Below are 144,179 nucleotides of genomic sequence, written 5' to 3'. Positions count from 1 at the left end.
AATGATATGTTTGACTGCATAAACAAGTAGATGATAGGTGAGACAGTAGTAGTAGACAATTTTTCTCAGCTTTGGTCCTTTAGCCAGTTTATTGTCAGTTGTTCAGTAGCCTGTGTTAGTGGTGACTGACCAAAATGTTGATACTAGGCCAGGCAGACAGACCTAATATTACATTGTGCAAGTGTGTACTTTCTTTATGAATCTGAGATTTTTCTTTCTGTGATGTTGGTATTTTCCCCCAAAGCACTTTTATTCTCATGCATTTTATTCTGAAGCAAATAGATGCTTTGAAGCATCTTTAAAATATTTTTTTCTTGGCTTTTGACTGGATTAGACTACAGGTAAGTGAGTAATGGTGCTTGCAACTGTTTCACTTGATTGTACAGGCATGGTCAGAACAAGCACAGACTGAGTTGAAGGGAAGAAAGAGTATGTGATGAGGCTTGAGATTGGGAAGACCATGAGTTAGCTTGATTGGCTTGAGAAGAGGAGAGAGAAGGGTCAGTTTGTGGATGTTGTTGGAGGGGAACTTGTCAGGGTGTGGAAAGATGCAACTGGGCAATATTAGCCCAGTGGGTAAGAGCTATGGGCCTCCTCCCTTCCAGGCTTAGTTCCAGATTTGTAAAGACTGTTTCGTTTAATTCCCACCATTTATTATACCCATATTTCTGAAAGACTTTCCTGTATCATTTGAAGTGGTGGTGTGCCACACAGTTTGACTTGCAAAGGAACCAGACTCTTCTTTATGCCTGCCTTGCAGGGCTCCTCAAAGAACAAGCTCAGCCATATCTGCTGATGCTCTATCTGAGGAAAACCTTTCCCAGTCCCACCCTTCTGAGTACTGATGGGGCAGTAGATTAAAAACTCACAGCCTCTGGCATAGGGGTGGCTGTTTCAGATACAGCAGAAACTGAACATACCTCCTCCTATCTTACTTTGATGTTAATCAGATATCAAGACATTGGCAGGTTCTTCAGCACTCTAAAGCAGTGATGCAATTTCCACAGGTAGGCTTGGAGCCTTTGTCAAACTGACCCTATCTGTTTCCCCAGCCCATATGAGCTCTGTTATTACTATTTCTGACTGAAATTCAGGGTCTTCAAAAATCAAGTTGATGCTAGAGCCAAAATCAGAACTCTGGAGCTCTCTATTCCTGGGCAACTTCTTGGGCTCAGGAATATGCATATGTCTTGTGCTTGAGCTAGCAAGCCTGAGCACCACAGGCAGCAGCTGGGTGATCAGACTCATTTGCTAAAAGGTCAGTTTATCCTATAGCAGTAACAATCTCTTGCTGTAAGTGTTGGTGAAATGCAAAGAATGGACATATGATTAGTAGTTCGAGAATCTCTCATTCATTCTCCCTCTTCTTCTCTCACGAAACGGATTACAAAGTACTCCTGAAGACCCTTCAATCCACTCCTCATGCCAACACATGCACATGCAAAGCTTCTCAGTTCATGTGCTGTCCAATGCCACGTAACATTTGTTAGACATATGATTTTATAAATCAACATTTAACAATCAATTAGTTGTCTCTACTACAAAGTGCCTTACCATGACCAGTGGTAGTAAGATGAAGAAAATCATGCCTAGTTCATATCTGCTCAGAGACTCAGCCTGCTTTTCAGTGACTTCTATGCAGCTTTTTTCCTGTGTGCAGTAACTAGATTTTATATTACATTCCCTCAGAGTTTAAATGCAAATGCATTTTCCATTTTCTTTACAGTCATTTTTTAGGCTAAATGATAATTTACATAAAGACAATTTTACTGTATCAAGTTAGATAAATCTACTCACTGATGATAAAGAGTTTGCAATTATCATATGCTGTAAATCATGCGTAATCTAGAAGACAGTGATAGTGGCTCCATAGGGATGTGACAAGCAATTCATACTTTTTGGATGAAAGAAACCCAAACAGGATAATATTATATTACCTGTACATCATTTAAATTCAATAGTAAACAAATCCATGGCTTGCCTCACTTACCCACATCCAGGCATATAGTGCTGTTTAAGAAGTCTCAGGGTATGTGCAGCACCCACATGCAGCTGATAGATATGACATATGGGAAATCTGTCATGAGATCTATAGCTACGGATCAGGTGGGTGCCTTGTGCTTTTCTCACATAGTACTGGACAACTGTACAGAAGCAGCTGAATTGAGACCTCTGTGTCTGTAGCAACATGTCACCGAGGTTTTTTTCCAGCTGAAATGTGTCAGCTCATGGATTGCATCCCAGTGGTCATTATTATATAAAGCAATTTGCATAAAGTTTTGCTAAATGTCATCTTGGGATCAGAATTTCAAAATAAACATTGCTGAAGAATTGGTTTTGGGTGTTTTTGTTGTTGTTTGTTTTTGTTTCTTTAACCTGTCTTTTCTCCTCTTCTTTATTCCTGATGTTATCATTAACTCTTTTTCTGTGCCCATGCAAAACCTGGAGGGTAGTGGGAGAGGTGCTAGCTTTCCTTTCTCAGCGCCCAGTCACATGAATTCCCGCTGTGCTCATTGCTCAGAAATGGCAGGCATGGCAGATGCTTACATACAAGACTAAGATGGAAATAAATGGAAAACTTAACATAGCTATAAATAGGCAGAGCTATTATTTAAGCTTCCACATATAGGAATTAACTGTCTTAAGGAGGATCTTTGGTATGAAAATTCTCTGAAGAGAATAATTGGAGAGGACACAAATAAACTTATTTATGTTTGTCAAGCAACAAAAGCCAGTAGATTTCTGTCTACAGGGTATTAGAAAGAACCCTAAAACAGAAACCTAACGTCACTTTGAATTCTGATAAATATGACTTAGAGAAAAGTGAGGGGTTAAGGAGTTAAGTCAGCTGTGATTATCAAAGATAATATGGGCAACCCTATCTCTACAGTGAGAGAACATTTTTCACAGTAGTAGATACTGAATCTAACAGTCAGAGGCAGAGTAAGATCCAGAGATGCAAGATGCAAGACGAAACTAGGAAAATTGCTATTGGAAATGAGCTACAACTTTTTAATTGTGAAGTTGGTTAACAACTTGAGGACCTCAACAAAGGCTATGATGGATTGTCCACCATCTGAATTCTTGATATCAAGACAATGTTTCTCTGAAGCCATTTCGTTGTTTCCTATCAAGACTGCTGGACTTCACACAGAAAGCACTGGTTCTAACTCTGCGGTCTGTACAACATAAAAGGTGTCAGCATAGTCCTTTTTGATCTTAAAACCCATGGAAAGAAAAAGAAAAAATCAGTCATTTCCCTGCTCTGCAATAAAAAGCCATTCCATGACAGGTCAGACAGTATGAATGATGAAATGTGATTAACTTAACCTAAAAAGAAACATATCACTTTACATACAAAAGCAAGTACCAGACAGTCTTACCATTGTTGTCAGTCTGTCACTGGGTGGCTTGATTGGTGTTTATACAGTGTCTAACACAAAAGGAGGCTCATCTCTAAAAATGTAGGCACTCTGGTAGTAGTCAAACAGTCTCAATAAAGGAAAACAAGCCCCTTGGGATTACTGCTGAAGTACAGCAATGGAGAAGGTTTCTGAGGCCTTCAGCCTTCGGGGTCAGCACAAAAGTGCAGGCTGAAATGAGTTTCTCAAAACTCAGGGGAAAGTTCACAAGATTGCTGAGTAACTACTGTCTTTTAACATGCAACTCTATATATTTTAATTTGTTTTCACTCTTTGTCATTTTGGAGACCATGGGCAAGATTAGCCCCTGGTTTCTGAGGAAATTGGATTTAACTCTTTAAATATATATATAGAAATAGAAACCTGTGCTTGATCATCAATTTTCTTTTCCAGTCATTTAACAGCAAGATGTTGACTTTAAGTTCAGCAAAGCGGTTTTCTGAAAAAAAAATAGTAAGAATCTGGTCCCATGCTTGAAGTTCAATTTTGAAATAATAACAGGGTGTTTTGTAACGGCAACAAAGCTGCACCAGGGGAGGTTCAGACTGAATATTAGGAAAAATTTCTTACTGTGAGGGTGGTTGATGCTCCATGTCTCTTGGTGTTCAAGAGGCATTTGGATAATGTCCTAAATAATATGCTTTGACTTTTGGTTAGCCCTGAAGCAGTCAGGCAGTTGAACTAAATCTTAGTAGGCCCCCTGTAACAGAACTATTCTGTTCTGTTCTGTTCTGTTCTATTCTATAAACGTTGTACTATTTTCTGGGAGATGGATTAAGAAAACACTCTCCCCCCCCCAATAAAAAATGTAATTAAAATGGCAGAAAAAGTCATTTGAATAAAGTAAATGGGATCCAACAAATGAAAAGATGATGGTGCTGTAATACCACTTTCCTTCACCAAGCTCACCCTGTCCGATGTTCAAACAAATCACGCGGGGGTGTGTTTGAAAGGGATTAGTACACTGAAGGTGTCTTAGTACACTGAAGGTGTCTGACCCCAGGTCAGAAACCGAATGGCAAACTGCATGGCTTCAGGCACTCACTTTGGGATTAAGCAGCAACCTGCATGGATATGCCCTGCTGAAACGCTTCCAGATGATCTGGTTCACCAGGTCAAGGCGATGCCAGCTCCACACCCCACCCCGTGTCCCACCTGGCTCGCCCACAAGCAGTGTGCCTGTCCCCATGCTGCTGGCAGCGGACGCCTCAGACCAAGCCCTCTGACAGGCCCGAGCGTCATTTCATGCGAAGAAGCAAAGTAAACACCAACGTGGCGTTTTCAGAAAATCTGCTCTCCCTCGTGTCAGCACAAAAATCCCCGCTGACGTCAGCACACACAGGATTAGGCCAGGGCTTAGTGCTTTCAACACCCGTCCATGCAGGTAGGGGACCAGGACACCCCTGTAGGCCCAGATGCGTAGTGTATGGATGCCAGCATAGAGACAGCAATGCAGGGATCAGTGTCGGCTGTAAAACACATCTGAATATTTATCTGCCCCTCACCCCAGGTATGTTTGGCAGCCTGTACTGAGTTAGATACTGCCCTGGCCACACTGCCAGATCGGCCTGTTTGAAGCCAGCTTGGGTAAACCCACGCAGACAGCGGTAGCATGGGCATGCCCTTACTGTGGCAGAAGAGGTACGGAAACCTGAGGGGAAGGACTGGGGCAGAGCAGGAGATGCTCTGATAACATGCAGAGTTACAGCATTAATGCGTGATCCTGTCCTGGCTGATCTATTTATTGCGGCATCCTTTTTTTTTTTTTTTAATGTTAACTCAGTTAATCCCCCTCCCAGCCGTCCCTTGCTGTCTCTGCTTCTACAGCTGTCTCACCACAGCTGTCGCCCACCGGGTTCAGCAGAGCTCGGTATGCCTCCAAGCCAAACATGAAGCTGAGGAACAAACACAAACGGAGCTGCTGAGCTCGGTACTGTGGAAGGTGACATCCTACAAGATCCTTAAGGCCCTGCCATGCTTTCTCTGATGGGAGGAGCCTTTTCCTGGGAGATTCTTGAAGGAGAAACTCTTCAGAAGTTCAGGCCCTGAGCATTAAAAAATATACCATGAAAACTCAGTTGTCTCACTTCATATCAGGGAAGTCCATTTTTGCCAATAATTGAAATCCATTTTGATAGACGTCCTAACTAAACATAAACAGTGAGCAAAGCTTTATTTCTGCAGCTTCCCACATAGTGGGGATGCCCTTACATTTTCTCCACTGTGGGTCAATCCACATCTCCTTCAAGGGAAAAGACTAAGAGGATGGTTGGATCCAGCAGTGAGTCTCCGTGTGTTTTCTTACAGTGCACAGACAAAAGGCAAGTGTTATCTCTTCACTAGAGCTACCACAGGCTGTTCAGGGTGGAAATAGTTGTTGGGGTAATGATATATGCCCGCTCCACCCTGCATTTGTCTCAGGGCAGGCCAGGATCTCCTGTCCCTCCTCCTCTCACCTTTCTCATGCCCTGGAGAGCCCTCTCTAGCTGCCTTCTCTGCTCCCACATCTGACCTGAATCCTCACCCTCCTTCCTTGATGTTTCTCCAGATCCCACACCCAGCACAAATGTCCTCTCTTCCCTTACACAACGTGTGGGAGGAGCTGTGGTCTGGCTGCAGACATCCCAGTCTTTCTCAGGCTGGAAGCATCTCCACGAAGCAAGCTTAGCATTAGCTGAACCCTGTAGTGATGTCTCATGAGAAATCTGATCACCACATGCGATGCTCCGGTGCAGTCACCCCTACGGAGGTAGTCCGGTGTTTCTGAGAAATGCCTGCCCAGGTGTTTGTCCAAAGAGGAGCTGACTGCTCTCACCCAGTCTGAGACATCGTTCAGGGAGACAAATGTGGTGGCTCCCACCACGAGATGTTCTCACGCTGGTTCAGACCATGACCAGGCATGAAACCAGGTACCGAGAGGAGCACTCAATGGAAGAAACATATATATACGCCTTTCAGGCTTCACACAAGTAAGAGAAGTTGCATAAGCTACTGGCATAGCTTAACTCTGCTGACAGTCCCTGGAAATGACTACATGTGCAGTTTATCAGCGGAAAGTACTAAAAGCATTTTTTGATGAAATTGTCCCAAGAGTAAAGAGCAAAAATAAGGACACTGAGAAGGTGTATTAGTGAATGGATGGGATGTAAGAAAGTTAGAATAATTGTATGACACTGGAACATGAGAAGGCATCCTTTTACACAATATCACAAAGAAATTTCAACAAGGTACACAGTCCACACCAACCAGCTTCGGCCCAGAAGCTGTCATTACAACAGCTGGTACTGCCTGTCTGGCAAGGAGCTCTGTGAGACATTCAGTTTCTCTAATAATTAGGAACTTGCTGCTGCCAGCTGCTGAGCATTCCCATCTTCTGTCCCCTTCAGCTGAAGACAAGGAAAGCCACATACACCTGACAAGAAGTTTTGGAAGAATGACAGTCTTTGAGGGCCAAAATTTTCATCATAGATCAGGTTAAACATTTACATGTAAAAAAAAAAAAAAAAAATAGAGAGAGAGAGAGAACTACAAGACATTGAAAAATCTATAGCTCTGTGTACCAATATGTAAATCTTCTTGCCTCTCTCCTGATGTGGGTTTTAAAAACATGCTGGATTGTGGAAAGCCATTTGAGCCTTGCAAAATGAAAATGTAATCTGTGGAATGGATCAATCCTGGATGAATTGTTAAATACAGGAAGCCCAACCTCTACTGCTGCCTTAAATGAACCTTTTGGCATAAATCAGATAAGAAAAAAAATGTCCCCTGTGAGTGGAAGAAGGTATCTCGATTAAATACCTGAAAGAGAAAGCTTATTTCTATATCATGAATGCTCTTGTCAAGAGTATTCCTGGGAAATCTGAGACAATCAATGGATATTTAATTTTGAAATGGCCATATCAAACTCAGTATGCAGAAATAGTAAAAAGAACATAATATAGTGTTAGGGCCATCTACCATACAGAACGTCCTTGGGCACTCAAATCAATACAAACATTTAATAAACATTGAGAACACATTAGATCTGTGGAGAGTTGGGCCACATAAAAGTTTGTTAAAAGCCCGGAATGCTTCTATGCTGTAATTGAGAAAGCAGATTTTTCTCAATTTACTCAAAGCACAGACTACTGTGAGATAAACAGGTTTTTGAGTGGTTTTGCTACTTCTTCCACTTATTGACTGCAGAATACCATTGACAGAGATACGCTGAGCACCAAAGTCCTGGAAGACCCAGATTTCACAGATGATATCTGGGTCATTGACCAGACACGACAGCACGTGACTGCGAAGACTGAGGACAACAGGAAGCTGATAAAGGCAGTGGAGACAAAATGTATACTGATTCATGTAACAAAACACACAGACTGCAAAGTACAGTCATTTAGACTGGAAACTTTGTGAGTTTCCTGTGGCATTAAGGGAGATAATCGTACTGGGATGGGGAGAGAACAGTGGCTTTTACTGTTTCAAAGAAGAGTGGAAATTAAGTTTAACTGAGAAATAAACTTCGGTTCTGAACACAAATTTAAAGGGAATTTTACTGAACAGGTCAGAGGCACTGGAGACTACAAGGGAACTGACTAGAAGACTTTTAAAGATTGAGATCCCTCCACATTTTAGATATTAATGGATAGTTGAATAGATAACAAATGAGAGCACAGTATACTATAAGAGAGAGACATCAAAGCTGCTGTTAAAGAGTGTGGAAATAGGCTAGCCACTGTCTGAGTAAATCAGACATCATTGCTAGCAGGCAAGCTCCAGAGTGGAGCCTACAGGGAAAAAGGAAGACCAGAAAGGCTTGAAGATATGTCTAGCTTGGAAAGACATCAAACGGCTCTCAGAGACAGAGATGAGTAAAGAAAGGATCATCTAGAGGATCATCTCAGAGTCCATAAGTGTCTTCTGGATAAGTAATGCTAGTAGACTTGCTCGAATATGTTTTTACATAGATAAGTCTCCATGAATTACACTGGAAATTGGAGCTCTATTAAATAGAGGGTTTACACGCATTCTTGTAAGAATAATGCTTAACTGTACATTAATGTTATACTGGCTGATTAACTGTTATCTGGGTGCGATATTTAGCAACTATAATATATGCTATTATAAGAAGCACTTTTATTGTTTGTTCTGTGCTACTGCACTGCTGTTGGCTGCTGATGTCCAAAGGAATTTTTGGAAGATGCATTTCTGATTTTAATTCCCTGCCATGGCAGTGGCCTCACTCTCTTCTCCTCCCTTCTCTCTTGTCATTGACTGCAGATCAGTCATATTTCTTGCTTTGTTCCACATCCACACCATCCAAAACATTTTTTTTTCTCAGCCGCTCATTCTCCCTTCAGCTTAGCCACCTGTTTCCCCCCTGCCTTTACATAAATTTTACAGAGACAAAGAAGCAGGGTCCACAAGGTTGACTTGATGTTATAGGGAGGAGAGGAACAAGCATGAGAGGAGAACAGATGCAAAGAGCTGTATCTTCACACATTTACGAAAAGGATGTGGAAAATTGAAGTCACTGACTGTACTTTATGGAGGAACCAAGCTTCCCTCCTAGCAACCTACAGCAGAAATTGCTCTCAGAGGAGAACGCAGAGAAAAACTTTTACTGGCATTAGCTAGGAATGCCAAGTTAGCTAGTAATGCTTGGGTGAGCTAACTAAACCATAAAATAAACTATAGGGAGCACAGGCATAGTTTTTATGTCAAGAATCTTGCGGAGTAATTGCACCATGCTGACTGCTTATCAGTCCAGGAATAAGTTATCCATCTAAACAAAACACAGTCTTGGAGCGTGCAGTTTATTGGAACTAGACAGATTTTGAATTATTGACATTTATAAGCTCAGAGGCAGGCTCACCAACCAAATGGGGAACACTTTAGCCAAAGAGATCGGTGTAATGTACAAAATAAATAATGCACACACTGAATTATTAATTAATTAGTGGTGTCATAAACAAACTTTTACTGCTTTCTGTTTCAAAAATTGTAAAGTGTTCTGAATAAAAGTAACGTGCTAAACTTGTGAAGTGAAAGCAATTATGGATATTGAAAGCGAAGAAGTCAAAAATCTTACATTTTTGCTGAGTTCCCACCCCAGGTTCACCTGAGACTGCATTACCAAAACAACGGAAAAGTTGGTCTCCCTAGAGCAATGATGTATCAATATACTCCACAGAGTTCTTAACATGCACAAATAAGAACACAAATTTCTCAGTGTTGTCTCCAAACAGCTCCCAGACCTCCTAAGATTCGCTCATCTTTAATTGCCAGTGACTTCACTCATGACTTACTGACAGTTCCTGCCTCGGAAAGCTCAGCCTGTAAATCAGTTGCAGCGGAGTGGCAATGACACAAATATTGTTCATGCCAACTTTTTTGCCTTTAAACACACCATCATTAAAACATGCTTCTGTAAGATATCCAGTTATTTTACCTCACATATAAATAGGTAGGCTGTCCATCTCCTTCCATTTCAAGCTCAAAGTCCTAATGATGCCCAAAGAGAAATATCTTTCAGCTCAATTTTTGGAATCACAGTTTTTGACCGAAAACGCTTCAGGGGAATCTCACTCTATAAGTTCACACAGTAAGACAGGCACAGCATTAAAAGCCCCAATGTGAAGTAAACCCAACCATTCCTTGACCCCACTAAAACTAAGCTTGACGCATGAAAACTTAGCTGTTCTCCCAGTTTCCTTGGCTGTTTCCTAACATATTTTCTGAGGACTAGTGTCTGGTGGAAAATAGTTTCCTCATCCCACAAAACTGCAAAATTTCAAAGTCTTTCCTATCCTGAGTTGGATAGAGCCCAAGACCTTTTGAAGGACTTTGCTAAAACCTAGAGATGCCCAACCAGCCAAGAGCTTAGTCTGAGCCATTCAGTACTGGTTGCCCTTTTCACTGGGCTATGAACTCAGCCTCTTGTTCAACTTGCCCCAAGGTGAGGGGAACAATTAGTGAAAAAGAAACCATTCTTTTTAATGATTTCTTTCTTTCTTTCTTTCTTTCTTTCTTTCTTTCTTTCTTTCTTTCTTTCTTTCTTTCTTTCTTTCTTTCTTTCTTTCTTTCTTTCTTTCTTTCTTTCTTTCTTTCTTTCTTTCTTTTCTTTCTTTCTTTCTTTTTCTTTCTTTTTCTTTCTCTTTCTTTTTTTTTCTTTTCTTTCTCTCTCTTTCTCTTCTTTTCTTTTCTTTTCTTTTCTTTTCTTTTCTTTTCTTTTCTTTTCTTTTCTCTTTTCTTTTCTTTTCTTTTCTTTTCTTTTCTTTTCTTTTCTTTTCTTTTCTTTTCTTTTCTTTTCTTTTCTTTCTTTCTTTTTCTTTTTCTTTTTCTTTCTTTCTTTCTTTCTTTCTTTCTTTCTTTCTTTCTTTCTTTCTTTCTTTCTTTCTTTCTTTCTTCTTCCTTCCTTCCTTCCTTCCTTCCTTCCTTCCTTCCTTCCTTCCTTCCTTCCTTCCTTCCTTCCTTTCCTTCCTTTCTTCCTTTCTTCCTTTCTCTTCTTTCCTTTATATTTCCTTTATAACAAGCATAGGCACTTTCACAGAAACCATTGAAAACCACATTCCTTATCACTTCCCAGCAGAGAAAACACTCAGGGGGAAAGCAGAGCGTCTTGTTCCTTTGGCCTGGAGCTGGCAGGGGGTATAGCCAGACTTGGGCTCTTTCCTCATCCCAGAGGAGGGCTCTAATCACCCCACTACGGGCTGTTTGCAGGAGAGGGACTAGTGGGATGTTATGGCCAAATGGCCTATTTTCTCATTGCGAGCACTCCTCTTTCTCTTTCTTTCTTCAAAGAAAATGGAAAGAAAAAGAAAAAGGCAGAAAAAGAAAAAGGAAGAAAAAGAAAAAGTGAAAGACAAGGAAACCAAAAAAAGAAAGGGAAAAGGATTTGCTCAATATGCACACATCATAGCAAAAAATTCTCAAGTCTGATCAGAGCAGGCAATACCTGATGAAAATCATTTGGTTGTAAAATTCCTGACCAACCCTAGTTAAAAACCTGCTATTCAGAGGTAGCTCTAACCACCGCAGCTCTTGCTGGGCTCCCCTGTGTTTACTTTTCCATATCCCCTGGTAAATTTGCACAAGGGTTCAAGGTCTGGAGCTGTGCGCATGCCCTGTGCCAGCCCCGTTCCCGTGACAGACTCAGGAAGCCACGGGGTGACCTTTACAGCCCCATTTCAGTACCTGCCCCAGCTTCCCTCCCCCTGACCACAGGAAAAGACGGGCGCACGCTGCCAAGTGCCTGCCTGTCGGGTGAAGCAATGCTGAGCTGCTGGGGCTGCCTGACCCTCTGGGACAATTTCTGACGCCTGGACCATGACACATGGCTTTAAAAGCTCTGAGGCGGATGTGATTTCTTGGCTTTGACCCCAGCACACCCCTCCTGCCAATTTTTTCACATTTGCATGCTGCTGATGCTCCCGGTAGAAAATGTGCTGCTCCCATCAGCGCCAGCCACACCTGCTGGTGGGTCACAGTGGCCCAATTCAGAGCACAATCCTTCCAAAACTTCAGCCTGCCCTACTGCACGTCCTACAGCAGACTTGGGGGGGTCTTGCATTGGGCTTCACCTCCCAGAAGGATAGAAAAGCAGTTCCAAAGGCTGCATTGCTGTCTGCTCCAAAGGCAAAGGGGACAGCGGAGTGAAAAAAGACCTTGTTCTACATAATTCACAAATTCCTGGTAACAAAAACTTTCCAGAGCTTAAAATTAAAATATTAGAGAAAGATTGACATCAAATAAAATTTACCTGGATGAACAGGAAGCTCTGCAGAGAAAGAAAAAATTTTAAAAAAATAGGAATGCAATGAAATCAGACAACTAGTGTGAGGTGAAATCCACAGTGAATCGGTGGTCGGAAATCGCTAAATTAGGAGGGTGCAGCTGAAGAAATGTGTTATTTTGGTGTTGCTTTTCACTGGTAGGTACAAACAGGTGTGCATGGAAACTAATCCAAAGTCATTGTGCGCCAGGTGCTGTGGGGGAGCTGAGGCACAGGGACAAGCTGTACGCAGCCCTGAGACACGGTCTGTCCACAGCCCCTGCTGGCTGCGCTTATCTGCATGCAAAAAGAAGTGCAATTGCATGTGTTCTGGCTTTTCTTTCTCTTTTTTTTTTTTCTTTTTTTTTTCTTCTCCTTTTTGTTCTATTTGTTTGTCTTTATTTAACTTCTCAGTCTGTAACTTAAAAAAGAACTACTTCACTTGGTACAATGTAATTAGACTAAAAGAGGGAAACTGAATTTACTAGGAGGAAATCCTGCTTTTGCTCTAATGCTTCCTGCCTGTTCTGGATATTAGGTTCAAAAAGATCAGAGACTACCTGCTGCATCAGCAGCAGAGTTTTTCTTAAAGTCTCTGGACATCAAACTTACACATTTGTTTACTAACCATCACTTGTATTTCCTCATAGCCCTACTGACTGGTATCTAATGACAGAAAGTCAACTTGCAGTACATCATCTAAACCGTTTAGCTGTTTTCAGATCTTCCGCTGGAGGATTCTTTCAGATCTTCCGCCTATACCAGTTCCAGCAGTGCTGTCCTGCTTTGTTACCCACCTTTTTCCTGTACACTCTTTCTCCCCTGGGCCCTGCACACAGATGCTGCGGGTGAGGTGTCCATCTCATTGACCTAATGCAGAGGGCTCAGCTTGCTGGAGAGGCCTGAGTCAGGGGAAGCAAGGATGCACTGGCGATAGGGACTGAAGGCACGGTTCTGCAGCATCTTTTGTGGGCTGCAGCTGGTAGCTGGCCAGCTGTGCTGCTGTGGTGAGGCAGGGAGGTTTGGGGTGCACCTCACACTCCAGGGAGCTCAGTCCTTGCACCAATCCACACCACTCCACAACACCACAGGTGGTGCTTTCTAAAGGTGCATGCTTAATTAAACTCCATTTAGTTCAGATGTCTAATATATAGTCAAAAGCAAAAAAGTACCTTTTAAAGATTTCAGGTGCATGCAGATTGCAGCTTATGCCTTACCACCAACATCCCCTGCCAAAATCATTAATAACTTTCAATACTTTCTGCTGCTATACTCCAGCTTCTCTCTCCTGGCTCAGTGTCACTGTGTCCTGCACTTGGGCTAGGAGGTCACCCCCAGCAAAGACAGCATCGATCAGGGATTAGAGGGTGGAGTGGAGGTAAGGGCCCTTCACCTTCATCTCTTCTGTCTCTCCTCTGCAGAGTGGGCCCAAACAGGGCCATCTGAACTCATTACATTTCCATTACTGTGCATATAAAAAGGGAGAAAATGTAATATCCTCTCTAAAGCTCTTGAAATCTACCGATGGAAATCTTTATTGAAGAGCAGATAAATTGAACAATGTTTTCTAGGTAGCTTTTTTTTTTTAACATAAAAGAGTAAAATTGCCAGGATTTTAATTTGGGATGATAAATGGAAATTATGATATATTTTTTTCTGGATAAGTTTTTTTTTTTTTTCTCAGTTGTTAAATTACAGTACCCAGTATTGAATTAGATTTCATAATGTTGGCAAGAATATGAGAATAATAAGAGTTCAATACAACACAAACATCTGATACATTTTGACTTTAACAAAAACACCTACATTGTTCAGATCTTTTTCTCAATAAAAGGGAAAATATCACCAAAAGACTTTTTCTGTGCACTACATTAAGCCAGGCGTTAATTTTCCAGTGACAATCAGCTCTAGATGAGCTCTGTTCATGTGCACCCACCTTTCCCTTAGCTAGGCATGGGGTCCGGGTAATGGCGAGTTACCCGTGGAGCTACCTATGGCACTGAGCATATCCATGAGCTCAGTGGTGTCCCAACTGCAATGCTGCATGTAAGCAAAGTGGAAACTCCTCAGAGCCTCCACAGAACAGAATTGGGGCCAAATATTGTCCTGGCTTCTGGGAGTCTGACACCTGGCATGTTCCAACATCTCAGAATCAGTTATGGAAGTAGATGCCAATTAGGAGAAAGCAAGAAAAAAAGAGAGGTTTCCCAGGTCTTTTTCATGGTTTTTGTTTATGTTTGTTTCTGTGAGAAGCTCTGCTGACAGGCGGGCAGCCACCTGCCGTGTGTAACACTGAGTAGGCCTCATGGGTTACGGGGCTGCCCGAGGGTCATGGTGTTTGGGCAGAAATGTGCCTTGAGAGTAGAAGATGGGATTGCCCAGACGTCTTTCTACACAGAGCGTCAGAAAGGCTGCTTTCTTTCTGCGTTCAGATGGTCTGCTACGTGAGCAAGTTACTTCTCCTCACAGCTAAAGGCTCACAATGCTCTGAGACATCACAATAATATAATGCTGGCCTTAAATTTCCTCATTAGTTATCAGAGCAGCTGGTAGAGAAAACGTGTATCAAAATATATGCTGTGGTCTTGAAGTCTTTGAGTGGTAACAGAAGGCTGAAAAAACTGTTACCTCATCCTCCTGAGGTAAAGTTATTCCTAACCTTCAGTCCTGCAATTACTCTCCTCCGAAACCATGCGCCAGTGGAAACCAGTGGCAATCTTAACATCATTAGTATTAACAGCCCGCTTGTCTTTTTTAATGAAGGTCCTTCTGTCTGGCATGCATGCTGGTTAGTCGGGGACTGAAATAGATATGGCCACGAGGAGGGGACTTAGGAGTTTCGGTCAGCAAAAGCCTGTGGGGTAACCAAGGCGGCATGCGCGTGATAAGGTCAATTGTGCCTTAACATCAGCCGGTTCAGATGCTGCCGCGTCCTATCTGGGCAGATGACTACACTCTGAGCCCGAAGGGTCATCAAATACATTAGCTGTGATTAAAATCATTACCTCTCGTTGTAAACTTTGCCTCTCCAGATAAGGCAGAGGTGCAGCAATCGACAGTGGGCACCGTGCCCTTGGGAGGGCCTGCGCAGGCTCCTGAAGTGTGAGCAGGCTCACGTCTCTTGAGGGTGGGACAAGCGCCTCTCGCGCTGGTTTAAAGGCGAAACGAGAAGTTTCCATGTTTCTGTCAGGTCGATACGTGTGAGGAGTACAGAGCAGGGAAGCCAGTCCAACCTTCAGGCTGAAGCATCACGCTGAGGAACCATCAAAGTCGGGAGTCGTCACTTTAAATCGCACTTCTATCGAGCTTTTCTCGGTGGGGCCTTTCTTAACTCTGTTGTTCCGAATGAAAGGTGGAAAGTCTGATAAACTTCAGTGCTAAAAATAAAACTAGCGCAGATGAACTTTAAAGTATATGTGACTGAGTCTCATGTGATCAGGGGACCCAGCGCTGACAGGGACTCGAACTTAATGTAAGCTAAGTGACAGTGTTCTTTCAGCCCGTGCTGGTGGAGAGCACATTACTGTTTGCAAATAGTACAATTCTGCTTTTACCTCATGACATCAGTGGACCACCTCTAAGAAACAAATGGAGCTGATTTTAGCTGAGTGTTTGTAATGTTGTAGTTTAGCTCTGTCAGCATACTAAGGTAAAACTGAATGTAAAAAAGAGTTCAATGAATTTCATGCTAAATCCTAGTACAGGAGCCGGAAACCTCAGGTCGAGGTCCAAAGTGGAAACCGTATTTAGCTTTAATGCTATGTGCTATTTAAAGACTTATTAAAACATTTTCCAGAGCTGCACTAGCCTGAGATATTGCTTAGGAGTAATCCTGCAGCTGTTTGTTTGTAGCACATACAGGAACTGTGCTTCGTCTTGTGGGGCAGGTTGGCTTTTTGCTGTTCTTTTTTTTTTTTTTTTTTTTTCCCCACGGTGTTTCTGTTTTGCTGACTTCAAATAAAGGTAAATTACTTTTTTTTTGTGATAAAGGCCCCCTTTGGTGGGCTCTACAGCCCACATTCGCTGTGGATAGTAAGGTGTTCATGCCCAGCTGATTTTTTCTGCTGTAGGGTAGCATTGTGATGATCTCCAGCCTCTCTGCCCAGCACCTCCAGCTCTCACCCAGAGCCCTCAGCTATGATGATGAGTGCTGGGTAAGAGCATAAGGCAGACAGAGATCATTCTGCTTGTCTTCTGCATTCTCCATCAATTAATTCATTGCTTTTACAAGTTCCAGAAGTTGTTTCATGGACTAAGACTCACACGATCCTATAATTACAGCTCATAAGAAGTTTTCATCAAAGCTTTTTCAAACCAAAATTATATTATTTATTGTCTAATCGATCAAAACTTTTCTTCTCCAAATCATTCAAAATTCCGAAGATCATTTCCTGGACAAATCTCGTGGCTCCCACTTCCTTGAGGAGTTGTTGGCAGAGAAGTCCCTTTGAGCACAAGTCATCTGAAACAACATTACCATCTAGTGGAGATTTTGTTCCACCGCTGAAGTGAATTCCCTAGCACAGAAATAACAACACGCTTTGTGGCTGTTGCACAAATGCCGAATTAGGAAGTGTATTAAATATTTGTTTTGAAACTCAATGCCTGAGGTTGACTGACTGCTTTAGTTTAAGAGTGATAGAGTCTTTGAGTCGTAGTGTGGATCAGTAATGTTAAAGCAGGAAATCAATACAATACTCACCAAATAAGTTTGAATTCCCTGAGATTTGCAGAAGGAAGCATTGTTTGATATCCACTCTGGCAAAGCAGCTAAACCTAAACCTGCAGAAGAGAGAACAGAAAAATGCAATTATCCTATATACAAACTATGTACAAGTTAAAGCCCAGCATTAATCAATACAAATCAAAGCAAAATACACAGGTTTGGTGTAAACGGAAATCTTGAGGCAGGATCAGCGACGTCTGCTTCTGGAAACGTCACTGGGACCCACCAGCCATCCTTCAAATGCTCCCCCCTTGCAGGCAGGAGGTCTGACATCAGGGCACTGAGCATCCCTTGTGTTACGTGCAGGAGAGGTGTGCGAGACAGATGCTGGCGGTGGCAGGCCTGTCCTGCTGCTTGCAGGGCTCTCCTGCCCCACATCTCCACCTGGCCCTTTCTACAGTTTCTCCCCAGTGCCCAGTTTGTTTATCGGGTTTCTCAAAGATGCCCCACAAGTTGCTTGACTTGCACAGCCTTTGGCACAACAAGCTGCACTTCAGCGCAGACCTTCACCTGTTGAAGGTGTCTGCCTAGAGCCACATGTGCAGAGCTGTACCGAGGATTTGGTTCAATTCCTTTACTCTCCTGTTTTTCCCATGCCATTTAGAAAAAATACATCTTGTAGAAGCTGATGTCTGCAGGAGATGGAAGCGCTCTGCACAGCACAGCACTCAGCAGCTTGCATAATGCTGAACAAAAGCATTACAGCACCTCCTTTGCTTAGGGTCACAGTTGCTGCTTTGCTTTGGAGATTATAGGCTTAGGTCTTAAACTCTAAGGGTAATAAACACATTCAAAAATAACCCAGCAACAAAAAAAACTGCCCCAGGGGCAGAATGTTATCTGAGGCGGGAATAACAAGGGGACCATCTTGTTCCTGCTGGAATAGGGGATTACATTCTCCACCCCTTCCAGGAACAAATATGGGTCCTTTAATATCAGGCACTAAAGGAAAAGTAAAATGAAACAGCAAAAAATAAAGAAGTTTAAATCTCTGCCAAAGTTTTGTGGGCTTTCTTTTTAAAATCAGTTTTCTTCCCTTCCTGATAAGATGCAGGAGGGTAATACTTTACTATGCTGGCATTTCTTCCCTTATATAGATAGAACATGCTAGCTCTGGGAGACAGAAAGTCCCCAAAACTTGTAATTAAGAAGACAGTTACCATCTGCCTAGCGTAAGCCCACATTATAATCAGCCTGATTTTTGTGATGGGTTTGGGTATGACAGCTGTTTAATTTCTAAACCTCCCCCAGAAACAGCAATGGCTACACAGCCAGGCTAATTGCCTGAAGCTTTGCAATCCTTGTGCAAAAGATGACTGGAGAGAGTGGGAAAAAGCACTCATACTACTGTCACAGAATGGTTAAGACAAATGGCCAAACGCATTATGGCAAGGGAATGAGCTTGGCCTTTTCTTTTTTTTTTTTTTTTTTTTTTGAATATTCAGCACAAATTTCACAATTCCTTCTGACCTCCCACATGGCTCAATAACTGCTTTTTTGACTCCAAAATTATGCTGGTTTGGTAGCTGGAGAGAACCTTAGTACATGCTGAACAACCAGGCAGCTTGGGAAGTTAGCACAGTTGGCAACTACTGAGATGCTTGCATTTTAAATTTGTTCCTTCATTCAAAAGTTCAGTAGGCAGTCAGGTCTCAGCTCAGTGCTTGCTCACCCATGTAGCAGAGGGGGCTGGAAACAACAGCATCTTGTTGATCATGCTCTATAAACTTCCAGGCTGGGATCTTAGGTGGCTCTTGTAAATCCCACAGTGGGATGAGAAATGTACTTATAGAAGTTCTGTTCCCCCCAGTGATATTTTAGAAAACCTTTAGGAAGTATCCTTTAGAAAGCCTTTAGGAAGGCTTCTGAGTGATCTTGATTACATTAGCAAGATGCAGGCTTAAGGAAATCAAAGTTTGTAAAGCAATGAAATGAACAATTATGCAGTTGGGAACAAATAATCTGTGCCACAGCTACAGAGTAAACATTGGGATCGTGGGAAATGCCCGTAACTGAAAAGGCCTGAGGAGCCACTGCCACTGTCAGCAAATGCAAGGTGAGTTCCCAGGGTGTGCTGGGACAAGAAGTCTAACATCACCTGCAAACATGGAGACCAAGGGCTAACCCGGGATGTGGAGAACACTGGCAGTGGAACATTGTGTGCCATTTCTGTGCCTATCCTTCAACAACTAAGAAAAATTGCAGGAGGTACCAAAGCCCACAGCCTAACCGGTCAAGGGCTGGAAAAATGCTTCACAACGCTTGCACATTCAGAGGACCTTAGTCAAGAGGAAGCCTTGAAGCTGACACCCAAAGTGTGTCTAATGGAGTGGTGTAGGCCAACGTGAGCGACTCCTGTATTCCCAGACCAATTCCAAACTGGGGGTTTTATCTGCATGGAGCCCAAACTAATAAACTTGGCTATGAAGCAAATAAATAAAATGTGACTTCTGTGTCAAATGAACATAGAATTTTACTTTTGTTTTGTTTTGTTTTGATTCTACCTGTAGAGGACTGTGGAAATATGCCTTAAGAAAGTAGCTCTACAGTAGGTCAGGAACTGAAGGAAGGAACTGAATTTGAAACCACAATGGCCCAAAAGACTTCCTTCACAGATTGAAAAGCAAGATCCTGAGATGCATAAACTTTCAGACTTCCCATGCCCTTGGTTTCCTTGGTTTGGATGATAGGGCTCGTTGCACTAGCTACTGCTGGGCATAGACCAAATGTGGTAACGAAGGCAATGGGGGAGAAAATATCCAATCTTTTAAGAGCTCTTTGTTCCAGTGGTTGATCTGCCTGGCCATGAAAGATGACGGTTGGCTCCTGTTTTCAGTCCTTCATCCATGTTTGACCTTCTGCTTTAGAAGAGTCATCATCTCTTGACCTGTGCTGGATCATAACCTGCTGGTTTTCCAGAAGATTCGCTTCACCAAAATGCACAGGATCGGTCACTACAAAGCAGGTGACTCTTGCTGACCCCACAAGCTGAAGCACGTACCTTAGTTGCCAGTGATGAAAGTTCTCCATCTAGTCTAGTTAGCTTTGGCATTTCATCGTGACGTGTTGGTTAAGTGAGAGACGGGAGCTTGCAGACACTGCCTTGGGTCCGTGGTACGTGCACATCCATCTTCACATTGCAAGACAGGGCAGCTGGTGGCAGGGGAATGCAGAAGGGGCTTTCAAGGGAAAGTATACTATAACCTTTTCTCTGAGATCACAGTGCTGTGACTAAATATTCCTGGAATTTGTAGGCCACAGAGCAGTGAGATGCTGCTTGTTGTTTGCTGGGATCACAAACCAGAGGTCACAGAAAGGGTTTGGGTAAATCCCTGTTGTCAGCTCTTTGCTTCTGAAACTCTCAATTCCTCCTTCTCCCACATACACTTGTGTTCCTTTAATCATAGGACTTCCTACTTCTTTTTTAAGCAAAAGCTGACAATTGAAGTTTTTTTCCTTTGTTGAGCCAAGAATTTTTTAAAAAGGGGAAATGAGAATTTACTGTACTTGGGACACACATTCAGCAAACAGTTAGCATGGATCCACTCAAATGTCCAAACAGACATTCCCTAATTTATCCACAACTTTAAGCAATGGTTGCCCTATTCTAAACCCATTTAGTAACACCTCGTAAGCATCTGCCACGACTAAAATAATATTCCTTTCTGGAAATTAGATACTTAGAAAAAAAATTGAGAGAATTGGAAATGTTGCCTTTTAATTTTTTTCCATAAATGCTGGTAATTTTTGGATGCCTAAGGATGCTCTGATGACAGAACTTGCTGTTTATGCATGCTTGATTTATGCTAACACAGACTTATTTTTCTTTCTCCATACGGAGCTTGACAGCTACCAGAGTACGGATAACGGCTTGCTATGGCACCTTTCACACTACCCAGCCCATATAAACTCGCATAATTTAACATAAAAGTCAGTAGCTGTATATGGCTCCATCATGCAATCTTATTAATACTGCAGGAGCTGAGTGAGCCATCTGCAGGTCCTGCAAACATATTCTTTGTACACGTAGGATAAAATGCTGCCTTACAGTCTGGACCACCCTCCGTTTTTTTGTCCTCCTGCAAACTCAGGTCAGTGCATTAAATCAAGCTTTCTACTGTGTCAATGTAGTTTAGCAGCTTAATGCCAAAAAAAAAAAATGGTCACAGGACTTGACAATTAAAACAAATCCAAATTTTATGAATAAAAAGTAATGTTTTATTGTTTTTAAAGGTAAGGTAGGTAGCAGGGACCAACAAGAGAAGTTCCAAGCAGAGACCTTCTGATAACAGACCAGCATCACGGTCTGCCTGCACTTCAGATCGACTGAGGTTAGGCATTGTAGAAGTGACTGTGGCTGGAAGTTGTTATATTGTTATTTACCTGTTATTTCTAAGAACTATTGAAACTGAAGCTTGTTTTCAGCACCATGAAGATACCAGTGTATCCCAGAGACATGCCAGAGGCTGCTGTATTAAAAATTCCTTTATTTTGTACTCCAGCAGGAAGCATTCTTTCCTAACCAGATGACTAGGTTAGGCGATCAAGTCTTAGCTGACTTTCGCCACTGTTTGAAAAGAACAACACATTTTCTTCATCTGAGAAGAAACCTTGTTTGTACTGAGGCCTGCCTCTATGCCCTCCATCATGAACTGAAAAAAACCCCACACCTAAAACAACAACAAAAAACAATACCTGAAGGCTTTCTGAAGTGTATGGAGATTATTTCACTATGCTCAGATTCCTGTTGCCCCTGCTCAATGGATATTTGCACTCATCTCTCTTTATGGTATGTTAAACATCCTACTGCAGAGATTCAGGCCTTGAAAATATCATGACTTTTATCATGGTCATCCCTACATATTATTTTTGACAGTCCAACTCTTTCCATTCTTAGTAGGCATCTTAGTATTTTCTACTCTCAAAGTGACTGTAATGCCAATCCAAATGCTTTAAAATTATTCTTTACTTACATACTGTTATTACTCTGCTACTTCACCAATTGCAAGGTTCACTGCTTCTCTATATCTCCTTGTTACCTCTGTCTCTAACCACTGAAACCACCATTTGAAACTCCTTACTAAAAAAACTAGACACAATTGTTGCAGCAGGCCATTAAATACCGAACAGCAATCACATTTCAATTTTTAATTTTTATTTAGGGTTCTTATTTTTGCCCTAAGAGAAAAGTAGAAATGATGAGCTGGGGAGACATACACATACTGCTAATCCCATCAAGAACTGGTGGCTTTGTGAGCTCCAAGTCCCAATCAGTGGCCAGCTCTTCAAACTACGCAGTTAACTAACACATGGAAGACACATCCTCTCAGTCAACTGTTGCCTTAGCAATTTCAAGTCTTTGACACTGCAAGGCACTTCGTTTTCTAAGGAGACAATATCCTGAGCATCAGGATGCTTTTCCTAACATGGAAAAATACTCCAAATAGGAGTATTCTAAGCATTTATTCATCTTATAACAGCTTATTTAAAAGTAATCTGAGAAAACAGAACCTGGATGCAAAGAAAAACTTCTTACATGCTAGTTAAACAGTTAACAAAAACCCAACACTTTCAAGAGAAGTCAAATTGTAGCAAGACAACTCTATTTCCCCCCCCCCCCCCCCCCCCCCCCCCCCCGAGGACTATCTTGATTAGACTGACTTGCTAATAACTAGTGAGAAATGGAAACTCACCACCTCATTACTAACAGAAGAACATATACAAAAGTTAATTATCATATTCTGCTTTTAGCTAGAAAGTGAAAAATGGATTTATATCACCTTTGTAGACAGGCAGTCTACTGCAAAATGTTAACGGACAGAAAGGGATTACAGGACGGTGATGGGCAGTGACAGACAGGCACGGGCATCCAGTTGAGTGTGGGCCCAACGACCACTGTCAGAACATCCTTGTTGGTCATTTTACTCCAAATCAAAAGCAGAATCCTGCTTCCATCTCATTCTGTAACAGCAGCATCTACTTGTGAAATACAATCCCTTAGAAATGTCAGGAAAATTTCCTAAAATCTCTTCGGCATTCTGAAAGGCTGTATGAGAAAAGCTGGGGGCAGGGAGCTAGTACAAGCTTCTCCAGAACTTTGGTTTTAATGAACTCTGTTCATTAAAGCTCCTCTGTTAGAAGAGTTTCATCATCTTTTAGCATCTATAGCCCAACAGCTTTTCAAAAACCCTGGAAATTTATGATGCAATTAGATAGAAGGAAAAAAAATCCATTTATATAAAGGAGTATCTCCTACATAATGAAGTACTTGCTGATTTGCTTTGGGTTATGCTGAAAAGGCCTACTCTGAGGCACTGAATTCTTGAGGCCTCAGGTTTGTTTAGATGAAAGGAACATTTCCTGGCAGCTGCAAGAGCAAATGAGTACCCAGTCATCCACCCTAATTTAGGTTATGTAAAACTTAGTGGGTGTAAGCCACACATGTGCCTTCTGAAGGCAATGCCTGGGTTGCGCTCCTGTCGGCTAGCTTGGCTGCCAGCATTCTTCTCCCTCCCACGTACCTGTGCGAGTAAAGCTCTGTTAAAGAAAAAATATTTCACATCACAGGGCGTGACACTATGTGAATACTGTACAACGATCTAAGGTGCCTCTTGCTTCAAGCGATCATGGCACTCATCCAGCTGTAGTCAAAATGCATTCTCTTTTCGATTTAGGCACTTTTTTTGGTGTCCTTAACATAGCAAGTAAACATGGTACCCTCTTTGAAGCAGAAAAGATCGTGATCACAATATTTTGCAATAGGTAGGAGACTAATAAGGGTCCTTCTACACAGGGTGACTTTTGTGTTGGAGGTCCCTGCGCAAGCTCTAAGGGAATCGGTGTGTTTGCTCAATGCACAGTGGCACGCAGACACACCGAAACAAGCTCTGACCAGACCAGCACTGGATTCAGCAGCAGACAGGTAACTGGAGCTGTGTTCTGTGCTGGGTGTTGGGAGCAGTAAGGGCAGGTGCAGCCCTGAAGGGAAAAGTGAGCCAAGAGCTGAGAGTGACAAGCAGGCAAGCAAGGGGAGCATCTTACTGACAAGAGGAAAGAGGGGAATGGGCTCAGGGCATGACACTATCCCAGCTCACTTGGCTAAGCAGCAGTGGCGTGCTGTGCCATGTTGAGGTATCAGGCTGTTTGCTTACAGTAAAATTGCAGCAGCTACTGCGGTGGCCTTGAGCTTCAAAAAATGAATCCAGTTCCTTGTTCCACTATGCGCTGTAAGACCACCTCCCAGAGGAGAAAACGATGAGTGGTGGTGTCCTCCATGCAGATTACTGTCCTTCATTCAGTGTCTTTCTAGCTGCAGTTTAATGATTTGGTCCTGAGTAACAGCAACTGTTACCAAAGACTACTACATTTGAAAAAAATAATCCTAAGAATATTGGTTGACTGGTGACGACACATTCCAATCCTTGCTACTCAGAATTGCTAGCAGTGCACCTGCTCCAGCACACCGACCAACAGCGGGAGGTGTTAGATACCTGCAGAGGACCCAGTAAGGAGGGTGTTTTAGTAGGACTGAGTTATTGTTGGGAGAGAGGTAAAGCTGCCAGGAAAGGATGATGCTCCAGTGACTGCGCTTCCCATTCTGCGCTTTGGGCAGAGCACTGGCTGAGCGCTGAGTACATTGCAGACCTTCTGGAACAATCTTTTGGACAACTAGCTAGACAGCTTGACCATGACTTAGATCCTCATTTCAGTGCCAGTGATAAATAAGAAACTGTAACATTGAACAACTTGGTGACTCAATTCTCGCTCTGAACAAGGGAAGGCCTGTAAATGTGTGCCTTTCATGAAGTGCTTTTGACCTTCTCACTCAATAGGCACTGCACCATCATTCTCAGATTCCATATTAAGCAGTGATTCTGGAAACAGACAACAAGACAAAATTACACAAGTACATCAGGCACCCAAAAGCACAAGGAGTCTCAAGAACCTACCACACACTACGTGCACTAGCTGGAAAAAACCAAACCTGAACAGGGTGACACACCACACCATACCACAGCAGGTCCTTCACCTACGGAGTGCTGTTCAGTGCTGTAGATTTACAGTAGCTACCTTTTTCTCGTTGCACATACCAATACTAGCTCCTTCTACATTTCAGACTAACCTCTTTCTGGACTACTGCATCGGTGTCACGCACCAGCACCCTGGCACAGCACCCTGCTGCTGTATGTTTTTCTTTTCTTCAGTAGCTAAGCAAAAGTCCTGAGGATTTTTACCTGTAGAAGAAGGGCGATGGAGAATATGTTGATTATTTCAACTTGGATTTTCCAGGAATGGTTCAGCTGGGATGCCTTCTGAGGATCGGTGTACGGATTTATAGCATATTGGTTTGTTTGTTTTAAGAACATTCAGTTTAGAATTAGAGATTACTGTTCACATGGAAGACATTATGTGATGACAATTACTATTTCTCAGACAACAGGGAATCTGATTTTACATATCCATAAGGCTGTTCACATACAGAATGAAGTAAGAGGAGGATGCAAGTGCCTGGGACTGCCTCAGGGCTCTAATTACTTACTTCTCACACTTCTGCAGGGAAAAGCTCCAAGCTTTTTGAAAATTGGGAACTGTATGTATGATATCTTCCTCCATATTCTTCCACTTTTGGCCCCTTTACCTGGAGAGGCCTGGTGAGGAAAATAGGCATAAGATGGGGAAAGACGTACTGAAGCAATATACTATGTATCTGTTTCAGTGCAAGCTGCACAAAGTCTTAATTCAGCTACTTTGTTCACGTTCAAATCCTGGACTAATGGCTAGTGTGACCCCATGCTTGCCAGCCATTTGTATGATTAACAAATTTGTATTAATTTGCATATGTACAAATAGAAAATTCCTATGTGCCTACAGAAAATTCGGCTCCCTGCTGAATTTGAAACAGTTATATGGTTACAAAAGTAAACATTTCCTTATTATCTGCTTACCGTGTTTGTGCATTCAGAGAACAGTTATTTAGCTCTGACCTACACCGTGCACTTCTGCAATTATGCAGATTCTTGATGAAGTACTAGAAGTAATCCTCCCCTTCAACGCTGAGAGAAGCAAAACTCCAAAAAAAAGGAATGCATCCCTGGAGTCATGCAGAATGTGCTTCACTTTAGTCAACGTGTGCAGGTGCAGGTCCCAAGATCACAGCTGGATCCTGAGCATGTTTATGAAGTCTCAAGAGTTTTCATTAATTGTCATTGTACTGCAGCTTCAGGGACAGTCTCACCTCACACAGTTCTGAACTGCCATCCCGCAAACTATATTTTTATTTTTAAATGTAAAAATAAATTACAAGCATTGATGTAGGCATAGATTATTATTTTTATTGCTCTTGTTAAAGTCAGTGTATGAATTATGGCACGATGGTGTAAAAACGCAACGTTATGGAGTGCTCTAACAGTACGAGGTCCATTCTAACAAGGTTTTAAACATGAAGCATGAGCTTCAGTATGGATTTCCAAATAAAAAGCAAGCTTTTGAGGTAAATGGATTAATAATAATTAATCTGGAATTTTAATACTAAGTGAAAACAGAGTGGATTTGCAAGAACCAACCATATTTAAGACATGACAGTCAAACAAAGATTTAGAAATTGAACAGTAAATTCTCTTTTTCTTTTTGAACTACTTGGAGGTATTTGTTTTGCACGGTAGATGAATGTTAAACTACAATCACAATGCATCAGAAGGACTTCCATGAAGAAAGGAAAAAAGCAAAACAAAACCTTTTCTACACTGCCAGTCAGAAAATAAAACAAAACTCTGTGCTTTGAAGTTTTAAAAATAAAAATAACAATTTAAGAAGGAAAAAAAATCACATCTCCTGGGTAAATCTCCACCAAGACAACACATTGATGCCTATTAACTCTGTGCTCGGGGATAAATCAAAACTACAGCACTATTTAATTCTGAAGCAAACCCAAACAACTGGATATCCACGGACATTATTGCACTTGTAGCAGTGGTGCTTCAACTGGCCTGAAAACTACTTTCACTGTATTAAGGAAACTGATGTTTTTTTACCGGTGTAATCATACTCAAAAGAGGCAAAAGAATGGTGTCCTAATTCAAACTGCCATACCCTTCGTAAAGCAGTTTAAGAATCTCTGGCACAGCATGAAGCTCTCGAAATGCCTCCAATGCTTAGAAAAAAGTCTTAAAGGGTGGATGAGTGGGCATAGAGTACCAAATAAAGAGGAAAAAGAGATTGTGGGCATTAGCTTCCCCGCAAAATGATGTTTTACATCACACAGCAGATCAGAAATAAATAAAATGAAACTTGAAGAGTCTGAATATAAAACCTTGGATGATGTTGCAGGAGTCACAGGCTTCACCAAACCAATGTCAGTGTATTTTGTTAAGCATAATGCAATTACTATATACATTATGTACGTTTATCAGATAATGCCAAGTAACAATACACTAAACTAATGGATGTTAAACAAAAATATATTAAAACAACACACTTTTGAAAACAGATGGCAACCCCTAATTACGCATAGTTACATATGATGAAGTCCAGCTCTCTGGAGTCCAATAGACTGACACCTTCAAGCATCAGGAAACAGTTATCTGAGGCATAAACAACACAATCAACAGAACCAAGTCAAGCTACAGGGGAAGTACACTGACAAAATTACCTCAAGTCCAATCACAAAACTCTCCAAATTTTACCACTGCATAGCTGCAGCGAGGCAGCCATCCATTCAAAGGTTTTACACTGCCATATTTCTTCAGAGGAGCTTCTAAAGGACGTGCTATTTAGCATGGTGTTGATCTACACACAAAATACGTAACAAACAAAGCACTTAGGTTTAGAAGCACTTATGGAAGAATCCATGACATCTTTACAGCATATTGTGTATGAATGCACACACTATTAAGTTTCTCTTGCTTATTATGATGTGGCATCTTACTGTTCATAGCATTTCTACATACTAAGAAGAAAGAGCCATCTCCTGGAGGAACCAGTTTCTCTGATCTGGGCAGCCACTGCACCTGTATCTGGCTTTTTGCTAGAGTACGGCATGTACAATGAAGGTGACAGTGTCAAATCCCCATGAATCATGACAAAAAGAACCAGTTCTTCCCTTCTTTTTTGCTCAGCTTCTCTGCTCTGTTACAACAACAGATCTCAGTCAGCATCCAGGTGCTCTTGCCCAGTGAGTAGAGGTTTCTCGTCTGTATCACCAATCTTTTTCCGCATCTCTTCCACTGCCTTCTGCAAAGCTGTTCGCTCCTGCTCAAGAGTGAGAATTGACTCCTTCAGTTTGCTTTCATTAGTCAACAACAGCTCTACCGTGGCTTCAAGGTTTTGGATCTTTCCATTAGCCACCTTTCAAAGAAGGAAGAGAGGGAAAAAAAAAAAGAAATTAGTAACTGATAAAATACTTTCCAAAATGACGGAAAATTGCAAAAGTAAAATGGAAGTCTGAATGCTATTAGATCTGTACACTTTAGACAATTACTACTATAGCGTTCCCTGTAACAAGAAACCTCCCTCTCTCAACTTGATTGCTTTGACTCATTCACAGTTAACCGTACAATATAATGCAAAGTAGATCAAATGAGAAAGTTATTAAGTCTGCAAATTACATACCAAAGAATGGCAGGTTAAGATAAGTCTCTGCATGGGTCAGTTAGGAGACATTTTTGCCCAACCACATTTGTTGAATTCTACACTGTTTGCAAAGCAAAGACAGCTTAGCCTGTTAGTTACACCTCATTTCTTCTCCACATTGAGTCCAACAAATGCTAGACTTGGAGGCAAGCAAGGTGACGATTTAGTGTAACATACGAACAGACAACAAATCTGGAAAAATTCCAGTTGTGTATTCCTGATTCTCCTTCAAGAGGCTGCACATATTGCCATTCTAATTCACGGTGAAACAAAGCATGATATCATTCAAATTCATCATGTGAGACCTGAAGCTGAGGTGCTTTGTCAAAAGCAGAGATCTGTTTGGAAGTTTCATCACTGGATAACATTTGAAAAGAAAAGACCATTTGGGAGGTCTCAATTTTCAGGGCAGTATTTCTTGTTTCTGATGAGCTCACTGTTCTCCATGTAATTATGGTGGTTTATCAAGTTCAGACTTTAGGGACAAAATATGGACAAACATGACCCACATGTTTTGGTCGTGTATTTTCCTCATGTCAGCAACAGCTCACCTTTCACGATAGGAAAGGAAGGCTAGTGAGACCCACCTAAAAGAAAAAGGGACTGCTGCAACACTACAGATAGTTCCCCACCATGATGCTAGGTGCTGTGTTGCACTCAAGTGAAGATGAGCTTTGTAAAAATAAATAAATAAATAAATAAATGCTTAGGGCTGCAGTGTCTTTAAGGACAGGGGGGTGGAAGATGTCCTGATGCAGGTATCTATATAGGACATCTCATCTTGAACCTCATCCCAGAAACCCCTCTGCCACGTGCTGCATTCAACCATTTCCTTGCCCATGTGCCTGAAGCTTTATGAAAATGTCTTGCAGAGGAGTTTCTCTTGTTCTGAGATCTCTAAGATTCATCTTAGCACCTGGAACAGGTTCAGGTTCAGATCTCACACAGTCAGAATTTACATATTAAGCAGACTTTTGTTAGGAAAGGCAATTTTGGTATGCATTGTTGGCTGGCTTTAGCCATGATACAGGACCAGTGGCTGAGAAACCTGAACTCCTTCACTCACCTATTACCTTCCAAAGTCTATGTCTTTCACAATAATCAAGAAGCTTGAAGCTGCAAATAGAGCACATTGTCTGCTTCTTACCCTTGAACTCCCTTTATTCATCAAATTAATTGTGTGGTTGGAAGTTTTACAACAAATGTCCTGTTGTAAAGCAGCCAGAAGGCTGACTTCTTGAACAGTTAAGCAAAGAATAACCCCTACAGAGACCAGGGTGTACTGCCTCTAAAAAAAGCTGCAGACTGAACAGGCACAGAACATAAATTAAACATTATTATTTCATATATTATCTAAGCCATCTGGATAACAGTTTTTGAAAAAACAAACAAAACAAAAAAATCTTGCAAGATAGACCATGTCTTTACAGACAGTAAATCCCATAGATGATGCATCTCTAATTTGTGACACTGGCATTAGCTTTCCCCTTCATAATAGACTAGTATCCCTGCTGTAGTAAAGCAGTGACTGAAATATGTAAAAACAGAGTTGTGAAAGCACCTTATGTATTCTCAGTCTTCTATAGCTATGATTTTAATTACAAGAGAGGAGAGTGTAAAAGGAATCAGCTTTTCACTAATTGCAAGCACGTGCTATATCCACAACCTATTCTGAGATTTCTTTAAATGCTAAACTAGATAAAACTTTAAGTGGCTAAGCTTCTAAGTCACTAGACCAAACACCAGCCTCTTCTGTGCCTTAGTATGGGATGGTCTCTTCTGAAAAGGTGGATAAATTAGAATGTTAATTAAATATGAAACATAAACTGTACCTGCAGTTCTTCCAGGAGATCAAAGTTCTGTTTGCGCAAGCTACTGTTTGCCTTTTCTAATTTATCCAGTCTCTGATTGTCATTTAAAGACGAATCTATAAGCTCATCCTGAAGCACATGGTATTCGACTTCATAAGCTTGCAACTGCTTGGCAATATCCATTTCAAACACCTGTTGTATATAGAAATGTTATTAGGTGCTGTGAAGATTAAAACTATAGCTCATTCAATGCCTTAAATCCCATGGATCTAAACTTGGATACCTAACTGCTGCATACAAAAAAGACAATTTTTGTCAGTCACATTTCCTACTCTGGAGAAGGGAAGGTTGAGGAAGTAGAGTTCAATACAATGGCATTTAAAACTTTGCTACTAATTTATTGCCTGCCTTCAGCAAAATCACTCATGCTAAAGTTTTCAAGAAATTTAGAATTTTTAGGGAATTCCTTTTTCTAGATTTCAAATTTAATGCATCTCAGTTGGGCATAAACTCTCCTAGACATATTCAGAACTAGATGTCACTTTAGAAGAGTGCAGTCCAAGCCGCTGTGCCATAAAAGTGTAAGACTTTTCCACAGCAAAATGAAAGGTTCAAATGAAAAACATTAAACACTGTTAGGTTTATTTATGATTCTACTATGCTCCGTGAGCCTGAAAGAAAATGAAATAATCTATCCTCACACAAATACACCTTAAACATTACGTAATGTCAAAGCAGATTTCTTTAATTGTTAACTACAAATCACTGAAATAAGTGCTCAATCTTATATAAGAGTATTAAGAAAAATCTTAGATTTTAAAAGCACATAAATAAATTGAGGTGCACAGAGAGACCCAAGGGAAAAAAGCCCTGCTGTTGAATTTTTCCTTTCTCCAGGTTTTGGCAAACACCTGCTTTCAAATCATTCTGGAAACATGATTCTAAGGTCCCCAAGACGGTTATCTCCCTTGAAAGCAGGGAAAAAGCATTTAAATGAAAAGGACAAGTGGCCAATAACAGAATATATTAGAAACCAAACTCAAGTTGATTTTAAAATGCACCTGGAAAACAGCCCATAATTAGAAGTTCATGGGTTAGCATTAGTAAGGTGGGGATTGGGCTCTTCTCCCAAGCACCAGGTGATAAGACGAGGGAGGGGAAATGGCCTCAAGCTGCACCAGGGGAGGTTGAGGTTGGATGTTAGGAGAAATTTCTTTACTGAAAGGGTTGTGCGTCACTGGAATAGGCTGCCAAGGGAAGTGGTTGAGTCACCATCCCTGGAGGTCTTCAAGAAATGTGTGGATTTACAACTTAGTAGCGTGGTTTAGTGGTAGACTTTAGTACTAGGCTAAAAGTTCGATTAGATGATCTTAGAGGTCTTTTCCAACCTGAACGATTCTATGATTATATTATTCTTTTTATTTTTAAACCTCTTGTAGTTTATACCTCTTGGAAATGAGTCAAAAAAATCAAATGCTATCTTAAATATCTGATGAAATATCAATAATTATTTCCTATTTTGTTCATCTGCACGGTAGGCAAGCTGTTAAATATAGTTGAAGAAAACATTAGGTTTATGAGGTGTTTATGACACCTGTTACATATGCTATAAAAGTTATCTCAAGTAGTTGTACAGAAGAAATACAAATCTAAACACTGAAGGCTGAAACACATTTCATCTGGGTTTGGCTATACATATGGAACTCTACCTTTCTGCATGCTCTGAGCATCTCTGGAAAAAACGGTACAATTCAGCAGGGCAGACTGTTAGCTCCTCTCATGACCTCTGCCACTTTTAGCCTTTCTGCTCTTGAGAAGGGAGGGAAATCCCTGCTGTCATACCCAGAGTATCATATTTGAAAGGGATGAAACATGAGGCAAATCAAAAGTTTGACTTGAAAGCTAACCAACTGAAGGCAAGCTATGGCATGTAAACCCAACGCCACACTGCAGAAGGGGTGAGGAGGATGGGGATTAGCCTAGGAGCCGTGTACAGACTGCAAGGCATGTCAACCTGCTGCTCTTTTCAGCCATTATAGACAAAGTCAACAAAGGGAGGTCTCTACTTTTGCTAATGCAAAGTCAGCATTTGTAAGGCTCCCGTAATTCAGCTTTTGCTCCAGAAATTACTTGGAGAACACGATTATTTGGAGATGTGAAAACTCAGCAGGCTTTTAGCACACCTTGCTGCTTTTTTGTGGAGTGCACTGCATATGGGTTGTAACAGTGCTGCCAATAACAGCCATTATGCACACCTCTGAAAAAAAGTAAACATTTTAATTAAGGGTTCATAAAGTGATCATAACCAACATGTACATGTAAGAATACAGAGGTACTACACTAGTCATATGCTTCCAAAAGATTTCAACACCTTCAGAACTACAATAACAGAATTCTTCTCAGCTGGAAGTAACACAATACATTGTTGGGGTTTTTCTGCCAAGACCTTGTTAAAAAAAAAAAGCGTTATTTCTTTTGCATTCTACTCATACGTTCAGATTATTTCATACCTGACTAATGGTCTTTTCCATTTGTACCAAACCCAAGTTGGGGAGAGTGTTTTTAATAAAATCAACAATAGTTTCTAGGTTCTCATGCTGCAGAATCAAGGGCTTATGGCTTCCCAAAAGGCTTAAGGCCACTTTAAATATAGCCTCTGATCCTTGAAGGAAGAGCATATCTGTGAAAACAAACAAAAAACAGAGTACATCAAGCAAGCACATTTTTTGACAAGAATATTAAAACAATAAAATGTCCAAAGATAATAACTTCTCCTAAGGGCAATCTGGAGGCTAGATATACTCTGCCAGACACATCCTTTTGTTACTGAGGCTACAGCTTCAGATATCTTGCAGGATCAGCATTATTACCATGAACAGCACACTTGACTAACAATCAATTATTTCATTTGTTCAGTGAGTTTTCATCCAATAAATCCAATTCAAATTTAAGCTAAACACATATAATAAGCCAGGTAGTCAAATTTCGCAGCATTGTTACTTTTTGTGCACGTAGTAGTTTTGTGGGCTTTTTTCTTTTGAAATGTTCATGGGAATGAGGAAATAAACCAGCAATTGTGGAATTTACTGCTAAGTCTTCAGTTCTGAACTTGAACAGAATTCTACTCCTGATGACATTTAAAATCTTCATAACAAAGGGCAAAAACTACACCCGAAGAAGTAACTGAAGATCCAAAGTTCCGTACTTTTCTGCTCTGGAGGACAATGCTGCAAGTTCTCTGTCAGACAACGCTGAGCACACAAGACTAAATGTGCATTTTCCAGCAGTATCAACTTTCATGGGCATGTGCTTATTTTTAGTAGGTGTCTCAACCACTTACATTAATATTCTAATAGCTACATGAATAAGTACCTTCAAATCTTAGTAATACAGCTTAAGTGCTAATATTACAGGTGGCCCTGCAGTGACAGCACCCTGGCATACATTCAAGCACACCGAAGCCACAGTATTTAACAACCTTTTACTTCAACTGCCTTTCTTTTCTTTTCCTTTACAAATTTCCTATGTCTTTATAGAGGCAAGATACGGAAGACTGCAATCAAAGCATCAGACAAGAAGCAAACGCATTTGTCCTCACCAACCCATCAGTATAAACAGCATTGCCTTGCACTTGACTTTCCTGCTACTAGAACTCAATCCTCTACTGGCTTTATTGAAAGATTTGCTACAGGCAAAAGCATCTAACATATGAAATGGTACTGCTGGACAAGCCTTTCTTACCCTGGGCTTTCATTAGATTCTACTCAGGAGAAGTGCTGAAAGTTGGACAGATAATTAAAAAGTAAAATGCAGTTTTTCTATTTGACTCATAAAACAGTCTGTAGGTTAACCTCTTTCTAGCCCACTGCTTTTATGTATCACTTGTAAAGATGAGAAAATAATGTAATTTTATTCTGTATTTTCTAAGTATACTTTTATTTTAAATAGGGCTTTACTTTCCCCTTCCTTGCATTTGAAGCTGTGAATGAAGCCACAATCACTTACGAAGCAGCACAATGACACCAAATAAATAGTATGTCTTCATGATCAAAAAAAGGAAGAAAAAAAACACACAATAAGGGAAATGATTACTAGCAAAACCACAGATATCTCTGATGTAGTAAAGAGCATATGAAAATGCTGGCGAACTGCCTTTCTTAGTAAAAAAAAAAAAAAAAAGTTTTTTTTTTCTTTCCGAATTTGTATCAGAATGAAATCCCCCTCTTGTGCTCTTTTACATTTTAGGCTGAAGCTGCAACTCATTCCACTATTCTTTCTCACTGTTTGAGAAAGAAAAGCACAAGTAATAACTAACCATAAACCTTGCACTTGGCTGCCATTCATCCTAAAAGTGGTATAAAGTTTTTCAACTCTGGTTCAACGTGAAGTCCAAAGGCAGCAATGATTGGAAAGGGATAACAGAGTAGGCATCTGCCCCAATTGCATACTGAAACAGTATGTGATGGGAAAATGTTTTATAGGGAAAGCTATATATTATGACATGGAATGCTAAAGAACAGCTAGGAAACTCAAAGTGATAAAAACAGAGCTGAGAATAACACGTACCTATGACTCAGCACCTGCCCCACAAAGACAGGTAGTTTAACTCAAGGTGACCTGTAAGTTGTTAACCAACGCCTGTATGAGCTGAGCTGGTAATACACAGCTGAAATCCTTCTCTCATTTAAAATAGCAAGTACTTAACAAAGACCCATTTGTTATCCACTCCCCACACTTCCTGTTAAGTGGGCTGCTAGCCAGCGACAGCAACCCGAAGGTACCCAAATTAATGGCAGCATGACTGGCAGCCCAGAGGATTTCAAATTCAAGTTTTATCTATAATCTTGGAACAAAATAAACGTTTTTCTATCAAGTCTCCTCCACTGATAAGTAAATAGGGGTATTAAGGAATACATCTTTGTTATGCTGTATTTTCATTAGATTCTACTCAGAAGTGCTGAAAGTTGGACAGATAATTAAAAAGTAAAATACAGTTTTTCTATTTGACTCAGAAAACAGTCTTTACGGTAGCCTCTCTCTAGCCTACTGTTTTCAGATATTATTTGTAAAATACTTTAAAAAAAATATGCTCTATGTAAATCTACGGGAAGTGTTCTGTAACAAGTGCATTAAATAGCAGCAGGGCTTCACATATCAAGGGTTCATAGACAGCATGTTAGAAAATGGCAGTGCACTCAGTCTTAATAGCCTATAGATGAGTTACTTAGACTTTAAAGGCAACATTCATCTCAAGAATTCCAAGAAATGAGCAATGAAAACATACACACATTCTGCAAAAGTGTGTGAACACAGGGGTCAGAGGTGGTTCGATCCTAATTTGTAATAACACTAACAGCAGCCACCAATAAAGTGACAGGCTCAGTCCCTTTCAGATTTGCAGTTGCTTCAGTCTTCAGCATGGGTAAAGACAAGATTTTATTTTCTAATGTACAAGAATCCCCAGGGCTCTCTATTTACATAGTTCCAGTAAACATTGTGTTAAGAAACTGCTAAATACTTTGAGACATTAAAAACTTGCAAGTGTTGGTTATGCTGCACTCTCTCTCTAAGAAACAAAGATTTCAGGTGACAGTTTCAGTCACACAGGCGTTTCTTTCTTGACCTAAAATCTGCTATATGCAGAGCATGTATCTTTGCCTTCTATTTTAATGTAAAAATCTTTGCTTTTTAAAGCTCTGCAATCCTCCAATGATAGATAAAACACTAATCTGCATATTAAGGCAGAAATCCAAATATACTGGATACAGAAGGCACTTTTATACTCTCAGTGCAGTCAATAGCTCAATTCAAAGACTGTTATTATCGTGTGCAATACTGTGATAGAATAAGAATAACCAGAAGATGAACTGATGATAATCCCAGTATATAACACTTGCATACAACACTTTGTTTAGTTTCTAAATATTATCATTGCCAGCTAGATATTTGTCAGTGGAAGTTAACCTAACTGTTCCACAAAATAAATAAAATAAATCAAAATACTGTTTTCCCTGGAGTTAAGATGCTAATTACAGGACAAGTAGTTCTACTTAGCGTATACCATCATTATCAATGTGATTTCTTCTAACACAACTTGTGGCATGATGTTAACCAGAAACAGGACTGAATCTTTGTTGGCTTATCTTGGAATCTACATTTATTATTTGTTACTGTGGTAGGTGAGACTATAACTTTAAAAGACAGGAAATTGTCAATATTAATCATTGAGTAATTACATCTCTTAAGTGAGACTGACTAAGGAAAATGCAAATATATTCCTATTAGGAGACAGAAAGCAGGAGTAGAGCTCCATTCTATCCTGCTCAACATGGAAGATCCAGTACAACATAATAAAATCAAAAAACAAGTAACTGAAAAGGAAAGAAAGCATCCTTTCAAATACCAAACAATTAATCTATGGAATGCATCCATAAAATAGCATAAAGGTAAATTCTTAATGTGAATTTAATTTAAAAAATAGAACACTAATTCTGTAGATTCCAAAAATAGGTAACAGAAGTGACTTCAGAGCCTAAACGCCATATGCTTCAAAACATTTTCCAGTTTTTGGAAAGTAAGAAGATTATCTTTCAGGCTAGAAGTGTAAGGATAACCAACAGTAGTTTAAAAGCTCTGTGCTTCTGGAGAGTAAATCCGTGATTAAACTTTAAGGGCCACCCACCTCCGTGCATATTCTAAGAACATAACCTTCCAAATCATTTTCCACTGACAGTGTTGGAGATGATGATAATGGAGTAAATGGATATATTTCCTGAGATGATGCCTTGATTATGTCTCTCTTCAGCCTGAAACTAAGTAATTCTAGGTGTTTAACTGCCATTGTCATACCACTATGTTTTCATGGCAGCAAATCTTACATACTCTCTACAAGTGATTACAGGGTGGGAAATGGTAACAGTTGAAAAGATGGGGCAGTTTGGAACAGTCATACATTCTTCTCTCTCTTTCCATTTTACTGCAAACTCTATATGCTCTGTAGGATGAAGTCAGCTTTGCCGTTCTGTTCACCAATAGAGAGTAAACACTACTTCTGGATGTCTGAAACAGATTGGGTGATACTCTGTTCCTAGTAACAAGATTCCAAATACAAGGTTTCAAAAAGAACATACAGAACTTTTATAAAGAATTACCAAACACCCTGGCTACAAATCCAAGGGGAAACTGGGAGGCAAACATGGTGAGAAACCAGGGAGCTGCATAGAGGCTGGGGCCAATCTCATGTTCCTCGAGGTGGTTATAGAGATCTCGATGGTAGTCATGAAGAAGTCGGGACAGTTGATACATCTGGATCTACATGGATGAAGAATAAAGATTTAAAAAAAAATAAAATAAAATAAAGCTAAATATGTTCTAACAGCCACAGTAGCAAAGGCCATGCTTCACAGACCTACTAGAAACAGTGAAAAATACTTGTCAGCTGGTGTTTAGACTGACTTTTGTGAAGAACAGAAAGACTCAGAAACCACTTAGAAGACCCGGGATGGGTCACCCATGAGTCTACAACAGGCTTATTTGCAGGGTCATTTGAACCTCATACAACATATAGCAGAATTCTTGCTGTTATGGTTTTCATAATTTCCCTAGTAACCTTTTTTTTTTTTTATTTGAAACTTGTGCATTTAAGATGTTATATTCTTTTTCCAGATCATCATCTCCACTCTTGAAAAGTGAATTTAAGTTCAACTCCAGATGTTGGCAATACCTATATTGCTACCTATATTGTTGACAATACCTATATTGCTATATTGCTTTATTATAATTTACACATTAACATTCTTGTATTAGAAAAACAGAAATCATACCTGTAAAATTGTCATATCAGGACGATATTGTTTTCTCAGCCCCACATCAAACATGAGAAACTTTAGCATTTTAAAAGCATCTTCTTCACTCATATGAAGTAGTAAAACTCCTGCTACAAAACTAAGGCCCTGGCAGTATCCTACTTCCTGGTCCAGAAGAGAATAGGCCTTCAAAATATTGTAGAGGGACAGCTGCCCAGCTCCCAGCTGTGCTGAGAAGTACGGATGTGTTGGAAATGTGCGTCCTGTGAAAATAGCAGAGGTTAGTGATTTACACTAAAGAATAGCCAAAAAGAAAAACACCAGAAAACCCACGAACAAACAAAACAACGACACAAAACTTGTCATGTTATCAAATTGAACAGTCTTTCAAAAGGTAGATTCTTTTGAAAGACAGATTCTGAGTCAACCTTCAGGAAGCCTGTAAGAAAGTTAATATAAAACTATTGATTCATACTCTACAATTAAGGGTTTCTCTAAGTAGTTTTGCTACAGTAGCTGCAAAATGAATTTGGAAATTGCCAGAGTAGACAGGCTCTGGGATGGGGACAGACTGCTGCGTGGAACAGCTAAGTAACTGGTTCTTATGACTGGAACTTGATCAGTCAGTTCAAGGGCTTATAGCAAGGAGGTGGTTGCCTAAAATAGTGAGACTCAATTCAGAGGCTCAGTGACTCACCCAGTCCTCTCCTGTCCAATTAAACAGTGTTAGATTTTAGATAACTATTAGGATCCAAACATAGATTTATAACACCCAAGTTCTCTGGGTCAGGGCTCATTCTCTTCTTCTTTTATTCTTGTTTTTCCTTCCAGTAAGTGCGTCTGATCACCTCGCTCCCCACCTTGGTCCCTCGCAGTCTTAAGAGTCCTTACTTCTTTTCTGCACCGCGAAGCTCGGACTCTTACATGAGCTGATCCAGTTCACTAACCTGGCAGAAGAATCCCTTTTTGTTGGGGCTTAGGTCTTCTGCCCTGTCAGTCCGCTCTACTGAGGTGTCCCATGAGCACCACCACAAGTGACAGGTGCTTGGAGAGCGGGAGTGAGTTGTGGGATCATAACCTTTTCTCAGTAGTGATGGACTTTGGATTTATTCCCCACACCTCTTTAGATTCCATCCTGCGGTAAACTATATTAATTCCAGAGCTGTAGCAGTAAAACTGAACCATTCCCAGCCCCTCAGTTCAGGAACAAGATGGTAACTTCCACCCCAGACTGATTTATGTGTGTAAGCTTTCATACAGAGCTGGAACCCATACGTCCTTATAACAAACCAATCCAAATTAGTAACTTAAACAATTAGTCTGAGCCATGATATTTACTCAGAAAAACAGCAGTTTGTGCAGCAGCTTCTGGGCTCTGTTCCTCTGAGTTCTTCTTGAGCTTCTGGGCACTTTTTGCCCAGGACTGTCAGTGGATTTCTAAGAAGCAGAGGGTGCCTGCTGCTGGCAGGTAAGGCTAAGGCTACAGTAAGGGCAGCTCTAAGCAGCTTCTTATGAACTCTGCCAGCTGCCCTTGATCCTTGTCAGGATGCTTGTCACTTTTATTCTAGCTGATCCCTGATTAAGGAGACCTAGATGACGGGACAGAGTGCACCCTTAACAAGTCTGCAGTTGTCACAAAATTGGGAATAGCAGCTGATACACCAGAGTGTTGTGGTACCACTCACAGGGGCCTGAAAGGCAGAGAAATGGGCTGACAGGAACCCTGCTAAAGCAGGGGGCTGGAGCAGGTGCTCTCCAGAGGTCCCTTCCAACCTCAGCCATTTGGTGATATCACGGTTCTGTGAGCAGACACATCGACAGCCTCACTTCTATAGATATTTCAGAACATGTTTACAAAGACAGTATTTTCATCTCCAGAAAAAAGAAGAAAAAAAAAAGCCTCGCCCCATCACATTTCCCCTGCTACATACCTGAACTGAGAGGAAATTTGAATACTTCTTTTATTCTAGTAGTAAGTGGAGCTTGTTTTTCATTTGCCCACTTGTTAAATACCACCCCACCCTTTAGCTCCTGGAATGCTGCTGTGCTGCCAGATAACATCAGAGCTCCTGTTTCAAGAAGACAAAGCCTGGGGCAGAGTCCTTCTGCCATCCGGTAGCTGCTCTGGCCTGCCACACAGGACTCCAGCATGCAGTTTCTCAGCAGGCCTCCCCAGGCCAGGCCCGGTCACATAACTGAACGCTACAGAAGTGATGCTTTTAGCTTCCACGTGTTTAGGGGAGCTTGCACTCTGTTGCAGAGACTTCTCCACCTGAAGTTACTACAGCACAGACTAAAGGCAGACCTGTGGCAAGGTTGCAATTGCTTTTACTTAGGACCAAGTTCTCGCCCTGCTGAAAAGAGACTGAAATGAACTCTGATACCTCAAGAGTGCCAGGATGAGAAAGTAAGTACCTATACCAACTACTTTATTTCCAGAATATAACAAAACAATTTTCTACTGTGTTCAGCAAACACCCAGTGATGAGTACAGCAGTTTCCTACACTGATAGCATCTGGAGATCAGTTTACTCTAGCTTAGCAGGAAAAGAAGTTATTTACTGAACATAAAGCTAATCTTCAGGAGCTGAAATCCCCATTGACTGCAGCAGTTGTGCAAATGGGGCCAGAGAAGGAAATATACAAAAAAAAACCTTCAGAGGACTGTGGCTTTGTTTTTGCCCATGTATTAAAGTAGCACAGTGACAAGTAAACTGGGCCAGGAGAATGGCTGCTGTACCTTAACTCTGCATCCAGATGCTCCTCATTGTCAGAAAGCAGTATTGCCATCTGAAAATCCATCAATTCAATGAAGCGTGGGCAATATGATTACGGTTTTGCCTCATATTGTGTCAGCAAGACATTTTTGGCTTAATTTGAGAAAGTTTTTTTTAAATATTATAACCACACGTTGCAAGAATGAGAGCTCTTTCTCAAGGGAGATGTGGATGCTTTCAGAAGGATTCTTGAAGCTCTGTTTACTTCTAAAAGTCTGAAGAAACACAAGTCAAAACATGCAAATTCATTCTAGCTGCCTATCCAATTGCACTGTACTACTCTGTTTTAACGTGAATCATTAAAGTTTTCAGCTTCCTAGTTTCATCTTAAGGAAATACCAGGACCCCATCCTTCCCTCAGCTAATGGGCTAAGCAAACAGCTCCCTCACAAAATCACTTTGCACGAAAACAAATACGTGCAGTTACTGATTCACCAATGCCTGTAGTTATTTGTCTCTACAAGCAGAGCACATGGCTATGAAGAGAAAGTACTTGTGTGTAGAGCCAGACAGAAAACATGAACAGCCAGCAAGCCCCAGTGCTATATAAGAAAACCACCCTTAGGCTGCCTGTGCTTCCAGCTGCCAGTTATCGCACCCTCTCGTGTGTCAGCTCTGCCACGCTATGGACTCAGCTTTACTCAACCAACTCACTAACCCTGCACAAAGCTCTTCACCCATTACTGCAGAGCTTCGGTGTGACAGAACCCCCACGCATATTGCCAGGGGTATCGATACCACATACGCTGACTTGACTGATTGGTACCGGTTAGAGCAAATGATCTGTGTCTGCACAAAAGTGTCTCTCAAAAACAAAAAACCTGCTTCTGGCACAGTGCAGTCCAGGGGAATTCCTAGAATCAGCGTGACCAAGTCCCGAGGGAAACAATCTGCACACATTGCGACTGCCTGTTCCCAGCTGGCCACTTAAGGCTCCCTGGAGTGTCACATACTTCCCAGTGCCACTCCTCAACCCGGCAGGCGAGACAAACAGAGGAGAGCAAAGGTGAGATCAAGTCACTCTCCCCAGCTCAGCTCATGCCAGTTTTAGCAGAACTGTGCCTGTTCCACCAGATTTTTGTTTTGTATGCACTGCCTTGACATTTTGACTTACTTTACTAAATGTTGCAAAACACTGATTGGAAGATGGAGAAAATATTCTCATTTACCACGTAAAGCTTAGTTCACCAGCTAAACTCGACAAATCTTCCCACAGTTCAGTACATGTTGAAGACTGTCTGTACAGAGTTATTAAGAAGTAGGTGTCCCTGAACAGCTCTCAATATAGATGATTCCTATAAGATGGGGAAGAAAGGGCAGATAGCCTTCTACTTGCCCTGAAATATGCTCAAATACTGTTTGAGTACAGTTGTAAAGAATGGAAGTACAACAGGATAACTGTATGACATCTTACAGAAAAGACCTAAGTGAGAATAATACACTATGTATCAGTCATTCAGACCAAACCAAGTACACGTTTTCCTGTAAATTATCACCATCCTATCACATGACATTGGGTTAGTTAACGGTGCATAAATTTCCCCAACAGGTTTTTCCACAGCAAACTTATTCATTTAAACTTAGTTATTACGGAACTCTTAAATTGCTCCACACAACTCCTCAGACCCAAACCACAAACACTACCACAAAAGTCTTTGTAAATTCTGTCATTTTCTGGAAGAAAAGATTATTTTTTCTTTTATTATGAAAGAGCATGAACACTGAGAGTAAAGAATTACCCCACGTGCAAAAGACATCCTTGTGGAAAAATGAGGATGGCTCCTGGTTTCCGCGGCAGTAAACTGAATTGAAATATTCAACACAGGAGAGAACAATATCTTAAAAGAAATATCCACAACTCTATATTTCCAAGAATAGCCAATGGATTAACTGTAAAACATCCAATTCAGCCATATACCAGTGAGGTGTTAAAAACTTGCATCAGACGACTTGCTTTCAAGCACAAATACTTTTGCAAAGGTAAAGGTTAGACACGTGAGCATCTGACTCAACAACTGCATATATTTGAACAATTACTGTCACGTTAGAAATCCTTTAATGACTGAAGATACCACAGAATTCTTAATCCATCTGAGGAGTAGCCATGTGCAGCACGCTGCCTGGAGGCTGAACCACAAAGAAAAGGGAGCAGCCTTCATGAGAGAAGATGGAGAGGATGCCAAAAAACTTTGTGAGATCTATGAAACAAATGGCCAACTCATGGTGGAGGGTGGAGGAGTTACTGCTACTGATACAGACCTTAACAGAACTGTGTGGGAGCGACAGCAACCAGTAACAATGTTTAGCAGTGATCCATGTCTTAGAGAACGAACTGATTTTTGGTGTTCCTGGGTTTGGTGATCTTAGCTTACCCATGGCAAGAGTAAATCAACGAAAACAACTTTACAAAAAGGAACCCCAAGTGATAAAGGAAGAGGAACAGGAAACGTAGAAGGAAAAGTTAACCATGGCATAGTTTTTCTGAGGTGCATGAGAACTGCTCTTTTACGATTATTTTCAGCAGCCTTTTCTGCTCCTACCTACTGGACACAATCCTTTCATTGCATTTAAATTTCCTTTCTTGTGTTTCTTCCTAATATTAGAAACAATTTTATAAGCATTGAACAACAAATGTAAGGAAAAAGGGAAAAATAATTAAGAAGACCAAAAGCCTGTCTGAAGCCCACCTACCTGCCAGCAATGCACGCTTATAGCCCAGAAAGCCAACTGTATCCTGAGCTGCATCAAAAACAGCGTGGCCAGCAGGGTGAGGGAGGTGATTCTCCCCCTCTGCTCTGCTTTTGTGAGACCCCACCTGGAGCCCTGCGTTCAGCTCTGGGGCCCCCAGCACGAGAAAGACATGGACCTGTTGGAACAAGTCCAGAGGACAGCCACAAAGACGATCAAGGGGCTGGAGCACCCCTCCTACAATGACAGCTGAGAGAGCTGGGGTTGTTCAGCCTGGAGAAGATACGGCTCCAGGAAGACCTTAATATCTAAAGGGTGCCTACAGGAAAGCTGGGGAAGGACTCTTTATCAGGGGGTACAATGATGGGACAATGAGTAATGGCTTTAAACTGAAAAACAGTAGACTTAAATTTAGACATTAGGGAGAAATTCTTCACTTGGAGGGTGGTGAGGCACTGGCACAGGTTGCCCAGAGAAGCTGTGGTTGCCCCATCCCTGGAGGTGTTCAAGGCCAGGCTGGATGGGGCTTTGGGCAACCTGGTCTAGTGGGAGGTGTCCGTGCCCATGGCAGCAGGGTGGAAATAGATGATCTTTAAGGTCCCTTCCAACGCAAACCATTCTGTGATTCTATAACAGACACTTCAAAAAATCAAGAGCCTTGGTTTCTAATCTCTACTGTACTCAGTGGAGTGAAGCAGATGTGCCTCCACAGACCAATTCACTGTCCTAAATTAGGAGCCAGCTACTGCTTACAGTTAGGCAGAACACCCTGCTGAGAACTGCCTTTAAAAAAGAGCTATTGAGCTGTTCATATCTGTTTTAATAGAAGTAAAAATACCACGTACTAGCAGCTACCCATTTAAACCCGCCCCCCCCCTTCACCTCCCTCCCCAGAAACACTTCTGCAGTACTTCAAGCAAAGGTGTTTAGGAGACAGCAAAACACTGGACTTCAGGAATGAACAGCACCTGTTACTCAACCAACTGCACTTAAATGTTGACAGATTTTCTTGACAATTTGTATTCCACTGATCTATGGAGTTCACCATCAATATCTGAAACACAGATGCATTAGAGATGCATCTGGTTCTGCCTCTAATTACCACATGTTGCAAAGGACCTTTGTGCTTGAAAGGCAGATTTTACGTTTTCTTTGTGGTGCCAAGTAATAGTTCTCACACCACATCAAAAGCAGTTTTTACCAACAACCTATTATTAAATGTTGAGAGGCTTTTTATGTGTTACTTTCTTTTATTTATTTCTCTTCTGGAGATCTTAAAACCCTTATTTTAATTTCACAGCACTCCTGTACTTACCTAGGTCAATAAGTATTGCATGTTGCTGGGAAGTTAGCTGTTTCAGGAGTTCTTTATAAGGTGTGTCCTTTGGTTGTTGTTTATTTGGAAAATGATGTTTAAGATGGTACTGCTCTGCTAGAAATTTCCAGATCTCCCCACGGTGGTGGCGTGGTACTCCTGAGAGAAGAAGGTCATTAAAACCGTAAATTCCCACTCATACTGAGGGTTCAGCTACAGTTGAGCTAACAGGCTTCAGGAACTAAAGATCTGTATCTTGTATCTAGATATGCAAGCAGATCCATATCTGCCAGATATCTATCTGCTGCCTCCAGTAGACCATAGAAGCAGATCAAACTAATGTGCTTGTACTTCCTTCACCAATAAAAGACACTGGCAATGTAGCAGGACAGATTTAAGGTGGAAACACGGTGAGCTTGCCTAAGTCTAAGGTTAGCAGTTACATTCAGTCTAAGAAGTACTAGAGGAGGCAGCAAAAATTGTAATGCTGGTCTCTGAAAAACTATATGCTTATCATCCATTTTCCATATTAAAATATACGATAAGGCTCTGCAATAAAATTAACATTTTCCCCAAATACAGCACTGACATTTCTGTTGGGAATAAATTTCAGGAAGCCGGGATGCATATATACCCAAAGAATTTACAAGTACAAATGAGATGTGGTCTAGAGACTACAACAAAAGCCAAGCAATCAGGAAGCAAGTATTTAATTTCCAATTTTGCTATGGGCTTGCTGAATGATTGGTGCAAGTAAAAATCTATTAAAGCCTGAATTTCTTTCTCTGTATCAAGGGATGAAGCTACTTAACTATTTCACATACATAACAGTAACCTTTATCTGCATCTATATGCAAAGCTCTGAAAGGAACAGAAAGGTTATTATTACATGCATACTTTATTCAGCACAAGATTGGCACTATTGTATCATCTACCCAAGAATTCAATACCCTATTCTTTGGGCAAGTATTCTGTCTAATCCATGATATACTGCAACCAGGTATTACAGTTTGAAGCAACCTATGGCTGTAAGTTCTTCAGAGGTTTGCTTTTTTTTTCCCCCCATTATATTTGTAACGTATGGATGTCTACAGCAATAGAAGAAATAAAAAATTAACTCAAGCATACATCTTGCATGGAAAGATAACAAAATAGCAACTTTACTGTCTCTCATATCAGCACAAAAGGGTATGAATTTCTCTCTGCAATACTTATTTTTGCTAGACTACTGTAACTCAGAGACAACTACTGTAGCATGAAATACTAGTAGATCTGTATGGTATTTGAATCCAAACTACAAGTATATTTAGACTGTGTGTCTGTAAATTACTTCAGGGAGCTTAACCCTGATTATTGGAAGTCTCCAACATGAAGCAGTGAGGGAAAGTGCCTCTTCAGATATCCATATAAAGTCCTGTTAACCTCAGTGAGGATGAATGTCTCACATAGGGTAGAATTGGCTTAATAGAGCACATCTACAGATGCAAAATTACAAGTGAATTAAAGTTCCCTTAAGAGAAATAGTTCCATATTGAGTTCATCTCTATGCTGCATTGTACGTGTAAATCAAACACGCATTATACTTAAACAGCTACTACAGTGTATGTTATGGGTCAATACTACATATTTACTATCCTAATTTAAGCCCCATGCCTACTGAATCTTGCATTTCTTGCTTGTTTGCCTTGCTTACTCAAGTTATTTTTAACAGCTTTGGTCTAAACTAGAACTTGCTCAGTTGAATTTAAATGCATTTTTCATTTCTGCATTTATATGAAATTTGACATCACTCTAAAACTTGGTTTTGCCACAATTAGGATCTATAGAGATGTTTGTAGCATTAAGATCTATGGATTATTTACCCATCTGCTGGCTACTTGCATCTGTTTTATTAGTAGCGATCCATTAAGCAGAGATTTATTTATTTATTTTGCATCACTTCAAGTTAAACTGCTAGCTTGAACACCAACGCAGGCCAGCATCACTGGACTATCAACAGAAATCAAGTTTTTCTCATGTTCACATATTGACTGGACAGAGGCCTTTATCTATATGAAAGGAAGGACACCTGCGGTAATGAGCTTTTTGTACTCCGCAGATATCTGTGCTTGGGATATTTGATACTGTTAGAAATGTGGAGCTACCCAGTCATTACAAATGGACAATTTGGTGCAACTTGCTCAGATAACAACATACAGGTAGGCTCAGTATTTACAGTATTAAACAGCATCTGCTAGCAGTGAATTCTTGATACTTCCTTTACACATTGAAAAACTTTGTATAAAACTACAGAAAGCTCCTTGGAGAAGCTGTCTTCGGCATCAACTACGTACAGCACTGAGCATACAGCCTTCAGGTCCAACCATGGCATAAGTAACATTGAGCAATAACCCATTTTTTTAGAACTTTTAAAAAACTTCCATAGGTTATATTTTTTTTGATGCAACGAAGATGAGGTCTGCTCACTCAGTCCTGCATTTCCGAGGAAGACTGTAAGCACATGCTTAGTTCATCTCAGAAAAAAAAAAAAGCAGTTCTAGAGAAATAGCAATGTATAGTGTTTGTATGTACATGTATTAGCCAGGCTGGAACAGAATTTCCAGAATTTCCAGTACACACAGCTTCTTCAGTTCTTTACACAGTCATGTCTTTGGCATTATCCAGACTCATTTCTTTAATTACAACTTTGTTTATAAAATTGGGTTGCAACTATTATGATACGAAGAGGTACTATACACCTTTCCCGTAAGCAGAGTTTATGTTAAAAAAGAGAGAACCCCAAGTATTTTAACCCCATTAATACAACTGCAGCTAATGCTGAAAGGGAAAGTTACATGCATACAAATAACCATGAAGATACCAAACATTGTTACTCGTGTAGTCAGCAACCTGAGAAACAGCTCCAGCAAGAACCTGGTTATAAGGAGTAAAGAGTCACCCTATTCCTTTTCAATTTACGATCACTTCAACAACTCAAAATAACAAACAGTGCTTACCTTGCCCAACAGCAGAGTGTATTTTTTCCATGTCAAATTTAATCTTTGACCTTCCAGGTGTACTCAACATTTTTTCCCAAATCAGAGTCACATCTTTTAAGCACGGTGTTATTTCTTCATAGTCAAGTTTCAGACGTCTGTTCTGCAAATTGTTTTCCGAAGCTGGGAAATTGTATCACGAATGCACCAGTTAGTACCATTTAATATTTGTAAAATGGGTTAATTTAACTTAGAACTTCATCATGCAAACAGTTACCCTGCAATCCGTCAAAAATTGAAGCCAATTAATTCTGAAACATTAAGTGTAAAAATTGTTGTGATTGTGGTGTGGGTTTTTGTTGGTGGTGATAATTTTTTTTGGTTGGTTGGTTGTCTATTTTAAGATATTACATGCAGCTACTTGCATTAACAGTGTTTTGCCTGTTACATGAAGCTCCTTACAGCTAGGCAACTCTTAAATCTAAAGAAACATGAGAGACTCTGACTCACAAATGAAAGCCAAAATTCTCCTATCAGGATATTTCCATTTCCAAACTCTTAGAAAAATTAGTGCACAAGACTTGCACCAAAAAAATCACAAAAATAAAGTTGCATCTACTTATTATGACACTTTATAGTCCACATAAAAAGGAAAGTTCAAGTGTAGGAAGCTTCAGAACTCTGAACACAAACAGAATGTTGAACCTATCAAGGCTCTCTTGAAGTTGCCATTGAAGAAATCAGAACAAGGGTCAGCATGTAACTCAGTCTTAAATAAGGCCTTTTAGATCACCACGGCTCCTCAAGCAGGGATCCAATACATTTTTGTGCTTGTCTCAGATTCTGAGTTACAAGAATATTGCACTGTATTAAATAATCCTTCAAATGCTGAGGGAAAGCATCAAAGAATCGTGGCAAAAATGAAAATAAATTCTGTATATGAACGTGAACTCCGAAGTTTGGAACTGGAGCGAGAATTTCAAAGGGACTCCTGGCAAAACATTTACGTGTTGTTTCTGTGTTGTTTGTTTTCATGGATAAAGTGTGAAAGCATACCTGGAAAAAATGGTTTATTAGTGGCGTTTATGTAAACTAAAGACCTGTAGGAACACTGAATGAATTTGTGCAGGTCACAAGACCAGAAGAACAGAAGAGATTTTTCAGCTTTTTCTGGAAAAAAAGGTGCTGTACAGATGAGATGGAAAGGTGTCAGACATCTATTCCTAAAAGGGAGAAAATGTTGCAAGAATATGCTATAAGGAAACCTACACGAAACTACAAAGAAAGTGGAGTAAATACACTCCGACAAGTCAATGGAGAACCTAACAGTGGGTGTCCCAGGTTTTTTTTGGTTTTGTTTTTTTATTTAACTGGACTGTAATGTGGCTGTAGACTCAACACATGCAGTCCCAGCACAAGAGTTCTGGAATATGGGCAGCAGCTCTCTACCTGCACAACCAGCAGGGCACAGGTTCAAGAATAAGAAAGGACTGAAAAGGATCTATTAGTATAAAAAAAATAAATTAAAAAATACTGCTTCTCAATAATGGTCATTGAGCAAATTGCAAGATTTGGAACCATGTTTCTGAAAGATTATATCAAAAAGCAACCATGATTTTTAATAACGTTGCTGTGATACATTCACCATACCTCATTGTTGTGATGATGCATTATCATAATGCTAACAAGAATGCCATTTTGAGGACATTCTGCCATACAACATAAGCCTATTGCCACTTTGAAAATTCACAATAGAAATTCACCAAAAATCACACTCCTATTTGTTACAGTAGTGAGAAAAAATGTATGTTAAAAGGATGTTATTTGTTAAATTCCTTGTTGCTTGTATGTTCAATTCCTCAATGTTTCTATGTTGCTTATATAAATACACTAAAATTATTTTCCCTTGAAGTTTTTCCCTTCCACTGCCTGCCTGAAGCAGAAATGACTATTTTGGAAACTGTTAAAAATCACCTGAAATTTACCAGGGCCATAACCAGAACAATGTGATTACAAGCACTGAAGGCTGTATTATAGCTGTGTGCCCACGCTGAAAGTGACAGTGTATCTAGACCATATAGTGAAGTCAATACATTCACATTTTCTTTAGGTAAAATGCAACATATTTATATACTAGAATATTAACAAGTCTTACACACAGGTATGAAGATAACTTAAAAATGGCATTTAACTTTCAGTTCACATGAAAACAAACTCCGAGAAATCTTTCCATTTTTTGTCTTTTGCAAACATGTTTTGTGGCGCTTGGCAACTGACAGATTGATTCAGCCTTCTTGTATCGTGCAGAAATGTGACAGAGTGACACACAAGGACTGATGATAGAATATGCCTTCATTAAAAAGCATATTTAGATACTGACGATACTTAATTCCCAATATCACACTTAAGCCTTATCAGTAAAAATGCAACCGTGCATTGAATTTTAATACTTTGTTTAGTACTAAATAGCAGTACTCAGATTTATTACTGCATGTGAAATTCTTACTTTTTCTTCCCAGAGACAAAAGCATCAGAGCAGGTGGCATGACGTTGCAAAGCTGTACTTACTGCAGCATAAAGATAACTAGCAATACGACTAGAGGGAATGGCCTGAAATTGCTCCAGTGGAGGTTTATGTTGGAAATTAGGAGACATTTCTTCTCAGAAAGAGTAGTCAGGCATTGGAATGGGTTGCCCAAGGAGGTGGTGGAGTCACCACCCCTGAGGGTGTTCAGGGAAAGGTTGGACGTGGTGCTTAGGGACATGGTTTTGTGGGTGACATTGGTGGTAGGGGGGATGGTTGGGCCAGATGATCTTGGAGGTCTTTTCCAACCCTCATGATTCTATGATCCTATGGTTTTGCAAGTACTGTCTCACTGGTTGAGTTGTTCATGCAGCAGCTACCTAGGACAACTTCTTTATTCCAAAGTGCATACTGCACACCTCAGGCCTTCAGGTATAAATCACTGCTGTCAGTACCTCTTTCTCCAGATGCTTCTCATGGCACCTAGCATTGTATATTCGGCTCCCGTGGCCAGGATTTGTTGTACTATCAGTTTTGTATAAAATGTATTAGCATTTTTTGGGAATGTGCCTGCCACCTCTGGGACTCAGGAAATTCAGGTATCAGGTATTCTTCAAATAGCAGGGCCCAAGTAGAGCTATACTACCAGCAGCAAATAGCTTGCAGGTAGGGTAAGTGCTGTGGGGGACCATATCCAATGTCCAAGAGAAGCGTCTTCTCCTACAGCCAGGAGTTTCATCCCAAGTTTATAAAAAGATTTCACATTTGGTATACTGAACTTTTCACACTGCTGGGTCCTTACTCTACACAGCTGTTCTTCATGGAAGACAATCCTTCCCCACGTTTACACAAAGGCAAATAAGAATGGCCATTTTTATGCCAGGTGCCCCACACCCAGGCGGCTACTCCCTTCCTGAACTTCTAAAATCAGCCAGATAAACATTTCTGTCCTCCTAAGTCATATCCTCAAAGGAGCACCTCTCAAGGACAGTCACTTGTGATTCCGTATGCAGCTGCCACATTAAAATGGATATTCTTAATAACCTGCATTTTGACTTTACATGTCACAACTACCACCATGACAGACTTGCAGGAAGCATTTGGCCACAAAAATTTGTGTTAAGAACCACAACAGCTTCAAGTTTCTCAGTGATTGTGGTATTTCCTTATTTTCGCTTCTAGACACCAGACTAAAATACTTCAGCCACTGTAAACTAAAAGAGTAGCAATTAAGATGAAGTAAACAAATTATAAGGTTAAGTACTTACAATAAATAAATAGTAAATCATTACTTACCATAATGAGAGCTGAGGGAGACGCTGCTAAACTGATTTACCTATATGTCCCTAATACATTTCATTAAGGTTTGGTCCAATCCACTGCCAAGGCCACAGAGCAAACTGAGATCTGAACTTGTACCACAGTAGTGTGTAACAAAGAGCTTCACCAACCTTGTAATTTCTGGTTTTCTTTCTCCATTCTGAGAAGCAGTATCTGCTGAATAATGGCTTTCTTCCACAACTCACGAAGCTCACGGGGTGTCCGTTTCCTTTCTTCCTTCACAGGACCAAAGGGGCCATCTTCACACACTGGTTCCAAAGGGGATCTGGGTGGAAGTTCCCCCAGTTCAGAGTAATCTTTGAAAAAGAGAAGCTGTTGTGAACTACTTAGACTTCATGAACAGGTGAACAAAAGGACACATTTTCAACGATTACATATATAACTATATATCGGTATACATATTTATATATATACATACTTAGAAACATACACACACAGAGGATGCAGCAATACCAAGCAAGATTTTCCAGATGACAATTTCAAACAGATTTACATTGTTTTTTTCTGAATAAGAATCATATGGGCCAAAGCCTGGACATTAATTTTTTTTTTTTTAACTGCGTGTCATATGCCAACATCATCACTTACTAATTACAGCTTTACAAGACAGAAATAAAAGGGAAAAGGCAAGTCTGAAAACCTGCAGATATACAACCTATAGCTGAAAACAGGTATGATTCAAATAGCATATAAAATCAAATATAGCACCCACTTAATTTAAAAAATAATCTCTAAACTCTGTTTGACAAAGAAAACACACACCCTTAGCTACACACACACAACACCAACTAAGGCCATACAATGGGATAAATTACCTGTTCTTAAAGTAAACATTCAGAAAGGGAGATAAACACTTAAGACACCTTTGTTCTTACTTCTAATTTTTAACCACATCACAACCTTCTGCACTTTTGCTTTTGGCTTCAATCAGCCTACCACAAAATGCATCTTTTTGACAGGAACACAAGGTGATCCTAAAAAGACTGATATCACTACAAAAGAAAGAGATCCTTAAATGTATCTCATACAAATTGAGAAATCTTTTCTTCTTAGGGAAAGGGTAAACAACATTGTTTTTAATCAAGTCCTCAATGTAAGAAGCCTAAGTTCTTACACTTTGCTTTCTTAATACCTGATGTAGTATCACTTAGTTCTATTATTGTTTTATACAACTTTTCTGAAGGCTCAGTAGTCTTTGATATATTTAGAAGAAAAATTACTTAATTTACCACCTTTAAAATGAATGATCAAACAAAACCACCCCTCTCTTTCTACTGAACTCCAAATGGAAATTCATCACAACAGCGCTTCTCCCTTATCCAAACAGAATGGCTGAGGAACATCTCCCTGAGGAGAAGCTGACCAATTACACACGCAAGAAAATGCTTTAAAATCAGTGTAACTAGAACTATTCCCCACTCTCCTGACAAAGACAAGTACATCTGTGCATGTTCCTGGAAAAGCAGCATTCCTGAAACAATCATTCTGCATGGTAGCTCGGTGGTCCATTTCTTTATCACTGGCTAGCATAGTGATAAGTATTTCAAACCAAACACACACACACACACACACACAAATTATCACATCTCTACAAACTTACAAAACAGAAGGGCTTTTATCCCTTTAAATTCTGCTCAGAAAGCTACCGTATGTTGACTCACACGGTTCATATGCTGCTATTCTTTTCTTGTTTGTTTGAAGGCACTCACACAACTGAACCTGACGGCTAAATATGAATGGAAATGTTCACAGCTGTTGGCTTCTGGTTTTCTACGCTTTGCCACTGTCTGTTTTTTCCTCTTGAAGAGTTGGAGAGCAATAGGGTGGGTCCAAATACCACCTGTTTCCTTATACAACATTTATTTGTGTTACCACACAAGTACTAAATTCAAGTACTAAAATACATATAAAAATAAATTCAACCTCTTTGGCTAGTAGGCACAATTTAAACATATATCCAAAGTCTGAGTTTATAGAAGTGTGGATACGAAGACTTTGGGCATCTACAGCATTTCATAGAACAATAAGCTTCATGGGATGGTGAACTAAGCAAAGGACAAATATTTGACTCTTTAAATGCAACCACCATGTGTCACAAAGAAGTAGGAAACACTGACACGTATGCATTCTGAAATACATCTGATTATTATCAACACAATAAAAAAATTATACCAGATCCTTTAAAACAAACTGGGAAACATTCATTTCACTTTTCCTTTACAAGTAAATGAAAAGATGTCCCTAGGCAAAGACTTACAACTGTAAAAGAGCTTGAGAATTAAAAGAAAATTATTTTGACTTGTTACTTTTGTGATGGTATAGCATGTACATCAATGTTCTGTACGTTTTTATGTAGAATGACTGCAATGAGTAGGTTTCATCCCTTTTCAATGTATATTAAATATTATAAGAGAAAGGCTCTTAATGATAATACTAGCAGAACTGGCTTCGTTGCCATTAATAAATAGGGAACTTGGAGGAAAAAAAAACAACAACTTTCCATCTTTAAGTAGTCTTTCATTTTCTTTAAGACAGCACTGCATGCAAATAGCAACATTGCCTTAAGAAAAAGGAATTCCCCCAAATGGTCAACAAGCATTAGTGTAAAAAGTAAAAGTGATATAGATAGGAACATCCTTATCCACTACACTCTGTCTGTAATCTATTCACTTGGTACATTCTCAGAACATCCAGTAAGATACACGTACATCTTCTTGGGGGGAACAAATCTCTTCCCACCCTACTCATCCTCTCAGTGGTTTATGGATCACAGTGTCAGGTATGTATTCTGGTTTTATATGTGTGTATGTACACATGTAATGTGTTAGAAATTATCAAACTATCTACAGAGACAGCTTATGGATAACCGCTTAAGGAAAAAACAAGAACAAAAAAACAGGCTGTGAAAACACATGCAAAGAAATGAATTAAATACATCCACACATTGTTTTCCTAAAGCAAGAATGACCCTAACATTCTCCTGTTAACGTATACCTTCTACTTCCTCAGTGCAAATTTTGTGGATTGTTCTCCAAGGACCAACTTAATAAAAGATCACCGTCAGATTTATTGGAGATGTCACTCAGTTCTAGTCCTCCAGTGATCAGCCCTACTGTAGCAACACATGTAACCACCGCAGAGCATTAACTACTGGGGAGCATGGTCCTGCTTCCATTTAAGTTGAAAAATTCTCGTCTGTTACCAACTAACCTTTAGTGAAGACACTAAAAGAAATATAGCTCACAGAAGTTAAGGCTATAAAAGAAAAAAAGAACAAAGAAATTATAAAATTCTACAAGCTGAAAAATTATTATTATCAACCCTACCTCCAATTCCTCTGTGGAAGGGTCCTAGGTTTGGTTTTGCCTTCCAACTGGCAGCTCCTTTTCTAACTTTTCTTTCTTTCTTCTTATCACTTGTGGACATTTAACAGAAAGTCTGAAGTCCACTCTGATAAAGCGCAACACATTCACAACCTGCCTTCCCTCCCATCACCATCCTGGCATGTGCCAGGATGTATAGAAACCAAAATGAACCAGTTTAACTGCTCAGGTGGCTTGTTAAGTTTGCAGAGTTGCGTCAGCTGTTTGGCTGGCAAAGGCAGGGAGGTGGAATGGCCAGGTAAGCCCTCAAAGCAAAGTATAAAATAACGCACGTTTGGTAAGTCAACACTAATCCACATCCATGAACATATAACAGAGCCATTGGCAGATGTGCCATCCAGCTTTCACATACAGAAGAGATCAGAGAAGAAATACTGTAACAAGAAACGGAATATTTCATTGTTATGCACAAATGATCTGGAGGACAGCAGAGAAAGCAAAGACAAGCAGTAGAGCAACTGAACCGAACGTAACCAGGAGCGCACGTTCCACTGAATCAAACTGCCATGTGTTAAAACCCAAGTCATTGCAGCTTTCAAAACTTGCATTAGATTAGTAGGTGCATTTAAGGACACTAAGTGTGTCAGCACACACAGAAAGACTGCTTCCCTGTTCAACTGCCAACCTTGTTGGCTCTTGCAGACCCCTAGTCCGCGTTTGGCCTGTACTTCTTTCAAATATATTGCACCCCTCACTGCAGCTCCATATAAAATTCTGCCTCCATACATGCTACTTCTACAGGCCTACCATACTTCAGCAATTCAGGTTCAGGACTGGGCAAGTTGACTTGATAACTATTATTATATCTTATCAACATAGAAGTTATTTTCCACAGGAAGTCCATATTGCTTTTCTGCACCATGTACCTCTTCAAGTCTGTGGGTACAAACTGAGTATTCCTTGAGAAAGCGTGTACTTCACTGGGAAAGCCACAAACAGCCCTGTGCTGGTAAGAACTTGCTGTAAGGTAAAGAGCTACAGGTAAAACTGCTCCTGGAAATGTTGTACAAATGAACTAGTGCATCCATACTTACATCACAAGTACTGCTCTGATGCTCCCACCTCTCACAACACCCAAGAAAGAACGAGCTGTATATAGTAAGAACGAGCTGTATATAATAAGAATGGACTGAGAAGGCATTTGTACAGCAAATCCATTTATTTGTACCTGACTCTTTGGCTTTGTGTAGCAGTGCTTCAGTCCTAAGATGCAGAGTAGCCCTACACTCCAAAAGGATCCACACATGTATTGCACAAAACTATCATTAAAGCATCCCAACAGCGAATTATCAGAATACTGCCTTAAGCCTTATTTTTTATGAAAGTTAATTTGTAATTGACTAACTTTAATTGATCAATAGTTTCTTATTCAACCAATCTCAGTACCAAACGAGGCTTTGCAAAAACAAGAAAAAAACCGAAACCCACTAAGAGAAACCACACAGTCAAAAACAATAGAAGTGACAAACCCACCTAAAAGCCTAAATTTTCAAAACATTCTTTCACAAGCGCTTAGCCTAACCAACTTCAACTATCAAAAACAAGACTACAAGATTCATCTTTGAATAGAAGCTGCAACCCTTCATGTAGAAAATGGTTTTATTTTAGTGTTTGTTTTTGGTTTTACATGAAGCTAAGAGAGAGGAGGTTCAAATATGAAGCGCTACTGCCATTTTACACGTTACTATCTAAATGTGCTGTTTACCAGCCACATCCTCTCTCCAGGGTTAATAAGTCAGGCAAGATACCTCACTGAAAACATGCATGGAAGAATCCCAGCTAAGCATTTCATTTTTTGCACCAGACTATTTTAGTTTGCTGCATTTTAAGCATCACAAATTTCAGCTCACCAAACAAATGAGAGAGTCTTCATAATCGCTTAAGTAGCATGACCAGATGCCTTGTGTTACCGGAAAGCTTTAGATTTGGAATCACAAGCAGCAGCAAGTTCTTCTAGTCTCACATACAACTTCAGGCAATGACTGAACAAGTTGTTGAAAACTTGTGTATTTCAGTACAATTGGTTAAAATCAGCTCTGAGAGATAGTTTAGAGTTTGATTTTTCAGTTACAGCTAAGAGCTTCTTCAAAAGTAATCACTACCTTCAAAACTCACCCCATTTATTAATATTATTAAACGCTGAAAAATGAATGCCTTGATATTCCAGTGGGCACAGAAGTCATTGCACATGATTTGTGGTACTGCTGATAGCCCAGCTCCTATTCTACAAATCAAGATTATCAGCATATGTACATTCTGAAAGGGACATAACTGAGGGATCAATTCTAATAAGCAGGATTTATTACAGCATTTACAAAATTTGTTGTTAGTTAATAATCATTTCTTTGCTAAAAAAACACTTCAACAGCTTTGGAGAACACACTGCAAATAATTTACACTATGTAAAAATTCTAAGTACTTTCTAAGTATAGAATGCTAAAATGAGATTTTACATTATTTGCAATATTACTACAAAATGATTTAAAAAATACTTTTGCGTAAATAATGTATAAATAACACCTCACCACAAGCAAATAAACGAATGGATAGGTGCTAACTACAACTTGTTTTAATAACAGTTCTTTGCATCCAAATTTTTATAGGAAGATTCTCTTCAGCACTTATGATTTAACAGCCTGCTACTTCTATCTACCAGAGACTGAAACCCAAATCCTTTTAATGAATGAATTAAGATGTGGGTTGTTTCTTTTTCCTGTATGGAGATGCTTGTCCTTTCTGAAAGGATATCTTTCTGCAAGTCAAGTTTTCAAATACTACATAGTTGTTCTGGCTAAAGCCCCTTTCCCCCCCCCCCCACCCCATGCACTGCTAAACACTACACAACATTTCATTCCTCCAAATTACTGTTTCTTTCAACATGCAACTCCATCCCAATGCCCAACTTAAAACAGATCACCCATTCCCCAACCTAAAACTGACAGAGCTGTTATAAAAATCTTGCTAGCTACCTCCCACAGGAAGAAAGCTCACTGCAAGAGCCATTACTTTCCCACCGTTTATTTTAGAAAACAATTCACGCACCCTTTAAATCTAGCATTTGGCTCTACTCTGCTGGGAGCCTCTGACAGTCTGCAAAACAGTTTTCCCGCTATGACCAATTCTGAATAGTCATTATGCAAAAACCATAGTGAAAAAAGTCCGCTGCACAAAGATTTATAGATATTGAGCTCAAGTACATAAATATAGTGCTGTGCTACAGTGCAAGCTGAAGTTTCATGATCACTCTGCACTGGTTGAAGCACGTACTGCCCCTGAGAAGGGCAAGAGAACCCAACCTCTGCTTCTAGGCACGTGCCCCTGCCACCCTCCGTGTGCTTGCCCTAATCCTTGTGTAATACCATCAATGACCTTAGAAAATTGATCCCACAGAAAACTATTCACCTTTGAGTGAAGCCCATACTTTGGCTGATTTAAATGATGCCAAGCTGTTCCCTTCATCATTTTTCCCATAAGGATACTGTCCTTCTATGACAAGATGACCTGCCAAGTAGATGATGGAAAGGCTATGGATGTGGTTTACCTGGATTTTAGTAAAGCTTTTGGCACGGTTTCCCACAGTTTTCTCCTGGAGAAGCTGGCTTCTCATGGCTTGGACAGGTGTATGATTGCTGGGTGTAGAACTGGCTGGATGGCTGGGCTCAAAGAGTCCCAGAGAGCAGAGTTCAACCCAGCTGGTGCCCGGTCCCCAGTGGCACTCCCCAGGGCTCAGTACCGGGGTCCGTTTCATTTAGTATTTTTATCGACGTTTTGGACAGGCTGGGCCCATGGGCCATGTCCAGTTGTGTGACGTTCAACAGGGCCAAGTGCCAGGTCCTGCACGTGGGTCACAGCAACCCCATGCGGTGGTACGGGCCTGGGCATGAGTGGCTGGGAAGCTGTCGGGCAGAAAAGGACCTGGGGGTGCTGGTCAGCAGGCAGCCAAACAAGAGCCAGCAGTGGGCCTGGGGGTCAGCAAGGCCAATGGCATTCTGGCCTGCATCAGAAAAAACATGGCCAGTAGGACTGGGGAAGGGACTGCCCCCTTGTGCAATCCCTTCCCTAGTGGGGAAGGGACATGGGGAAGGAACCCTTCCCTCAGGCGGAAGGTACCAAGGGCCATGGTTTATTGATGGGATGCAGTAGGTCAGGTTGACGGTTGGACCCTCTGTTAGAGGGTCTCCACATAAGCATGAAAACCTGGGTGCAAGCAGGGTGAGGAGCTAAAAATCAAAGAACTGAAGAAACACTTTTATAATTTAAAATGTTTAGGATAACGAGTGTGAGAGCCAGAATGAATTTTATGCATTCATTTACAGAAAACTGGCCCAAAAAAAATGTAGAAAAAGATTAATGAACACCTCCTTTCAAAAGAAATACAGCACTGCATCAGATTATAGCATAATTGATTTTGTTAATGACCTGTGCTCCTCCTCTTCAATCTCCTCACTTCATAAGATACAGCACTCATTCTACCCGCATAAATAAAAAAAATAAAGAGAAATATCACAGCAAAAGGTACTGAGCTCGTATCCAGCTGGCAGAGAGAAACGCTGCCCCCCAGTGCTCCACACCACCCACAGCAGCACAGCTACTCCTTGCTCCTTACCTGTCCAGCCTGGTCTGGCCTCTGTTCAGGAGCTTTCCCTAAATCACACTGTTTTGGAAGCACTGAAGAAAAATTGTATTCACAAGAAACATTACTGTTCTGAAACTGTATTTTAGATCCTTTTCCAAGTACAAGTGGCTGGTTGAATAATTTTGCCATGTGTCAATTCTAACAAATAGAAAAAAATGAAAGCAAACCATATCGTTTAGATCTACAAACCCTTCTGACGCTGACAAAAGGAGTATAAGAGGAGTTCTGGGGCACGGCAAGGGGCAAACAGCTGGAGAAGAGAGGTTGCACTGTAGCTTGCTATGTTAGAACTAACACATTTCAATCCTGAAAACTTTCTGCAACCAGCTGGAAAGCAGTAACAATCTCTACAGGTCATTTTGCCTATGCAGAAAATCCTTTCAAGATCCCTAAAAACTGGAAGCCAGCTGCCTCTTCAGGCTCACCAGAGACTGAGTTGCTGGCAGGAGGCTGTGACAGGCTGTTCTGTCAGGCAAACTGCGTGATGTGCCTCCTATGTGCTTCATCATAAAACATTACAGTCCCTTCAACTTCAGTGCTGCCTTGGGAAGGCGGCAGGGGAACAGGACCCAGCTGTGAGCTCAGCCCCAAGATTACATTTGTTCCTTGCACTTCACTTACACACAGACCCGTGTGAAAATAGCAGCACCCACTAGCAGGAGGTGGCTAGAGGAAGGGCACGCACATGGGTGTTGCTCCTCCAACACCCAGAAGTAATGGTTTCCCGTACCCAAGGCTTTCTGTTGTCTCAGAGTGCTCACTTTTTCTGAATGGGGCTGGGTTGAGTCCAGTCATCAGGCAAGGCAGCAATCACGACTGGCAAGCAAAAAGGCATTTTAACATTTCTAGTATATATGGTTGGTTGTCACTCTACCGATTTAGGACTGCTTTTCATTCTACTCCCAAACTAGTAAGAAATGAAAAGTTTCCTTCAAGCATAAGGCAAGTGGTACATTTAAATAATGGGGCCTGGAAAACAATGTGCTCTTCGCCTTCTCATACACAATGCAGCTATCAAGGCACAGCTAGCAAACATTCCTCTCTAGCTGAGCTACAGGAAACAAAAGTTTAGCTCATAGAGCACTGAAACTCCTAACGAACACCTCCTAAAGAAGTAAAGGATTCGGAAGTGCAAGACAGCAGAACTTGGTGCAGTCTGCTTCATGTTGGAAGTCAGGACGCTAGACATCCCTTAAACTCAGTACCTCATAAGATTAAGCTCAAAAATTCTACATAAGCTATTTATCAGTTATTTGATCTTTATTGTTCTTAAGTTATTTTTAGTAAACACACGTTCCTACCACACAGAGTGGCAATGGACAGGATGCAACTTGAGGTTCAGCTCCCCACTTGTCTATACAAATGGGCTCACACGTGTATAAAGCTTAAAGTTGTCTCTATTCCTTGTCACATTTTACAAGTATACTTACTGATTAAAATCCGAATACTTTACAGCAACAGAGCAGTCTCATTTAGTTGGCAGTGCCTGCCCACGCTTAGTCAACACAGCATGCAGTTCAGGCACGCTGGTAGATTTAATGCTTGACACAAAGTTTAGTAAAGCAGTCTGTGCTAAGCCTGTAAAATTTTATCACCTCTGACTCAGAAATCTAAGATTATTGGTTGGCTGGCTGACTTTAAAAAATAACTAAATCCTAGCCCTTCTTTCCTTACTGCTCTCCTGTTCAGTACCCTGGAGTGGCGTGTGGGATACTGCATTTGACCAGAGAAACTGGTTAATGGAATCACCATTTATAGCAGGAAACACATGAATGTTGTCTCACTTTCCTCTGACTGATTATTTTTGTAATGCAACAAAAAAATGGTATCTTTAAAATCTTCCTCCTCCATCCATTTTGGTTGAAACTGATCTTTTGGTCATACATCAGCTGTTTGTATAGAGACTTTTTCCAAAGGAGAAGAGTCTAAAATGAGCAAGGAAGCCTTAAAAATAAAATCAACTACAGGTAACTCTTGTCAAACTGACTGACCCCGCTGCACGTGTAGCTTCTCCTTAAGCAAAGATGAAAGAAAAAGGAACAAGGTGATGAACGATAGCTAGTTACAGTTTCTCTGGAACTACAGAGATTACTGAGTTAACTGCGGTAGTGAGTTCCAATGTAAGATTGCTTGTACAGAGTTCTCTTAAAGGCTACAGATTTGATCATGACTAAGCATTCTTTACTGCCGAAAACACTCCAAAAAAATCCAAATACTTGTTAAAAAAATGAGTTTTCTCCCTCTGTTCATAAACTGAGTATGTACATTGGAACAAACCCAGAAAAAGACAACAATAGTAAAGAAAAAGGCCAGTTATTTTAAATTGTTCCTCCTATTAATAGCACTTCCTGTTTTCCTTTTTGGCCACACATTTTTTCTCCAACTGTTCTGCTTATCCAGCTGTAGATTGTTAAGATTGTATCTTGCGGCTATTATGTCTCATAGGAAAGGTCTGAACAGGCAATTTTGTTTATTTGTTTTTCCTATTTAATATGGGAAGGTTTTGTGGCTTTGAAAAACTAGTAAGACTACTTTCAGTCACAAAAAAACGCATCAAATTCACAAAAATAGTAGCTTTGCTGAGGTTGAGCATTCCCTTCATGTACCTCGAAGCGCAGGAGACCACTTCACATGTTATGTATACATAGACGTGCTCCTGACGTCACTTAGCTTTGAAGAGGCATTTGAGAGGCATCTATGCCTCTATACAGTTTACCCCATATTAAGTCCAATTACATTCCAAGCAACTCATTAATGACAAATGTTTTTGTTATGTGCAGTGTCCAGTTAGCCAAGGTCTCTTTTTAAGATGCAATAAAAACGTTTCAATGACTGTTAACCTGAGAGCTTTCCCAGTCATTTCAAACATTAAGATTACTACTTTTTACTATATTTACTACAGCGTATTGTTCTCTATGGTTCCTTGGGACTCTTATACTATGACCTTGAAGTCAGAAGGTAGAAATTGCAGAGCTCAAGCTGTGAAACTCAAACCTCAGTGAGCCAGAGACCATTATCTGGAGACACAAGGTTCTCTGAGGCATTTTTGGTCCCAGTGTGTGGTGTATTGTCTAACTCACATAAGGTGAGATACATGAAATGAAGCACTTGCACAGTCATTTGCAGTGTTTTTTTTTTCCCTAGTCTGTGGTTCTTTAGCTCTACAGAAATTCAAGGAAGAAATAAGATAACAGGGGATAATCATGGTTAAAGTGGTAAAGAATTACAGACTGAAGCAGCATACATGAGGTCAAATTCAGGATGGTATGAAGTACACAATACAGTACTCAACTGAGGTCATGAAAGAAATTAAATTCCTTCTGCTAGGGCTGGATTTTTCTGGTCCTTAGTTCCATGCTCTAGCATGGAAAGATGAAATAGAAGCATTGTGTTTTCGCCAGAGCAATACTTGGTGATGCATTTTTTTCCCCCAGAATTCATTAGAACAGTGTATCTAGAAAATCATTTCTTCTCTGATTAGTTAATTTTATACTATCAGAACTATATTACATATAGAGCTGAAAAATAAAAACTCCAAAAGCTGATGAGCTTTACGTGACCAAAACTTAAGTGGGAAATCACACAGACAGTACAGACAGAGCACTGGGCAAATATTCCCACTCAGAAGACAAAACAGTCCACACTTCACAGATTATAGCCGCTAACAACATTCATGGAAGCAAATAAACCAAGACTTACCATCATAGCGACTGGGAGAATCACACGCTTTCTGAGGGGTCGCCACTCGCAGGAATATCTGTTGTCTCCATGAATGCCGGCGAGTCCTTACGGGGCTGTCAGCACCAACAGCCTGCTGGCTGTGTTTGGATTCATAGTCACTAAAATCGCAGAACACAGAATGGCTTGTGAGGAGGTTACCCAAATTCGCCAGGAACAGTGATGCAGTGTTCAGTGAATAAAACAAGAACCATCAGCTAAGGCGTACAGTGTGCTGTGCACATGCTGTGTCAAGCCATAAGTGGCAGGTGGGTGAAACTTGCTCAGTAGCAGCATGCTTTTACAAGGCTGCAAACACCACTCAGGTTCACCATAAGGGGCTGGCAGCTCTGTGCAATCTGCTTTCAGAAGTTTTATTTAGTTTTCAGCTTTCTTTGTGGCAGTGCATGAAACACAACGACTTAAAGATACTTACACATACACCATAGTGTATCTTTACTGTTCTGCAACCATCTATACCATCACTACCATACCATCCACAATATCTAGCAGCTATTTGTAGGAGATAAGAGTTCTGTTGATGCCTTTTATCAGCAAACATCAAGGAGTTTTATAAACCTTAATTAAAATTCCAGCCTTCTGAGAATCAGGTATGTAGCATACTCCTTTACAACACAGACTTGGAACCTTTGTGTTCCCAAGTCACCATCTGAAATAAGCAAGTTGTGAACAGAATCCAGGAACCTTAGATGTTACACCTTTGATGAAATCCACAAACTACACACAGAGGTTTTTATTCAGAATATTAAACGAAGTAACGAACAGTGATGATGTCTTCCTATTAAAAATCCCACTAATTAATTTAACTCATTACATTTTTAAATAAGTCATTGTTTTACTCCAACCATTGGCTAAGTGATTACATCAGTCTTTGTTCAAGCTGTGATAGATGAGCTTCAACAGCTCTGGCAACTGGGAATAGTATTTCACAGGCTGTCCTCTCCTTCCACCTCAAGGACACTGACATTGCTTAGGACGAACCACATATATTCTCCTAACTGAAAACAGCAAATACAGTCGTTTGGCAGGAATAATTGCAGAAGTGGACGGATGGAAGTTGCACGACCATCACAAAATCAAAATGGATAAGCTCTGCAAACTTTTTAAGAGAGGAGTCTGGAATAGCTCCACCTTTTTGACAGCAATCACATGCAGAATACATGCAAGTGAATTGTTGCACAAGTCAGATTTTGCAAGTGCAAGAAGCATTTGAAGTATTTCAAACTAAGAAATCTTTGGATAATAACACAGTTTTACCTCCAGACTCAAAAAGAGAACCCTACCTTGTTGCGCTCCTAAAGTCAGAGGTGTTATTTTCATCTACAGGAGCCAGAAATTTTAAGAAATTTGGCACAGAAGAAGAAGAATGAAGCTTTTTCCTTAAGGCAGTACGGTAGGAGATGCTGAGAGTGCAGTTGGGAAAAGTATAGTTTAGAACAAGGAAGTATAAATCCACAGAATAAAAACACATACTGCTAAGTTTTAAACAAAAAGCAGCTAAATCCTGAAGGCATGAATACCAAAGAAACCAAAGTCAAAGTTAAAACCACTAACAAAGTGATACTTTGAAATACATGTTTCTTTGGGAAAACTAAAATGTTCCAATATAAATAAATATACGTTGGGTAAATTTGTTATTCTTTAACATAGCACAAGATTTTCAGTGCACGTTTCAAGTAAATTCATATAACCTAATAGGAACTGATGCCAACTTTACAACTGAAAATTTACTTAAATATCAGTTGCAATGATTGACCAAGTTTACAGGAAAAGCTGGCACTGATAAACATTGTACCAGCAAATGAAAAAAAAGACTTTGGCAAAGAGCATTTCATAAAGCTTTAATAGGGTTTTATTCAGACAAGCTTGGAACTTTTAAGCTAAAAGCTGAGCTTTCTGACATCATTTAGGATTGATTTATCCTAAATAAAGCTTCAGGATGCAACAGACAGGAGCACTAATCAAATTTCATCAACAGTCTTCTGGACAACATCATACCTAGCTCTGCTCTTTAGTTTAAAATAACCAGCTCCTAACACACTCAGAAGGTAGTTAATAGAGGAAGCAAGTACAACTCAGTTAATGAAAAGTTTCCGTATGGAATGAAAACATAGAAAGTTACTTGGCCGATGAGACTAGAAGACCTTTCCTCATAAGAGTACACAAAAACATGTGAATAGGATAATTTACTCCTGACAAACTAAATTTTATTAAGAAAAGCTTCTGATAAACCTTAATGTTACATTTGGATGGCATTTAGCTCTGCCTCCTGAAGATGTGAACAGGGATGGCGGGCATAACCTGGGAACACCAGAAGTATAAAGTGAAACAGTTCTTTAGTATCTGGTACTAAGCATGAGGAAGATTCTGCTGTAGCACAGTGTACCCTGTAAACACGTTTCGCTTACAACTGCACAGTAAATCAATTACAATTATGTGGTAATTTCACTTAGAGGATTACAATCAACCCAGGCAGTCTTTCTGATTTCAATTCATTAATCTATTTGATATCCCTATCCATTTCAGTTCTCAGTCTTGTTTAGAGTTTCACTACAGTACACCCTTAAACAGCAGGGAAAGGGAAGTAGAAGGTGCTACTGCAGAATATATCACCAAATCTACCGTGGAAGAACCTACTTTTGAGAATTTGACCTTCAGGATTCAAATAAAGGGGCATTAGTGTGGTGTTCAGGCCTGGATAAGTGTTGTTAAAACACACAGTAAATAGGACATTGCAGACTCATGTTTCTTCCCCTGAGCAATACCATACCTCTGCGGTGAAGCTAAATGAAGAGGGACGCTACCAAGTGCTCAGCAGATGCAACTGAAGGGACTGGTGAAATAAGGTTGTGGGCTGAGTATTTTCTCAGGATCAAAAGAACCAGCACCTTGGGGAAACAGGAAGCTTTCACACAAGAAAACAGAAAAGGAACAACAAACAGCAATAAAATGTGCTTGCCAATGGTCAGTGATGCTGACCATGCTTTCAAGGACATTCAGCCTCGTTAGCCTTTGGAGCTAAAAGAAGTTTAACTTGAAGGAGTTTCACAGTTAAGATTTTTAAGGAGTTACTCATTTCAGGTTCTCAGGAAATGAGAGGCTTACGTCAATACTCACTATGCACGTTTTTGTTTTAAGAAATAGGGCACAGAGAAGTATCGTTTGATATTGCTGAGCATAACAAAGATAAATTAACCAACACAAACACAAGTTCCTTTTTTCCGTTTTTTTTTTTTTTTTTTTTTTTTTGGCTGTCCACAGTCCAGCTACTTCTTGCCTATTTTGGTTAACTTAGTATATTTCCTTTTAAATGTCAGGCACAGAAGGATATTAATATGTTTCTGTGTTAACCACGAACAAAGCAGAACAGAACTGAATGATTCAGGAGAGGCAGAGCGAGCTAGATTACAGGTTCTTGGCAACTTATCACTGGCACAATTTTAAGTAGTGCTGCTGTCTGCTGCATAACAAGAAGCTGCTTTGGAGCAACTGTCTCCAAAGAATGTCATGCATCTGAACATTTTATTCATTAAAAGAAAAAGTTACACAACTATCAGCACTACATTCAGTAGTGGAGCAGTTGAGTTCCCCCTCCCATAAAAATCTACCACCTTTAGTCTCTATGAAGTTATTTTAATTATTTGCACTACAGAGCTTTACATTTATAGCATGGCAAAACAAACCCTACCCCAAACTAGGTACAGGTGCCGTCTCACCTCTTTTGTGCAAAATGCCCACTTTGTTCTCCACTTGAATTATGCCTTAGATATTTAAAAAAGTTGGGTGAAGAGGCCGAGGGATTAAGACGAGCTAGAGTAGGAGAACGTGCAAGTTGACCAGAAGAACTTTTAGATTCGCCGACAGATGCGTTCATACCGTATAGTGGGATTCCAACCAGAGGAATGGAGTTGAGGTAGCAGAAAGAACAAAACACAGTAAGAGGGAGGAAATGGGAAGGGGGGAGCTAAAAAATAAATAAAAGTGAAATCTCTTCTCTAATCTCTGAAAGTAACCTGTACTTGTAACAAATACAAATCAGCCATTTCATACGTTTTTCACAGTTAATGTAGTAACTGCAAGAGGCTGAACGTTTTAACCCAATCAACAAAGTCTGAAACACACATTTAGAATCTTCAGTGAGGCATTTCAGTGCATGATATATTCAAACTCCTAAAGTATGTTAATAACAACCCTGTTTCTTCTCCCTCATATTGCTTCCCCTTGGTTTCTACGATAAAGACAGGCATACAATCAAGAGACTTCATGGATAAGAAGTGAAGTGTTAAATGAGAAGTGAAGTGTAAAATGTTTTGAAGTTCTGGATCCATTCACACTTGGAAAACAACAATCAGGGTAAGCTATTCAAAAAATGCTCACAAAACATACATGACTTGTTCAAAGTATTGTTTTCTTCTATGACCTGTTCTGTATGTTTCCTATGAAAGGTACACAAGAGTGATTTCTTTTTTGTTATGTGAAGGAGCAGACAGACTTAGGCCTTAGTAAAAATTACATAGTCAAATAGCAATAACCAAGCAAATTAAAAATATACTTAACTTTTAACTGTATTCCTATATTAAGATAGGAACTGACTGAACAAGCAGCAACAAGCGTCACGGCAACTTTCATGAAGGTAACAGACCAACAGCAGAAGTTCTAAACTGCATTACAAACACATTCCAGTATTTAAGAATTAAAAAGGTTCAAAAAGGGGACAAAAAGGCAACCTGGGTTATGTTTCCTTTTAAATGCTGTAATTTTTCTTTTCCCTGTCATCACCTATTTCAGGCACGTTCTTTTATTGCCCTGCCTCCTGCAGGGAAAAATAAGTTGGAACATATACAGATTTCCTACTGTCTAACTTGTGTAAACGAGCAGTTTTGGCAGTGAAATGAAAGTCTACAGACAGAAGTGTTTCCACAGTAATTGGAAAAAGCCAGATAGAGGGAGGAAAGAAAGCTGCCATAACATTCAGAGACTTTGAAAATGCTGAGGCAGGATTACAAAGGAAGACAGCTTGAAGAATACTGGCATTAAGGCAGTCAGTAGCTTGCTTTTGCAAGTAAAATTTACATAGGCTCACTGAAACGCTGCACAGGAGCCTCACCTCTATCACAATTACGTCAGTTTTGTGTGTTACTTTAAAATCACACATGAATTCACCAAACAGTAAGGTTTTCAGCATCAGAAATGCTACATAATTTTTCTCTACAAATAGAAAATGTAGATATAGCATTTATTTGCACTGCTTGCAGATCAAGGCCACAAAAATTACTGAATATTGCTTGCAAAAATATAATCTAATGCCTTAGGAGAGCTCCTACTTAGCTTTGTGACAAAGTGTGGAACTACATGTCTCATATTTCATCTCCCCTGAAGCTCACAGGGACTAAAATTGTGGAGCACACGGGACAGAAGTATTTTTAAACAGGTTACCTACAAACCTCCGAAGAGTGACACACTGCTGTGACATTTCTTATCCACTAAGAAGACACACCAGGTATGCAATCATCATCCCCAAATATGTCTTCAACAAATGAAAGCACAGCCTGCTTTTAGTAAGTCTTACTTTCTCATGTGAGGAGTCTCTGTGCTCACTGAGTGATACCTCATAAGTTTCCTCTGGGGAACAGATGGCGATGTTTCAACGGGTACCAGAGACTCCTGGCTTTCTGATGGTAAATGACTCAGTGTGTTTGCTCGCCTTCGAAAGCCTTGCTGAGGTAACGTAACAGACTGGTCAATTGGGTAACTATCTGGGTCGCTGGAGAGATCACCCACTGATCCACTGGTCTTGACAGCATTCTCTGCTGGAAGTGTAGGAAGTCTGTCTCTCTCCTTTTCACACAACGGTGGTTCCTAGCAGAGCAAAATATAAGGTTACTGACATGTGGTTTTACCATCAGTTTTGGGGATTGCAGTTCCATGTCATTATTCAGCCCCCACAGAGATCTGCTTCAGACTTGCACATTTTTATCATGATATCTCAAAGAAAGAATCACTGATATTCAGTGGTTTTTGTTCTTAACCACTTGGGTCATCAAATCACAGTCTCCATTCTACAGAGGAAAAAAAAATTTTGAGAGTGATTGCATTTTACAGTATATTGAACACAACACAGAACCAAGGGGAAATGAACAGATGGGTCAGGTTTGGGTAACAGTGACAGCAATGAAAAAGGCAGCATTTCAGAGTACTGTTTATTTAGCACCCCATTTTACAATGTAAGATTCCTTTTTTCTATTTTAAGACTCACACAAAGGACTTTAATCCTATGACTAAATGCCTGTTTCAGCCCCAAATCACGTATTTTTCTTCACTTCCCACCTCTTGTGTTTTTTGCAAAGTTAGCCATTCCTTCAGAATCGCAACCACGGAGAGAAAACTCTCCATTACCTGCATTCAGGAGCCCACAGTAGGTGACAAGGCACTGGAGCAGAATCGATAGCTGTATCCAAGTCTGCAGAGAGCTAAGCTACATCCAAGGAAGATGACTGGCTTTCTTCTGTGTTGTTTATACTACTATGTTCATACTAAAAACTTTCTAACCATGCAAAGTGGGAAATTACTCCACTTCTTGGTTTAGTTTTATACTTCTTATGTATGCAGTCCCGCATTCATGGTATGTACTTGCAGGGCTGAAGCTAACCAGATTAGGGTCAGCAGCATGGTAATTATCAAATTTGTTTTGCTGTACATTGTTGCTGGATTCAGATGATGTTAGGTAATATTTTAGTTCACATCTATGGATTCACATGATAAGACACAGATACAAAATATGTGTTTGTATATAGTATGACACATTTCTACTTCAAATGGAATCCCTCTTGCACCATTATTTTCTATAGGAGTAGGAACACAGGAAAACCCAAGGAAAGGCCTAAAGGCACCTTGAAATTTCTGGAGAACAGGAATATAGACTTAGTAAAAGTCCAACTTTTCAAATAGAATAGAAGTCTTTGGTGAAACTCTACAGATGACAGCACCTTATACATGATCATCTGTTAGCATGTGACTGCTATTTCTTAATCTGAATCTGTTACCAGAATAAACTGTGAAATTACTTTGTTCAAGTTGTTCTCACAGGATTCAAATACATTTGACATATTATATGCAAGAAAAGTGATTTGGGTAACCAACTTACAAATTTCAAAAAATGGAAAAATTGTTTCAAGCTGGGAAAGTGAAGGGAAAGACAGTGACTGATCAGAGGCTACCTGCAGTGTGTACATCCCCATCACCCTCAGAGGGACTTGGCACAGGAATAAAGAAATCCACGAATGGACCATCAAGTGGCAGCAGGACTCTTAGGAAGAAGGCATACCTAAGCCCTACTCAGTGCTGCTGTTTTTATCATTCTGTTTGGATGTTCAGGGGTTTCTTTGTTTTCATACACAATCAGTTAGGTTGTCTACTCCCCGGATATAGTGAATACAAAATGCAAGACGTTAGAACAGAACAGTTATATGACCAGTTGGTGACTATACTTCACTTCTGACTAGTTGTTTCAGGTAGCATTAACAGGAGTTTCTCACTATATACAGGCACTACAGGCTTTACTTACTTTATTTGTGCTGCTTAAGGTACTGGACATGGAGCTCTCCAGATCTACAGCACTAGAGCTGTCAAGTGGACCTCTGGCTTTACTGCCCTGTAGAAATAAAGCACAGTTAAAATTATAACACAAGGCATACCAAAAAGGACTTGCATAGAATAGACAGAATCTGTAGCTTTCAAAGACAGCATCAAATTTAATCTCCCGAAATGCCTAGCAATAGCCTTAGTCCCTGTGAGAAACAAAGGCTTCATTCAGGGCAGGCACTGACATTTTAAAGGATTCCTATGTAATTAGGGAATTCTCATGGGCAATTATGTACTTTCCATGGTATCAATATAATCACATATTGCATGTATGCACTATAACCACTATTAAAATACCTTCTAACAGTAGTCTAACCAGGAAATTGTCATATTAGATACTTGCTATCAAGATACAAAAAGTTGTAAAGGCTATTAAAAAAGGACTGAAAACTGTATCAATTTAATATACAGCAAGACATAATTTCTAGTATTTTAACATCAGAAAACAAGTATTTTTGTACAATTTTTGACAATATTTTTTGTATAATGTGTTGAACTCTAATGCTTTATGTTGAACTCTAATGCTTTATGTAACTAAGAGAAATATCAAGAAACCTATTGATGGATTTTTTTGTGTTAACACAACTATGGAACTCGTATCCTCCTAACCTTAAAGGGTAACACTGCATTATGTTCTGAAGTAAAGGCATATGCTCTCTTTGAACTACTATTCTAACTATAATTTAATGTTAGCAGTATTCACAATAGTGAACATTGCTCCTTAAAGCCCAGGCAAAGTGCTTTGCCTCAGATCTGAACAAAATCAGGAATTTTCATCAAAACAGCCATGACTGTGAAAATGCAACCAATATACAACTGCGCTTATATGACAACAGCTTACGCCTGTTTGGACAAACTGGCAAAATTAGGAACAATGCTAATGGTATGTTTCACATCCCAAACACATGCACAGCAGGATTTCATGGGGGTGAACTCCATTAATGCTGGTCAGGCAGTTATGAGGGGAGATATGCAACTACAAATCCTCAGCGCATGCCTACCTGTAACAGTGAGAATATGCTTTTACCATGGCCATTCTTATGCCATCATTTGCTTCTAGGGAACAGGTTAGGTACGACATCTGAAATAGGCTTTGAAAGCCTAGTTTTGTCACTACAAACTGCGTCTCTGAGGAAGTATTTTGCAGATAAACTAAACTAGATCTTCCTTCAACTTAACAGTTTGCCTGTAAGAAATGAGAATGTCCTAATTTCTATTCCTTACTATTTGTTGTTTGGTTTTGTTGCATGTAAGCTCTCTGAAAGGTCGGATTCTTTTAATCATTTGTCAAGCAGAAGTCTTTCCAAATCTTACTGGTTTCCTCAGACATCTCCCTGAACCCATTCTACTTTGCACTCTGTTTTAAAATGAAGTGCAAAAACAAAGAATATATGAACGAGACAACTCTGTGTAGGATTAAGTAGTACTTAAATCTGACATCTGATTTGTTTTCTTAGATGCTGCTGTATAATTAGGAGATACTTTCAGCTATTTGTTCATGATAAACATCTTCCCAATGTGTTTTCTTGGGGATCACTGTCACACCGGAGTTAGTTGTTCCCATAACAGGTACTGACAAACATTGTTTTTGAAGAATTTATGTGATATTGCCCAAGTGCCTGCATATTCCTAGTGCCTTCTGAAGTTCTTTACATTGCTTGCCTTTAGGTAGTTTCTAGCTGTTGTGGCTTAACCCAGCAGGCAGCTAAGCACCACACAGCCATTCGCTCACTCTCCCCCCAAGGGGGATGGGAGAAAGAACCAGGGAAAAAAAGTAAAACTCGTGTATTGAGATAAAGACAGTGTAACAGGACAGAAAAGGGAAAATAAAATAATAGGAATAACAACAACTATAAAAGAATACACAAAACAAGTGATGCGCAATGCAATTGCTCACCACCCATTGACCGATGCCCAGCCAGTCTCCAAGCAATGGCAGCCCTCCCAGCCAACTCCTCCCAGTTTTATTGTTCAGCATGATGCCATTTGGTATGGGACATCCCTTTGGCCAGTTTGGGTCAGCTGTCCTGGGTCTGTCCCCTCCCAGCTCCTGCTGCACGCCCAGTCTGCCCGCTGGCAAGACAGAGCGAGAAGCTGAAAAGTCCTTGGCTCTGTGTAAGCACTGCTCTGCAACAACTAAAACATCAGGGTGTTATCAACATTATTCTCATCCTAAATCCAAAACACAGCACCATACCAGCTTCTAGGAGGAAAATTAACTCTATCCCAGCCAAAACCTGGATGCTAGCATTTAAAAGTTCAGTTGCCTCATTAATCATCAGTTCTTCTGTCATTAATAAATACAGTCTCATTTGGAGTGCTTAGTCAGTTCCCTAATCACTTCCTTCTACATAAAAAGAAGTGAACATTTGTGATTACTTTTATTTTCTAATTCCTAAAGAGAAATAAAACAATGGCAGCTTTTCATAAGTTCTCGTGCTCGGCTTCATGTACATTTTTTAAAATGAATATATACACTATTGTTTATCTAGTACTTAGTTCGCTTCTTTCAGGACTTGGTATTTTCTTTAGCAAAGCCCTGCTTTGTTTTGTTATCTTGTAACATGAACATTCAAGCACTGTTTCACTCTGCCTTTAATAACCACTTAGCTACAACCTAAAAGGATAGCAAATGCAGTGTATCTACTATTCAATAAATAAAACAATGAAGCTACATTCAGAGGCAATAAACATGAAGATACTTACACGTGATAAAATACTTTCAAATGATTCTGTCAGAGATCTTTTTGCTTTGTTCTTTAACATATCTAATCTGAATCTTGAGGCACTGCTGGGCACCTCATTTGCAGCATTCTCAGCCGGGGATTGTGAAGTCTGTAAGTGTTTAAAAACGTAAGTGTGAAATACAAAACAGCATGGAGCACAATTTCAGTGAACAATCTGAAGAGCTCTGTAAAATCTATCAATACTTTCTCATGGTGTCCTTGGTTTTTCATGTCTTTCTCTACTTATACTTACATTGAAGTTTACCAAACTATCCTAACATAAGACCAGAAAATCTCTGCAAATTATATTTGTGGAGTGCCGTAACATGCTTCCGGGAGAACTGCCATTTCAATAGGGATTTATAGCTCTATCAACAAATTTTCTTTAATGCCAGAATACAATTGTGTAAGTTCTAAATGTTTATGTGTAACAGACTGGAGATTTCTAATAGATTTACTTTTCTTCAGGCAAGATATACTTAACAAGAACTCTGAAGAGCCTTCATCACATAAATGTGGGGCTAAGCGCCACAAAAACACATGTAATAGATAATCTAACTCTTCTATATATTTCACCAGTAAAAACATTTCCACTTTAAAGCTAACAGTCTATTGACAGTTATGCTTTTTAAATAAGCCTTTCAGTCCATTTTTATTGCTTGTGAAGATCAGTGTAGCAAATACAAAAATGATGCTACAATGCAAATACTACCATCCAAACCTGACACCTGCAGTAGAAACCAGAGCACAGTTTTCAGTGTTACTTTTTTGGGGTTTCATCTTGAGGCTGTCAGGCACTGTAGCCCTCTCTACCTGGCCCTAATTTCAGAGATCTGAATGCTCAGTGTATGTAACTATCAGTATGCAGACAACGGAACAGCTGTCAGACACTAGCATCACCAAATAGTCCTGTATAGATGTAGTTTTAAAGAAACCTATTTCCAGGACAACAAAATTACAGACTTCGGTATTTTCTTTTCATTTTCATTAATGTTAACCTCAACGGGCAAATTGGATGCTGCCTGCTACAATGTTCTTATGAAAGACACCAGGGTGTTATGGGTTAATGATTGCTGAGGCAAATAACATTGCCAGAGTACATGTTCAAAGGTATCTGCTGTTACACAGCTCTGGAGATAAATTATCAGAGTAAATATAAAATGTTATGTTAAGACAAATGATGGACTAGGGGCGAGCCAACTGTTCTTACAGCTTTGGCACCTTTGCAATGTCAGATGAACCAGTTTTGGTTCCAGGAGCTGAGCAAACTGCAGCAGGCCTTAAGAATTTTCAAATCATACCAAAGATACATTAAGATATTATCTTGCTTCATATATCCGTACTTCTAAGCCATTCATAACTGACAACTATTTGATAGCTGGCATTAGATCAAATAAAGGTATCTCAGACATGATGATAAAGAACCTCAGGCAATGTTTCTTCCTGTCAAGTGTTGTGCTTTTTTCCCCCCCTCTTTTTTTCCTAAAAATATATTTCTGGTGTGATGTGCAAACTAAGTAATCAGAACTAAACATGCAAAGTTTTCTTCCTGATTTCTCAGAAAGGTCAATAATTAACTAATTAGCCATAAAATAAAAACAGATTAGCAAAATAAATTAGTGGTAAATGAAGACTTGCTTTTATTTCCCCAGTTTCTTCAGAGGCCTAATTACTGCCCATATATATTGATTTACTAGTTTATAATACAAATCATCAATAGCTATCATCACAGTGGGATTACCAGGCAGCAGTGGTGGGAGTCAGCCAATATTTTGAAAAGGGTCAAATGATCAGAACTGAAAGTTTTCAGAGAACGACTATTGATCCTCTTTTGAAATACAGATCTCCTCAAGGTGTCTCGAGTCAGTCAGTCACAAACGAAGGCATACAAAATCATGAATCCCTTCTAAAAAATATTAACTGTGCTGTAAAAATAAAGCCTATTAAACAACACTGACACAATTTGATGCAGAATAAATAGTTCAGCTCTTTGGAAACAGATGACGATTTCTGTTGCTGTTTCTGCAGCAATGCTTCTCAGCTACTCCTCCCTGAGGGCCATTTCAAGTGGTCGTTTGCACACAAGAAATAGTTTTCAGCTATCAACTAAACATAATGGTTTTTATCAAGGATCAAGTCCAATGTGTTGTCAGAACACTGGCTCATACAGACAGGGGGATGGCAAATGCCACAGATTAGCTGAGAGCAGTTATATATAAATTCTGTATATATTCTCTGACGTATGTTGAATTGTCATTGCGGTGACAAGAAAGAAACAACCACTTTAGTGGCCTACCTAGCCTGCATCTCTGTCTCCAAGGTCTGGAACCAGACTGTACCAGCTATCTCAAAACGCGTGACATATGCCTGTCTTGGCACATGATGCTAGCCACAAGGAAAAGCAGAGTTCGCTGCTGCCTACAGTTTGAAGTACCAAAATGCCAGTGATGGAAAGCTGCCTTGGAAAGATAAGTATGGAATGGAAGATTATTCCTGGCTCCCTCTTACACGGGCTAAAACTGAATGGTTACTTACCTGTTTTGCTTCCCAAACGTGAACATGGTCCTTCTGTTTTTCTTCATACATGTTTCTCAAAATAGAGATAATCAACTCATTCTCTTTTTGATCATTTCTTGGTCTTAATTTCTTTAATTAAAAACACCACAAACACAGTCATTACACATTCATAAAATGACTAGCAAATACTTCACCCTTTTCATTTTGTCACTGTTACTACGCAATTAGTGTAAGAACAAGTTGAACTTAGATGCTACCCTATCAGTCCACCAGAGGACAGCAGCATCCCAAGCAAAGCACCAACACAGCCAGAGAAAGACTTATACTGGATTTCCTAAGTGACAGACTTTACATGAAAACTAAAGGCCAACCTTAGAGGTATTAAACTGCCACATGCAAATAATGACTTCAAAGTATACTTTTGCCAATTCACTTTTGAGGAAAAAAAAAAAAACAGAAACAAAGAAAATGAGCGTTTAGAATACATGAAGTACTGTCTTGCTGTCAATGGTGCATGACCCTTCTCCTATAAATCTTTCTCATTAGAAACTTCATTTTTGGGGGAAGTAACAGATATTTTAAAAATTAGTGCACAAAAATGTATAAGCTAAATATAACCACCTCTGCTGCGTTCTATTTAGATCTGAAACACTACATGAGAAAATAATTTTAAAAATTTATTTATGATAGAATTTAATCCCATAAGACATGGTTTTAAGCCTTACTGAGGTAATGCAGAGGATATGGTATGAAGTAGCTAAGGCCAGGAGAGCACCTTAGATTAATTAAAATACCCTTAGACAGTTATCTAAAAATGCAAATCATGGTTACAACATGTGGAGCTGTAAAAATACAGTAACTAAAATTTCTGTCACTCCAACTCGAAAGAAAAACTGAAAAGGATATTCAGGAGAGATATACTTTACCCTTAGTTTTACCAAGTTAATTGTTTGCAGACTTCTACCAGAAGCATTAACAGTTAGATTCATTTCCTGTAACTACTAGAAGCTTTAGACCATTAAAATGTGTACAGACTACTAAAAAGGCAACAGTGCCAGCTAGCTGCTATATGCTAAAAAATTACTTAGGTCATGGAATCACTCCCATAGAGCAATTTCCAAATTTGGTCCTAGATGATAAATCGCCACAAGGAAGCAAAGAGGGAGACTGAAATGACTCAAGAGAGGAAGGAAACGTTATTTAAAAAAAAAGTCTGAAGTTTCTTAATCTTTACTAACGTGCCAAACCCAATGACATTGCCTTCAACGGTCATCATCTGCCTTAAATCCAGCTATGCTTTCCTCCATGCTAACCTGTGTTTCATTCAGAGCATCGAAAGACAAATTTTTTTTAGTTAGTTTGACAAGTATTAAGACCCAGGTTAACTTTCAGGCAGGACATTTTCCAGTTTGGAAATGTTACACTCATTTGTTTCGTTCAAAGTAACAGCTGAACATTCTCAAAGTACAAGTTACTGCCTTCACTCACAAAAAGTCTGTATGCAGTCCTCCTCAGGGAGGAAGACTATTTGTTTTCATGGAAAAAAAATATTAGGGGAAGAAAAATGAGTAAAATAAGCCCTTTTCAAGAGCAAAATATATCAAAAAATGATACAGAAATTAAAGCACAAGGTGATTAATAGTCTGTGATATAAAGTTAATGAATAATTCACAAAAAAATGTGGAGCTTCACAATAATGTTAGCAAAAAACATTAATTGAGTTAAAACCTTGTAGGAGACATAGAGCTTACCTTAACCTCTTCAAAAACAGAGGCTTGCTCCTGGCTATTTAGTGTTGTTAGATGCTTTTGTAGTTCTAGTTTAGTCTTAAAAGGGGATAGCCCTAACATGAAGAACAAAAAAGAACAAATCATGGGGTCAAATTAGTCAGAATTAATCAACTGCATAAATATGCACAAAATGTAAGCTAAAGCTCATCAGTACCAGTTATTTGAGCTGACCCTTTGCCTTGATTTCATAACAGGGCATCCGAAAAAAGCGTAGGTTAATTTAAAGCTACTGCTGAACTCTCGTCTTTAAAATGAGGGACATGAACTCTTTGCAACAAGGAGATTTACTGAGCACGGACCAGGATTATACTCTTAGCTGATCTAGAAGATTCCATCATCACACAAAATAAAATAAATCCACAATCTACATTACAGCATTTTAGCAGACTACTTTGCTGGTGTTTGATGCAGTAACTGCTTGGACTTTGTTTGTGGTACAAATATATTTTCTATTGATTTCCTCTAGTTTGTATGCCTCGGCCTCTCCTTAAAATAGCAGATCTATTGCATGGTAGCAAGAGGCAAAGGAGAAATTCACTAAAAGATTTACTGACAATCTAAAGCTGACTGCCCTCTCATTCAGATTACTTTTTTCTGCTCTCATCCTGGATTAAGTTGCTTCTCTCTATTTTCTGTGGAAAAACAGCAAACCATCAATGGTATTTTGTACTTAACTTCTTGGCATCATCTGGCATCTCTCTTTCATCTGATTTGATGGTGCGATTAAAGACATTACGATTCTTTTGCCTTGAAGAACTTTCCCAAAAATTATCACTAACTGAAGGGCAAAACAAAGCGAAAAGTAGTTTTGAAAGTTCTCCAGTTTCATCAAGTTAATACTAGAGAAGTTTTGTTCATTTAAGTGATGTCTGGTGTAATTAAAGCCCAACAACAGCTTGTCACATCACAGCTTTAGCTTATTGGAGTAAAACCTGTGAGATTTGCTGAAATGCAAACTTTTTTTTTTGTCTTGAGCATGTTTTCTAGGCCACAACTACAGTTTTAACTTCTCCATTTAAATGAGGGAGCACAGATCAACATAAACATGCATATTGAAATCTTGCTGGTTCATGTTTAGAGGCAGTGTAATACCACTGTCTAATTGGGATCAATAGGACAGCAGGTCATCGGTATTGCTGCGTATATTGTTAAGAAGTTCAGTATCTACAATTCTCTGTATTTAAATGGCTAACAGTCAGGCTAGCTGTAATTCAATTATATTTAAACAAATATTTTTCAAAAATAAACTGAAACACAAGAAGGGAGCTTAGATTTTGTTTGAAAATTCTTATTAGCTTCTAGATTACTTTATATTGCAGTCCTCTTAATAGAAGAGACTGGCATTCAAGCCTACTTCCCACATCCCAAGTTCTATTTAAGCATTCCTTCCCTTTCAGACCCACATGTAATATTGCCCATCAATAAAATTGTTAAAAAGATATTTGACCAGAAAATTCTTTGAACCTCACCTTCTATCTTTTCACAGAGTTTATGCAAGCTTTGCATAGGACATCCTTCGCAGAGCTGGGGCTGGGCCTTGGAAGTTTGTTGCACAGCAGCTACAGTGAAAGCCTGTTTCAATGTCATCATGATTTCATCAACCTGAAAAGAACAGAGTGCTAAAGAACAGAATTTCACTTATCCACAGAGCTTCTGTTTTCCTTAACACAAAAACAGTCATTCAGAATGACACTGTCATGTATCTGGGAAGGTGCTTATGTTAAAAAAGAAGAGCTGTTGCTGTGCTGTTTCTTGCATACGCAAGACAAAGCTTATCATGAAGTCATCTCTCTTCCAGGCCAACCGTTTTTATTTTCGTGGTCTAGTAAAAGACATTACTTCTATCTAGAAACCTTTTCTTATGTATGATAAAAAGAAAAAAAAACCTCCTGTAGTTGTGAGGCACTGGCTTGACCCACAGCACAATAGTGCAGTCCTAGTGTAGAAAACATTCAGTAAAATACAGAGAACTGAACAGAAGATTACGTTAGGCCTTTCTTTTACTTACCAATGCTTCATCTGTACACTGAAACACATAGCAAACGAAGTGGAAGCCGCCATTTTCTGAAGACTCTCTGCAGATGAATCCAAAGTGATCCACATGTCTGATTCCCTAGCATAAAAATAGCAGTAATGAAGCAGTCTCATTTACATTAAATGTTTTGTACCTGTATTTTTTTCTATAACAAAAGCATGAAAGGCCCAACAGCACGACATCACATATCTATGGTACAGCTACCTTAAAATCATCTGGCCATTAAAAAAATGATTCTCTTATTGAATTTACTATTTCGTGAATATTTTAAGTTTCATTTTAGCCAGAGTTCGTTTTGTTTTTAAAGAAGAAGTATTATAGATCCATTGGAAAACACAGAGATGAAGAAAGACATATTGAGTGGTATTTTACTCAATATTTGAAACAGCAGGGAAAGCAAGGTCGCTCTTTTTCTTGCCTTTTGCTTAAGTGGTCACACAATTGTTTTAGATTTGTAAGAGCAAACCAAAGCATCTGTGAAAACTGATTTTTTTTTCAAATCTCAAGAAAAGCCTGTTTATTTAAAAATGAAAATGGTTATAATATATTAAGATCACTTGTGGAAGCATTTGTTGCTCCTAAAATGCATGCAAAAGTCAGGCACGATCTACTTGCAACAATAGGTAAGCATCACCTCCTAGCAAAACTCTGAATTTATTCAATTGCTGGAATATTTTCTTTTATGAAAAGACTTTCAGATGAGCAGAATTAGGTCATACCTGTGCATGTCTCCTCAGTGCACAATTTGTGGTAAAAACTTATGATGAATTATACACACAATGGTAGAACCTACGTATACAAATTCAGTTCCACTCAGCACTCTTTTGCTACCTTGTAGCTGTCATGGCACAACCGTATTAAAGTGAGGCAATAAACTGTTTAAACTTCACTGAAATTTCTAATTTATTGTTAAATCAAAGTCACGATCATGTTTCATAATCTGAAGATGGCTCCAGGACTTCTCCCCCCACCGTTTCCCTGTTAATGCAGCAGGAATCATCAAATATTCTCTTCATCATTTTATCACAAAGAAAAAATAGTAATAACAAAAAAGCATTAAAACAGCATAAAATGAGAACACTTCTATAGAACAGAATGGGTGGGTGGCCTAAAAAAGAATATGTAATAGCATTAAATATCCTGAAGTAACCCAAACAATGTTGTTCTAACAATAAATTGTTTGAAATACTAACAATAAACCTTCAAAGCATGCCAGCTGAGTAAAGGAAAATAGTTCAACACATATGGAGATACCCAGTTTCTCAAAGCGTGCCTTCTATACATAGACAACAAAGGCTTGATTACACAGACAACCATCAGGCACGGTGTACTATGAGAACAAGCAGATCAAAAGGACACTGAAATGATGTGAAGTCCTCAGCTTCTCCACCTCTAGCTCCACTGGACACCCAGGCTAAAGCATTTTGGGAGGCAGTTCTGTGATGATGCACAAACAGGCTGATACAACCTGCAGACTGTTTTCCTCCATCACCCACATCAGAGACGTGCTCAGAACACGCCTGTGCCCCTTCATGGACTCCCCTGTCCACGTTTCTTTTCCTGAAAACCCAACTGCAAGAGTGGAGGGAGCCCACCTGGGATCACAGCCCTCAGATCTCAGAACTGCAAGGCACCAGGAGCGATCATACACTTAGCTGTTTGTGTAGCTAATGCTGACACTGCCCCAGGATGACGTACTTCTTCCTACCATTTCCAGTATCTGACAGATTGGGCATTCTGGAAGTTAAGTACTGATTCTGATTTCCCCTATAACTTATTTCCAGTGCCTCCAAGAAAAGATTAATTGAAGGTCTTGTACAATCAAGATAAATTTGCAAGATGGTTCTGGTGAGTCTTCTGAAGTTTGCATACTTGGGGTAAAAGCCCTTGGGCCTGAACCCCTACCCCACTACTCTCCCAGCTGACAAGATCTGCCCAGCAACACTTCCTTCAGGCACGAGGGGAGACTCGATCAGAGTCTGCCTCCTACTGCTCTGCGGAGCACAGGAGCCTGCAGGGCAGGGCACAAAGTCTACTCAACTACCTCCTGCCTAAGGGCATGTGGGGATAAAGATTTTTCTGCGATCAAGGAGCTCCCTTCAAAGCTCTTGATCTGACATCATGCAAACTAGCGATGTTTACTCTGCCATTTTCAGAATAAGTACATGCATGTTTAATGATGAAAGCAACCTCCATCAGGTAAAAAAAATAAATCAATCTCAAAACAAAAAGGGCAAAGAGAATAATAGCAAATCATAATCCCTACATTTAAAAATTGCTAATTAAACCTATTGCATTTTTCCTCTATTTTTCTAGTTTTACCCCAATACCATTTAGACCAGAGCCTGTGATGCACTGAATAGAATTCCACTGTACAAGTAAGCAAGTGCAAAACGGTGCTAGAAAGAGTGGCAAGATTTACATCTCAGTACACTAGGTCTTACTCCCTCCTGAGACCCACAGTACAAACAAGACTGAACTGGTTTAATTGAAGGTGAACTTTTAGTTAAGCTAGTGGAAACACCCATTCCTCAATAAACGTACATCTATTTACATAATTGCAGTTCATACTAATTTCTCAGGGCTTTAAACTAAAACAATCCACAAGAGGTTTTAAAGGAATTAAATGTTCCCTAAGGAATCTATCCTTGTTTAATGAATTAAACTCTAGGAAATGTCTTTACGAACAGCTGCAATGACAGTTGTCTTTTACACACATGCAACTCAGTCTTGAAAAACATACATCTTTTAGAAGCGTTTTTCAGATAACTCTTGCACATTGTTTATTCCCTTTCATGATCACTCCTTGAAAAATACCCTGACACAGCTCACATTTGCACAACTGCGAATCACGCCTGCTGAAGTTTCAAACCAGAAATGATGAGGTTATTTCTTCTAGCTTGTATTATTCATTCACTAGTCAAGGAAGTGAGCCTTTATCTTAGAAGTTACAATGCAAAGCACGAGGGAAGAATGACGGTTTTACAGAATTACTGATTAACCAGCAACTTGTTTGTCAATAGCAATTACTGAAACCACTTGGGTGAGAATCCACTCGAAAAGCTGGGAGAAAGAAATACATGAACATTCACAAATGAAGAATATATACATGTATATACATATATTTTTTTCTTAAGAAAAAATACACTCCCAATCTTACCTGAGAACAAAAGGATATTTCTTTAAAGCTTTTTTCAATTGCTACTTTTTTAGTGTCAGGACTGATAAGGTAAACTTCAGACTGGCCAATCTAAAAAAAGCAGAATAACAAGGTAACAAGTAACATTACACTTACATTTGTCTCACTGCAAAAATGTTTCCTGGACAAAATCTCTAACAGTCTTCTATCTGTATTTTTAAACCAATTAGTGTATTATTACTGGACAAAGCGAGAATGAACAGCATTGGTTTGGTGTTGAGAGCACTGCATGTTACTGAACTGCGATTTAGTTTCACATTTGAGACATGAAGTTGAGATGTGTTTTACTACATACGTGTAATATTATACCACAAGTAATTAATTTTACACCAAGAAAACATTCACACTCTTTTCTTACTTTCAACAGGCTTGACACACACTGTATTCCCAAAAGCTACTGTGAAAAGCTACTTAATGAAACTGTCCCAAAATTTAAATTTAAGTGTATTCTCTCTACCTGTATTTTATTAAGATGCTCATAGCATTTAATTTAAAGGCTTTATCTCAAACTATAAAAACAAGCTTACTGGAGTGTATTTTCTAACTTAATTTCATCTGGAGGCCATTTGTACAGCAGTGCCCCAAGAGCTGATGTGAACTTCTGATAGGTGAGGACTCTTTTTAAGGTGAAACTATTGGTTTTGCTTTCTCAGCTGTTGGCAACATCTCTGTAACATTTCTGCAGGTATGTTTAGATTCCTCGCAGTTCCCAGCACATCTGAAAGCCTGCTAAGGCTAAGTCTTACGTTAGATTTTAGGGAAGATGGGCAGAATCTGGATCCATTCACAAGTTTGACTGAGACAAACTTGCTGGAGCTTCAACCACCACCAAATCCCAACGCACACACACCAGAAGATCAGTGTCACCAAGACACCCAGAGCTTCTTAAGGGGTGGGGGGAGAATCCTGTGTGGAAAAGGGTAAGAGTAAGAAGTGCAACTTCCCTGTGTCTGAAAACAGCCCTGTGCGTTCACCTTCCACCTCCTCCTTCACTCCAGCTAGCCACAACCATTTTCCCACTTTGCTCCTACTGCCCCCAGGGCCGCTGTTGTGGGGGTTATTCCTACTCACACCCACTCAGCAGCCTCCCCCTGCTCCCTTCCTAAGAGGCTCGCTCTGAGCTCAGCCCCACGCATGCCTTTCATACTTGGTCACAGGGCAGCAGAAAGCATTTGAAGCCAGCTGAACACGACAAAACCAGCAACAGAAACACCCGAGAGAAAAACCTAAAAAATAAAAGCAAACAAAAAAACCTAACAAATTGGCTAGGAAAGCAGTTCTTCAGGATGAGATTAAAAATCCAGACTGTCTGAACCAGGTCAGCAGCGTCAGCAGATAACTTATCTTAAGTTTTTCAGACCTCATACACCAGCCTCTCCTGCAGTCTTGGGGAAAATCCAAATTTCTTCAACTCAGAAAATACAAACTATTTTGCTCCTCTGGATAAGAAGTTACTCTTGAGCATTTCATACACAGCCACACACAAACCGATAAGCAAAGGTGGAAACCTGTGCACGGTGTATGTTGATTCAGAACCTGATGACCACGGGGGCTGCCTGCCCACAACTCGGCTATGCCACGAGGTTGGGGACACCAGAGTCACAAACCACGGTTACTTCACTTCCTTACTTTCAGCTAAACTCAGCATGGCTGAATGGCAACAGAAAGCAACTGTGGGTATTAAACACTATATTTCCAGGCAAAAAAACAACCCGAAGTAGAAAGGCAGATCAGCAGAGCTGCAGAATTTGGAAGTGAGCCTATCGGTAGGTGACCGACGTTGCATTCAAGTTGGAGCTGCACGCCTCCCTGAGAGCTGCTGGTTTTATATAAAATAAAAAGGTACCTGCTGCAGTACGCTGGGTCTGGACTGAAGCGTGTCCATCTCCAGTATATGCATATGAATTAATAATGGAATCAGGATTTGTTTAAAGATTAGGCTTTATTACAAAGGGCATTTGTATTTTCCGTGTGAAATACCTGCTCAGGGGAACAAGGTAAAGATGAAATTATTTCTCTCCTTCTTCCATCTCACTCCCTGTTGCCAGCCTGCCACAACCAAACAGAAGTTTTTAACCAGGTATAGCTAACTGTACCTCTCACTGTGTTCCTTTTTTTTTTTCAAAAAAAAAAACAACAAAAAAACAGGTGTAATAATTCAGTGATTCTTGTTAAAGCAGCACAACTCTTTCTCCCCTCCAAAAAAATGCTGTAACCACATCTATTCCACTCTGTTACTGTCCCTAAAAACTCCCAGCCCCAAGAGCAGCTGACGGATCTGAGATTTCCTTACAATAGCCAGCTATTGTTCTGTCAGCTCCAGGTTTTTCTGTAAGATATTATGAAATATAACATGGAGCAAATAACATAAACCTCACTTCAAGTGCAAGGTCCTGCATCTGGGCTGGGGCAACCCCAAGCACAAGCACAGGCTGGGCAGAGAATGGATGGAGAGCAGCCCTGAGAAGGACCTGGGGGTGTTGGTTGATGAGAAGCTCAGCACAAGCCGGCAATGTGTGCCTGCAGCCCAGAAAGCCAACCATATCCTGGGCTGCATCAAAAGCAGCGTGGCCAGCAGGGTGAGGGAGGTGACTGTCCCCCTCTGCTCTGCCCTTGTGAGACCCCACCTGGAGCGCTGCGTTCAGCTCTGGCTGGGCCCCAAGCACAAGACATGGACCTATAAGAATGAGCGCAGAGAGGGGCCACAAAGACAATCAAGGGGCTGGAGCACCTCTCCTACAAAGAGCTGAGGGAGTTGGGGTTGTTCAGTCTGAAGAGAAGGCTCCGGGGAGACCTTAGAGCAGCCTTCCAGTACCTAAAGGGGCCTACAGGAAAGCTGGGGAGGGGCTCTTTGCCAGGGAGTGGAGTGATAGGACAAGGAGTAATGGCTTTGAACTAAAAGAAGAGAGATTTAGATTAGATGTAAGGAAGAAATGTTGTACTGTCACAGGTTGCCCAGAGAAGCTGTGGATGCCCCATCCCTGGCGGTGTTCAAGGCCAGGCTGGATGGGCCCCTGGGCAACCTGGTCTGGTGGGAGGCATCCCTGCCCGTGGCAGGGGGTTGGAACCAGGTGATCTTCAAGGTCCCTTCCAACCCAAACCATTCTCTGATTTTGTACTTCTTTCTGAGGTCTTCAAAAAATATTTTTGCTGCTTACCCACCAAGGCAAGAGCATTGCCAGCCACACAAAAGCAGGACAGGAGTGGAGGCAGGCATGGAGTAGCAAAGGGAGTTACTGCACTGCTCTATCACTACACAGACGTGTTGGCAGCTGAATAAAAATAAAGTTGCTTATCAGGGGACATAAATACCACTAGCTCACGTCATGGTTTGGTCCTTCTGCTCTAGTTAAAGGCAAATTGTTCACCAGGAAATTTATTTCTTCTGTTACTAGCTAGTGTAATTATACACACCATGTTGCAATTGTGTAACTAGCAACTAATTTGCTAAAAGCTATCTTTAGAAGCCCAGTGTTTTGGATAATGCTGTTTTAAACTATTTAACATAACCTTATTTTGACTACATCAAACAATTTATACTGACTGGTAATACTTTATAAAGAAGTAGGCGAGTTTAAGCTAAGCTCTGGTAATTGCAATTAAGTTATTAAAGAAGCAACTGCCATCCATCTGAAAATCTGCTTTGGCGTTTGCCATTCCAAACTCCAAGACGTGAAAACACCATCAGCAATAGATGCAAAATCTTGCTTTACCGTAAACAACATTGTCCGGTTTTCTGCAATGTCTGTTGGCTGCACAACACTGTGTCCATAGATAAGTTGACTTTTTAGGTTCAGTGAAACTGCATCTTCTTCGAAAGACCTGACAAAGCTGTTACTCCTATGGCTTCCCTCTTGAAAATCCTTCTTAAAAGCTAATGAACGAAGCCCAGGCTGAGAAAAGGATTTCCTAATTGGCCTCTTCTCCTCCTCTTCACCCATCAAGGGCTGGAAGACAGATCGAAATTTGCTGCCGAAAGAGAAGCCTCCAGAGTTATTGGCAGTTTCATTTTGTTGGGACGATGAGTTAAAATCTGAGTTTTTTGTACAACTCGCATAATTAAATTTCTCAATGCATTCATCTATGAGTGCTGGGGGTGCGTTTTTATGTGCTACAGTCACACGTCCACAGAACAGCACCTCAAACTTTTTGGCAAAAGGGTCTTCAACATCTGAGAGATTATTCTGAAACTCTTCCTGACGAGCAATTTTTCCAGCTTGTCGAATCGAGCTTATAATCTCAGGCACCTAGAAGAGGGGGAAAATAAACAAAATTAGCATCTGGTGCTTTAAAACAAACAAGCTGCAACACTCAGAGGTGCTCCCTGCTGTTATTTTTCTTGCATGGCTGATTTGTTTTCATTTTCTGAAAGACCAGCTGAAGTGATCTTGTATTTCTCCAACAGACCTATGTTTTAATACGATAAACACTGACTAGGTAAATTGCTCATTTGCTTCCCCGTCAGGAGGTCCAGCATCATCAACATGTCATCAGAAGAGCTTTGCCAATGCTTGGTTACACTGCACTGCTGTGATTCATCTCATAAAGGTTCTCCTGCAGCACGTGCTGCTGCCACGGGGCCACAATTTATGGTTACAGCAGATAATTCTGCCAGCTTTTTAATTCCCCTGAATTACTCCGAGAACAAGTCATGCTAAGTGTGTCAGTTCCCTGACAGAACAAATTTCCTCCATCGAGAATCAATAGCTTACTTCACAAGAGTTTGGCTGCAGATAGTACAGAAGGCAGTAAGAGAGCCGCAGACCAAAACCCTAAGAGCGAAGGCAGCCCTGAACCTACAGAATGCTTTGGAGGCACAAGCTCCATCTTCTTCAGATGTTTCCAAGGCCACCTACTAGCTAAACACTATACAAAAATGAAGGTAAACCAGAGAAAACAGCAAAGAACTTGGAGAGAAAGAAAAAGGTTGCACAGCAAAAACTGAACATACTCTGGGAATGCACAGAAACCTCCGCGTGACGCTTTTTGTAGACAAGGAAATGCACACACACATACAGCCAGCAGGTTTCAACCAACCAGTAAGAGACGACAGAACACCCCGCGTGGCTCAGGAAGCATTACCTCACCCCTGAGCCACCAGCTGATCGCACAGCCAGGCCGACGGGGAAGGTAAGGGTCCTGACTTCAGAAGCCTGCTCCCAGCGGTGGCACTTAGCAGCTGGAAAGCCCTGATTCAGGCAGCTTCCTGCCTCACTGTTTTTAAATCACATACAAGAAGAAAGTAAAGGACTTCACTTTTAAGGTTCATTATAGAACCTTTATTACCTCAAATAATATGTATTTGCTCCGGTCAGCCCAAAGCTCACCTCAGTTGTATTTACCTGATACTCCTTCACACAGTTCTTAGTTGCCTAACACGTCAGGATGAGGGCGAAGCAGACGACTTGATTCTAGCCATACTTCAAGCTGCAGCTGCCTTAGCATTTTCCAATAGACACGTCTGACCCTGATGGAAGTGCCCGGGCTCACCAGCTACAGGCAGCCACCCTCCCCAGTTACCCTGGGATCCCAGCTCTGCCCTTGACGAGGTTGCAGCGGCCACAGCGAAGAAGGGAGGCAGGTCCTGGAAAGGGCTCGTGCCATCCAAGCCAAGAGCGCCAGCCTGCCACGATCTTGGCAGGGATGAAGCTCCCGTGGCACAGCCTGTGCTGCGGGTTGTAAGGAGAGTTTGCAGCTGCTGCAAGGGTTGGAGCTGAGGCGAGGCCCAGGCTGTGCGTTTGGGATCCACCACAGACGTGCTCCTATTGAATTTGGTTTCTTCAATGGTTTCGTTATCAAACACCCTGGACTTTAGTTAGAGACTACATCCCTCAGAATTACTTTGCAGTAAGTAAACTTCATGTCTGAAGAGATTTAGTGGGCCTGTTGATGAAAACAAAGGGGAGTATTTATTTAATTCAAGCCTTAGCATGTGTGAAGAGAAATATGTCACTCATAAGGACCAGCTGGTTTCTGGGCCACGCTTAATGAAAACCATGGACTCCTCTGTTCTTGCTTATTCATCTAAACAACTTCACAATCTATTAATATCTTTTTATTACTTCTGATTAGGTAATGGATATTGCTACAGCAGAAGCAGCAAGCCACCACCTTCCTTTCCTCTGACCGTTATGTATGTTAAATGTTAACCTCTTCATCAATCAAGACACGGTGCTATGATGAATAAGAGAAGAACAAAGTACATTTTCCCGTGGAACTGTTCTTGGCTTGACCAACGTTTGTGCTCTTTTCACCTTCCTGTACCACTCCGGGCCCTTTACGCAGGTATCTGGAGAGCAGGAATGCAGGCGCTGCTCAGCTCCCTCTGGCCCTGGCTCCCTCAGCAAATAGACCTGGGTGCTGACTACGTGAGAATCACGTAAACGTTCAATAAATAAATAAATAAATAACAAAAAAAATGAAAGAAATCTGAAATGTATAAATAAAGCTCTTTGGAATTATCAAAATAAACTACCAGGCTCTATCCTGGCAAATGCTCATTAACCACAGCTGGGATTTTTCCAGATTAAGGAGCACGCCGTTCAGCTAACAGTAACCACGTCTCTTCCAAAACTCCAGCAATTAATCCAAATTTAAATCGTATCAGGTTTTGTCTCTTTGATCTGCATCAAAAAGCAGCAGAGCTCAAGTCGCTACTGAATTAATGTAATGTTGCTTGGAGTTTTGTAAACAGTAATCCAAGCCTACACATAGTAACAGAAATGGGAAGAATAAGGCTTCTTTACAAAACAAAAGGATTGCCAGTTCTTACACCAGGGATGATACATGGGATGGAAGAACTTCCATCTGTGGAGAGGGACATTTTCCTGGTAGTCTGGGGGTACAAGCCTATCTTCACCAGCAGGAAACAGATATATACATCTGTTTTATATAAAATATAAGTTTTATATATATAAATATAAATTTAAAATTTAAAATAAAATTTAAATATTATATATATAAATATACCTATATTATCATATATATATATACACACACATATATATGGTATTTTTGCTGTGCAAGCTACAGAAGCACCCATGCAGCTCATGCAGAGAGTAGTCTAGCGCTGTTGGTGGCTCTCCCTGCGGTTCAAGCACCTCTACCTGCAGACGCGCCGTAACTCTACCTGAGCCAGAAGCTGCGTGGTGGGGTGGTGGCTCAGTACCACTGGGCTGGAGATTTCCAGATCATTCCTATCCTATTTCAGACATTCCCCTCACACTTCACCGCCTCCACCGATGGTCTTTGTCAGTCGGTGGCCACGATGGTTGGAACAGTGTTCCCCAGAGAGCTGCACACTGCTGTAACTGCTGAAGGAGCTTGAAGAATAAAGTACACGAGTCCTGCTAGATTCGCTCTTCCATCTTTGTAGAAAGAGGTATGGAAGACTAAACAGGAGACAACTTTTTTGCCTAACCTCTTCTATTTGTCCAGAAATTAGGATTAAAGGCCCATGTATTGTAAGTTAGCTCAGAGCAGCTATTTTTATTACCTTTCTACCTCTCTCTAGACACTTATTTTTTAAAATGCATGAAGCTAATACAAGCTTAAAACAAGCTTTGAGCACTCCCTGTGTTTTTGCATTCCCATCTCTCTATTTGTGAAGAACCTGATGCCACCAAGGACCCAGGCCTGACCTGTGGACATGCATAGGGACCAGAAATAGGCTCTTAAGGAAGGGCCAGCCAGGATGCCAGCTAGCAGCAGGGATGCCTGGAGCGCCTGGCCTGTGGAGCCAGCTGAGCACCTACGGCTGAGAATTAGACCACAGAACAATACGGGCAACGTTGTGCTTGGCAGATGAGGCCTTCTTTGGACTACGGGGAGCAGGCTCTCGTTCAGAGGCATGAGCCCTCCTGGTGATTTTAACCCACCTGGTATCTGCTGGGAGGGCAACAGAGCAGGCCAGAAGGTCTCTGGAGCACGTTGATGATATTCCCTGACAAAGGTGATGCAGCAGCTAAGGAGGGAAGGCGCACTGATGGGCTTGTTACTTAATAACAAGGAAGAACCAGCTGGGGATGTGAAGTTTGGGAGCAACCTTCACCGCAACAAGCACCTTGTGAAATGGGGCAGAGAGCATGATCACAGCCCTGAACTTGAGGAGAGCAGAGCTTGGCTAGTTAGTGGATCTGAGTGGAAGAATCCCCTAGGATATGACCCCACAGAGAAGAGGGATCTAGGATTGCTGGTTGATTTTCAAGGATCATCCCCTCCAAGAAAAGCCCACCTCTTCTCATTGTGCTCCGTGAAAGGAAAAGAGGCAATGCAGGAAATTCTACCCGAACATAAGAAAAAAAACCTCTTTAATTGTAAGGCTGCCCAGACACTGGCACAAGTTACCCAGAGAGGTTGCAGAGTCTCCAGTCCTGGAGAGACTCAACCTGCCTGGACACAGCCCCGAGCAGCACATTCTAGGTGGCCCTGCTGAATAAGGTGTCCCCCAGAGGTCCCTTTCTACCTCAGCATGGTGATTTAGGTACCAACATCTTTGTAGGCATGAGTAGCTGTGCCTGCTGATCTAACTCACATAAGGCAGTGGGGCAAGCCTACTGCATACATACGTGACTTCTTCCTACCGCACAAATTGTGTTTTCTGGAATACTTCTATTTTTATGTGTTTTCTGACTTGTTTCTCAGTATAAATATGTAATTAGTGGGTAAAGATTATTTCTGTAATCAGAAAAACTAAAATTATTCCCCTAAAAAATATTTATGACCTAAAACTATTTCCCTAAACCCACAAATGTAAGCAGAGAACAACAGACTAAGCAACAACAAAACTTACCAAACACAGAACACGACCTTCTCATCGTTCTCCCTGGGCCAAATAGGACTGGTGAATTGAAGATACAATTGAAACTTAATTGAAAAAGACGTACTCATAACCACTAAAACTAAGTATACCATGTTACTTCTGCTATGATTAGGATGCTTATTTTCCATAATGCTGAGTACTCTTGTGACTTCATCCTTGCAAGCAGAACACAAACCACCACCCAGAACTTCCTGATGTGTGTTGGTCTGACACCAGACTAACAGCTACAGCTTCTGCACCACACATGAAATCAGGAGAAAAGGCAATCGTTTGTAAGCATGCACAGGTTTGGTGCAGCTGGAGAACATGAAGCAGCTCCTTCCCTTCATTTCCCTGCAAGAGAAGCTCACACTTGCAACCAGACGTCACCCTGCAAGTTCACATACTAACGTACAAAAAAGACACCAAATGCCTTTAGCCTGTCAGTGGATTTGAGAAAGAGTAAGAAACTATTTTAATGAAGAAGGACCAGTAACAGCTGACTGCAACAGCTGCCTTTTGGTATACTAGACTAAAAAAGGTTCCCTGCTTCTTTAACATGCAGTAGGCACACAGGCAAAGCATGCCACAGAAGAGGAGCCATCAAACACATCAACTGGTGAGGACTCAGGGCAAAAAAAGTGGGATGTTTTTAGATGTGGCAAAGTCCTCATAACTACAGAGGTACCGGTCCCTCCAAAATGCTTCGGGTCAGTGAAGGACTCAAGCACAGGCTTAACTATTTCAAGGGAGTAAGTGGTATTGTTTAAAATAAAGACCTGTGCTGTCAGGAACTGATTTTATGTAATACGCTACGTAAACTCTTGCAAAACAAAAATCACTAGGATAAGATCTTGAGTTGAACCTCAGAAGACAGCACATCACAGTGGCTGGAATAGACCTTTAACAATCTTGCACAAAGCTCTTGAAATGAGTCAATGTTTTCCTTAAGCAAGCTTTGCCTGCCTCCTCAAGCATCCCAGGACAAACTATCTGAATTATTTTAAGAGTATTTACTTGCCTGCTCTCCTGTCCACAGCAGGCTCAATAAAATACGTCAAGAAGTCACACTGTTTGCTGCTTATGCCATTCCCTCTCTATTTTATTAACGAGCACTGCTACAAGAGAAACATGGTCCATGGCAAAATATTTCTGGAGAAGCCATCCAGTTGTATCAGGACCTATAGCAATGCTTGTCACCAGTACAGCATTTATTATCATGGAATACTTTGTGAAGTGTTGGAACTGAAGAAAGCAAAATCATTCTTGAGAGACACACAACATGTACAAAAAGATGATATAACACAGTATTTATCTGCATTTTTAAAAGACCACGCGGAATCTTCAATTTGAGGAGTGATGTTTACTGAAAAACAGCAGGTCTGTTTTCAGCACACTTCAGCAAAACAACTGTGTAGTAATAAAACAGATCAACATTTCCAACCGTACCACTCCCTAAACCCACACTTGTGGTCAACAACCTTTTTTGAACAGTTTTTTCCATTCAAGGGAATGCAAAGCTTAGCATTTTTAGATCTAATGCCTTTAAATCTATAGATCTCATTGGGATGTTTTCCAAAAAGAGTTGAGACTGCACAGGAGTAGAATCACAAAGAAATTTAATTCTGGAAGCGACCTCTGAAGGTGCAACCCCCCTACACACAAAGCAGGGCAAACTTTCAAGTTAGATCCAACTTCAAACCTGATCAGATGGCTCAGCATCACATCCAGTTCCACACAGCCCCAACAGCACACACCCCACAGCCTCCTGTTCCCAACGGGAAACCTGCTCCTTCCAGAAGGACGTCAAGACACAGCCAGCTGAGATTTCCTTCGTGAGAAGCCTCACCTCCTAGCTTAACCCAAAAATGAACTAAATACATACAGCACAAACCCAGTCTTTAATCTCTCACTGAAAGAGAAAAAAGGATGTCTTCAAACCAAGAGAATTTCCTTACAATTTGACATCAGTATAAATTAAAGGTAGAAAAGAGTAACAATCTTCTCAAGTTCATTTCCATTTCAGTGGAAGACCTTTTGTATTCAGGTCTTACCTTAAGTGTAGTCACAGGGTTTTCTTTTATTATCTTGCCTGGAAACTGCTCTACAGCTTCCTAGACGTTACTGACTTTCTCCAGTCATTAACTGCAATTCTTGTTTTCCAAATTTTCACCCCTTGATTCCTAATCAACAGTTCTTTCAACAATACTGTAATTACTAGTTTTCTTCCTGTGCTACTTGTTGACTTTTACTCCTCCCACGGAATTCTTTCAAACCAAGATTTAATTCAGGAAGAGAGGTGGAAAGTTTACAGTTCCTCCAGTCCCTGGATGATGACGATGCTTTCCAAGCTCCCGTCCATTTGTTTTCTGTGCATAATGAATGCACCACACTTCGAGTCCAAGTAAGACTCGTACCAGGCTCTCTAAGTATTCAGGTCGGTGGGTGCATGGAGAGGCAGCTCACCTTTGCTCCATCACTTCTCATCTCTATGTGTATGACCCAAAGCTTTGCTGCTGTACCCACACTGCTCAGCTTTTGGTGGTGGTGGAATTTTATTCAGTTATTTCAGCAGCTTCACCATCCACGTGTGTTGGTCTATCTCACAGTCCTACTACCCACCACCACCGCCTAAACTGCATGGGTTCAAAGCAGAAGGGAAAACCAATAATAATAATAGGCAGCATCATTTCTCTTTATAGTACCTAATACACATTAGGTGTCTCATGTAGCCAGACAACTTGTAGATGTCTTGAAAGAGAACAACTTGGAGCACGACCAGAGGCTGTGAGAAGCAGCCAGGAGAACTAACAGCCAGGCTGCTCATGCAGCAAGTCGGGAAGGCTGTGGAACCAGACCTGACTGCATGACAGAGATGGCTTTTCAACCTCAGTCAGGTTGATATAATTCAGTATGCTGAATAATATCACCCCAGGCCTAGGAAAGGAGAAGTGATCATACCGCATGTCTGCTTGCAGGTGCAGTTTGCTTTGTTAGGGTTCGTAGGGGCACTATACAGAGAATGGGATAAAAGAGGGTGATGGGGTTGAGACTCCAGTTCTGCAGGGACGTGCAGGAAGCTGATGAACAAGAGTGCACTCAAATTCCAAGGACGTTCTGTGTGAAACCCGTTCTTTTTGACTTGGAGCCTGGTGGCTGAGTGGCACTAGCAGCACCGTCCGAAGGGAATGACACAGTACGCACCGTGAGAGCAGCTCCAGGTAGTCCGTGTGCGCTCTTACAGTTTACATGTTATCATAACAAGTCAAAGGTGAGCATAATTCCCACAAGTCACAAACCTGCTGAGCACTGCAGGCTGATGCTCCAAGTACAGCACGCTGCTCCCCCACCACCACGCTCCTTTACTACAGACAAATAGCTTGAGGAACTTCCTCACAAATCCTCAGACCAAAGCAAAAAGTGTAATCATTTCCAAAGTAATGTGAGTTGGAAAACACTCCATGCAACTTAAACAGGCACAAAAAGATGATCTCTCCTTTCTAAAAAACAACATTTGCAGAAAGCTTTTATAAATTATTGTAACCAAGCTCAGAAATAGAACATAATCGTACTCGATGTTCCAGCAAAGCTGGGCTACTCTATTTTGTGGTGGTGTTTCCTCCCCAGGAGAGATGCCTCATGTTGCTGACACACTGATGTTTTATTCACATGCTTTCAAGACATACCTTCCCTAAAGCCCCAAATACGACAAAACCTGGCAACTTGCCACAAACAAGCCACCGTGTCCTGGATCGCTGCTTATTTTTGGGACCCCTCCCCAGGAAAAAGCACGATCAAAAATAAACTGCAGCTGATGGAACGCCCCTGTGGGGCTTCAGTGCAGCTTTGAACGCAGAGCCACCTGACTGGCTCTGAAGGAGGCATTCCTGCAAAATCTGCTTCTGCGAAGCCTGGTGGTATACTTTACTCCATACCTGGAGGGCTTATTACAAGGTAGTAATTCTTCCCCTGCCCCTCTCTCTGCTTGCTATCCAAACCATTTCTTCTCATCTTGTACAGCTCCATCCCCCCTCCGTTCAATACCACAACTTTTAAGCAACAAATGTGAAATAAAGCAAGTCAACGGGTATTTCAAGTGACAGGTGAACATCTTCACAGTGTTACCTTCTCCATCATTTGTTTCAAAGTTTTCCTTCTGTGCAGTTTTACAAATGAAAATGGCACTTGAAGACATAACAATGATTACTGGGCACACCTGAAGGATTCCTGGCTCACATTTTACAAAATGACTGCTTAATGTGGAGGCAATAACAGTTGTACAGTAATAGCTAGAAACCTCTGTGCTCATTCATTATGAACAGATATTAAATCCCTTTTTGCTCTTTGGTATTGCAAGCAGCGCCTTTTACAGGCCTGAGACAGGCCCAGGGCAGAGTTGGAGGCTAAGGGAAGGGAACAAGAGGAATCCTATTACATGGATATAAACGGCAAGAGACAGCAATGACATTTGAAAGCTTTTGGGACAGGTTTTGTTGTTGGGGTGTTGTTTTGTTTTTTAAACTGAAAGGCAACACCAGCGTTTAGAACAGGAAATGAGTTACTAAGAACATTTTGGGAACAAAAAATATCAGATTAAATTCCAATTTCATAATAGAAGTCAGGTTCTCTCCCCATCTCCTTTGCTCGCAAAGCTTTTATCACAGTTTACATAGGGACAACTGGCAAAACAGGAGCTAGCAAAACAAATTTCAAATGATAAAAAGCCTCAAATTGGTCTGTCTTTCTTTTTAAAAGCAATATCTAACTCCAAACGAGAAGGGAGGAAAACCCAAGTTGTGATGTGTGCCCTCATTACAACTGAGGTTATTTCTGATACAACCTTTTTGGACAGCTGATCCAAGTGAATGTCAAAAATCCACCTCCCGTGGATTTTTCTTTTGAAATTATCACTGGGGAGGGAGTTAGCTCCATGGTGTGTAAGTTAGCTCTACCTGCAGCAGAGCACAACACTTCTCCCTTGCTCTGAGAGCACAGGAAGACCTCCTGAGGGATGAGACAGCTGCATGCTCCTTCTCCCTAGAACTACGTGGGGTAGGTTGGATGTTTTTCGTGGGGAGAATCTTACTCAGACATGAAACTTATGGAGGTCCCAGGGGAACCAGAGTGCAGAAAGCACTTAGCTTTTTTCCAGCACTCTGCCTGCCTGGTAGGTTTAACAGGCAAGTGAACCCATTTGCTCTTGGAGGAGCAAGGACCTGCAGCTGTGTCGTGTAGTAACAGATCTCACCTGCCTCAGGTCAGCTTACAGATGGACAGGACTGCAACACAACAGTTAAACTTCCCACGAACATCCCATTTCACAAAAGTTAGTACCTTGAAAAGTACCAACTTCCAGCTGGGGAAAGCAGAATTTACATCACCTTCTCATGTGACAAGTTAGTGATCTCTGAAGACAAGTTACAGATATCACCAGAACTTGTCATCATGGAACTGTATAGTTCCATGAAACCCACATATATACTTGACACTAGCTGTTAGTATTCATTTTTTCTAAAATACACTCTAAATCACCCCAAATAATATTGTATTTATTTAGGAAAATTAACTTCATTTGAAAATATGAACTGAAACTAGGTGTTTGCCAGCCTTTGTTTCCTACCTAGGTGGTCATCTGAGGAAAAGCAGGATACTTCACAGAACTAACAGACGTTAATCTGAAGATTAAAGGTAATGCTGCTGATTTTTACCAGGCATTCCTAAGGCACAGTGCATTCAGTGTAATGGAAGAGGAGGAAGAACAATACAAACATACACCTGAGTGTAACCCACAGCTCGTATCAAGACCCTTATTATTTAGAGAACATACAGAAAAATTGTTAACAACCTACAGAATTAAGCTGTACTTTGATTTTTGAAACAACTCATAGAAAGCTCACTGACCTCCCATTATTCATTAGAGGCATTTGAACTAAAGCATTTATTATGTAATTTGAATGAAAATAATTCAGCTTTTTTTTTTTTTTTTTTTTTTTTAAGAAATTTAGCTGCAACAGGATAGGTCGTGGTTCTAACTCTCCTGAAAATAGTTTCTAAACTGTTATCAAGGACACTCCAAAGCACACTGCTGCCCAAGATCGCAGTGATAGCTTCCTGTAACTCCAGAACATCCTTAGGAAAGTAATGGGAAGAGCAAACTGTTTACTCAACGTCCCCTCCATTAAGATATAGCCAGATCACATTAGGGGCATTTGCCAATTTTTTCTCCCAAGAGTCAAGGATCATTGTCCTAAAAAGCAAGTGCTTCCAATTCCTGCTGATAAAAGGCAAATTAGAGCCTGCTTCTTCCCTCCTGTTAAAATTTTAAGACAGCTGTATCTTTTAAAGTAGGTGAAAACTTTTCTGTAACCTGTTTTCCATCTCATATCCAGATTTGACAAAAATCTTGGGGAAAAAAAGCTTGGAAAAACGTGTCTTTGCTGTAGCGTACTTGTTCCATAAACTCTTACCTGAAGTACCTTTGAAAGTCACTGTAAAAAGCCTATTATGTCCATATCAAGTATGTAAGTAGGCTAGAAAAGTGAAGCAAGGAAAAAAAAGAGATGGGATGCTAGATGTCTGAAGAAGATATTTAATGATTTATTCAGAGGAAGATGATCAGCATGGAAAGTGTGCTGTTTAATTACAGACTGTCTGCAAGACAGCATTTCACTGCAAATGCCATCATGGATTGTAGGAACACAGCTAAAACCAAGCATCCCAAGTCTGGCAGACCACCCCACACCGCACTACTTCACACCTACTGTCACTTGCCTGTGCTTCTGGTGGTTAATCAGACCTCATTTCTTCATTTAGAGGCTGACATCTCCACTGGCTGGTCTCTTTTAACTGCTGCAGGGCAGCCAAGCCTGCTCCCCGTGTTGACAGTCAGAAGTGAATTTGCATGACCCAAGACAAAACACAGATGTCACTGTCCTTTTTAGATAAAGCTGCACATTCTGTCCTGCACAGATGAGAGTTGCCAAAACATGGATAAAAGGCACCACCAGGACAAATGCAGCTAAGGGATCACTCCTGAAAGCCACCCCAAGGACAAGCCAAGGTGTCACCCTAGAAAAGAAGCCAGAAGGAATTTTAGCAATGCTTCCAGATCATGAAAATGGTTCTCCCCGCTGCCTAGAACTCCAACAAGAATGTCGATGTCCCATACCAAACTCACTACAGCCCTACAAGGACAGAGCTCTAGACCTGCAGCCTGTGCCAACAACTTTCTTTCGATCATCTCAGTTCAGCACTATTGCCTGACCCATGCAGGCACTGCTGAATGAGCTCAGAAGCAGCACTCATCTAGGAAGGCTCCAATAATTGAAGCATAACAGCTGAAATCCATCCTCCTGTTCTTTCTCCATTAGCCATTACACAGTATCATCAACAATCCTCTGAAGCTGCAGGAAGGTGCATCATCTGGTCTCTTCAGATAGCTGCCCTAACAACACCGAACCAGCATCCAGTCCTACATGATGCTTGACTGGAGTTTGGAAATACTATTTATGCAATAAGTAATTATGCAAAGAATAAACAGCAAGAGACGAAATTCAGGGAAATTAGTTACTGTGAGTCTTCTTGTTTCTGTGTCAGAAAGCAATGCAAGAAAAAAAAAAAAAGAAAAACCACAGTGTGGAAAAGACACACCACAGCACCCAACTCATTTGTTTGAAAATAGAAGATTAATATTTTAGCAAATATCTTGAGAATCAATGATGCTCTTCCATCACTGTAGTCAGAGCAAGCTAGCTGCGCTGATGGGAACCAAGATAACCAGAAGTCACCACACAGACCTACCAAGGTGCCTTTCCAAACCAAGTGTCCACCTGACAGTGCAAGATCAGGGAGAACCATAATCAATACAAAAGATGTACTGATAAGAGTGTAAACAAAGATGTTCAACAATATATGCTGGCCCATCACCATAAGCATTTCAGGAGCTCCTGCTACTTATTTGCATTAGTATTGTATAAATACCAAATCTGATCTGCATCATACTTTACTGAGCCACAAACTGTAACGATGCACACAAATTCAGATCCTGTTCTCTTTTCAGGGTTATGAGACTGCTATTTTAAACCTACCCAGTTTCTTCCAAGAGTAAATTTTCCATTATTCCTTTTTTGTTCGTATTCCTCTCCTCACCGCAAGTTACAGCTGGGTTCCATTAGAAAACGGTAAGGCAGGTGGACGACTACCGAGCACTGAACTTCAGCTAAGCTGGACAACTCACCGGTTACACCCCTTTCACAGCGAGGGAATTCTGACCTTCACAGTATTTCCAAAGTATTCTATATTTAAATACTTAGAGGAAATCCAAAAGGGAGTGGTGAGTATTCAACGTTTCTAAAACAGACGTCACAGACTTTGAGGGTCCCCACAAAAAGCTGGAGGGGGGATGCAAGGGCGATGCTCTGTGAGAATAGCTGAAGGAAAGCAGTAAGGGAAAGAAGACAAGATTTTAAGGAAAGCCTCCATGGATGTGTCTTTCTTTCCCCAAAGCATGATGTCAGCACTGGGGACTGCTGGTATTTCAGCCCCACCTAATACTCACATGGACTGGGCTCTTTTGTGTTGATTCTTTTAAACATGTGTGAAAGCATTATTGAATCTTTAAAAACACCGAACTGACAAAATGCTGCCTGAATTATAACAGCCTACAATAGATAGTTTTGTATATGACTCTGTGATTCACCCACTAAATGTAGCATGAGCTCCCTAAACTGTGTTTTCAAATAAAAATGTTTCTGAAGTCCACACAAGTCAGCCTCCCCCAGCTATACACCAAGTGAAAATGTCAGTCGCTGCCACAAAATGCTAAATCCTACAGGCTGTGCTCCACTGGGATTTATCCTCATTCCAAAATTCCAGCATGGATTTTTGGTTCAGGTGCTGAGTAACTACTGACAGAGTTTTAAAGACAGACTCCTTGCACATCATCGCCTAAAACTCCAAAGCACTTCTATCAAATCTCCTTTTCCATGGCTTGCCTGTAGGGAGATTGGAAGCTATAAAAAAGTCCGAAGAAACAAAAACAGCATGAAACATTTAGAGAAAAGTGCTAGCCATCCAAATTTCCATGACAACAGCTTCAGTGAGCTCACCTCTTTGGCACTATAGCACCAGGCCAAGGGTCCTGTAAATGTAGAGAGGCAACTGTTATTGGATCTAGGAAGAGTAAGACATCTGGTTACAGAGCTCCTGGAAATAAACACACACATACACACACTCAAAAAAAAAAAAAAAAAGAAACACAAAAAAGCAGGGGGGCTGCTTCATTTAGCTCATCTTTCCCACTTGCAGTAGTCGGGAGTGTGCCTGTATAACTATGTCTGTTCTCCTGAGACCTGCAGTTTCTCAGGGTATCTGTACCTGAAAATCCTGTTTGGTTACTGCATATCAAAGATCCCCCCTGGAAAAAAAAAAAAATCCTGTGATGATGCTGTAAAAAGCACTAAAAAAAGCATTCCCATGTCCAAAGCCAGCAACTTTTAAACTGGGGAGAAGCTTCCAGGTATTTCAGCCAAGATTCATGTAAATTTTTTTTTTTTTTGAACGGCACCATCCACGCACACAGGCTCATGTGCACGCTGCCCTGAGGACGGAAGGAGATGCATGCTTTTACAGTCTCTCTCCACAGTGCTCCACTTTGTGACAGACTAAAGAAGTAGTCTAAACCCCAGAAACTCTGGAGAACTTCTTGAGGCCTGAGATTCTCACGCAGCAGCAGCCAAAGGTCAACATGCCAACAATACCTGAGATGGGCCCCATTCCTCGCATCCATGCTGGCTACTGGAAAGCCATGCGAACTGGGACTGTCCTGCAGCTCCGTGAGCTGATCTCTGAACAACGTGGTGTTTTGCCCAACTTTTCCCTTATGGATATTTCTGTTTGGGGAACCCAGAGTCAAACTGCTGCTTTCACGTTCTCAGAAACACTTCTATTGCACCTAGAGACTGTTTCATTATATCAGCCTTCCAAGAAAGCAGGCTATGATTTCAGGCAGTATTTTAGATCATCACGTGTAAATCAAAGGTAAACTGCCATGCCACATATACATACAGAAAACCCCCAAACTTAGTTGCACTCTCAGTCTCTGACGGGACCAGGAACCCTCCCTGATCCTGCAGGACCTACCGGTATTTTTGCTATTGGTTTGGCCCAAAACATGTTTACCACGTGAAGACAGCTAATAGCTCCGATTTGCAGGGAGCTTTCCAGCGAAGAAAAGCAAACAACTTTCAGTTGGAGTCTAAAAGTTCTGGTTTGAATTGCGGAGGGCAGGACCTGTGTAAAACAGCAAGCTAAGCAGCCTCGTCAGCCTTGGCTTATTAAGAAATCTGAAGGTCGACATGAACCTGAAAGTAGATGCTCATAAGAAATTAATTCAGAAAGGCATAAATGATTCAATAGAAAAGCCTTTGTGAGCTGAAATCTACATGACCAGGAATTTCACTCTAGAGAGACCTGCTCCTTCCTAAGCACCCTTCGTGCACCTTATGGAGGCAGAGGACGCTGCCATACAGCATCGCAGAGCCCCGTAAAAGCAGTGTGAGCCCGCCTGCATCCTGCGCTTCTCCCAGGGGACCGGGGACGTGTAAGCGAAGCAGGTGTAGTTCGGACCGTGTCTAGAGAAAGAAATGGAAAGAGGGAGCACAGAAGCGGAGCAGCTCCAAAGAGAGCTGTGTAACTGCTGAGTAAGGGAGCGGCGTCACTGCAGGACCCGCTTCATTGGGATGCTGAGCGTGTGTTCCTCAGTCATCGCCAGGACCCGCGGGCAAGGCGGGGAGTGACTGGCATACAGAAAGCGGCGTGCCTGCGAAACGCTCAGCCTTTGGCGAGGATTGGTGCTCATCTGAACGCTGTCGGTCGGTGACAACATTTCCCCCCCCTCCAAAAAAAATCTGACCTGGAGAAATACACCAAGCAGCAGTCCTGTAGTCTCTGGCAAGGGCACTGTGAACTCGGGCACAGAAATGCAGCTCCTGCAGAAATCTCAAGTTTCTCTTTTCTGTGTCGCAGGCATCTGGCACGGGAGACAAGTGAGGGTCTGTCCCTCTGGCTCTACACACCACGTTAAAGGCTTCGGGGAAGTTTCTTCTACAAGAGAAACTGCAGCATTTGAGCGTTTCTTCCCCGCTCATCCCCAAATCTTCCTTGACACTAATTCACAATTAACTCCCTGATCCATGATTCAGCGTACAAGTGTCTGAATTTATTTAGAAACAGGGGGTAACTGCACTAGCACAAACAAGGGCCTACACCAAAGGATACAAACACCATTGATTCATCTCCCCAACTAATTTACCATCTTACAAGTAAGATGGACTTAAAACTAAGGCTTAATAAACTTCAAAGTTTACCAAGCTTTAGATAGCGTTAAAATGACCAGTTATCAGGGCTCCTTATGAGCCCAAATCCTGATCCATTTGGCTAAAACACAAGTCATTCACTGAGGGATTAAAGATGCCCACAGGTCCTCGACTTGACTAGGAGCAGTGGGGAATAAAGAGACAAGTCAGTACAGTTATAACAAAACACACCCACATGCGAGTAGGATATACCCTAAAACAGACCAGGAAAAGAGACAAGATAGGCCTTGCAGAATAAAAAGGAAAAAAGGAAGGGGAGGGATTTCTTGCACTTCCTGATTTTCAGTCTCTCATTCCTTCTCATTCTCTTCCAGAAGGCAAATGAACTGCATTTGCAGCTCCTGACCTAAGCTAAGAAGTAGATGGTTACTCCCACGCATTCTCCTCCCGAGGTCTATTAGGCACTCGGTTATTTAGAAAATAATAGAAAGAATGGCAAAACATGCGCAAAATCACTTCCACCACAGCATATTGAATTATCTGAGGATTCCAACAAAAATAAGTTGCATTTCCAGTCTTATTATCTTACTTGAGTAATGCTAGCCAGGTATCCAAGCACTGCTGCCCTGAGCAGCGTGTAAGTTTTCTTTCCTAATGCTTTGTGCGCTTCCTACACTGAAGAAAGATCCCAGGTGATTCTGCCTCAGCAGTCCTTGAGAAAACTACTTCTTGCTTTGCTATTGGGAGTTTGAGAGCATCTATTGTGAACATACTCCAGAAGCCATTCTTTGGTACAGAAGAAATCCAAGCGATCAGCTTGTCAGTCAAAGGTGCAAGATTTAGCCAAACCAGAAGGGGACAGCTGCGTGGCAAACCCATCCTGCAATGCCGGCGTGCTTTTTTTGCCGGCCTGGTGGCCCATTCTCGAAAGTACTTGGGGCTGCAGTGAAGCCCTGCTGCAGCCCGTTCCCTCTCGGGGACGGTGGGAGACCTGCCGTCCTGCAGGCTGGAAGGGGATGGAGCTGCGGAGACAGCCAACAGGGGTTGATCGATCCGCGCCACCAGAATCATTGTAGAAAAAACCTTGATTCAGATCACGTAACCAACCTTGCTTTGCATTTTATATTAGTTTACTTAATTGTACCTTGTTGGTTTATAATCCTGTAGGCAAAATGAGCTGAAGCTAAACACAGCTTTTATATAATATACAGCACTTCTTTGTAACTAGAAAGACACTATGCATAAATTGCTTAACTAGCTGAGAACGCATTTACTCAAATTCTCTTTCTATACAATTTATTATGCCAAGAACAGTTTCTTTCTTTATTTCTTCAGTGATCATTTCTTAATTGTGACTCTGTCAGGTAGATTATGAATAGAAATTTGCATTATAAAATGAAGCCGGAATTGTAGATAACTAATGCCAAAGTTGTTTTTTTTCTTACTTAAACTAAAGCTGTATTAAATACAATTAAACCAAATAAAAAAGCTCTTAGCAACTATCTCTGTACTATTATCTCTTTTTGATGAATTAATCGTATGCAAGTACACCATAAATTGCTAAACCCCACATTTCCATATATTTTTTATTTGCAGATGGAAAGTTTTGGGGTTTTGACTTCAAAGTTATTTATGTTTTATAGCAGTTATTGCAGTGAACTAAACCGAATATAAAGATTGAAGTATCTTTGGTTATTAAAGTGACTATTGTCTACCTACAGCTGACGAAAGTTAGCTTACACTTTGAACAAGCTATGTTTTAAGGTGCTTAGTCAAGTATTTCCCTGAAGTCAGTTGTCTGATTTTGTATAAAACCATGCAGGAACAGCAGGCATAACTATTCTCTTTCATTTAAATCATTTTAATAGACTACAGTAAGTCAGTGCTTAAGAGTTCACTATCTACCACACCATCACTCAGTGGTTTAGCCAGCACCCACACTGCCAGTGTGGGCAATACCAACATGACAAAACTCACCCCTGAGGAGTCTGTGTGGAGATGGGAGACGAGCAAGGTAAAACAGCATGTAAAATATCAGTAAATACATGTTAAAAGGTAACACTTATACAAACAACGGGGATCAATTTTATAGCACATGGGAGTAAATTACTTCACCTGTAAGTATCTACAGGTCTGAGGGCTTGCACAGGGACACTAAGCACTTAGGTTCCTGGGTGAGGGAATCATTTTTTCTTTTTAAGTAACAGCCACCCAGCTTTGCTTCGAGGGGGGACAGTTCCCCCAAACACACCCTCAGGTCATTCCCTGTTCTGGAAGGGGCCACCATCTTATAAAATCCGGCAAGGCTTGCCATTGTGTTGAAAGCATCCAGCAGTATTTTCTATGTTTTACTGATCAGATTTTGGCAGGCTGGATGGCTTCCTCTGTTAACAAGCCTCATTTTCTAAGTACACCGCTTTGCTCTCCCTCCCAAGCTAGGGCTGGTGATTAGCTGCCATTAAAAGACTAACGCTAAACACTTGCAAGGAAACAGCGCTGTAATAACTGGCTTTGAAACCCCAGAAAACACTTCTTCGAGTGAAGCCAGGAGCGCGTTTCTGCAGGAGCTCCTGTTACTCCCCCCAGAAGCGCAGCCAAGTCTGCACACCACAGGCTCTGCCTTGTGCCGCTTCCAAGACTCGCTCCTCTCTGACTAGCGGCTTTGTCCAGCCGGGAAACTCACAATGAGCGGGGTAAATGGGCTACCCCGCGGCTCCGTCCTGCAGTATTTACCCAACAGAGTCGCTCATTTTTGACAGCAGCCACCTGTAGATGAGATTGGTGTGCTTGTGGCAGCCGGCACGGGATCGTTTCCTCAGGTAAATGCACGGCAGATCAGGCCTTGCGCCACTGGCGAGACAGAGCCACAGTGATGGCAGAAGGAACTACTTTAAAATAAATAAATAAAAAATAAAAGAAAAGGCCCCACTCGGTAGCTACTTAAACAGATTAAGAAACCAGGTACAAAGAGGAAAGCATACACTTCTACTTTTCAGGGCATGGCTACTTTTCAGGCCAAGTAGCCTCCTTTTTAGGAGGGATCAGAGCAAATCCTTCTAGCTGAGAACCTGAACGGGGGTGACACAGTCACCCACCAAGCTCTCCCTCCCCACCACCTCTTACAGATCTGGGAAGAGGGATGCATTACAATAGTTAAGCAACTGGCCATTTACACCTGGCAAAACAGACGAGAGAACCAGGTTTTATGGGTCTGCCTAACGGACTAGACCACCCATTAGTTTAACTTCAAGATACGGTCTTATTTTTTAGGTTAATTCCTCAAAGGAGCCCCTACTTCTTGCCTGTCACACGGCTCGGCCTCATCCGCTTGCCCTCTTCTGCGCTTTCCGTTGTGCCTCCGCACGGAATCTCATACACAGGTCACTTTGCATTCACAACTGTTACATTGTGTTTATGTGTGGGGGGGGGGGAAATGAACAAGAAAACCAACACGTTTTTGAAGCATCATCTCTAAACTACATTCTAGATTTTCTTAAACCACCTCCGCTGCCTTGCGTAGCTTCACAGGCACGGTGGAGGACACTGCTGTAGCCTTTGACACGCAGGTGCAAGAGCCAGCCGGTCCCATACACTGGCATACTCAAGTAAGTCTCACATCATAAACTAGCCTACCACCCTCTATAAATTCCACATATGCCAAGAAAAACTTCGCAAAGAGTCGGACGCAAGCAGCAGGAGCGCTGTTAGATGTTCCCGGAGCACCCACGAGCGCTGCACACCAGCACTTTCACTCGCACCTTTCCCCCCCTACAGCCCCGCAGCACAACCGGGGCTTCGCTTTTAACCCCGTTTTCCAACTTTCCTGCGGTGCCCGCTCCGAGCCCCTCCCGGCTCTCCGGCCGGACCCCGGCCACCCCCGGGCTCACCTTGGCCACCCAGCCGAAGAGCGGGGACATCCCTACGGGCTCCGGCGCGGCGCCGGCCGCCGAGCGCCCCTCACGGCTCCCCGCCGCCTCCTCATGCGCCGGCCGGGAGCGGCCCCAGCCGCCCTCCGACAGCGCTCGCCGGGGCGGGAAGGGAAGGGAAAGGCCGGGAAGGGAAGAGAAGGAGGCGAGGGAAAGGGAAGGGAGGAAGGGAAGGGCCGGAGGCCGGGCCGGGGGCCGCGCCCGCCCCCGCCGCGCCCCGCCTCCTCCGGGGCTCCAGCCCTCAGCCCGCTCCGGCCGGGCTGGGCCCCCCCCAGGTAACTCGCCCTGACAAACGGTGGTCACGGGCCTCGGCCCCAAAACCCCTCCTGGGAGCACGGCAGCATCGGAGTCCTGCCTAAAGTTCGCATGATTCTTTAACTGTCTTCCCCTTTGAAAGCCACCGTGGGGTGGTAAGTTTCCAGTCAGGCAGCTGGTGGCACTTCAGGTGGAGCACGAGTGGCTCTGCCTGCAGGGGTAAGGCGGCAGGGAGGGAATTAAAAGCTGAGGGGGTGAAGGGAGGGGACCTGCCCCAGTGACAGGGAGGGGGAAAACCGAACAGAACTGGAGGAAAAGAGGCTTGGATTTCACAGGAAATGCTCCGCTTCAGCCAACAAAAAAGGCCCTTTATTTTCCATCACCTCATAGAGACAAAGCGAAGAACTACGTTTGCAAAATCCCTACAGAAAGGCACAGCGCTTTCCCCTGCGCTTCTTCCCAGTACAGTTCAGCTGCTCAAAGTGCGACGGTGAAGTGCCAAATTCAGCTCTCCGCTTTGCCCAAAGCCGCTTTCATCTAGCCAGCCAAACCACCCAGAGAGCATCCTGCACGTGCCAGCATTTGCAGGCCTCGGGCTGATGGAGTCGCCTCCCGGTTCAGATCTGACACCGTCCCACTCGTCCAAGTCACTGGGCATCAATCGAAGCAAAAGAGCGATGCCTCAGCATGCAGGCTAGGGAGAAGCAGAGCCATCCTTGCAGCTCACTGAGGCAGAAAATGGGCAGTTTCGGCCCCTTCTCCCCTGCCCCCAGCCTTGCATGCCCTGGTTTTTTACAAAGCGAGCAAGACAGCTTATTGCCTCCAGCTTACGGTGCCAGTTCAGCAGCACTGAATTAGATAGAGTGCATTTTTAAGAGATTACACTAAGACTGAATGACAAGCACCGTTTCTCAGATTGTCACTGATTTGGCGAGCATCACAGCACTGGCATGTGATAGTGTGCCCCAGTGGGCTGAGGGGACTGCCCAGCTCCTTGCAACACAAAAGCAGTTCTGCACAGGTCATGCCTGCGTCTTTGCAATACCAAGCACAATGCTTCCACCCACCTCCTGAGGAACACCAGACAAACAAACCATAAAACCAAACCAGATCACTGACCCAGAATATTAAGAATTACCCAGGGAAGGTGGCTAGCACACGTGGCATGAAGGAATGAGTCCGTGAGAAGTAATGCCTCTGGTCAGGAACAGCATATTGCTGATAGCCTAAGACTGAAAGTATCTGATGGTGGTGGCTGCAAGAGGTAGTGCAGAGCAGTGCATGTCCAGCCCTGGTCTCACACAGCAGCTCCTTGGCCAAGCTGGGCTGGTGGTGGTAGGACTGGAGAAATCTGCTTCCCTTGGATATTAGGACTCTCTAGTTGAGTCTTCAGCCTAAATACTAGTTTACCCACCTGTAGAATTAACATAAGTCTTGACCAGTTTAGGTGGCTTGCTCAAAGACACACAGTCAGAGGAAGACATCTGATGTGGAAGTTTGAAATCCTGTAGACACCTTTTCCTAAGCACCATTTGCCAAGGAGCCACAAAATACTAACCAATACGAGCTGATTAAACAACACGCAGTTCATTTACAGTTACCTTCTCATGACTGGATAGCCCAAAGCCTTCCTGGAGCTTGTTTTTAATTAACTTAAAACCTATGCTACAGCTTCTATAATTAAAGTCATAACAAATACATTTCATATTTTCATAAAAGGAGAACAGAGATCCATTTTTCTAATAGCTCTACAGGTGAAAGTAGAAGCGATTCACAAGCACGGCCATTGGTTTATCTTGTCATTACGATAGTGGCAGTGAGCCATTTGAATGCATGGACTTTCTTTACCCATAAACCCAATAATGACCAAGTATGACCAACACTCACTCTGGTGGTGGTATCTAAAGGTTTACTGGCATGATAGAGGGGACAGACTTTCCTGCTGCTACTGCTCATGATGTACAGATCACATACATGAATAAAGAAAATCTGTTCTCAGGGCTTTAAATTAGGCACCTTACAAGAAACCTAGAAGTACTTAGCTTTTAAGTATGCAAACTTGGTCTACTTTTATTTCAGGCAAGAACAATGCCACAGCATACTGTAAAACTATGAGCAGCACATTATATTTACTATGTGGTGGTAGCCTTAGAGCTGCATCTCTCTAACACTGAATGTGAACAAAAACATGTCTAAATGATTATTTCTGCCCCTTTCTCTGAGGAGACCCTGCCTGCTTGGGAGCTTTTCCAGCTCCCCCTTCCTGACTGGCACCCTTCCGCAGTTTCCAGCTAACAATACACACATATCCTCTGAGTCTCTGTTAAATGCTGATGTCAGTCAGGAGACCTGGCTTCTAGCCCTGACTGCCACCGGCTCAAAAAGCGTCCTCAGTGCGTTACTTCATGCTACTCAGCTTCTAAACCTGCTGCATGCAGTTGTTATAGTGACGTCCGTATGATTTTTATGTCCGCTCTCAAATCTTCTACATGCTATAGGGCTGGGAGGTCTTGTGGTGAAGACACTGAATTAGGAGATAGAGTAACAGTGAAGGAATTCCAGCTTCTGTTAACATCATTTTCAGGCAAGCTGTTTCACCACTCGCTCTGTTTTAGTTTATCTGTTAAATGGAGGTGATATTTGCCAGCCTTGAAGGAAGGAGTGGGTACACTCATGAGCATTTGAGAAATAGCTGGCAGTGAGGTTTAAGTGCTCAGATATAAAAATGTTTGGTAATGCATGGAATTCTTCAGTGTAAATGAAAAGGTCACTGTTTTGCTCACCTTACAAAAAAGCGATGTAGTAGGAACAATAACTGCATTCATTTTTCAGGATGTTCAACTTCCTAAAAAAAGAACCTCTGTATTTTTCTATTTTAAGTTTGGCTTGTGCAAATAACTGTCTCTCCAAGAATACTATATATCCATTTTGGGTAAATGGAAAAATTCAGGGCCCGGGAATGACATCTGTATCACATAAACAGTAAGTAGCACTTGACACTATCTTATCTAAGCATATGATCTTAAAAAAAAAAAGAGACAAAACCCTCATTCCTGTGAACTGTTCCATGTTATCATGGAAAATATTAGCAAGATATTTGTGGCTGTTTTTAAAATAGCAGCAGTTAAAATGCTTCAAAGCCACAACTGAAAGCTTACATCGTCAGAAAAAGGATCTTTCAGTTTTACAGATGTCCTTCATAAATTTACACATACACAAATACCACCCTCATTATTTCTCCTCAAACAAAGCTCTCTGCATTAAAAGAAACCAGTTGGAGGTAAGAATGGGAGGAGAGGGGGAGATATAAAGAAGAACGGTTGATATAATCAACCTTTTAACTCAAAAGAATAACATTTTCTGACTTGCTCTCCTCTGATTTTAGCTTTCTTTAGGTTTAATGGCTGTAAATATTTTTAAGAGTCTTCACAGTATGTCACCACTGAGCAAAGTCTCACAAGAAACTGCATTAAGATTACAGCCACAACCGTAATCACTTGAGAGCTGGCCTCTCCTGCTGCTTTTGTTTTAGTGTTGGTGGTAGTTTTATAGCAGACCCCATTCCCTTTTGAAGCTTTTTCCTCTGAAACTTTTTCCATAAATGTTTTTTGGAGCCCTTCTTTTCTTGGATGATCCCCTCTATTCACATTACCTGTTACAAATTCCATTTACCTCTTCTTTCCCTGTTCACGTCTATCCTACACAAAGTATTTGATAAAATGCAGTAAAAGAATATACCTGCCAGTAATTACCACTATCCATTATTTGGCCTTTGTTTAAAAACACACAATTTTTATCCTTCAATACTTAGTTTTAACTGTTCATTAGGATGTCCTTAAGTCTTGTCTTTTCCCTTCCCACTCTACATAGTGGGCTAGATGGTTTCTGTTTTGTCAGAAGAAAAAGACGGAAAGAGTTACTTCTGTGAGAGTACTGCTTGTTATATGAATCCCCAGTACTTGTAATATTTTGTGTACAGCTATATTACAAGATATCAAAACAAAGGTGTCTGTTTAAGGAAACTCCAGACTTTTATGCCACCTCCATACGATGTCAGATGAGACAAAATTAACCTGGATCCACTGAGGGAAGAGTAATGAAAATAACAGACTTTTCTCTATTCAAAGATGATCAAGCTTGACTGGCTGGTTTCTGAAAAGATACTGTAGAGAAGAGTGAGCTTCGTTACTTGTTTTAGCTAAACTGTAAAAAAAATATTTTTTCTCAGAGCAAAACAAAATAAGAGATTAATCATAAAACCAACCTACCTTACCAAACAAGACCTACGTCAGCCCCCTGAAGAGAGATAAGAGCGAGACCAGCCAGGTAACCACGGACTGGCAATGGGTGTTCCCTTAGGCAAAGTGCAAAGACGCCCGCTGCCTGGAGCTGCACTTTCATGCTAAAGATGAAATCCAGCTCTCTCTGAAGAAAGGGGCTTGACTTCTTAATATTATGCTTTCAGACACTCAGTGGAAAGGGAAATTACAATGTTTTGGGTAATCTCTGCACTGCTAGTCAGTTAAGATTGCAGACTGAAGTATTTTGGCTATCTGCTAACCAGTAGCAAGTAAGAAAAACACAAGACTTTGGGCCGGTGCCCAGAGACAACACGAAATCCCCTCCCTGTGCAGCAGCCCGACAGAAGGGAACGATTCCTTGCCAGAGCCCTGGGCACTGACCTTGGGCAGCAGAACCTTTTCCAGCTGCTTCTGTTGGTTTTAGCTTCCATACGATTGCTCGTTCAGCTACAAAATTTGTAATTGCCAAAATTCTTTGGTTCAAATAGCATTAGCATTTCCTGCCATTGCCTGTGCAAGAATGAAAGGCAGCCTTGATGGCAGATTATTTGTCCTCTTCCCAGCCAGCAGTATCCATCCCTCTCAACCGTGTCAGAGCAAAAGAGTTCCCAAATGAGCCTTTGCTCATGGTAACCTGGATCTCAGCAAGAGGACCGAGGGAAGGAGGAATTTGCGAAGGGACAAGCGATCCTGCACCATGTAGGAGAGAAGAACAAGAACCCAAGGGCCACGTTTCTCAGCAGACAGTAGAATGAAATCCTCCTTGGGCAAAAGCTTCCAGGCAAGGTTTCATCAACTAGAGTGAGATCATGAGCGTATGAGATGATAACATGAGATGACATGTTACAAGGTTAAAGTCTTTCCTAGCTGCTAGCGTTATCTTAAGATTCTTCCCCATGGATCTGTTTTGGGCAAAGAGTTTTGTTTGTTTGTTTTTTGTTTTTCCCTTGAAAAAGGTCTATCTAGAGAAAATGAATTGCTCTTCTGCCCTACTATAAGGCAGTTCTGGGTGACAGCAGATGCTGGGCTGACCAGTCAGGTACCCAGAATGGAATGGATCATCTCTTAGTATTTGATTCAGAAAGTTAAGAGCAGAAAGGCTTTGAAAGTCTTTCTTCAAACAAGGGACTGGGGAAAATGCTGCCATCATCCTGTACAGGGCTCCTCTTCTGAAAAGGATGAATAGTATAGAGAATCTAAACCCAGAAAAAAAGTAGTTTTACCCTCAGCACCTGAAGCTGGATACAGGAGGAGAAGCTGACAAAGGGACACTTTTAGATGTATAGGATCTGACCAACAAACACGAGGGATACCAAAGGTATCCAAGATATCATAGAATCACAGAATGGTTTGGGTCAGAAGGGACCTTAAAGACCACCTAGCTCCTACTCCTGCCATGGGCAGGGACACCTCCCACTAGACCAGATTGCTGAAAGCCCCATCCAGCCTGGCCTTGAACGCTTCCAGGGATGGGGCATCCACAGCTTCTCTGGGCATATTCAGGTACAGAGATACCTGCTGGGATAAAAATATATAGAAAAAGAAAGAGACCAAGGCTACACACAATCAGTGTAACAATAAACACAATCCAGCTTTAGGGTCCTAGTACCCATTCATGACTACTGATGCCATCTGATGCATAATACTCATCTGGGCTGAAATCATCCTGCCACTTCAAATACTTTCAAAACCACTGATGAGTAAACTTTGGATTTGCAAACTTTATGCTGGATTGAGTATTTTTTGTCTTCACAGGAAAAAGAAAAAAAAAATAGCTTGAAGCTGTCAGGAACTCTGCCTTGGTTTCTGACTAATTCAGCTAAAGCATGATTATATGTTTGCATTTGACCAAGATCAAATGTGCACTGCTGAATGAGCCAACTGTGACCAAGTGATCAGATCTCTCTAAATGAGCAAAAAAACCCACAGCCTGAATCTGAAGGTAAGTCCAGGCAGACCTGCAGAGATATCACTTCAATTTGAATGGCTGGAGGCAAGAAAACCAAAAGGACAACGTGGCAAGCAAACAACAGGGGAAGCTCTGCATACAGAAGCATCAGAGGTTCCAAGCATCTATTCTGTTTTGGGACAGACGGTTTTCTAGCATCTGTGAAACTGGAAGAGTAGAACACAGGTAGGGCAAACTGGCAAATTGCAGGACCAGAGAACAGAGCTCAAAACAAATGGGGATGCTGCCAACAAGTGGTGACAAAGACAGAGGTGGAGCCCTCAAGATCATCAGTGAGATCCTGACCATGTCTGAAACAGTTAGAAACTTCCCGTTTTTCTCCCTGGAGGCCAGTATTTCTTGTTCTTCTCAGTGTGACCAGGCGGAGGGACAACTAGCTGAGCTCTTCAATATGCTGAGAAAGCTCTGGGGAGAGAGCAGCAGCAGCCACAGGGACAATGCAAAACTGCACACACATGGACATAACTGGATAAACCCTAAAACATGAGTGATGCAAGACTGCTTATTTTAACATCCACCCCACCCCTGGCAGTGAAATGTGAAGGTTGTGACAATTAAACAAGGATCATCATCCCCTGATAAATGGCTATGGAAGGATTTTGCACCCTTCTCCTCCAGCCTCCCCTTGCTTCCTCACAGCAATCACTGGTGAAAAAAAGCCTCTAAAAGTTTCAGAAGTCTTTCCTGAAATGCAACTACAAGGTTGCTCTTAAAGTGTTCCTTGGGCTTGAAAGTTAAATAGTTAAACCAAGTTACTCGGATGGGAAGACGGACACTTCGTTTGAAAATGTCTCGTTTCCTTTGTGCAGAGGCACTACCTCACACTGGAAAAAAACCACATGGAAATACTACATGCTGCTACTTCCAATAATGGACAAGTTAAGCAATAGAAGATGTCTAGAAAGTGTTGAGGAAAAACAGACTATGAACAGAAAGTGACATCTTAACTGTGTTTTGATTTCTTTTAACCAGTCATAAAACTTATCTACTCCACGCGCTATGGGTGATGCATTCCTACAAATGCCTACTAAATGGGATCCATGTTAGTTAAGATGCCCATCTGCACTTCATTCTATTACAGATGTCCAGTAATGAGTTTCAATATGAACAATTTTTAATGCATACTTTATGCATACTTATAACGCATGCTTACAGAGTTATAGCCTAGCTCTCTGCTCCCATAATTAATCATAAACATGAAAATAGCCCCACTGTCCTGGCCATGTTACTTTGTGCACTTCAGTTGCAATGGTAGCAGACTAGGAAAGCATATTGAATGCCACAGCATGAAGGGCCTGATAAGTAGCCAGTCTTCTCAGTTCTCCATAGCAAACTAATAACAAATCTAACAGCACTGATATATGCGAAGATTACATTGATTTCTCCTAACTAGATCCTACAGCAGTCCCCCATAGGCAGTACACAGAGTGTACTGAAATTTTACTGGAGTTGAGATACTCTAAAGCAACATCTAGTTCACTATAAACAGAAGGAAAAAGGTTTTATTCCAACTACCAGTTAAGTATTAACAATTTTTTTCCCCTCATAAAATGATAATATTCTTGTTTTGCTGAAGACGACAGACTATCAGGCCAGGTTTACACCTCAGTAGGTGCAGGGGCCAGAACTTACTTACCATCCCCAGGGCTACTGCAAATTGCACACAAAGAGCATGCGGGTGCAAAAGCTATTTGTCTGAAAAGGACCCAATCCTGCCCCCGCCAAAAACACAGACCGAGTTGCTACTATATCCTCACGCACCTTAAACACAGATAAAACAAAAAGAAGAAACGAGTACCATGTTGTCCTGCTCTTTTCCAGAGTCGAGCTGAAGCAGCTTCAATTTCTGCAGCGTCGCCCTCATAGCAGCGGCCTCCTGTGCAACACCTGGGGCGAGATCCACAGCAGGTTCCCTCCGACCCACTGCAGGAACCTAAAAAGCTCGCCAAGCAGCCTGACCCGGCTCACGCCCCGCACCTCTTCCCATCACCAGCCCTTCCTTGGGCTGCAGGCTGCAGCACAGTCCTGCCCTAGAAATTTCCTGTGCCGTGCGGAAGCCGGAATGCCCCTGGAAACCTCCTAGTATTGTGATTTGCTCGCAGGGTGATTTTGTATGATGCCTACAGACCCGCGTTTTTATAAAGCTATCTGCAGTTCTGCGTTTGCCGTGTTGTGCTGTTGATTACATTCCTTCTTCTGTCCTGAGAGCGGAAAGTTTCAGCAGCAGTGCTCCCTCACACACACTTTTCACTTAATGCTTCTTACACTTTCCCCTCCTACCCTCTTCTCAGGGCTTCTCACCTTCGAAGCGCATCGCAGTCAATGATCTGGGCTCTTTGGTCCGATTTTCTATAGTTTTGGCTAAGCCACACTGTCTTTCAATAACAGCAAAGCCACAAAACGGCAATAAAGCATCTTCAAAACCAGGATTCAGGCAGTGTCTCTACCAATCTGAAAACCCACTTTTCCCCCGTTAACTTCTCATTCAGGAGCTTGCAGCCCCTGGTTTCCTTACAGACGGCGCTCCGCGTGTAGCTGTTCCAAGCCAGTTCTGTCTGACTCCTAAAAACACGCTGGAAATCATTTGTGAAATACAACACACAAGCCGGAGACATAAAATACAGCAACAGGACTCGCCCTTATTGATCTTCTGTGGTTTTGATAAAGGCGGATTGCTTCAAAGGGCTCAGGATACGTTACTGGAAGGCACGGCTGCACATTTCTGCCACATGTGCTGACTGCGCTTCCGCTCCTCCGCAAGAACAATGGAGCCTCAGCAGCTGAATCAGCTCTCCCAAAACCACCCATCCCCACGGGCAAGAGGGATTCGCTCCCTGCGGGTCTCTTTAACCATTTCTTACCGCAGAGATATCCTAGAATTGGCAGCCATAAGACTCCTGGGGTAGGTAAAATTAAGGAAATGTGTGCACTTTCTCAGGAATAAAGCCCAAAATACTACTGGGATTGTGGTACCCTATTGAAATAGATTAATGACATTACAATAAAATAATCAAGGGCTGATTCTGCTGTTTCCTCCCTCCTGAGCATTACCAGTATTAACAGGGAATTCTGGTATCCCAGAAAAGAACTGCGGACAGCTGGAAGGATGGGCAGGACAGCCAGACTCTTCACTCTAGCGATCTTACCCTGTGGTTCAAACATCTGCCTGCCATGGAAGCACTGGAGGAGGAGAGCAACACAACTTCATTTGGAACATGGTAAGTTCAGATACCACTGCAACCCAGGGCTGAGCTCACATATGTGAATGCACTCACGGGCACGAAGACCCAAATTAACACGTGAACCTCAGAAGTTATCTGAGCAGGGTTTTCTACCCCGGGATGCAATAAGTTCTCAGTCTGCTGTTTCAAGCAGAACAGATTTATGAGTTAAATTCAGGCTTGCTATAATTCACTTCCTGAGTTTGTTTCTAATATCCAAAAAATATAATACACAGCCAAACAGGAGGAGTTTTTAAAAATACATATATTACATTCTCTAATTGCATATCCGTAATGTCAGCCCCATACATGTGCTTTGACTTCACTCACAGCCCATTTGGGATTGAACTCCACGGGAGACTGCTTCCTGGAAGTCTAGTTCAGCTGTGGCTGAGCTGTCTTAAGGTGGCATCAAGACTTTTAGAACATACTGACATATACCTGGGTGGGTGGGTGGCTGTAAAAGTCAAGGCACTGCAAAAGGAAAAATTGTCATGTACATAGTTCTTGTATGACGTGTTGGAAGTTCAGCGTCTCAGGTTGTGTGAATGGGTTTATCCTGAGATCTTGCCAGTTTGTATTCTGTAACTTGAGCCTGTAAGTCAGAAACCTATGCTTTGTTTGTTTGACGTTCCTGGGAACATTTCTGACTCTTGCAAACACAGGTGGCATACGCATACTCTTTTAAAACGCAAACTGTAAAGATTCTGCTGAAACAAAACAAAAAGGCAAAAAGTATTCATTTTAATGGAAAACTGGAAGCATGTTTTCTACAGTTCATAACCTGCAGAACATCCACCGAAAATCTCCTACAAGCAAAGAGGAGGCCTGCACACAAACAGTGCACACATTCTGATGACTGTTGTCCTCTGGATGTAACTAGTTCATTGCGGAATTAGTAACTTATAGGTAAATTACACTCTGAAGTTCTTTCAGTTTTGAGAAGAGAAACTTTGGTCCTTAGGACCGGGTATCCACATATTACGCTCATAACATGTCAGTTTTCACTTCCATCCTGCTAAGGAGCAGACATCCCAGAACATCAGCTAATGCCAAACACTAAGCCCAATGAAGCATGCGTCTTACTTTTTCCCCCAATATTGAAGAATAAAGTGTATTTTGTTAGCAGTTCTAGGAACACCAGTATTTCAACTCTCAGGCAGCACCTTTTCTTACTGTTGGTTCCTGTGCTAGCTCACCACACAGCAAAATAGCAACTCATTACAATACTTTTACAAGTATTTATTGCAAAAAAAAAAAAAAAAAGGCACAAGGAGAACCCAAACAGAACTTCAAATTTGGAAAAAAAGTAAGTTTTCATGGCACTGAAATTCTTACCTAAAGCCCACCAGGGTCTTTGGATTGATTTCAGCCAGTCTTAAGCTGTCAAAGATAAGGCAAGGAGGCATTCCCCTGCTGGTGGAATAGCAGGAGAGGTGAAACTGTCCCAGCTAGCACAGCATCTTACATTTGCTCTGGACAGCCACTAAGTGGCACTTAAACACCTCGGCTTAAGCTGTGATGAGTCTGCAAACTGTTGTGAAGGGAGTGGGGAAAAAAGTTTCTCGCCCTGGGGACCTTAGAGCAGGGGCTGAGCGCCTGCAGAGAAGTGAAAGTGGTGAACGGAGCTTTGCTCTTCAAGACTTCAGCATATTATTGCTTCCTAGGCATATGCCGGGCCTCCATTTGCACTTTTAATCAAAGGAATAAGCCCAGTTTTCCTACTAGGGTTGTTAAATCAACTGTGTTAATCATCCTGAACATACTAATGCATTACAGCTATTGCTTTCGTTTGATCTGGTTTTGAAGGTGGTTTTGCCTCATTGAAAATCTTTCTCAAGGAATTAACCACAGAAGTCAGAAGCCACGTACCTGCAAGCACGCTCACTTCGTTACTGCACTATTTCTGTTGTCTTTAATGCAGCTAGCCAGAACTTAATGCACGTGTGTTTTCAGCATCAAGGATTCAGAAGTAAGACTTAGGGTTTATTTTTAGGCTCTCAAAGAAACGCCTCCAGTTGAGTTGGCCACAGGTTTAGATAGAAGATGTCCCATCGGATAGTAGCTGCAATCTAACACTAACCATTTTCTACTTCTGTGCTGTACGTGGCCTACAGAAATCTCCAATTAACCAAGTTATGAATTTCATCTCTTATTCTCTCCCCCGAGAAAGTCCAGTACATTATGACGATACGCAGAGCCCATAAGCAACAAAACAACAAGTTGCACCACATCATGATTACCAACAATAAAAATGTAAACCATATTCTGCTCATTACACATGTCTGTAGCCAGGTTGGGCTTTGTTTCTTTGCTTGTTTATTTGTTAAGGCTGAAACAAGAGGCTTTAGGAAACCAAAAGCACTCCATTAGCTACACAGAAGGATGAAACTTAGCCCAACGCAGGAGGGATCAGCAGCCCAGCTGTTTTTATGACCGCGATACATCTCGGTAAGTGTCACAGGGAAAAGCAGGGGGAGGGTGGGAAAGAAAGCAGCAGCACGCATCGGTCTGTAGTTTCCTGCAGAGGACAAGCCAAGGATAAACTGGCATTATCCACTCAATCCTTGTATCAGATCGTCGGTGCTCAACCTTTAGGGCAGACACACATATCCATTTAAGCCTGTGTTTGTCCAGTCACACGAATCATTCTTTAGGAAAATATTTCCCACAGCCCTTCCCATAACTTGACGTCCACAGAGAGGGTAAAATAACAGAAATATAGAACAACTGTCTCTATACCAGGCAAGGGAAAGCACTGATTTTATGATAGTCATTTGTTACCATTATTCACTTTGACATATACCGGGATGGGAGACCGTGCTAGTGAAGTAAATAGAGCAGTTATATACGCCTCCTCTGCTTGGGTTCTCTGCTCCACCAGGCAGAGAGCCCGCATCTGATGACCCTGAGGGCACAGCAGTAATGCCAGGGCCATGCAGGCAAAACTCTAAACGACAAGCTGACTGCGTGGAAAAATAAGGAGCTATTTCAGGAGGGTGATTTACTCAGTATCATTATTTATTAATTGGCATCTTTGTGTTTTAATGTGGATGGCTTGAATTTATCCATTAGGGCCACTTTGGAATCTGAAAAGAAATAAATTGCAGGAACATGAACGTACATGTTAAAGCATCTCCAAGTGAGCTAAAACCCAAGCTTTTTAGAGAAACTTGTGAAGCAGAGAAAGAGAAAGCTTTTGCTTCTACTCATCTTGAGGGAAGATCACTGACATAGGACCCAGTCCTAAGATCTAATATATGCAAGAGTCTGTCTGGATAGATTGCATACACAACAGCTATGGCCTTTGTTTTTTCAATTATTTGAAACAACTATCTCCCCACATTTAAAAGTGTTAACTTTCACTAAGTTACACTGTCCTCAATATGTTGTTATATGGTGTGCCATGAAAACCAACACTGCATTAAATAAGACTGACTCTTTTTACAAACTGTTCATTGCCAAAGCAGTTCTATTTTCCCCTCTAAAACATACTTTCTGGCTTCAAATTTCATAGAACTATCACTGCACCACGTACCACAAAATTAATTTTAAAACATCGCAACTGCACATACTTTAAATTCCTTCTGATCATTAATTACATGAAAAATATAAACTGTCTATTGAACCCAGATTAGATTTTCTGACTTGCATTTGGCATTCAACAAGGCTGCATTCTTCCAAGCGTCCTCTATTCTTAAATTAACTTTAATAAGCCACAGCAACGGGTAACTACAGGAAATACAGCAGAGCTCCCTTATGATTAGTTATCCTCTGTGGTATCTCACATTCAGGCTAACATTCAACACTGATATGAATCAAACAGTATTTTCTGAATTCTTAATTCTGTACATGCGTCTAGAAACCCAAGTTACATCCTCTTTCTTTTGCACAGGCACAACCCATACTACATTGCAAGGAGATGTGGAGACACTCATTTTGTGCGTATTGCAACCAACACCTTTGCAGAAGGCAGACTTCGTACATTATAATAAGGTGAGCTGAATAACTTTGTCGTTACCCATTTAGTTACTGCTAGCACTTGTGAATTTGGAGAATCTAATGTGTAGTTACGGAGTAAATACATGGATACACGTAGCCTCTCAACTGAAAACCTTGTTCTTTGAGAACCGTGTGGATTTAAAAACCATCAAGTTTTCAAATTCATCTTCTACACTAAGTTATCTGCAAGCTTTTCAATCAAATTTGAATACTGTAGCATCACCAAGACCCTCGCAACATTTTGGAAGTTGGTCACAGAGGGTTCACTTATTTCTTGGTAACAGTACTGCTCAGCAAAGCAGAAATATTCCACTTGAGAAAATGTAATTAACCACAGGATGAGTACCAGTAAGTTAGTGCCAGAGTGAGGCTGAAGCCACAAAAGTGAAGAAACTGCCACGTGACAGCCTTTCACAACACGCTCAACCCCTCAGAGACAGCTTCACTTGTAATTTTAAGACAATTAGGTGTAAATCACAGAAGTGTACTAAAAGCTCTCAATTCCCATCACCATGACAGTGGCAGACAAGCCTGTACGAAGCTATTTATCAGCACACAGATTGTCCCCAAGCTGTTTGGGACCTCTCAGCAAGGCTACTCCCTCTGTGGGCTCACTGGGCTGGTACGCAGCGATTTCCTCCCAGCAGGGCACACTTCAAGGGCTTTGATTCTTCCAGAGCTCAGGGGGCTGTGTTACTTGTACAGAGGCCAAGTGATGCTCCACATTTCCCTGCACACCACCACCCTTACAGCCATTCATTGAGGATCACCTTAAGAAGTCCCATCTTAAGTCCCATCAGCAGGGTTCCTGCTGCACAATCCTGTGGGGTCTCTCTGGTGCTTGCACCATCTGCTTGGAAGAATGCCAGGAAAAATCTGCCCCAAATTACTTTATGTTCTCACTTTAGTTTCTATATCTGTGGAATGTGACAAAACATATAAGGTGACCTAACAAGGTATGCTGAACCGGTCTGGGGCAGAAAGCAATTCAGTTTTTCTGCATTTTTGTTCTCTCAGCTAACTTATTTCTAAAGCAGCTCAACGCAGGGCTGCTCAACCATCAATGCCAGCCCAGGGGGAACACACTGAGAATGTATGTCAAGAGATGGCTCAGAAGAGGAAAGAATAACTTAACTGCCTCTTTTGACAGAGGACAGGTATTAGACCTCCTCAAAATATCATCAGATTACACTTGAACTAAAACCCCAGGGCTGTATAGGGCTGAAGCAGGGACCTGAGGTGCCACCTGCTCCAGGAAGTGTGGCCTTGCTTCCCCCTGACTCTCACAAAGGTACCCATGAAGCCGTACTGTGATCACATCACGATGGCAATTTGTTCACAAATGCATCTCTTTTCCTTTCGAAATATTTAATTTGCTCTCAACTGGCTCAGTCACTGATAGCATAGCATGATATGAGAGCAGAGGGAAAAGTGAGATTGCACACATCAGCAACCAAGGGAGCGCAGGCACCAGCAGCTGCACTAGGCTAAGCTGAGATGTTAACAGAGAGCTTCTCTTTGGAGATATGTAAAGAAACAGGTCAGTCAAGGTGTGCTTAGTAAAAGACCAAAGAACACAAGACAATTTATACAGCAGGACTTCAAAATGTGACCCCATATCTACAGGCTTAAAGCACCTTTCGACAACAGTAGAATCATGGGATTGAAGAAACACCAGAATTAGGGAAACTCTGCTTCCAAACACCATCCTCACTAAGGTAAGAACCTACTAAGGTGGAGGTTTCAAGAAAGTAATGCCCAGCTGACGTGCTAAGTATACAGTATACATTGCATACCACTTGACAATTTACCTGCAGAGGATGCATCTTCAGAACACACACGTTTATGATCTTTGCAAACATGGGATGAAGCAAATGATTCAAGGCAAAGGAAAAATCTGACCTACTGCCTAAATACTATAATTCATAGAGTTATTCCGGATAAACTGTTTTCAAACAGATGACTGCAAAAGCAGACACTTAATTTGATGACTCAAGAGACCTCTGAATCATAAGTGCTGACTTTAGAGCCCTACTCTTAGATGAAGCCTTACAAGTACTGGAAATAAAGTCAAAGTAGACCTGGTCTGATAAAATTCACTATTGTCCCTTTCTACCATCACCTTCCCTCTCCTACCATCTTAATTACTGCACCCAGAATTCATAGAAAAAGAAATCTTCAAAACAGTGAAAGAGGGATGTATCAAAGCCTATGGAACATACACTTAACCTCCTCCTGTAATTATTTGCTTCCGTACTACAAAACCATACAGAATTGCATTTCAGTGCACAGTGGTGCAATTATCACTTCCATCACCAAGCACTTGTAGATGACTACTTACACAGAAATCATTCTTGAATTAAATCAATGGTGTTTTTCAGCCACTATACCTATAGTATTATGGCCCAAGCATGCTTTATCTGTTAAAGTGTGGGGAACGTCTAGGTGAGATTGTCGGGAAATCAGCTCAAATTTCCATGCTGAAAGGTATGGAGAATGACAAAAAGATTTGCTGCACCAGAGAGGGAAGGAACAAGGTAAGGATGTACGGAAGGAAGGAGTTCTGCAAGGAAGCCCCCCAGAGCCTATAGACAACCTCCAATATTGCATAAAAATGTAACAAAAACCAGAGGCAGCTGGGCACATGCTGGTATTGCAGTAGCTCAGTATTCCCTTATGAAGAGAGATAGAAAAGGATCTGAGCTCATTCCCTGTGTTTTATCTCCCTGGGCCAAGAGGAGGGAACAAGCTCAGTCTCCCTCCTCCTGCACAAACACTCTGCTCTCCTGGTGGCCTACCTGCCTACCTGGTGGCTCTGTGCTCAGCATCCTCACAGCAGCCGTGGCGGCAGGAGCCTGCCGAGCAGAGCTACGACTGGTGCTGAACTGCTTCATCCTTCCAAGGCAGAATTTGTTCTGGGCGTGCACACTAATTCCAGGGACTCTTACTGATGAAAAATGTAAGTGTAAGTGTAAATGTAAGATGCTTTAAAGATATGGGTTTAGATAGAGGCTATGAATCCTGCACTGTGAGACACAGGTACCTGAACTCTTCTGCGGTCTCAATCTCTTTGTACCCCACTTGCGAGTCTGTAAAACGGAGACCACAGTTCTTCCTTATGTGAAAGTGAAGTTTCTGAAGGAAACTCTACTGTTACTCTTGAGGACGCTTGGGCGTTATGGCCTACAGCTCCTATTACCTGTACCAGGCTTCACAAACTACCAGCATCAGACCTTGTAAGACAAAAGGAATAGTTATTATTCCAAGAGAAGCCATCACAAGCCTGCTAATTACTTATTAGCATCAGTTCCACTGTTGTGTGTTTCTGCTACAATACCCAACAGAAAAGGTGAAGCATGCATGAACTTTGGCTCTAAAATGAAGTTTATGTGACAGATCAGGTGAGACACAGATCATTTCAATATTAAGTTGAAAAATCCTCAAACAGTGCCAGCTGATACAGAATACCGTACTGCTGAAGTCACGTTAAAATTTCTTTATAGTCATTCTGGAGCAGAATTTTTTGTAGGATTTAGCAGGTTGAGGAAATCATGGGAAAGTATAATTTTATATGTTGCTGCCACTGTAAGAGTGGGAACACACATTTATCTAACAACCCATGTGATGTATTTCATCTTCCTCGCTAAGACATTATCTCTGACTTCAAGTCAGGAAGTGGCATTGCACAAATCATTTCCTCCATGTGGCAATCAGAAGTGGGGGCTAAGGGAAATCATACAATATTTCTTATAAAACGCGGGTGAACAAAGGAGAACTTAGCTGAGCCAGGAATGCACCAGAGTCACTCTAGATTCTGACATGGCACCAGAAACAGAAAGGCTTGGGGCATTACTGCTTGGGACAGGGTCAGTGGCTGTCAAAGCCCCTGAAAGCAGAGGGCATTCACGAACCTAAATCCTTTGAGCAGCCCCCAGGCATGGAGCTGGTGCAGCGACTGTTACGCTCTTGGCTCAGGATGAGCAAAAAGCCTATTTACTTTCTGAGGATGGCCAAAGCAGAGCTGGCTATTGCATTACACAGGATACTCTGTTAAGGTTTACAGAGCTAAACTTTCACCCACTTCATATAGCAGACTATATATGTGCACAGGCATGCCTTTGATTCTTCATTTGTTCTGTGTTTTTTTCCTTCTGTTTTTAACATGCATTTCTCCAGTTGGTATCTGGGAGATGAGAGAGACTTCCTAAACTGAAAAGCAGTGCTAGTACCTTTTTGTTTGCAATTTAGAAGGTTCCACCAGAAACAAAGTGCATGTGAATAGAAGGGAAAAACCAGCCAAATTAAGCTCTCAGCCGCACTGAAGTAAGGCCTGTTACTGTGTTTTGTTCCAGCAGAGTTTTATGCTCTTTGCAAAATTTTAATCTCCCCAGACTCATTAAGCAATAATATACAAAATACCTCCGTATTTACAATTACCTTGCTGAATTCATTAAGAAAAGGAAATGGCCCTATTAAAAATGAGCTACTTATGAGGTCATATCTTTGAGTCTAATGTAAAAACAAGTTGCATAAGAATCCTCTGTCACAAATCTAAGCCTCACAACAACTGCTTTGGAGTTCACAGGGCCTTTGCCACTCCTTTTATAGATGAATAATGTGAAGTTCACTCACAACTTCAGCTCTGTGCAGCCTCACAGAGACCTAAGTGTTGATTATCTGAAACCAGCTGCTCCAGGACATAAGCAGATCCCAAACAGCATGTAACAAAGCATATTGCATTCCAGGTAATACAGCCTGATCTCCTTAAGCATATAAGCTATTGTAACTCATAAAAGCAGGTGAAGGTTGTTTAAGAAGCAGGAGCTCTTAAAGCAACTGGAGGGCCAAAAAACACAGGCACTGCCACTCTCGTGGCAACATTCCCGCAGCTGACAGAAGCCCAGCTCCTGGGCCAAAACCTCTCCCTGATTTGTGACACTGCAGAATGAGGGTTTAGAAGAAGCAAGCAGACTTGTGAATGTTTTCTGCAGCTGTGAGGCCACTTAATCAGGAACAGTACTACTCTATGTAATAGAAAAGAACAGTCCCATCCAGCGTTATCCCACTGTGGCATTAACAGTTCTGGTAAACACAAGCATGCAGTAGAGCCTGTTGGGACAACTTGCATGGAGACACTAGAAAAGAGAGAGAGAGAGAGAGAGAGAGAGAGAGAGAGAGAGAGAGAGAAGAGAGAAAAAGAGAGAGAGAGAGAGAGAGAGAACTTAGCTTAACCTTTTCAAAATCTGCACTAAACTTTTTATATATCTTCATACTCCAGCTCTTGATAATCATTGATAATCTCAGAGAAATATTTCTTCTGACAAGACATCAGCCTCAAGTTTCTAGGCTCTTCCTCAAGCCCTCCAAGTCTCCTGTTTGTATCACAAAAGGAAATAAAGAGAGAAACTCAAGCTTTCCGAGCATCTGCTTCACTACAAGAGGCGACAGTGCTGTCTGCTGACTTTTACCCCGCATCCAGGAATTCACTGAACCCTGTGGCCAGGAAGAACAAGCAGACACTGCCCTCCACAGCCAGCTAGAAGTAGCCTCACATTCCCAGGCCCTGTCCTCATGGACCATCCTGATAGCAGCTGGAGGAACGATACTGCAGGGCATAAACAGTCCAGGAGTTTCCTAGAGAGGATCAGTGACAGCTTCCTGACCCAGGTGACAGAAAACTCAACGAGGACAGGTGCTCTCAGAACCTTGTACTCACAACCAAGGAAGGGCTTGTTGGGGATGTGAAGATCGAAGGCAGCCTTGGCTCAGGATCCTAAGAGGAGGAAGCAGGGCAAAAAGCCAGATCACAGCCCCAGACTTCAGGGGAGCAGGTTTGGGCCTCTTCAGGGATCTGCTTGAAAAAGTCCCATGGGATAAAGGCTCTGGAGGGAAGAGGGATCCAAGAAGGCAGATTGATGTTCAAAGATCACCTCCTTCCAGCTCAACAGCAGGCTATCCCAGCAGGCAGGAAGTCAGGTAAAAATGCCAGCGGCCTGCATGGATGAACAAGGAGCTGCTGGCAAAGCTCTAACAGAAAGAGAGCATGCAGAAGGTGGAAGCAGGGACAGTAACCTCAGAGGAATAGAGAGACACTGCTCAAGGATGCAGAGATGCTGCTAGGAAAGCCGAAACTCACCTGCAGTTGTATCTGGAGAGAGATGCCAAAGGCAACATGAAGGGCTTCTCTAAGTCCATAGGTGACAAAGAGACAAAGGGAAATGTGGGCCTGCTGCTGCGTGGGGCAGGGGTGCTGGTGACACAGGACATGCAAAAGGCTGAGGGACACAATGCCTTCTTCACCTCAGGCTTCCATGAAATCATTGAGATGAGAACCGTTATTCTTTATTGACAAAGAGCATAAAATATAATAAAGGACAATACAAGTTTAACCTGCCTTAAATCTGAACTGGCCCAGGGCATTATCAGATACGATAGTGACCAATATTTCACTTGCCAGCCAAAACATGAATCAATTAAAAATACCTAAGAAAAACAAATCATTTGATACACAAAACTAAAATCAGCATAATAGGATGTAGAAGTACTTTTCTGAACTGAAAATAAGAACAGAAATTGCTCTTCCTCAAATGCTTTGGCTGCTCTGTATTTGTTGGAGACAGCTCAGGAGAAGCTAAGAGCACGCTGACCCAGGGTGTCAATCTCCCTCATGCCTCAGAGTGAACGAAGCGCTAAGCAAGGTCTCCTATGGAAGGAGAGAGTGTTCGTGGACAATGACTTTACGAAGGAAGCAGCATGCCTCAGGAAACACACACAGCCACAGTTCCCAACACTGTACCTTTCAAACCACCACATCCCAAGTATAGGACAAAAATGCCAGTAATTTTTAATGTCAACAGTTTTCAACAACCACGATGCCAATAGCATCCCTCTTCTGTAGGGCCTAAATAAATTTCAGAGCAGAGGTCACTGGGAAGACACGCAGGCTGGTAGCATGCAAGTTTTCATTCGAGACATCACATACACATCGTACCCTGATGCTCCAGCCAAGCTGTTCAACAACGCTGCGTTCTTACGACGAAGAAACAGTTCTGCAAGCACAGATTTACCGGAGAGATAATTTTTCCTCAGCTTCCACCATCATTACTCAACATGGCATGCATAATCCCCATCTATGACTTATTAGCAGCCCTCACAAGCTCCCCACAGGCAGTATAATTGAATCCTGCTCCATTCCTGAGCACCTGCAAGGAATACGCATTAACACTTCAGCCGCAGCACCAGGCAGAAACTACTTAATCATGAGGCCCCACCAGAATCTTTACATGATGAGGGTGAAAGCATAAAAAACTTCACCAACTTTAACTAGTGGAAATTCACTGAGATTATACATGAAGGAAGAAGGAAGGGTTCAGATCCTATAGACAACAGATCCTCTTAGAAAGGGGAACCCTGATCCATAGCAGAAGCTCTCTGTAGGCAATGCAAACTCTTCCTTTTAGCACTACGTGGAGTGGAATGATCTCTATAAGCATAACCTTGCTTTTAAGAAATGTGCCAAGGAGCAGTTTGCCAGGAACGCTTCTTCCATCCTTCCCTATTTACTGCTCTGTCAGCCCGGAAAGCGAGCTGTATACTGCCACAATGATGCAATGGAAATAATTATACAGGATCCTTCAGAGTGAAGGCAAATACCACAATAGGGCACTGCCTGTTCTTTCACTTCTAAAGAGAAGCAGCAGAAAGAATCCCTGGCTAAGAACCCTGCCTTTATTTAGCACTAATCGCTTGCCTACTGATGTCTTCTCTAAAGAGGACATGTTGGTAATGGATCAACAAGGAACCTGACAGCCCCGCATTCATATCCAGGAAATACATTACATGTTCCCACAGTTCCATCAATTCTAGATTTTAGCTAAGTATTCCCCAGCAAAAAATCACCTCCCACTAACAAAATGCTTTCCCATTATACAGTAGGATAATTTCTCACTACTGAAGTGAGTGTTCTGTCTCTGTATGTATATACAAAATAATACAACTACAGCTAATGTTCTGCTATCTATCTGCAACACTCATGCTAAAAGCCCGACCATTCCTAGTTTCTGCACGTTCTATCACCTCCAGTGCTAGTTCTCAGTCTGAATGAAGTTCAAGTTTCTTGTCCTCCTCTTCAAAGGATTTCACTGTTTAGTCTTCTGCTCACCTGCTTCCATCTTCATCTGCCCAGAAGTAGACTACTTCTCCTACAGACAGCCTGCTGTCCTCTTTTATTCTACTTCCCTAATGTGTGGATATAGTCAGAACTTGTTTGCAAAGCCACACTTACCTTCTACTTCAAATCCGCAGTCAGACATGACCTAATCTGAGAACTCCGTGTAAAATAAAGCCCTGCTACGAGTTTGTCTGTGAAGATACAAAGAACTGTGGCTCCTGTAGTTTACAATATTATGATTAGCAACCTGTGTCAGTTGTCGATGTTGTTTTTCAGTAGAAATAGATGAAGTGCAATTATCACAAAAGCTTAGATGTTCAAGATCACTGGATGAGGAGTTGTTTTATTAGCATGTAAATTCTGTGACCAAACCTATCTGGACTACTGTGTGGTTTTTTTTTCCCCTGTTTGCTTCAGCTCTGTAAAAAAGTTCAACATTTTTTGTCCATTCTGGGCTTAGAGGGGATTGACCCTGACAATGCAGACTAACTCTGTAAGATTGCTTTTGAATGTTCAGAGGAGATGTTGCAGGAACTCACAAGCAGGAGTGCCAGCATAGGAGTCTGCTGAGTCACACATGCTGCAAAGGTCCTGCTTCTAAATTTTCTTTCTTCTGAAGCTGAACATAAACTGCAGCAACATAGTGCTAAATTCTTCATCCCAACTCACTCAACTTTTAACAAACAGCTCCCTCAATTCGTAACCAAGATACCCACTTTGAAAGGGCTGGAGCGCGCTGTGTATCTGCTAAACAGGTAACATCAGTTCAGTCCTCTTCAGAAACGCACAGACACCAATTAGCTAAAAGGCATTGTGTGGCAATACTCAGGCAGAATAACAACACTCTGATTAATCCAACTTTGAAGTAAGTTCCTTATGTAATCAGTAATTACTGAATGTCAGTAAAACATGCAGGGTTTCGCTTTTGGAGAAAAGATCACTTGGCGTTTCCATTATCCTCTTGGCAGAACAGCTCCACAAATGCTGCTTAGGCCTCTACCTCCTAGTTAGGAAACTCACTTGCAAAAAAAGGTCAAGAGAAACACCCCTTGGCAAGTTCGGAGATGAGAACTGGATTTTCTTCTGAGGTGGAGGGTGGTTTTTGAAAGGACAGATAGCTGAGTGAACTTGGGGCTAGGTAGTTAAAATATGCATCCAAAAATTCCGGGGGGGTGTCTACAAAAAACACGTAGGCAGCTGCAAATTTGACTACAGAATTCTGTGCTTTCATTTCAAACAGGTCTAGGAATTTGATCAAACATGAAGAAAAAGTACTTGCTTTTCAACCTTCTGTTGCAGAAGACGACATATTGGAAGTGACCAGCATTGCATACTAACTGTAAATAATCCTGTAAAACCACAAGCCACAAAATGAAGTGCATAGGCAAACTGCAAAATGCATTTACCAGCTACGATTCAATGCCAAGCCCTGACAGACCTACTCCTTATTTCTGCTCTCTTAACATATGTAACTTTGGTATTCTGCATTCTAACTTGACACGATTTCTCAGTTGAATGCTTATGATTTACAGCATAATTGCCTTCTAATTTACTGGGACTGCTTTTTTACCTAGGGTGATTTAACTAAAGCTGTTTCCATATGTTTTGGGCACTCAGCTTGAGACCACGGATTTGGAACCACGCAGTGTTTTGCTATTGGGCAGGCTGGCATAAATCCCACATGCAGTGTATACTTGCTTAACACCTCCAAGGTGCTTCAGCAGGACATCTCCTGTGAGGCAAAAAAAGCCTCACAAGATGCTGATTTCCAACTCGATCACTGAAGTCTACCTTCAAAAGGTGAAGGACATGTCCCTGTTTTGCCCACAGTAGCTCAACCTACCACAACAGCGTTGCGCAAAACCCTGCTCACCTTCTTCATTCAGACAGTTCCTGTCTCACATTACTCTCAAACAAAAGAGGCAACTGTCTATTTTTAATGCTGCAACCTTGTCAGCAAGGACACGATTTGCATGCGGACAGAGCTGAATTTCACCCACAGTCTGACATTTACACGTGCAACTCCTGTCTTGCAATAAGCAGCAGCAAGCCCGCAGGTCACAGATGTGCAGCACTGCGCTGTGGCCTCTCTTCCTCTCTCTGCCACCACATGGATTGCAGAGCTGGGAAGAGGCTCCCAGTGACCTGTGGCTCGGGGTATGCTCGTAAGGCTCCACCCCACCCCTTCCTTCTGAGAAAGGAGGCGCCTCTCTTCCCCAGACACACAGGTCTCAACTCAGGAAAACAGAAATTTGAGAGGTCTGACTGTAGGATTAGATAAAGTTCACAATGACTCAAGGGTGAAATCCTAGCCCCAGTGACATCAACAGAAAAACTCTCACTAACTCAAGGGCCAAGATTTCAGCCCATACCCCAAGCGTCTTCTAAGCCAACAAAATTCAGGCTCTGATCCTGACGATTTACACACCTTTCCCTTCACATACTGAGCAGTTTAAATTCAACAGAACCATTAACATCAAGTAAAGTGAATCCTGTTGGTGAGTTCCAGAAAGAGAAAGTTTTCAACTATAAATGCAACCTTAAGATCTTACACTGTGGTGGGAAGTTTCCAACAGCACAAAAGCAACTCCATTTTAAAAGAAGTAGTGTCAGCTCCTCCACATTTACATCACGCTCTGTAAAGCATCAGATAACACAACAAGAACAAATTCTGAAGTGTGATTATGAGGGTTGCTTCCTGTGGTATTTTTTTTTCCTTTTTACTTACTTTTGTTTGATCATCAGCTTTGAACACATAGCAGATGCTTTGCTGATTTGCTGCTCCATCCTTTATCAGACAGGCAAAGTAGCTGGGATCGTGGCTGTTGTGAATCAGCTTGTGGACCTGCTGTGGCTTGTACTCAAACAAACTTGAGCAAATCAACGGATCCCACTGCTGGTCTTTCCCCATGTCTGGCTCACATCGCAAACTTGCTGGTGAAACACAGAGCCGGATTTGGCTAGTGCCGGGGTCTTCTTTGGAAGACTTGGTACTGAGCATCCGGATCTCCGCCACAACCCAAGGCAGCATGGACATGGTGGTTAGGGAATGCACTGGCAGAGAGCCAACAAACTGGAGGCCGAAACTTGCTGAGAAGTCCCCAGGTGCTTGGCATTTTTTAACTTTGAATGTTATTGGCTCCATTTTACAATCCTTTAGGGAACCCGGACTAATTCACCAGTACGTCAGTTCCATGGAATGACAATTTTTGGATGGTTCTTTAATTAAGGAACAGAAGAAATCTGAAATGAAAAGAAACAGTTATGTAAGTGCTGCAACCCTATTAAAAATGAACTGTCAGCAACACAAATATTTAATAGATTAACGTCAGAAGAGACGTACTGATCGTTTGCCATGACATACCTGCACACTTCCCCTACCTCAGGCCTTACTATTTCAGGTGCAAACACAACAGTACTAAATGTATTGCTTGTTAAAAGCTCAGTCCTGATTAAAAAAGCTACTCTTGTAACCCCTGTTAAATCACCTAATGAGTAACTAAACTATGAAGTGCTCCTTCTCTTTAGTCTGTTTTTGTTTCATGGCCAGGCAGGTGTGGATCACATCAGCCTATTTCAATCCTATTGTTGGAGAAAGGTCTCAGATTAGCATTATAACCTGCGTGCCATTTGAAATCAATGCTTGCCAAGACACTTTCACATTTAAAAAAAAATAAAAGGTCGTCTATCTTGTTCACGGGTGGATGAGCTTGAACTTGGCCCCTAACATGGAGTTGTTTTCTTGGGTATCGTCTGCTGACCAAGCAGACCTTTCTCATTAGTTAACACCCCAGAAATCTTTGTCATGTGAAAAAGCTAACAGCAGTCAACTGACCCATCGCTAACACACCTGTCAGATGGCACAGAGGAGTGACAATCCTTGTAGGACCCCACTAAAAAGCAGGCAAGGATTCACAACTTATGGCTGCGTTTTAAGGCCTTGTTGGCCAGCCAGAATACGTAATGTTTGCCATGTTCATATTGTATCGTTTTCATTGCCTAAAATGTCAAATGGAACCAAGTCACACATCGCCCTGTTATAACCCAGTTATACCCAGCATATGTACCACTACTAAAATGATAAATATATAGGAACAGTCGTAAAAAAATCCAGTAATTGCATTTATCTACCCATTTAGTTCTGCAAAATGCAGTCTAGGAAAACATGCAGCTTGGCATGTGGTACGTTACCGTGTTTTAACTCTTTGTTAACTGAATCTGGTTTCAGCTGTTGCATTATTCTGCGCGAGACTGATGGGAAGCTGACAGGCCTATAATTGCCTACATCTAAATACCATGACACGAGTTTACCCTCAGCCTTCTGAAAGTTTCCCATGGAAGACCTATTAAAAACAACACGAGCAGTCCCAAGAACTCCTGACAAAACATTTTTAATTATATTTGAACAAGTATTTAATAAATGGCATCTGTTTACTGTGGCAACAGTATTTCTGTTCTTTGTTCATCTACAAACAGGATCAAAAATAGTAGGATTTTTCTCATGAGTTTTTACCAAACTTTGTCCTTTATTTGTCCTTGTACAAATATTTTCAAACTGAGCTTCTAGCAGTACTTCACCTTTGTTGAAAATGAAGACAAATTTTCGGATTTAAAAAAAGACAGACTACTTCAGGATGGAAATTCATTTTAAACTGAAGTGCTTAAAATGCAACTAATTTGCAGATGTCTAAATGGGGAAAAGTGGTTCTGCAGCAACTGGCAAAGTGGAAAATCAAGAGACTTGCAGAAGCCATGTGTTTGGGTAGATTTACCTTTTGGGAACTCTTGCATCTTATGACAGATGAACTCTGTGGCAACACTGCCAGTTCCAAGGACACCAAATTCAGCAAGAGAATCCAACAGCATGGGAATTTAAAGTCACTGTTTGACAAAATCTTTGTAAGTGGCATGCTAAAAGCATGGAACAAGTTTTTAAAAAGCCTTTCTATCACCCTCCGTGTGTGTGTGCACATGTATGGGCAGGTGTCTTACACCTCATTTCAAGTACACTAAAATGATTTTGTTTCCCAAGCAAGAAAACACCCAGCTTTCATGAGATAGATACAGATGCATTGCATGGTACGGGATATGCTTTAAGAAGTATTTTTACACCTTATCAACACAAAGTGCTACACTCAGTTATCATTATAGTTTTGCATCTGTCAGGAACCAAAACTTTCTCTTCCTGTTTGACACACTATCACAAATTTGTTCTCCTTGAACATAACAGTGAAATATAGTTCAACATCTTGCAAGGCGGTTTGGATTCATTCGTGACTGTAACAGTGCACAGTTCAAAGCACAGGAAAATTCCATCAACAGGTTTTAGTGTTCTCGTTATTTAGTAACACACATAATAACCTGAGGATAAAAAAGCCTAACAAAACTCTATTCTCAGCTGAAAACCAGGAGGAGTGAGCAGCTGAACAGATGATGGCCGATTAGCCACATCCTCTTTGTAACCATATTTCTCAATTGTTTTCTCAGAACTCTTTTTTTTTATAAAAAAAAAAGAATGAAACAATTAAATAAAGTGCATGTAAAAATACCAAGTTATTGTCATTTAAGTCAACTTTTTAAGGAAGACAAGTTTCCTTGGGAGCACCATCATTTACCATGCTTTTTTACCCCAGGCCTACAAGGCACTGCAGCCTCAAATAGGACTAAATATCACAGCATAATACATCGTTCTGAGCTCCAGCTACAAGGACCGAACAATATTTTAAATAAACAGGTCAATACTCTGTCATACTTCAACAAACACTGTGCTGTTGGAATGTATTTCATATAAATGCAAAGCTTCTTGGCATTCATGTCTTCTTAACAAAATAAACACCTTGCAAAGTCGACAACATAAATAGTCTCTGCATTTGTTATTTCTAAAGAAAAACAGTTGATACTAAATCAAAACAGTGAGCTAGAAGTTAGAATGTTTTCTAGGAGAGGGGCTAAAAGTGCAGCTTCTCAGAGCACAGATTTAGCAGCACCAAGAGGTCTCCGTACCAAACCCACCGCGCTCTGTACCGCACAGTTCTGCGCGTACCGTCTCCCCTTTCCCAGCCATTTATGCCTTGCTTCCTCCTGCTGCCACCTTTATCTTGATTTACAGGAAAATCCCACCAGAAGTTATACACACTGCACACTGCTGAAGTTAAAATCCTTTAAGTTTACGCTGAGGACTAAGGTTGCACTTCAAGTATTTATGTCCGTGCTGAATTTAGACCTAAAAATAGTTCTGTTCTTCTTCACAGGCCTATTCCTAGCCACAAAATTAAGCCCACCTTATAACTGGAGGGTGGCTGTGCCTTGAGCCCGTCTGTTTGCCCTGGCACCACGGCACCTTCGCCCTCCTCTGGTTGCTCCCACCCAGCTCATCCCCTCTGAAGTCTGACGCTGCAGTACAGTGACATGAATAAAAGCAGTACAATAAATGAAAGAAATTTTGTGTATTGCATGTTGGATTCAAAACTGCCTGCCCCGGCACCAATTTTAGGCTATCACAAGTCAGGGGTCACAGAATTATGCCTAACAACCCCTGCAATACCATATGAATACACTCAGTACCACCTTCTGTACTTGGAGACACCAGACCTAGTGCTAATGTGAAAGATGCACATGGGAACATGGGTGCTCTCTGCCCTCAGCTTTTCCTTCACCGCAATCAACTCAACCACTTCACACAAGAGGTGAGTAGGCTTAGATAGCACACAGTGCTATGCTGATAGGCCTGCTCTGGTTTAAAAACCACATATAATTCAGGCTCTCTTAATTTCCCAAATTCAGTTGTATTGTCACCCTTTTACAACAACAGAAGTGAAAAGGGATGCCATCAGCGAGAAGCCAGCATGATGGCAGGCCAGTTTGAAGGCAAGAGCTACAAAAATCAGTACTTTGCCCTCTGGAGCTCAGGCTCTCTCTGCAGGGAGGTACATGGCTAAGCAGCTGCGCATCATACAGGACAGCAGTTCTCAAAACTCACTTCATCCCAAGAGAGCTAAGACTTTATCACGAGGACAAGGTGAAGACTTTGTGCGTAGTTTGTTTAGATGAGGTCAGGGTCATCTTTGAGGTTAGGAAGGAAAATCCTTTGGGGTACAGAGAACAGGTTGTATAGTGAGCCTATATGGTTAACGTGCGTTGTTTCCAGTGTGAGGCACTAGAATTACCTTTCTGCTGCTGGAAAGAGTCCGGGCAGCTTTGGGATGGACTCAGGCTAATACAGAAAACAATGCAGAGAGAGGAGAAACTGTCCTAAACCCCAATTACACACAAGAATCAAGAAAAGCAGCAACTGCAACAGTGGCACAAAGAGCTATCCTTCATCCCTTGTTTCTTCTGTCCTAGATTAAATACAATGCAAAGAGATGGCCAGAAGTCCCGAACTCTTATTCAGAACATAGGTAACCACTAATCTAAGCAATCTCTCTCTCTTCCAGCTCCTCCCCAGTCTGGTAGCAGCCAAGTGCTGGGACCCACAGCAGAACTGCTGAATTCTGGCTGTGCCAAGGCAGGCAGCAGTCAGGGCTTCTGCTCATCAGTGATGAAACAAGGAGTTTGGCCTGGAGGCTACTGAACAAAGACCCCTGCTTCTCAGCCTTTGCAGTCCACCCAAGACAACCGTGTAACAATCCTACATCTAGCTGCTGACAGCAGCTTCTGTCTGTAGGTCCATTTTCTTTTTCCCCTTGAAGAAGCCAAGCAATACTTCCAGCCTCACAGCAAGGTCTCGTGAAGAACAGCTGGTCTCAGAGAACACAGATTTGTTCAGCTCTTCCCTGCAGGGCATTAGCGCTGAGCCCTCCCGACAAATGGAACCAGAGGCACTGGTACTGGCTGCGCTTCACCACTGATTATTTTAGCAGAAATATCATCCCAGTCGAGGATTATGAGGAGCCCTGGCCTGCAGCCAGAACTCTGGAAAGCAAGCCAGAATGAAATACCACTCCTCTCCCTCTCTCTGATCCCTAACCGAGATTTACATTGGCTTCACTCATGCTGACAGATTTCTCTATCCACCTAGCAGGAAATGCAGAAGAATACAAATCAGAGCGTGCATTAGGTATGTCGTGATATGGTCACTGCTGAGAAGAGGTCTTTCTATGTCGCCATCAATGCACATGAAACAAATCTCTTTTTTGGTGTCACAGTACAGCATCCATTCGATCGCTCTCTTGGACAGCTGGTTGTAAGCCTGATCTTTCTTCTTGCAGCTTCAACCAACGCTTCTGGCTTGTTTTCTCTAGAGAAGTAAGACCGTTTAGATATCATGCTACAGGTTGCCTTAAGTTTTCAAATAGCTCTAATTTAACCCAAACTGGCACTTGGAATCACAAAGTGCTCTTCCTTTACAAGGTTGTTCTTTTTATCCGATAGTCACTTACTACGTGCTGTTTCATTCTGGAACCACTTGTTGTGAGTAACATCATGTACAAATCCAGAAGTCAGTTTGCCTCAGAAGTTATTTTTAATTTCCATTCTTTTTTTCATATGCTTGCATTAAATGCTGACTTTTTTAAGGAGTCTTTTTGATGCCTTCAGCAGCTTTGGACATGACCCTGAATAATGTTCTGCCACATACTCCAAGCAAACTGTTTGATTTTGTGGAAATAAACACAGCTAAAAGTATTTGCCTATACAGCCAACATTTATTTCACTCCTCAAATAGATTATAAGCAATTAAATAGATTAATAGCAAGGAAAGAGTCAAGCAAAATGGTAATATATTCCTAATTATAAACATACAAGCTTGTAATCACCTACCAAATGAAGAAAACAGCTTACCATTTCCACCCTTGACATCTGTTGCTACTTCCCCAGTACAGCCCACAGAAACTAGTATTCTGATGACTGAGGTTAGAACTTGGATACTTCCGAGCCAGCCTCACACTGACCTGACCAAAATTAGGCTGTCCTACCGCTGCAACGCAATTAAGAGACTCTTTGTAACAGAAAGCTCGCTGCGTCAATTACATCCTGAATGCCACTCCATTTCATTCAATTGCATCTCCACAGCCAAAATCCTTGCATCCAATTTTTCAGTTAACCAAATTATGAAGCAAAAAAAGTGCCAAGATGTCCATATACTGTTGAATCTGTTTGGCCTTCCTTCCAGCCTGCCATTTTCCTCACCTGCAAGCATTTCTAACTTTTGCACGTTACCTGTGACCTCCAGCACTTCCATAAATCAAGCTGTGCTGATTTTCCATCCCATCCCTTGCAAGTGTCAAAGGCATAAGCACGTTCACCGGCTCAGCAGCGTCTGAGATTCGGGAGATGCCCATTTTGTTAGTTTTGGCCCGGGATGCCCCGCTCGGCCTCTGCTGTTAGCACATCTCCCACCGCCTGCCCACGAAGGCCCCACACACAGCACACAAGCGAGGTCTCAGCCTTCCCTACCCGCTCTATAAATAACCACACGGCTCCTACCCCTCACGAACACCTCACCGAGAGGTCACTCCCTCGTTAATTTAAAACAGGGGGGTTAACGGGGCAGAAAGGCGGTGGGGGGGGTGTCAGGGGGTGAACCCCAGCCCGCTGCGGCCACAAAGGTTTAGCTTTACCCTCCGGGGGCGAGTCGCTGTGCTGCTGCTCCGGGCAGGACCGGGCTCTGGCAGGAGTTACACCGAGGCGTCCCGCACTGAAGGACGAGGAAGAAGGAGGAGAAGAGTTACACCCAGCCCCTGGCGCTGCCTTAACTCAGCCCAGCCGAGCGGCTCGGGACGGCCGCGGGCCCCTGCGGGGAGCAGCCGCGGGCCGGGTGCCCGCAGCCCCGCGGGGGGACATTTTGGCAGCCCCGGGGGGGCGGCTCGCCCCGACTCCTGCTCTTCCTCCAAGCTCCCAGCCGCTCTTCTCCTCCCACCCCAGCAGAAAGCAGCCTTTCCCCCCACACCCCCGGTCCCTCAGCGGGGCGCGGGGCCCCTCACGGCCGCCCCCGGGGCCGCCTCTTACCGCCGCCGCCACAGGATGTGCTCGCTGCAAGGAAGCGCCTTCGGCGGGCAGCGCCGCCCGCCCGCTGCCGCTGAGGGGAGAGGGCAGAGCCGCCAAGGGGCTGAGGGAGGGCACGGCAGGGGACAGGAGGCTCCCCCGAGCCGGATCCGGGTGGCCGCCGCCTGCTGTTGCCGCCCGGCCGGCCGGGGAGAGGCGAGCCCGGGGCCGCCCGCACCTGAGGCGGGCAGGGCAGGGCCGAGGCTCCGCAGCCGGCGGCCGCCTCTCGCCGCCTCCCTCCCACCCTCCTTCCTCCCGCTGCAGCCTCCAAGGGTAAAAATAGCGTTGGGGCGGGGAGCAGGGGGTGGCGGCCCCCGGAGGGCAGAGCTGAGGGATCGGGGGTGGGCATGGGGGGTGGGTTAGGGAGACTCAGGTGGGTGCGAAGTTACCAGAAGCTGCAACACTTGGAGGTGTCGTGGAAGGAAATCGCCTCAGGAAGCTGGGCCCGGCGCTGCATGTGAGCCGTGGAAGCAGCAGGGCCCCCCCGCAGCACCCAGCACAGCCCTGACCCTCGCAGCCTCACCTCCTTGCCCGTCCCGGTGGGTGCCGGCATCCTCGTGCCACGCGTGGCGAGGCGTGCGTATCCAGAGCAGCGCCGTGACAGAGCTGGCACCAGCTGGGCCTTGTGCTGCCAGCCAGCCTCGGCAATTAGGGGTCCGGGGACTTAATTACGCTGCTCTGCAAGGGCGCTCTCCAGATGGTCAAGGCACCCTACGTTCCAGCTCTGCAGACCGCTCTGACTCTCAATTAATTCCGGCTCTTCTTGGCAGGGAGACGGCTGGTTTGCTTGCTTTTAAGTACGTAGAATCAAAGCTTTCTCCGGAAAATTTGCTCTGCTGCTAACGTGCGCTGCGCTGTGAGGAAAGTAATTAAGTAGGCTGTCAAATCCAAGCACAGCGTTTCCCCAGATTATGAAAAACAAGTCGCAGTTCAGTCCATAAGCACATCCCGTACTTGCAAAGAGTGCACTGGTTGTATCTACATGACTTCTGCTTGCTCTGTGTACTTTTATAGGATTGATGATCTGTGGGTAAAAGTATGAAAGCAGCAGCTCGCTCGGAGCAGTTGTTCCCAGTCTGTACTTTGTTCATGGTTTGCTGCTCCTCCTTCAGACGCAGGGTTCAGACACAGGAACCCTGTGACACAGGAACACGAGGAGCACCTCGTGTTTTCAGTGGCATCCTCAAGGAATGCCACCCCTGCAAGCCTTGCCTGTCTCGTGTCTTCAAACCATCACAGCTAAGGACGACGGTACGTAGAGCTACCAGCTGCCAACCTCAGCATCTGAGGCAAGTCCTTTTGCTTGCTTTAAGCCTGCAGCCTGAGTATTTCATGCCCCTAGTAATCAATCGTGTTATGGAAGACAACAAACTGCAATCCCCAATTAGACAGCTCCAGCACTTTGGCCAAGGCTAACATATTCCCAGATTATCAAACAGGGATTTTAGGAAGGCTTTTTTTACAGCTTTTGCCTTTCAGAAGGTGATAATGAAACAGATAAGGATCATACAAGGCTATTTCTTCCTGCTTGGAAAATCTCTGATCATCAACAGAAGTCTAGAGCACCACAAATACAAATCCTCTCCTCATTCTCCTCCTGGATAGCTGGGAAAGAAGTTGGACTGTGACTGATCTCATTCACAGGGGCCTCCTTTACTTTCTCTATTATTCCTAGCTCATGAGTTTTAATTTTTTGCCTTGCATGGTTTTTGTCAAATTACTTAAGCTGTGATACAGTATTTCATGCGCAAAGTGAAATGCCTCTGATAAGAACTACACTTACGTTGATTTAATAGTTCCATCTACTCTGATTTTTCAAAACACCCTCTTTTTTTTCAAGTAGGCCTATACTTTCTTATAGTTAAAAGACAAAAACAAAACAAAACAAAACAAAAAACTTAAGTGTTTATATTTGGCAAATGCCTTGAAAAAGTATTCAGGAACAGTGATCTGTTTTAACTAAAGCCAATCTTCTGTAATGCTTACTGCTAACATGTAGTAAAAATATGGTATCTGAGAACCTAAGAAAAAAAATTTAGTTTGACATTTGAAACTTTTTATAATAATTTTATTTTAGACTATTTTGCTTTTTTATAAAACTAATTTAAAAATCCAAGTAATAAAAATACTATGAGGTACCTAAATTGATACAGAAAAGTAGGAAATAGGGTTGTGCATAAAGTCACCGTCTATTTCTGGTTTTAGCACCTTTCCCGGGGCTGCAAGATATGGTCCACCATCCTCATGATCCAACAGCTACACTTTCCTGTAGATAGGTATTTGCATGCTGTGTTTGAAGAACAAAAAGATCATTCTGTCTTGGACATCTGTGACACATTTACCCAGGATGCAGGAAGACCACTTTGTTTTCTTCTTGGCCTGAGTAGAGTGTTTGACCTACTTCCCATGAAAGTTTCCTAATGATGAACCTCAAGGATACATTGGACAGCATTCCTTCTCCCTATTTCCTGCTGAAATGGTAAACTTATGTAGGAAAAAAAAAAAAGAAAAGTTTAATTTGTGAAAATGAGAAGAAAACCAGAAGGGGGTCATATGTTCAAGTCCCTGAGAAGTAAATGCTTCCACGTGTTCCCGGAACACATGTAATGTACCAAAGTAGAATCTCTGTATTCAGGTGAAAGCCCTAAACACCAGACTTCCTAGTTCTGTTCGGTTTTCTGAAACAGCAAATCTTTATGTGTGTGTTTTTGTTGTTGTTGTTTTTTCCTTCAAGACTAAAGAAGAGAAGCATCTGGTCATTTGATCCCAGCTGAGGTAGGTTTGTAGACCAGCACGAAGCAGATCAGTGAAATTTAGGCTGAATACATCTGCACAGGGGGAGAGGCAGAACTTTGGGCTGCTGTGATTGTGGATTCACCCTTTGAAGCATGGCTAAGCAAACAGGAAGTTTAAAGTTTCCACCCAAGATGCTGCTCTGAAAGAGCTGAAGTTCCTGCACAGTTAGCCAACAGTTGAGCAGTAACAATTTGGATTATGACTTAGAAGGTGGGTACCTATGCTGTGCTTAAATTGCATTAGAAGTGTCTATGCTTTCCCCCTGGGTAATCATATTAATCAATTTCTAGTGCTATTATATATAAAAAAAAAATGTTGAACTCTTTATTTGTGATTTGTTTCGTGTGCATCTATTTAGTACCTCATTAAGGACCTGATACTGTTTTGTAGTCGTTTGATTTAAATGAGCTCTGGGTAAAGTACTACATTCTTGTCCAATGACACTGTATCTCCAGACACTCTCTATACATGGTCCCAGACATTCCATAAACAAAATTTATTAGAATTTATTATTTATTATGTCATGTTTGCCTGTTTAATATTCTGTAAAAATGCATGACAGCAACTTCACTCGGTGGTTATCTTCATAGACAAGAGGCTTTCAGTTACCACTCATCATGAGTAAAGAGCCATGAAAGAGCTGAGCGACTGTTACAGATCCTGCCTGCTGCCTCTGTATTTTTGCCCTTTCAGATTTCATGATTAATCCTCCCTCCCCTTCACTCCCATAAATACATCTGCAAATGACTTACCAGTGATTGTGTGAGCATTTCAAGCTTTTCCTTTTGTTTGGAAGCTGCTGTTGCTATGCCACCATCATTTGTATTGCGTTTTATTTAGGTGGATGTTAGGAGATGATTAGATAGTTTAATAGGCTCATCCCATTATGCACAATGTTCTGGTGCTGCGTGACCTCATTTCAGTGACCTGGCAATCGCTATTCAAAAGAGAAATGTTGGCTTCCACTTGGAAGTTGGACAGAAACACTATCCTTGATGAATTTGTGTACTTACGTAGTACAAAAGATGTAGACTACCTTTGATTAATTTTGTTCTTGTGGGCAGAGAACAGTTTTGTCGGTGATTATTATTTACAATTAATGTTTATATTTTACATAACGTGTGGCATCCAGGTGCCTTCCGCCACGGGATCCTAAAAGTCCCTAATCTTGTAAAGATTTATGTCGGTGCTTAACAAACAGTCCTGCCCTGTTTAATGTCACTACTCACAGTGACTGTTAAGCTAGGATATAAGGTTTGCGTATCGTTGGTGTGTCAAAATAAAAAGCACAAGCACTAGAACTTTGGAAAGCAATAGCAAGCAGGAAGTTTATGAAAACAGTGTAAACAAATTAGTTACAGATTTAAACATACTTTATGAATATGAGAATAATTGCTTATCTATTAAATTTTTATAGTGAATTCCAGTTGTCCCTGGATGATTTGTTGTTATACAGCAAAAGTCTCAAATAAATCCTTCTGCAACCCAAGTACAATACTTGTGTTTTTCATACCATGCTGTGGACTAAGTTCACAGCCTGCAAGGAAGATGAAATGTGTTTACTTACCTCTATCCAAACTGTTTGATAAAGTTTACTGAAATAAAAATGAAAATAAATTCAAGGGTGGTTTTAAGCTGTGACTAGTAAACAAACGAATAACCTTCAAGTGAAGTGCATCAGTCTAGTCTCGCAGCATTACCCTGCTTTTATTCTTGTGGCAGAGTTGTAAGGACCGTGGTAATTTCTCCTTAGTCAACAGGCATTTCCTCCCCACCCCCACAGGCACGATTTCCTACTGGATCAAATGTTTACAGCTGGTGTTGACTTTCATTAGAATGATGAGTATTCATCTGTTAGAAAAATCAGGCTCATTTTACATGCTTTTGGTAACAGGGATATCTCTCTCTCTGGAAGCAGCCAGGAGTTCCCTGACACTTGGGCTCCGTCCAGGCTCTGAGCGTTCTTTATTCCTGTCCTGGCAATTGCCATTTCTGGATAAAACAT

At 41.6% G+C, this 144,179-nt stretch overlaps 1 protein-coding gene across 10 annotated transcripts; it reads right to left on the bottom strand.

Moving 5' to 3' along the window:
• Nucleotides 1–26,218: 26,218 nt before the first annotated feature.
• Nucleotides 26,219–140,428, bottom strand: TBC1D1 (TBC1 domain family member 1). Of its 10 annotated transcripts, none has more exons than XM_013185985.3 (22): nt 139,902–140,428; nt 132,123–132,637; nt 87,149–87,682; nt 83,397–83,486; nt 80,210–80,314; nt 79,671–79,803; nt 78,163–78,254; nt 76,430–76,540; nt 73,875–74,003; nt 71,092–71,178; nt 69,097–69,386; nt 67,244–67,372; nt 64,811–64,930; nt 63,489–63,628; nt 51,881–52,066; nt 47,927–48,088; nt 44,931–45,089; nt 38,169–38,413; nt 37,497–37,656; nt 32,856–33,025; nt 30,367–30,537; nt 26,219–28,249 (listed from the first exon to the last, which is right to left on the bottom strand). In XM_013185985.3, exons 2-22 carry the CDS (start codon nt 132,537–132,539, stop codon nt 28,049–28,051), a joined length of 3,831 nt encoding a protein of 1,276 aa, XP_013041439.3. In that variant the 5' UTR covers nt 132,540–132,637; nt 139,902–140,428; the 3' UTR covers nt 26,219–28,048. The 10 variants fall into 10 exon arrangements, with proteins under 10 accessions (XP_013041439.3, XP_047928926.2, XP_047928924.2 ...); XM_048072969.2 differs by lacking the exon at nt 139,902–140,428 and adding an exon at nt 139,343–139,622 and having other exon boundaries at nt 69,136–69,386; XM_048072967.2 differs by lacking the exon at nt 139,902–140,428 and adding an exon at nt 139,343–139,621.
• Between the last annotated feature and the right edge of the window lie 3,751 nt (nt 140,429–144,179).

The sequence above is a fragment of the Anser cygnoides genome, chromosome 4 (assembly GCF_040182565.1).
Source record: "Anser cygnoides isolate HZ-2024a breed goose chromosome 4, Taihu_goose_T2T_genome, whole genome shotgun sequence".
Taxonomy (NCBI): Eukaryota; Metazoa; Chordata; class Aves; order Anseriformes; family Anatidae; genus Anser; species Anser cygnoides.
This window is presented reverse-complemented; position numbering and strand designations above follow the sequence as displayed.

Coding starts and splice junctions, on each gene's coding strand:
- TBC1D1 (XM_013185985.3), bottom strand. CDS start 132,539: ATGGAGCCAATAACATTCAAAGTTAAAAAATGCCAAGCACCTGGGGAC. Junction 74,004..76,429: donor ACGTTTGGGAAGCAAAACAG/GTAAGTAACCAT, acceptor AAACACTTACAG/ACTTCACAATCCCCGGCTGA. Junction 64,931..67,243: donor GGGCATTTTGCACAAAAGAG/GTGAGACGGCAC, acceptor CTGCACTCTCAG/CATCTCCTACCGTACTGCCT.